General features: G+C 45.8%; 1 protein-coding gene across 1 annotated transcript; it reads right to left on the bottom strand.

The window, feature by feature from the left end:
- Positions 1 to 8,088: 8,088 nt before the first annotated feature.
- On the bottom strand, positions 8,089 to 9,183 carry HS3ST1 (heparan sulfate-glucosamine 3-sulfotransferase 1). Its single transcript, XM_056855567.1, has one exon. The coding sequence runs from the start codon at positions 9,181 to 9,183 to the stop codon at positions 8,248 to 8,250; it is 936 nt and encodes a 311-aa protein (XP_056711545.1). The 3' UTR covers positions 8,089 to 8,247.
- Positions 9,184 to 144,179: the final 134,996 nt, after the last annotated feature.

Genomic DNA, 144,179 nt, shown 5'->3' with positions numbered 1-144,179 from the left:
CCATTAAAATAAAATATGATTTACACCCTTGTAAATGGGATTAGGTTTGCAGCTCCCAGATGTAAAACTACCTGTCTGCAAAAGAACTCAAGTTTAGTTGTGACAAGAAACACTAGATGGTACCCAAGTGCTAACCGAGTCACGTTCTGCTTGTTCTTCCCGATCACACATCTGATCCAGAAGTCCAGCTGCTTCCAGGCATCTAGCAGCTGTTCCCTGCTAGGACTCATATAATTTATGCATCCCAGAATGCATTTCAAAACACTTCAACATATCTATTTATTTATGGCATTATTAACTTCAAACATTTTGAAGCCACTGTGTAAGTGATGAGTAGAAAAATCTGAGGCAGGTAGGCTCACTGTTTCTGTTCCTTCAGCAAATACTCTAAAACAATGTCAGGGTTATCTGCCTGGATGTACAGTCAAATCAGACGTACACAACAGGTCTCCTCCAAAGGAAGGGGCTGAGAAGGCATGCAACAGTGGCCACTCTATAACACCTGCATTCTGACTTTTAAAAAATACAAAAAAACCCAGAATGCATAACAAAAGAAGACAATTAGCAAAAATAAAATGTTCCAGTCCACAGAGAGACAGAGAGATCTGCACACTTCAGTGGAGGCACGTAGGATGAAGGAGTAAAATTTTACCTACTCTGCAAATTTTACCTATCCTCAAATACAGCTCTCCCTTCCCACAAAGGTCTGTGGCATCTAGTCACATACTGGATAAACTAAAAGGTTGTAGACAATGTTATCAAGTGGAGTGTGGGGTGAACTTGTCCCCTGACACCAGTGACCCTTCTTGCCTGGTGGAAAGCAGCTTCTGCCCACTCCACTGTTGTTGGTTGCTGGCTATTTATTGTGTACTAAAGGACTCAGGGGGAGCCACTGACAGTGGAATTGGCTTCTATCTGCAACAGCTTCAGTGCGTCACATACACAGTTCTCGTTCCGAGTGCCACTGTTTTACCATGTTGCGAGTTTGGGGACTTCTTGCAGACACATTCAGGAGCAGCCTGAGAATTCCTTGAATAATTTACTGCTGGTGGGGCAATGTGAACCATTCATGGCACTTTGTGGAATACCGTAAAACTACTTTGGAACCACTTGAACTATCCCATGACAACACATTCGGAAAACTCTAGAAGCTCACTGGATCGCAGCTAGGCCACAGTGGTAGACAGCGGGAAGCAATGTGGGTGAAAACACTAGCAACGTAGGTTAGACCAATTTGTGCTCCTAATTTCAGGCATGTCTTAGGGTCTGAATCGTTCTCTATATCTCTCACAAGCCACCAAACCATCACAATCCTCTGTGCCCCGCCCCGCTGACCCCCTTTCCTTGAGAATTTACCCAGCAGTGATATTTCTGGAGGACTTCCTGTGAGGTCTCCTAACACCCCTTGCATCTGAAACACTGCTATGGCAATACCCCAAATGCCAGGAACCCTGGGTAAAAACAAAAAGTCCTTCCCAGGCTTCCTCTGAGACTCCCTTCTCACTGTTGGACAGGTCAGTAGAAAGGGCAACAGGGCAAGAGGAGTTGTAATAGGTTATAATCCAAGGCAAAGAACTTTTGAAGGTGGGTCTTAGGAGTGGCTGAATTATGAATTTTGGTGGGATTGCTGCTGCTGATCTTGACCATGGAGCCGTGGGTGACCCTAGCCAAGGCCTGGATTACGAAGCACTTCCCACCCAATGGAGCTGCTTTCTCTCCTTCATTTGTTCACTATGCTTTCCTGTCGATTGAGAGCCAGCGTGGTGTAGTGGTTAAGAGTGTAAGAACCAGGTTTGGTTCCCCACTCCTACACATCAAGCCAGTTGGCTGTCCTTAGGCCAGTCACAGTTGCCTCTGACTTCTCTCAGCCCCACCTACCTCACAAGGTGTATGTTGTGGGGAGAGGAAGGGAAGGAGATTGTAAACTGCTTTGAGACACCTTAAAAGGTAGAGAAAACTGGCATATAAAAACCAATTCTTCCTCTTCTTCATTACGAACTTACAACACCTTACTTATGAAGTGTTTCCAAGAGATCCTGTGGCACACACACACACAAAAGGATTTCAGCCATTTACAAGATGCTGAGCATCGGTCTCCAGCAATGACACTCGTGCTTAGACCATACCCAGACAGTGCTGCTGCTGCCATGCTGTACGTTATGGTGCTAGTAAAATTATTAGGAGCAGCAGGCGGGTTTCTTTGCAATCCAGATGTTCACACACCTGCACAAGCACCCACCCCCATTATCAACTGGAGGAGAAACTCCTGTACATGTCACAATCCGTACAATCAATGATGCTTATACGATTTTGTTTTTGTTGCCTGCTCTTGCCCTCTGTTCTCAATTCCATGTTATTTTTTTGCATGTATCACCTTCCATGTGCTTCCTCATAACCTCACTGCTACATGATGACCCAAAAGTTGTACACTCATAAACATGCAACAATTAAAAAAACAACTCATGAGAAATGATTTGTTTAGTTCATGAGCCAAATCTGGCCCCCAATCATCTATTTTATCCAAGGTTGCCAACTCTGGGTTGGGAAGTTTTGCGAGATTTAGGGGCGGCGTCTTGGGGTGGTGGGGCTTGGGGAGGGGGACCTCAACAGAGTATAATGCCATCAGCCCACCCTCTGAAGCAGCCATCTTCCCCAGGGGAACTGATCTCAGTCATCTGGACAGGGCTGCAAATCCACCAGGGGTGGGGGATTTCCCTGCCACCTACTGCCGATCAGCTGGTTGACGGGGAGAATTAGCAGTGAGGGGGCTAAGGAAGCAATGTAGTGGTATCGCTGGTGATGCAGCAACATCATTTCCAGAAGTGACATCAGTGCATCACCAGAGGCTCTGGTATTTGGGCAAAAAATCTATGAGTTTTTGTCCAAATACCAGAGTAACCCACACCACTGTGTCACCGGCCTAGGACTCCCTTCACTGCCAGTAAGTCTCCCCTGCTGGTTGCAAGGAGAGACTAGGCAAACCCTACATCAGGAGATCAGTTGTAATTCCAGGTGCTACCTGGAAGTTGGCTACCCTAACTGTATCCATTTCCCCTGTCCCCACTCCTTCCAACCTGCCATCAAGTTTTTGAAGGCCCTTTGTCCATCCTGAAAATTGTTCCCAACAGGTAGGACATGGTGTAATGGATTTAAACTAATAGAAAAGCGATTCCACCTAAACATTAGGAAGAACTTTGATGGTGAGGGCTGTTCGATCATGGAATGCGCTGCCTGGGAGGGTGGTGGAGTCCCCGTCTTTGGAGGCCTTTAAGCAGAGGCTAGATGGCCATCTGTCGGGATGGGAGTGCTTTGATTGTGGGATTCTGCATGGCGGGGGGAGGGTTGGGGTCACTGGGGATGTGGGGGGAGGTAGTTGTTAATTTCCTGCATTGTGCAGGGGGTTGGACTAGATGACCCTGGATGTCCCTTCCAACTATATGATTCTATAGGTGTCTGCAATGGAGAGATCCCACCCTGTAATGTTAAATCTCACTTTGGGTTTTGTAAGCATTGCTCTGGCCAGAACACAACCCGCAGATCAATGGCCGGGGCTGATCCTTTCCGTTGGCCACTTTATGGTCAACTGAGCCTAGATGTCTACAGCTCCCTCTGAAGGGAAGAGCATGAACATAAGAACATAAGAAAAGCCCTGCTGGATCAGACCAAGGCCCATCATGTCCAGCAGTCTGTTCACACAGTGGCCAACCAGGTGCCTCTAGGGAGCCCACAAACAAGACAACTGGAGCAGCACCATGGAACCATGCAGTGCTGTTTTTTTTTTGTTTTTTTTTAAAGCATAAATAGGGGGAGTAAATTTGTGCATGAAAACTGTTGGCCATATATGGCATTAACCCCACGCACACCCATTCTTTTCTTTTCTTTTAAAAAATAAACTTCCCATCAACTCTTAATAACCATCTCTTTTTGCATGTGTACAGTTCTGCTAGTTAGGTTTCCTTCCGTCTTCTGACAGTGCAGGGTTACTTCTTGTAGGGAGGGGAGAGTGCCATCTGCCTGGCTACAGTGAGGGGAAAAGCTATTTGATCCCCTGCTAAATTTGCCCGTTTGCCCTCTGACGAAGAAATGACCAGTCCATAATTTTAATGGTAGGTTTATTGTAGCTGTGAGAGACAGAATAACAACAGGAAAACCCCCAGAAACCCAGAAGACAAAAGTCAGAGATTGATGTGCATTATAATGAGTGAAATAAGTATTTGATCCCCTATCAACCAGCCGGGTTAGGGTTAGGGTTCTGCTGTTGACAGAAGCAATCAATCCATCAGATTCCAAACTAGCCACCATGACCAAGACCAAAGAGCTGTCCAAGGATGTCAGGGACAAGATTGTAGACCTGCACAAGGCTGGACTGGGCTACAAGACTATTGCCAAGCAGCTTGGTGAGAAGGTGACAACCCTAACCGTCAACTTCCCTCGGTCTGGGGCTCCATGCAAGATCTCATATCGTGGAGTTGCAATGATCATGAGAATGGTGATGAAGCAGCCCAGAACTACACGGGGGGAACTTGTCAATGATCTCAGGGCAGCTGGGACCATAGTCACCATGAAAACCGTTGGTAACACACTTCGCCGTGAAGGACTGAGATCTTGCAGAGCCCGCAAGGTCCCCTTGCTCAAGACAGCACATGTACAGGCCCGTCTGCAGTTTGCCAACGCACATCCGAATGACCCAGAGGAGAACTGGGTGAAAGTGTGGTCAGATGAGACCAAAATCGAGCTCTTTGACATCAACTCAACTCGCCATGTTTGGAGGAGGAGGAATGCTGCCTACGACCCCAAGAACACCATCCCCACCGTCAAACATGGAGGGGGTCATATTATGCTTTGGGGGTGTTTTTCTGCTAAGGGGACAGGACACCTTCACCTGAGATGTGTGCAAACCTGGTGGCCACCTACAAGAAACGTCTGACCTCTGTAATTGCCAACAAGGGTTTTGCCACCAAGTACTAAGTCATCTTTTGCAAAGGGATTAAATACTTATTTCACTCATTATAATGCACATCAATCTCTGACTTTTGTCTTCTGGGTTTCTGGGGTTTTTCCTGTTGTTATTCTGTCTCTCACAGCTACAATAAACCTACCATTAAAATTATGGACTGGTCATTTCTTTGTCAGAGGGCAAATGGGCAAATTCAGCAGGGGATCAAATAATTTCCCCCCTCACTGTAGGTGTTCTCGCCCTGGTCTTCTAATGATAAAATATTTTCCTCAGAAACAAGGGCTGTGGTAACGGCAACTGAAAAACGCTTGGCAAAAAAGACGTGAACTGAAGACCTTTTGCGGTGGCTCAGCCCAGCCTCTATAGTTTCTATGTGTATTGCTTACAAGAGGGAAAGAGGGAACTGGCCACTGAACAGGGACCGGGACTATGTCAGGAAATGCCAGGGGCCAGAAAAGACCTTCTCTCACCCACCTCATGTGTCATCTTTGTGATGTAGTTTAATTGCTGTAAATCACTTTAGGACCAATTTCGTCTGAAAGGGAGGATATAAATACAACAAACAAATCAGTTGTAATGCTTTTGCACGGCTAGATGCTGTCAGCTTTACTATAAAGTGAGACCCCTCACAGGATGATTATGCACAGTAGGTAGCTGTGTTAGTCTGTCTGCAGTAGTAGAAAAGAGCAAGAGTCCAGTAGCACCTTAAAGACTAACAAAAATATTTTCTGGCAGGGTATGAGCTCATACCCTGCCAGAAAATATTTTTGTTAGTCTTTAAGGTGCTACTGGACTCTTGCTCTTTTCTACTACAGGATGATTATGGTATGTAGCAAAATGCATTCCTGTTCACTGTCCAGACAATTGAGACATTTCCTGGAATACAGAAGCTGGAAATCCCAAATGTAGAACAGTTCTCAACTAGTATTAGCTTTCAGATAACTCTTCCCTGAGAATGATGTCAATGTGATGTAGTGGTCAGAGTGTCAGACTATGGTCTAGGAGACCCAGGTTTAAATCCCCATTCTACATTGGAAGCTCACTGGGTGGCCTTGGGCCTGTCATATCCTTTCAGCCTGACCTACTTCACAGGGTTGTTGTGAGGACAAAAGAGAGAAGAATGATGTATGCCACTTCGGGTCCCCATTGAGGAGGAAGGCAGGGTATGCATAAAACAAATAAATGATGTCATTGTTTGATGACATCACAGCAAAGATGAAAGCCCAACGGGAACAACACATGGGATCAAAAACCAAAGTTGCCTTTGATGTTGCAGTCCATGAACTGGGGCATTTATATACCTGTACATATAACATTCACAGTTCATTTTAATGCACTCTTAGAAATCTTCATGTGTAAAAAAAAAAAAAAAGTAACGTGAGAACTGACCCCAAGTGCAGAATGTAGTATGGTGTAAATTGATAGAAGGAAACCAAAGTTAATAAATTGATGCACCAATTTCTTTAAAGAATCATAGAGTTGGAAGGGACCACCAGGGTCATCTAGTCCAACCCCCTGCACAATGCAGGAAATTAACAACTACCTTCCCCCACATCCCCAGTGACCCCAACCCTCCTCCGCCATGCAGGATCCCACAATCAAAGCACTCCCAACAGATGGCCATCTAGCCTCTGCTTAAAGACCTTCAAAGACGGGGACTCCACCACCCTCCGAGGCAGTGCATTATGTAAAGGAGTAGTAGGGAAGACTACACCTTAGTATGGAATCCCTCCGTTATCCACACCAAGATCTGTCCATAGTTCTGAGGATGGGTGGAAGGTATCCTGTTACTCCATTCAGCCAACGTTGAAATCTACTTTTGATACAAAAGGGAAGGTTGGCTGAGTTAAGTGGTAGATGCAAAGATGTGCACTTGTTTAATAAACCACGTTTTGGAGGTTCATGCAAAAAAAAAAAAGTCACTCTGAGGTCTGTGACTCCACATCCAAGAAACATTAGTGCTGGAAAAGGGAGGAGAAAGAAAATAGCTTTTGGACAGCCTATCAGATGCTTCCACCTCTCAATGATGGTCTTGATAGGGATGACGGATTTAGAGGATTTTATAGTAAGAACACAGATGAAAGGAAGGTAGTCAAATTTTTAACAAAACCACAGTTTACGAGTGATCAGATAAGTGAAATTTATACGTGCACGCAGAGTGGAATGATGTATTCAAGCTAGCTGCATACTTGCACCAGTAACTGTGGTTTTCCTGAGCACCAGAGGACTTAACCCACCCCCTACTGGGGCCACCTCAGGCTGAAGCAACACGCAGCCCTCACTCCAAGCAAGGCAGGAAACATGTGAAGTCACCGCCAAGCTAGCCAGTTGCTGCTCAAGCCCTAGAGCCGGCTACCTGAGAGTCAGAAGGGGTGGGTGTGAGTGGCAGGGGGAGCCTGCTTGCACTTCCTCTCCTTTCCCCCTTAGCCCTGTGGCTAAGACCTCACCTGTTCAGTGGCTCCCCCTGCTTGCCGGTACAAGAGTCCCCTCCTGTTTTCCAAGGAAGGCCTCGACTTTTTGCCTTGGCCAGCAGAGAGATCTGTCAGCATGCCTCCTTGTTCAAATGTGTTTGGGATTGATTCAGCCATTTGTTTCTTAAAGTATGAAGGCATATGAGGAATTTTTTGCAAAAAAAAAACACCCAAAAAACAAAACACCTTCCAAACCTTCTAGTCTTTGCAGTGCTCACAACAGACCTGTGTTTGATTATGGCAATAAGATACCAAAATAGTGAAAAGATTAATTTCATAAAGCCAGTTAAGTGATATTTGAAACTAAAACCTTAGTCAAAGAGTGTCATTGGAATAAACAGGTAGTTGTGAATTTCCTGCATTGTGCAGGGGGTTGGACTTGATGACCCTGGTGGTCCCTTCCAACTCTATGATTCCATGATTCTATTCTATGATTCTAACATGTTCAACTGAAGACTGCATACAGCTTCAACAAAACCTTGGCATTTTGGGGAAAGCAGATGATGCATTTTTAAGATTATATAATATTGCATATGTATTTTGTACATACACTTAAAAGCCACAATCTCTAGAGACTTTGCTTCACGAAATATTTTGTTTCTTCATATAGACATAATACACGGTGTTAACAACCATGAAAAACATTACAAAATTTTTTAACAAGTAGAAAAATATTACTAGTTTATATGGAAATTAATAATCTAATACTGTACAGAAGTAATTTATGGATTTTACAAATAAATTATAGCTTACATGCCCTCCTCTTCTAAATGCATACATCGTGGGCTCCTCAGAACCTTCTCTAACTTACCACCATATTTAGTGCCAGTCAAACGTTCTGCCCACAAGCTCAAAAAATTTCCGATTAGGTTCATGAAAATATCCATGCAATTTTTCAAGTAAAACTGGATCTACTTTGGGGTGTGCTCGTCCTTTCGACTCGTGTAAACACCGATCCCTACCACTGTCTCTTAGGCAGTAAAAACCTTTTGTTTTATTGAAGTAAAAGTTTGAAGAATTTATCTGAGGGGTCAACTTCAAAAACCTTTCTACCTTTACTATTTCTGGGAAAGGATCTTTGATCAGCTTGTCCCCATCTACAATGTGAATGTGATGCAGAGGAAAATACTTCAACCAATTTTGCATGTGAACGTAATACAAGCTCCTGTTTATTGCCTTGTAGTTCACGTTGAGTTCTCCATCTTTAACAAGGAGCTCTTCAATAGAGGGATACGGCTTATGTTTCTGCATGTGGTTGAAAAACACTTGAGTGTAGTCCGATAACACTCTCTCAGTGGGGTCTCGCAAAATAAGCAGCAATCTGATGAGTTTGTTCATGCTATAAACTCTTTCAGGCACTTCAGGGGAGGTGAAATATGCTGGGGTTTTCTCTACTGTTATCTGGTGTGGATAAGAGAATGGCATTTGGTTAGTATACCACTGCAATCCATTTCGGAAATGCTCTTCCCAGTCAAAAAAATGGACTTCACTCTCTGCGGCTGCTATATCTGGATGGAGGCTTAGCATCTCTAGTAGGGCTCTGGTTCCACCTTTCCGGACTCCAATGATGACCGTTTGCGGAAGTTGCTGGAATGTCCCATTTGGGCGGATGGTTTCTTTGAAGTCATTTTTCTTAAAGGGCTCTTTCTGAGCTGGTTGCGCTGTAGCTTCACCCTTAGAACTGACAGTGGGTCTCGAAGGCACTGCTTGAGGCTGAACAATAAGCAAGGCCGCTCCCAGCAAAACAACGGCCATGGCGGAGGCCCAGAGTCTTCTGTCACCGTGCCAGCAAATGAGACATGAAAGGACTGCTGCAAAGAGCCACCTTGGAAGTAGAAGAACACTTGGGGAGCAAACGCGTCTTTTTTAAATGGGTTGTTCACTAGGAATGTAAAAGAAAAGGCATGTTAGAATTATCACTTCAATTCATGAATCTAGATCCCAGAAACACGTTTTATATTGTGTCTTCTATTTATGGATGTCGTTGAACCCCCAAGTGAAAGAGTGAACACATGAAGCTGCCTTATACTTATCAGACCCTTGGTCCAGCAAAGTCAGTATTGTCCACTCAGACCAGCAATGGCTCTCCGGGGTCTCAGGCAGAAAAGGGTCTTTCACATCATCCACTTGCCTAGTCTTTTTAACTGGAGTTTTAGGGGGCAGCACTTAGCAATGATGTGATGTCACACTGTGAACAGCCAGAACACAGAGGGACACCTGCAGGCAAAAGTCACGGAGAGACAGCCACAGTCAGGAGATGGCTCGCCGTGACTGCAGCCTGCTGGCTCAAGGACTCCAGCTGGGCCTGACACCTCACAACAAGCAGGGTCCCCAGAGGCCTCGACAAAGCCACTGTATTGGAGGAAGAGACGGGTTCAACTGGAAATGCAACAACAACGCCAAAGTGCGAGAGTGCAAGCCCAACGTAGAGCCCTCCTTGACAGCAGTGATGAGGCAGAGCAGGGCTGAAGCAACACCTGTGAGATCAGCCTAATTGGAAACAGCTGGCTCTGCTACAGCAGCAAGAGAAGCCATCAAGCCATTGCTGTTGTGTAAGCAATTCATCACTAACCCCCCTGGTGTGACTCCGCGCAGACATAAGTGCCCATTTATCCCAGGATAAGGGGCACTTACGCTGGCACAGGGGGAATTCATGCCAGCACCAGTAAGCCACGCCGGTGGACTATAAATAATAGAAATAAATAAATAAATTTTACAATCCATCAATCAAGGAGAACAAAGCTGATGCCCACCTACCTTCACCAAGCGAGCTCAATGGCTGGAGAATCACACCCCTATTAACCATTACAGTGCCTGCGTCCTTGCAATCATCTCCCAAGCAACTCCTTCTCCCATGGAATTTCAAGTTGTGTACTTGAAAGTTGCATTGAAAGCGAATAGTTTCTCATGGAGAAGCATGCTCTAACCCTCAGAAGGGCCGCAAATGTGATGCACATCTACTGTAGCTGTAGAAAGGCACCCCCACTTGCTTATTCCCCCCCCCCCCGCACACCTCTCAGAATCTAGCGTTTGGGACTTCTACTGACTCGCCTAACTCAGCTATAACAGAGCTCAGTGTCATTCCCTTATGGGTGGCACTTCACTCTGAATTACCAATCTGTTTCATGTCATGTTAAACAGCACGAGGGTCATGATAGACCTCGGTGGGCTCCTGCGGCATAAATGCCATGGGGTTGAGCAGCTGCCCCCTGTGCTACCTTCTAGAATCAGCCCGTCAAGTACAGATTCAGTGCCTCCCCACTCCCAATCCAGCCAGCCTCTCCAGAAGGATACCACGGCCAATGTTGAAAGCCACCAAGCACAGGGGTGCACTCCTCCATCACTCCCCTGTCAGATAATCAGGGTGACCACGGCTGTTTCTGTCCCACACCCAGCCAGAATCTGGACTGAAATGTGTCTAGATAACCTCCCTCATTCAAGACCACCTGAAGATGCCTAGCAACCACATACTTGGGCACTTTGCCCAACAATGGAATGGTGGCCCCCAGGTGGTAGTGACTTAGATCATTTGAGTCTAGGAAAAATTTCTATAGGAGTGATCTCACAACTGCCTCTTTCAAAGCAGGTGGGACCACACCCTCCTCAAAGAGGCATTTATTATTTCCTAGACCTACTAGCCCAACCCAACCAGGCTTAATTGTATCAGCCATGAGGGGCAAGGGTCAAATCTAGATGTAGTGGACTGGATACTTCTACACAGCTCGTCCACTACATCTGGCCTCATCGACTAAACCTCACTAAAACTGTGCCAGGTGGCCACAAGAAATCACAACCGCAGGAGGAGAAGACAGCATAGAAGTATTGATAAATATTTACTTAATCAGAATTAAGATAGAGAGTAATGGGAAAGGGTGTCTACAACTGTTACAGTTGAACTTTCTGTTCTTGTTGTTTGGGCAGCTGAAATGCTGATCTTTTCCCTTTCCTATGTCAGGAACCCTGCCCTGCAATTCTGCAACATCTAATATTTAAGCGGGAATGTGACCAGAGGAGGGCAACAAAGATGGTGAGGGGTCTGGAGACCAAGTCCTATGAGGAAAGGTTGAAGGAGCTGGGTATGTTTAACCTGAAGAGGAGAAGACTGAGAGGGGATATGGTAACAATCTTCAAGTGCTTGAAGGGCTGTCATATAGAGGATGGTGCTGAGTTGTTTTCTGTTGCCCCAGAAGGTCGGACCAGAACCAACGGGTTAAAATTAAATCAAAAGATTTTCCATCTAGACATTAGGAAGAATATTCTAACAGTTAGAGCGGTTCCTCAGTGGAACAGGCGTCCTCAGGAGGTGGTAAGTGCTCCTTCCCTGGAGGTTTTTAAGCAGAGGCTAGATGGCCATCTGTCAGCAATGCTGATTCTATGACCTTAGGCAGGTGATGAGAGGGAAGGCATCTTGGCCATCTTCTAGGCATGAAGTAGGGTCACTGGGTGTGTGTGGGAGAGGTAGTTGTGAAATTCCTGCAGTGTGCAGGGGGTTGGACTAGATGACCCTGGTGGTCCCTCCCAACTCTATGATTCTATGAAGATATTACTGGCATTCTGTGGAAGGGTACAGGATACAAAGAAGAAAGAACAACAGCAAGTGCAAGACACCAGGCAGCAAAAACTCAATGGAAAGGGGTCAACTACTAAAAGGACCTGAAAAAAATTTAGTTCTGGGGAGGGACTAAGCCTAGGGGTGAGCAGGTTTGCACATCCCATAATAACCTGATGAGGGGGCCTCCCAAGGTGGTCTTAGAGGGCTTGGATACCCCAAACCAGTGGTCTTCAATCTATGAGTCATGATCCCCAGGTGGGTAATGGAGCCTCACTTGCTTGTGAGCTCCTACAGAGTCACCATTTTGATGGAAGAAGAAGAAGAGTTGGTTTTTATATGCCGACTTTCTCTACCACTTAAGGGAGACTCAAACCGGCTTACAATCACCTTCCCTTCCCCTCACCCACAACAGACACCCTGTGAGGTAGGTGCGGCTGAAAGAGCTCTAGGAGAGCTGTGACTAGCCCAAGGTCACCCAGCTGGCTTTGTGTGTAGGAGCAGGAAAACAAATCCAGTTCACCAGATTAGCCTCTGCCGGTCATGTGAAGGAGTGGGGAATCAAACCCGGTTCTCCAGATCAGAGTCCACAGCTCTTAACCACTACACCACGCTGGCTCTCTTTTTAGGAAAAGAACGGCAATGGAGTCCCTGTTCTTTATGCATGCCCTTCTATCTTCCCTCTTGCACACACTGAAAGTACAACAAGGATGGCAGAAAAGGTCACCTTGCAGTGGAGAAATTTCTTTTTATCACAAACACAGTGCCAGCCCAAGGTTTTTTGGCACCCTAGGCAAACTATGAATTTGGCAGCATCATCACCCCTCATTCAAAAGCGAGAAAAGTGAGGGGTCTCAAATTAACATCTTACTTAACTGGGTATTCAAAATTAGTAATGTAAAAATAAAAGCAGATGTTCTTCAAAAGCCCTCCATTTCCCATCGTGGCAGCTATAAAAGACCAGAGTCAACAATCTGGAGATCCTAGAAGCCAGCTAAAACCAGCCTTCTCTTCAAGCCAGCAGAGGAGGCTCCTCCTGCCATTTTGGCACAGCTTGAAATCTGGTGCCTCAGGGAATTGCCTCAATTTGCCTAGTGGTCCCACCAGCCCAGCACAGGCAGGTCCAGAGACCCCCTCTCTGCTCTGTGCTTTCTCATTTCAGCCTAGCTTGGCCCTCCAGTGCTGTGTATTCTTGCAGCATGGAGACCCCCCACCTCTGGCTCCTCTTCCTTTCACTTGATTCTGATATTGCATGACTTCCTCTAATGTACTTACAGCTCAGTGGGCCACCAGGGTGTTCGAGATGGGTCCCAGATTTAGAAATGTTGAAGACCAACTCCCTAATTAAGCCACTAAAATGAAACTAAGCTGCATTAAGACATGAGGAGCTGTTTGCCCTGGGTTTCTGTGTACCACAATTCTTCCTCCTGAGCAGATGGGGCATTACTGAGATGAAATTGCAATGTGCAAGTAAACATTAATCAGTGGGTGCTAGGGTTGCCAGGTCTAGGTTGGGAAATACCTGGTATTTTATTTCTGCTTACAAATCACTGGGTTTAAGATATTCTGATTACTGCTTTAGTTTATGTGCTTGCTGCTGGTTTTATTTCTTGCCATGGTTCCTTATTCATTAGTCTTCCTCTTTTACATTTTCTTCTCTGTTTTGATGTTATTGCAGTACACAAAACGGAAAGGCAAGATATAAATTTCCAGAAATTAAAATAAATAACCCTAAACACAAACTAAATTTCCAAGAAAGAGCATCAACTTCATGGCAGTAAGGACAGAGGATTGTTGTTTGTGACTTGGAGCATTAAACACTGTTCTCTAAACCTCTCACTCTCTAGTATAAATAGACGTTAGGATTGCAATAACATTATGAAAGCAATGGTGACCGTACCACTTCACAAACGTTTTTGTTGCTATGATTATATTACTTATCTGCCAATTTTTTCTCCAATCAAACAATTATACCTAGCAAATCTCAACCAATCTGTTCTCCAAGGCCATTTATGCATGGGAGGTTTGGCCTTGGATTTGCCGCTCTCTAGATGCACATTTTCCCCATCCGAATTTTCAGAACTCAAGAATAAGCCCCCATGCAGAGTTATGAGAATTTGGATGGGGAAAATGTGCATCTAGAGAGCAGTAAACCCAAGGCAAAACCTCCCATGCACTGGAGATGCAAGTGTATACAACAGAATATCCCTGGATGGCCCAGGCTAGCCTTATCTCATATGCTAAGCAGGGCCAGCCCTGGTTGGTACTTGGATGAGAGACCACCAAGGAAGTCCAGGATCACTATGCAGAGGCAGGCAATGGCAAACCACCTCTGCTCACCTCTTGCCTTGAAAAACCCTATGGGGTCACCATAACTTTGCTGCAACTTTTCACCACCACAATAAAATTACTTGTAGGATCAGTGGATTGGATCTTACGGATCCATTCCACTAAAAGTGAGACTTATTCTGGTGGAAGGAGCCTTCTCTTGTTGCTTTGTGCTGGACAAAGACTCCACCGTTAGCAGATTCAATTTATTAGATCTTTATTCTGTCCACTAAATTAGCAAATATGGAGAAGAATTACACTCAGGTTAAGTTGTAGTATGAGATATGAGTCATTTGCAACCTAAGTGACTACATTTTCTTAATTGGTTCTTTGGCTTCCTCATATTAATTACCAAAATAATGGCCATTATTTATTCAGTGTGATTCATTGCAGTACATGCCACTGCTCGTCAAACTGTCTCTCCCAATGATAATTAACCCTGCAAAAAAGATTTCAGCTACGAAATATAGTTCTCTCATGAATGTGACCTGAAAGAAGCACCACAGAGCTTTCATACACTTTAAAAGCACAAAATGGCACAGTTTAAATCCAGTTTGATCTAGCCTGCATATTAGAGACTTCCTCTTTTTCTTTTTTTTTTAAAGAAGTTGTATGACTGCTTTTTGGCAGAATCATTAATCTCCTTTTATACAAGTAAGAAACAAAGAAAAAGAAACAAAGACTAGAATCATGTATGTGTGGAATGTAGGGTTGCCAACCTCCAGGTACTAGCTGAAGATCTGCTATTACAACTGATCTCCAACCTATAGAGATCAGTTCACCTGGAGAAAATGGCTGCTTTGGCAATTGGAATGTCATTGAACATATACCCGGATGCACCTTACCTCCCCTTTTAGGATTAAGAAAGACCTCTTCTTTAAGGGATCAACTTATTAAGACTGATTTTTTGCCCGAGAAATCACGCATCTCGGCTTGGGGGCATTTCAAATGTAACGGGTGCTCAGTGTGCTCTTACAGCTTGCCCGTTAAACAAGTCACAGCAATGGATGGAAAATTCACCTATACTTTAAAGCAGTTTTCAAATTGTGCCTCATCATGCATTGTATATGCCCTTCTTTGCTCTTGTCCAGTCCCAAAAATGTACATTGGTTGTACAACACGTCAGATTAGGCTTCGCATCGGCGAACACCGAACGAGGATCAGTGTCAGGATCCTGACTGTCTCATCAGGGTCCTGACTGTCTCCTGCCTGGTTCTGTCAAGTAACAGGTCATATGGGTTCATTCTCTATGTGGGGTCAAGTAGTCCAACAGGCTCTTGACATGAGTTAGGCCCATTACGTTCTCACAGCTCTTTTAAGTTTTGTTTCTTTGTACTGTTCAAGCAGCCCACTCTCCCATCCTCCCCTCTGTTGCTCCGACCTTGAGCCCCTAGCAGGCCTCTCAGTATTGTGGCTGGTTCACTCCCCTGCTTTCTACCAGGCGCCGTTATCTTATGGTTCCCAAGCCGCTTTGCCTTGTGCCTGGGATAGTGTCATGCTTAAAGTTATGCTTTGTAGTTTTGGCCGCCATTAGCAGCTTTGACTTCGTGGATTGCTTATGCTGTATACCTTCAAGCTCCTCAATAAAGATTTACCTGCTTCAACTCTACCTGTTCGAGCAAGTGACTTTTTGGGCTTGCTGAGGGCAGCTCAAGAACTTCACATTAAGCTGCTAATCCTTTACTTCGTACCCCTCTCCCACTCCCAACGCGAGAGTGGCTATGGCGGGGGATGGAGATGGTAAGGAGGAGGACAAGACGGTGCCGGGCGGGCCCAGTCCTGACTCCAAGACAGAAAAGCCGGTGGGGGAGAAGCCGAGTGGCTCTGGCTCGGGCGCGCAACCCAAGACCACCCGGCTCAGCACCTGGCTAGAATCCCCCCGGCCCTGGCTGTCAGGGAAGGACAGTTGGAGGCAGGGTTTTTTGAGCATGAGGTTTGAGGAGGATCCGGCCCGAAAGGAAGCGGTCTGGCGACATGAGATGGAAGAAGAACACTGTCAACTGCATTTTGAGAAGGAAGAGATGGCAGAAAGGATGGATGCCATGCAAACCTTGATGCAAGAAATGTGGCGCAAATTGGGTGATCTACGGTGGCAGCAGCCTCACAGCCTCCGGCAGTTCCAGGAGGCCAGCCGGTTCAGCCACCGCCGCCGCTGGGGGCGCCGGGTCCAGCGCCCCCACCTCGGCGTGAGTTAAAGGTGATGTTTGATAGGTCGAGCGACCTTTTGTCTTATTTTCTTTTTTTTATATATATAATAATTTTATTGGTTTTTATAATACAAATTTTCCATGATAGTAAATAACAATAAAAGCAATATGAAATTCAAAATTCTAACTCTATGTTGTTATAATTTCTTGAATTCATAACCAAAAAAAAAACAAATTAGAGGAAAATTTATGGCTTCCCCATCACCTCTCTCCGCCTCTTAATAAAATATTCATCCCATAGTAATTGGTCTGATCTTAACTATCATAAATTCATTTAACTTTCATAAAACATCTTCTATTAATATAAATGATTATAACTTTTAATATTAATTGTGTCTTCTAGATCAGATTAATAAGTATTCTTCCATTTTTCCCAGTTTTAATTCATATTCACAATATTTCATCCAATCCTCCCATTCCCCTAAAAATCGAACATTGTCTTTTTCATTTAAAATGGCTGTAAGTTTTGCCATTTCCACCAATTCAAACATTTTCCCAATCCAGTCTTTTTTCTCGGGAATTTCTGCCCCCTTCCATTTTGCTGCATAAAGCAGTCTCGCAGCTGTTGTAGCATAGATCAAAAAAGTTCTTTGTATTAGCAAGTCGTCAGGTATCATACTTAATAGCATCATTTCTGGTGTTTTGGGTATATTTTTTTGTACTATTAGTCTCAGTTCATTGTATATCATATCCCAAAAATCTTTAGCTTTATCACAAGTCCACCACATATGGTAAAAGGAACCAATTTCCGTATTACATTTCCAACATTTAGGGGATGTCACTTTATATATCTTTGCCATCTTCTTAGGTGTTAAATGCCATCTATACATCATTTTATAAATGTTTTCTCGAATTGATTGCGCGTTTATTCCTTTCAAATCTTTTGACCAAAGTCTTTCCCATTTATTAAAAGCAATATCATGTCCGATATTTTGAGCCCAATCAATCATAGTTGGTTTAATTATCTCCTGCTCACAATATAATGTTAAAAGTAGATTGTACATTTTAGAGATCAGTTTCAGATTGTTTTCTAGTAACATCTTGTGGAAAGGGGACTTTTCTTTAGAAAATCCATTTTTCATATCTTGTACAAAAACTGATTTAATCTGACAATATTGCAACCATTGTAAATCCTCTTTGAGAAATTGAAATTCCTTTAATGAACATTTTTTCCCCTCACAATTAATTAATTCCTGGTAAATTATAAATTTGTCCAGTCTAAGTGGACGTAGTGTTAGCATTTCTTGCGGTGAAATCCACATCGGAGTTGTTGGTTCCAAAATATGTTTATATTTCATCCAGATACGCAGTAGAGAGGACCTGATTATATGATTCCTAAATGATGCTTGTATCTTAATTTTGTCATATCATAAATAGCCATGCCATCCACTAATATTATTAAAGCCTTCAAGCTCCAGTAAACGTGTATTTGATAAGGTTATCCAGTCTTTTAGCCATGTTAAGGCTACCGCTTCAGCGTAAAGTTGAAAGTTTGGTAGTGCTAAACCTCCTCTAACTTTAAGGTCCACCAAGTATTTATAAGCAATCCTCGGTTTTTTCCCTTGCCAGATGAAGTTTAAAATGTCCTTCCTCCAAGTATCAAAGTATTTAACATGTGATATTATAGGCAAATTTTGGAATAAGAAGAGCATCCTTGGTAACACATTCATTTGAATTGTTGAAATACGTCCCAATAGTGACAACTTTTTATTTGACCAAATAGTCATATCAGTTTTTATTTTACCCCATAATTTAAAGTAGTTGTTGGTTAACAATTCTTTGTTCTTCGCTGAGATCCAGATTCCCAGATATTTAACTTTATTGGCCTTCTCCCAACCTGTAAACGAGACGAATTCCTGTTGTTCTATTTCTGATAAATTCTTGAATATTGTCTTTGTTTTTTCTTGATTAACTTTAAATCCCGATATTTCCCCAAAATCGTCCAGAGTCTCTTGTAGTAACTTCATTGATTGTGTTGGGTTTTCCAGAATTAACAGGAGGTCATCCGCGAATGCTCTCAATTTAAATTCATGTTTTTTAATTTTTAGACCGCGAATGTCCTCCATACTCCTTAGTTTACAACATGATGTTTCCAACACCAACAAAAATAATAACGGAGACAAAGGGCAGCCTTGTCTAGTTCCTTTCTTAATTTGACAATTTTCCGACATTGATTCATTCACCAAAATTTTCGCATGTTGGGATGTGTAAATAGCTGATATACCTTTCAAAAAATGGTCTCCAAAATTTAATTTTACCAATGTTTTTTCCATAAAGTTCCATGAGACCATATCAAAGGCTTTTTCCGCATCCAAAAATACAAAGGCGGCTGATCGTTGTATATTCTGATCATAATATTCTAATGAGTCCAATAAGATTCTTATATTGTCTTTAATTTGCCTTCCTGGAACAAAGCCCGCCTGATCTTCGTGTATAAGGTCTTTAATAAATTTTCTTATCCTATTCGATAAGACCGAGGCATAAACCTTATAATCCACATTTAACAACGAAATAGGTCTATAATTTGATGTTCTTTCTGGGTCTCTTCCTTCCTTAGGTATCAACGATATATATGCATGCGACCAAGTTTCTGGGGCTACTCCCTTATCCAAAATTGTATTGCAAAGTGATGCAAAAAAGTCTGCTAAGTTGTCACTAAATGTTCTATAAAATAGAGCAGTTATTCCATCTGGTCCAGGTGTCTTATCCGGCTTTTGTTTCATTATTGCTTCTTGTATTTCTTCCCTTGTGATTGGAGCATCTATCCATTCTCGTTGGTCTGTTGAAAGAATATTCATCTGTATTGAACTTAAAAACTTATCTATTTTCTGTTTTGAAATATTTTCTTTCTGATAAAGCTTAGTGTAAAATGAAACAAATTCTTTTTGTATATCTGTAGTTGAATGAACTGGTCCTTTAGCCGTTTGAATTTTTGTTATAATCTTCTTCTGAAATGAGTCTTTCAGTTGTGTTGCTAAAAATTTCCCAGGTTTATTAGCATGTTCAAAATATTTTTGTTTGGCAAATTTTAAGTTTTTGTTCATTTCCTCCATTATGACCAAATTTAATTGATGTTTAGATACAGAAATCTTCATTTGTATTTCATTTTTCTCTTCTTCTTGTAAAGCCATAACAAGTTTTTGTTCCAAATTTTGTAAATCCCAAAGTATGTTATTGGTAAATTGTAGTTGAGTTTTCCTCCACGCTGCATGTTTCTGTATCATAAATCCTCTTAGAACTGCTTTAAACGCATCCCACACTATATTCAACGTAGTTTCTCCATTAAGATTGACTTCAAAAAAATCTTTAATCAGATCATATAATTCTTTTTGAATCTTATTTTCCTTTAAAAGTTTATCATTCAATCGCCATCTGAATGCTTGTTTATTGTTCCACTCAAACGTAACCGGATTGTGATCAGAAAAAGTTCTTGGTAAAATATGTATTTTACGTAGTTGCGTAAAAATTGATTTACTAGACCAAATCATGTCTATTCTGGAGTGTGAGTCATGTCTCGCTGAATAAAAGGTATATTCTTTGGCTGTAGTATTCATTGTTCTCCAGATGTCTTGTAATTCCAATTCTGTAGCCATGGTGAAGAAAGTTTTAGGTAAACATCCTTCATTTTCGTCTTTTGCTTTTGATTTTTTATCCAAAATTGGGAGAATAACGCCATTTAAGTCACCCATCAATAAAATCTGGTCATTGGCATACTGAGAGATCAGTTCATGCCATTGTCCATAAAATTTTGTTTTTCCTTCATTGGGAGCATATATTCCTACCACAATCGTCTTTTGCCCCAATATTTTGGTTTTTATAATTACAATTCTCCCTTCGTTGTCTTTATATAGTAGTTCAGGACTAAGGCTAGAATGAGCATATATTACTACTCCCTTAGTTTTTGTTTCGGCCGATGCCACAAATGCTTGTCCAAGCATTTGTCTATCCAAATATTTTTTGTGTTTTTTTGCTATATGAGTCTCTTGTAAACAAATTAGGGAGTATTTATACTTCTGTAGATATTTAAAAATTCTAGCCCTTTTAGTTTTTTCATTCAAACCATTCACATTCCAAGAAATTACTTTTGCCATGGTACAATGATTATTGAAGCAAAATATGCAGTCTATAATTTAGTTCCTCCTGCTGCTCCCTGTGGTTCTTCTTCTTCTTCTTGTTCTTCTTCCTCTTCCTTTTGATCCCCAGTTAATCCTTTAAGATCTGATTTATATTTTCTCAGAAATTTTCCCACATCTGATGTAGATGTAATTGTCATTTTCATTTCTTTGTAGGTAAAAGCCAAGCCTTGTGGCATAATCCAGCGATATTTGATACCATTAGCTTTCAGAACAGACACAAATTCTTTATAATTATTCCTCTGTGAGAGTAAATGTCTTGGTATGTCCTTTAATAAAATTAGAGGAATGTCTCCTGCTGACACCGGGTTGTCATAATGCATCTTCATTATCTTATCCTTAATCCTAGTGTCATAGAACACTATCATCAGGTCTCTTGGCTTAGATCTTTTCATTCTAGCAGGTAATGGTATTCTGTATACTCTGTTAATAGCTTGGTTCAATTCTTGTTCGTCCATCTGAAACAGGTAAGCCAGATTTGGGACTACAGTTTCTTTGTTATCTCCCATCATATCTGGAAGGTTGCGCAGACGAAGGTTGGCCTCTCTCACTCTCATCTCCATCATGGCTATTTGATCTTTTACTGTTGTCTGATTTAATTGTATTGTTTCAATCTGTTTTTCTTGGCTTGCTAATTTTTTCTTTGTATCCTTATGCTCTTCCATCACTTTCTTTATTGATGAATCCATTGCTTGCATATCTGACTGCATAATACTCATTTGAGTTTTTACTTCTTTAAGATCTCCTGTTACCACATCCAATTTATGGTCAATAGCTTGAGATGCTTGGCCTAGATTTGTCATCATAGAAGTTAACTGTGCCATCTGTGTAGACATCTGTTCAAGCTGCTTATTTGTTGCCTCTGTTTGTTTGGCTAACATATCCTGTAATTTCTTATCCATAGCTAAAACTTGTGCTGAGTCCTTCAGTTTAGTATAGGCAGGGCTATGCAGTGAGCCAGAACGGGGTCGGGTTCCAGACATTTACATTGGAATAAGGCTGGTAAAAGTCATGTCCTCAGACAGGGCCCTCCAGATGGTGGTTAATAGAGGGTAATTCAATGATCAGCTTAATAATTTTTTCGGGTTGAAAAGAGCTGAATTTGGCTTTAAAACAGCTTAGTAAAGTTTTGAAATACCAACGAGTTTTACTGGACGCTCTAGGTCGGATCTACCAGGAAGTATTCCGGAAGTTGTATTTGCCGTGGACCTTCTACCGCCTCATCTCGATGGTTATTTCCTTCAGGAATTATTTCTGTGTTACTCAAGTGCGACGCGTATTCGGTCCTCCAGCTTGCTTCCTGTTGTTGTGACTCAGATGATAGAGAGGGTGGTATAGAGGGGCTTCCGGTCTGATGAATCCCTTGCTGCTAACGTGGCAGGAAATTCTTTTTCACCAGAGAATCAGGAAGAAATTCGCCCTCCCCTTCCCTCAGAGTTGCTTCTCATTGGTAGAGATTTTAGTCCGTCATCTAAGCGTCCTTCCAACTCTTTGTTTTGATTTAAGCTGATCTGTTTGATAAGGCTCCTGCCGCTAATCCTGATGGAATTTACAAATCAAACTTTCCCGATTAAAATAAGGGAGGAGCAGAGGTACTGGGAATATCTTCATCTACCCCCCGGTTATTCGAAAATGCCAGTAAAAGACGAAGGGTTCTTTGTACTCACTTAGGCATCGAGAGGTGAGGTTCTTCTCTTAAAATAGTCCTTTATGTTGGTATTAAGGTGGTGGAGGGTAGAGCCTTATGCCAAAGTTGCGTTTTGGCGATTCCTTTCCCTATGTGCCCTCGCAGGACCGGCGTCCAGAGCTCTGGGGGGCTTATAAAGCTCCCTCAGAGTCTTTGGGAGGTCACACTGCGTTTATGGGCTGCAGGGAGTTCCTGCTGTCCGACCCACTTGCAAGGGTCGGATTGGGGTGCATATATCACCCCTAAATTAGCGCAAACTTGGATTTCCCTCAGGACAGCCTGAGGGAACGTCTTACTCGTCCCAGCGCACCACCGGAAGCCCCTTTTGTCTTATTTTCTGATCCAAGTGTATGTGTTCATGCGTGAACAAGGGGCGACTTTCCCCTCAGACGAGAGCCGGGTTCAATACGTTGCTTCGTTGCTTCAGGGGGAAGTAGCAGCATGGATGGTGCAATAGTACGAACTGTGCTCTCGAGTTTTGAGAAGCCTGGATGACTTCAAGGTGGCCCTCCGTAACCAGTTCGAGGACCCGCATCGGGGGGAATGGGCCAAGATGGCTCTTTTGCAACTGCGCCAAAGGACTAAGTCGGTGGTGCAGTATGCCAGCGAGTTTGTTGCTCTCCAGTAAGATCTTGGATTGGAGTGAAGCCACCCGAGTGCAATATTTTCGGGAAGGACTCCATCCCGAGTTGCAACACTGGGCGTTTATGCAAGGGAATCCTCCGGACATGGAGGGATGGGTACGGCATGCAGCCGACATCGAAAATCGTCAGCAGTTGTTGCAGCTCTCAAAGCAGCGCACAGCACGGTACACCAAGCCCTGTGGAGACAGGCCAGGCGCCCCGAAAGACTTTTGCTCTGGGTTTTGAGGGGGTCCGTCAGTGACGGAACGGAATAAACATTTTCAGAGTGGTGCTTGTCTCGTTTGCAGAGGCTTGGGACATTTTGCCGCTCGTTGCCCATCCCGGGTTGAGAAGCTGACCCCAGCCCAGCCAGTGGCTGGAAAAGTGGAAAAGGCGCGCGCTGAGGGACAGGCCCGCTGCAGAAGCGCCCCACCGGGACGATGGGGGACACCCACAGCTCTGCAGCTTCAACCAGGGCAAGACCCATCAAAAGCTTCCAGCTCACCGGAGCCACGGATCACAAACCAAGCTGCCGGCTCATCGGAGCTGCAGATTACAAATCAGGCTTCCTCCTCCAGTGAGGAGGACGAGTGGAGCCCGCCGGCAAAAAAACACCGTCGGCCTGCTGTAAAGGGGGCTCCACAGCAGACCGCTCCGAACTTTGAGCAGGGAGCTCCGGTGATAGTAAGCAATCATGAGGACAATGTGTATATTGAGGTGGCCATCGCGTTACCTAGGGGGGGACCCATCCTCCGAGTACCGGCCCTAATTGATTCTGGTTGTGCCTGGACCTTAATGAATGAAGAGACTGCCCATAAGTTACGGGTGAAGAAGGTGGAATTACCTGAGCCCAGATGGACGGTAGTGACTTTAAGGGGAGGCGGTCACTCATAGGACCGCCCGAGTTGCCTTGGGAGTTGGGGAGCATTGGGAACAGCTTCATTTCACTATAGCCCCCTGTTAAATATCCCATTGTATTGGGAATGAACTGGTTGCATGGACATAGTCCTTCCATAGACTGGAATGCCCGGACTATCACTTTTGCGCAACCCCACTGTGAGCGACACAGGAGGGAGGTGGCGTTAAAGGAGCAAGTGGCTGCGTTGCAAGAGCAGCAGCCTGTAGAGGCTCCACCGCCTCAGCTCCCCAGGAATATGCGCAGTTTGCTGATGTATTTGATGTGAGTGAGTGTGATGAATTGCCCCCCCCCATCCAGCCACTGACTGTGCTATTGAAGTAGTAGGAGAGGGCAAACTCACCAAAGGGAAGATTTACCCTATGAGCCCTAAAGAAAAGGCAGTGTTAAGAGACTATTTAGACACCAACTTGGCAAGGGGATTTATCCGTCCGTCCTCTGCGCCTCACTCAGCGCCTGCTTTTTTTGTTAAGAAAAAGACTGGGGATTTGCGACTCTGCATAGATTTTCGCAGACTCAATGCGGTCACCCAGACTAATGCCTACCCCCTTCCTCTCATTCCAGATCTGCTCGCTCAGCTGAAGGAAGGCTGCATTTTTACTAAACTTGATTTAGTGGAAGCATACCATCGTATTAGAATCAGAGAAGGTGATGAACACAAAACAGCCTTCTCTAGTTGTTTTGGAATGTTTGAATATTTGGTCATGCCGTTCGGCTTGACGGGGCTCCAAGTGTCTTCATGCAAATGATTAATGAAGTGTTACATGACTTATTGTTCCAATGAGTGATTGTTTATTTGGATGATATTTTAATATACACCAAGACCATGGAAGAACATGTTGCCTTGGTGAAAGAGGTGTTAAGTCGGTTGCGTGCTCACAGATTATACGCCAAGGTTTCCAAGTGTGACTTCCATCAATCCTCCATTACATTTCTGGGGTATATAGTATCACACCAGGGACTTGCCATGGACCCTGAGAAGGTTCGGGCGGTAGTGGAGTAGGAGGCCCCCACTACTCGCAAGCAATTACAACAATTTCTCGGTTTCGCCAATTTCTACCACAATTTTATTCATAACTGCGCAAATAGCCTTGCCTCTGACTTCATTGTTATGGATGAAAGGCAAGGGACCTGCAGCTATGCTGCCATCAGCCAAATTGCAGTGGAGTCCAGATTGTCAACAAGCATTTAACAAATTAAAACAAATGTTTACCTCCGAGCCAGTGTTGAAACACCCCAATTGTGAAAAACCTTTCGTTGTACAGGTGGATGCTTCAGACGTAGCTATGGGGGAGGCGCTTCTCCAAAGGGACTAGGGTGGCCAGCTACAACCGTGTGCGTATTTTTCCAAGATGTTTTCCCAAGCAGAACTCAACTGGGCTATTTGGGAAAAAGAGACTGCAGCAGTAAAACATGCCCTCTCGGTTTGGAGACATTTTCTAGAAGGGGTTGACGTTCCGTTTAAGGTCTGGACCAATCACAAGAACCTAGAAGCACTAAAAGGGTCTAGAAAGCTATCTGCCAAACAGGTTCATTGGGCGCAGTTCTTTGCCAAGTTCTGATTTGTATTGAAACATGTCCCTGGGAAGGAAAATTGTTTGGCTGATGCATTATCCTGACTCCCCCAATACCGAGACCAAATCGACCAACCGGTGGATTCGTTATTCACCCAGGAACAATGGGGGGAGGTGCCGAGATTGGCCATGCTTACTCGGGCGCAGAGCCGGGCCGGGGAGTCAGACTCAGCAAGCAGACTCCCGGAAGCTTTCCGCGCGAGGGTGGCCGAAGCCATGGGCCAGGAGGGAAAGGACCAAAAGCTTCCTCAAACCAATACTCGCAGGGGGGAGTTGTGGTTTCATGGAGCAAAAACCGCAGGACATTTTGGGTTTGTCAAATCATTGCATTTGTTGAGGCATCAGTTTTGGTGGCCAGACATGAGAGCGGATGTGGACCTGTTTGTGCGCAGTTGCCTCACCTGCGCAACATCAAAGAGACTTATGGGGAAACCCCCTGGACTTCTTAAGCCCTTAGAAGTCCCGTCCGTTCCCTGGGAAGTCATTGCCATGGACTTTATTATGGATCTCCCCCCCCCCCCAGCCGGGGGAAAACAGTATTGTGGGTGGTAATGGACTTGTTTTGTAAGCAAGTACATTTTGTTCCGTGTTCGGGCTTACCGACGGCCCAAAAGCTGGCATGCGTGTTTGTTACTCACGTGATGAAATATCATTCCTTCCCACGGAAGATAATTTTCGACAGAGGTCCACAATTAGTAGCTAAGTTCTGGAAGGCGTTTCTAGACCTCAAGGGTTGTCTTCAGCGCATCACCCTCAGACGGATGGACAAACGGAATGTGTTAATTCTGTGTTGGAATGCTATTTACGCTGTTATGTGAACTATCACCAAGATGATTGGGTAGATTTACTGCCTTTTGCAGAATATGCTTACAATAATGCCCCCCATTTGTCTACCGGGTACAGTCCGTTCCATGTGGTATACGGCAAGGACTTTGGACCCTTTGGAAATGTGGATATACTCCAGGAAGAGGGGGTCAAAAGAGAAATGGGTGATTGGGTACAGGTTGTTCAAAACACGTGGCCATGGCTTCAGAAAAATCTGGAGCGAGCTAAACGCAAATACAAGGAACAAGCAGATAAACACCGTTCTCGGGGAGGGGGTTTCAAAGTGGGGGACCAAGTCTATTTGTCCACCAAGCATTTGCGATCCCTGAGACCGTGTAAGAAATTGAGTGATAAATACGTGGGTCCATATACCATCACCAGGGTGATCAATGAAGTGGCTGTGGAACTGGCACTTCCCAAAACTCTCAGAGGTGTACACCCTGTGTTTCACGTCAGTCTTCTCAAACCATATATAACAGCTCCCCATTTCCACCCAGAGCCTAAGCCCGAGGTGCCAACTGTGGTGGGGGGTGAGATGCATCTCGAAGTGTCTAAAATTTTGGATTCCAAACTGATGAAAGGGAAGTTGTTTTATCTGGTCCATTGGAAGCACCTTGGGCCAGCACATGATGAGTGGGTGGCGGCTCCTCACGTCGCAACACCTCGCCTTGTTCGGCTGTTTCATGAAGAGTACCCCCAAAAGCCTCGCCCTGATGCAGATGTGGGAGGGGGGCCTTAAGGGGGGCAGAATGTCAGGGTCCTGACTGTCTCCTGCCTGGTTCTGTCAAGTAACAGGTCATATGGGTTCATTCTCTATGTGGGGTCAAGTAGTCCAACAGGCTCTTGACATGAGTTAGGCCCATTGCGTTCTCACAGCTCTTTTAAATTTTGTTTCTTTGTACTGTTCAAGCAGCCCACTCTCCCATCCTCCCCTCCTGTTGCTCCGACCTTGAGCCCCTAGCAGGCCTCTCAGTATTGTGGCTGGTTCACTCCCCTGCTTTCTACCAGGCGCCGTTATCTTATGGTTCCCAAGCCGCTTTGCCTTGTGCCTGGGATAGTCATGCTTAAAGTTATGCTTTGTAGTTTTGGCCGCCATTAGCAGCTTTGACTCCATGGATTGCTTATGCTGTATACCTTCAAGCTCCTCAATAAAGATTTACCTGCTTCAACTCTACTGTTCGAGTAAGTGACTTTTTGGGCTTGCTGAGGGCAGCTCAAGAACTTCACAATCAGAACCTGAATTTTGGAGGCATCGGTAGTCATCCATTTTGTCATTCATGGGCATAGTGACCGAGATCTTAAATTTTTCATCATATGGCAATACCAGCCTCGCTCGTTTCAAGTCCAAGATGTAAAGAAAATTCTCAACTATCAAGAGACATGTTTCATCTTTCTCTTCAAGACTCTGGCCCCTTGCAGGTTAAACACAGAGTTTGATTTATCCTGCTTTTTATAATGGCAATGTCCCTTTAATAATTTATTTTCCCTTCATTTCAAGCCCACAGCTGTGGGTATTTCAACACGGGGTTACCTTCCTCGGTTATTCCGAAGAAGCTGATGCTTACTATTTGTGAGCTCCCTGCTAGATTGCATTATTTTCATTTTGAATTTCTATACTCTCCATGTTGCAATATGGGTAAGTATTATTTAATTATATTCTTTGGCATACCCTCCAGTTCTATTTCCAGCTGCATAGTAAGATGAATCTGCTTCTTTATACCTTAGGAGCGTTCTTACCTCCATGAAGCCTTGTGATATGAAAGCTTGTATCTTATGAAAACTGGTAAGCCACTCTTTTAGCATGGGTTAGGCATACTTCTAACAATGCCCCATTGGTTTTCTTATACTTATATTTATTCTCAATAGTTTATCTTTACGCTGCGATACCACTGATCTTAGCTATTCTGTGGTCCCTTTAATTGCTTTAGGGTCGGCAAGCTGAAGAAGATTTTGAAACGCGTCCTTGCGGCGGACCCAGCCACAGACGTTTCTCCATTTGCCATTCTTCATGATTGTATGTAAATTGTTTTCAGTGAAGTTATAAGCCTTTTTTGCTATATTGAAACTGAACGTTGCATTATTGTACTATATAGCCATTTTGGCTACATTGAATTTGCCTTAAGCCCTGAGAGGCTATTTGTGTGACATGCTCCTTGACCCTGGGAAGCATAGCGAAGCTAGCGGTTTAGATAAGCAACCTTGGAATCCGAGCCGAAACAAAAGTTCAAAGGCAGCCAAGGCTGCCAGAGTTCAAAGACAGCCTGACATTCTGCTCCCCTCAAGGCCCCCTCCCACCTCGAGAAGCCGGTTTGCTGGGATAGGCGTGATGGAACGCGAGCACCAGGCGGGGGGCGGATACGTCGCAGGAGCGCACCCACTCGTCGTAGGCAGGGGGGAAGTGTTTCCAACGAACAAGATATTGAAGAGAGCCATGATGCAAACGGGAATCTAGAATTTTAGCGACTTCAAAATGCTCCTCCCCCCACCATTACCGGCTGTTCAGGCGGCGGGCCCGGATGCCAGTTTGGGGCGGCAACATGAGGCTTGAGGAGGCTGACATGGAAGACTGACATGGAAGACGGGATGGATGCGTTTCGATGTTTTAGGGTCAGTTCCACAGTGACTGGGTTGATTATTCGTACAATGGGGTGAGGTCCCACGTACTTGGCACTGAGTTTGCCACATGGGCAGGTGGACCGTAGATTTTTGGTGGAGAGGTAAACCAAGTCTCCTACGTTAAAGTCTGGGTTGGGGGGGCGATGCTCATCCGCCTGGGTTTTGTATTTCCGTTTGGCTCTTTCCAAGTTCTTGGCCAGCCAGGGCCAAGTGGTGTGGACAGCTTGGACCCAAGACTCCACAACGGCACCCCCCTCTTCCCCAGAAACATCAACCCGGCCAACGGGTCTGAAATCCTGACCATACACAGCATAAAAAGGACTGAAACCAGTGGATTGTTATAAGCGTATTCAGCAAAAGGTAACAATTCAACCCAATCATCTTGATGGTAGTTAACATAACAACGCAGATAGCATTCCAAAACAGCATTTACTTGTTCAGTTTGTCCATCCATCTGGGGGTGGAAGGCACTTGACAACCCCTGCTCCACCCCCACCAACCTGAGAAAAGCTTTCCAAAACTTGGCGACATAGCTCCCCTCGAGGTCGCTGATTCTTACGGGGAAAGGAATGTAAACAAAAGACATGTGACACAAAGAGGCGGGCCAACTTTGAGGCGGATGGTATACCAGCGCAGGGAACGAGATGTACCTGCTTGGAGAACAAGTCAGTAATCACCCAAAGAACCATTTTACCCTCGCTGAGAGGGAGATCAGTCATAAAGTCCATGGCAATCACTTCCCAGGGCCTGGAGGGGACTTCCAGTGGGTGCAAAAGTCCGGAGGGTTTTCCCTGGGATCGTTTGACAGTGGCGCATATAGGGCAACTGCGAATGAAAGAGTCCACATCAGCGTGCATGCCCGCCCACCAGAATTGCCTGCGCAATAAGTGGAGAGTTTTTAAAAAGCCAGGTACATGCTTGAGCACAAAACGGAATTGAGCAAAGAAGTCAGCCCAACGCTGCTGTTTTGCGGACAGTTTGTGGGCCCCCGTAAGGGCTTCCAGATTTTTGTGATCAGTCCAGACCTCAAAGGGGACCCTGGAACCCTCCAGAAATTGCTCCACGTAGTGAGGGCATGGTGGACGGCTGCAGTTTCTTCCTCCCAAATTGGCCAGTCCAATTGGGAGTGTGCAAATTTCTTTGAAAAATAAGCACAGGGGTGAAGAAGACCATCTGGTCCTCTTTGCAAAAGAGCCCCCCCCCATAGCCACATCAGACGCATCCACTTGTACTATAAACATATGGTCAGGATCAGGATGCTTTAGCACATGTTCTGAAGTGAATAGCTGCTTGAGATTTGTAAAGGCAGTCTGACACTGATTTATCCAATGAATCTTAGCGCTGGGCAACGTGGCAGAGACCTCCTTACCCTTGGTCTTCAGGAGGTCGGTGAGTGGCAGTGCCACTTGAGCAAAGTTGGGAATGAAACCACGGTAAAAATTGGCAAAGCCGAGAAACTGCTGCACTTGCTTGCGGGTGGAGGGAGGAGCCCAATCGAGCACAGATTGTATCTTAGCAGGGTCCATGGTGAGGCCCTGGTGTGAAACTATGTACCCCAAGAAAGTTAATTGTTTCTGGTGGAATTCACACTTAGACACCTTAGTATAGGGTTGATTGTTTCTGAGACGCTGTAACACTTTCCTGACCAGAGCAACATGCTCATCCATGGAATCAGAGTAAATAAGGATATCATCGAGATAAACCACCACGCCCCGATATAATAAATCATGGACCTCGTTAATGAGCTGCATGAAGACCCCCGGGGCCCCTTTAAATCCAAAAGGCATCACCAGAAATTCATACATTCCGAAGCAGCTAGAGAAGGCTGTGAGGGGTTCGTCTCCGTCATGAATCCGGACCCGGTAATAAGCTTCAACCAAGTCCAGTTTAGTGAAAATGCGCCCCTCCTTCAGTTGTCCCAAGATATCCGAGATCAGCGGGATGGGGTAGGCGCTGGTTTGGGTGACTGCGTTGAGTTTTCGAAAGTCAATGCACAAGCGCAAGTCACCCGTTTTCTTACGGACAAAGAAAGCGGGGGCTGAGTTGGGAGTGGTTGACGGCTGAATGAACCCTCAAGCAAGATTTTTATCCAGAAAGTCTTGCAGTACGGAGCACTCGGAAACGCTCATAGGGTAAATTTTACTTTTAGACAGTTTGCAGTCTCCCACCACTTCAATCGTACAGTCCGTTTTGTGGTGGGGGGGCAATGCATCACATTCTTTTACATCAAAAACATCCTCAAAGTCCCGGTATACATCGGGTAATTGGGTCGACGGTAGGGCATCGGAGGCTAAGGCCGAGGCGGGTGGAAGAACGACCACGACCTCGTGTCGATGTTGTTTACAAACAGGGTCGGTAAACATAATTGTATCAGCCTTCCCATCTATGGAGGGACTGTGCCCTTTGAGCCAGTTGATTCCCAAAATGACCTCGTATCGGACAGGAGCTATGGTAAAGTCTATCTGCTCCCAATGGGAACCGATGCCCATCGCTACTCCCCGTGTGCGACGGTCGACCGGACTCCCTTTAAAGTGTCTACCATCCATTTGGGCGAATTGGACGGGAGCCGGTAGATTCTTGGACTTGACTTGAAGAGCTGCAAAAGTGGCCTTATTTATTAAAGAGCGCCCGCAGCCGGAATCTATGAGTGCTTTGACACGTAACTGGGGGTCCCTTTTATAGTGTTGTAACACCACGTCCACATACACAGTATTTTCAACTTCACTCACCATGACAGGAGCCTTGGGTTTTGCAGGTGATTCTGCAGGGGTCTGTGGGGATGCTCCACTCACCACAGACCGTGTCCGTTTTTTGACAGGTCAAGAGGAGATTCCAGGTGAAGAGCTGGGGAATCCCAGTGATGGTCTTCTTCTGAAGAAGGAGAGCTGACCCCAATGGGGCAATTGTAATCCAGGACCCTACGGGGTCGATAGGTGCAGGGAGACTAGATGGTTCCCCGACATGAAGTGCAAAGGGTGTGGGTCATCCCGGCGCTGCGCTGTGGGTGGCCGCGGTGCCTCTGCGTCCGGTCGAGTGAGTTCTGGATATTGAGGACAAGCCGCTGCAAAGTGGCCCATAACACCGCAAACGAGACAGGTTCCCCTCTGGAATCGGGACTCGCGATCCAGAGGGAACCGGGTTGGTCTCCGCGGGTTGGGAGCCGAAGGTTTTGGGGAGGGTGTTTCTGACCGCCCCTCTCTTTGGTCCAATTTTGGACTAGGGAAACGAATCGCCGGCGGCTTTCTACTTCCTCGGCCAGTAAAATCCAATCCTCAAGGGTATCTGGATCGCCTCACATATAAGACCAGTTCAGAATGTCCGGGTGCAAAGCTTCTCAGAAGTAGTGGATAAGGGTAGCTTCGGGCCAGTCCACTACATTACTCGCAAGTCGTTGGAACTCATCTGCAAATTCCCGAACCGGAGAGGAGCCCTGCCTGAGTTGCAAAAGTTCCGCTTTGGCTCTCTCTCCCATGAAGGGATCCTCAAAGCGCCTCCTCAAGGCAAACATAAAATTGTTGAGGGAGCGAATGGAGCGGGACCGTGTATCGAACTGGAGAATCATCCAGTTGGCAGCTTTCTCCGTTAGCAGGGAGGCAACGAAACGGACACAGCTATCCTCGGTAGGGAAAAATTGTCTTTGCTCCCTCATGTAACTATCCACATGGTGCAAGAATCGGGGCAGAGTCTCAACCGAACCATCATAAGTAATCTTCAACTTGGGTTGCCTCCATGGCATTGGGGGTGCAGGTGGGTGTCCAGGAATTGGTGCCCCTGGTACTCCCGGTGCACCCGGTAGCAATGGTAGGGCAGGGACTCCTGGCACTATGGGACCTCCGCCTGGTACCATGGGTCCTCCGCCAGGGGCTACGGGCCCTCTGCCAGGAGGTACCACCGGCGCAGCTGGCTGCTGCGGTGGCTGCTGCGGGGTCGCTGGAGCCGGGGCAACGGGCGCAGTTTGGGCCCATTGTAACTGGTCGTTGTCACGGAGTACTAGGCCCAGTTGGTCTTGTAAGCGCGCCACCTGTTCCATAAGGTCCAGATTCTGGTTTCGCAACAAAAACACATCGTCGCCGGTACCGCCAGTGTGGCGGGATTGGCTGGCCCATAGGTTAGTAGCCCAGAGGGACTCCCCACCATATAGGTCCTCCTCGTCGGGTTCATCCGGTACAGCGGATAAAGGTCCCGCGAACCTACGGGCACGTTGGACGCTGAGAGATGGAATGAAAGTCAGGGAGAATGAGGGAAATTCATAGCCCCGGGGGTGTCGGGGGCATGTGCCGGATCGCGCCTGTTCGGCAGCCAAGCGTTCCTTCTCCTGTTCAGACCGAGCCTTGGCCGCAGCATCCGCCACTGCCCGCGCCTGATCTTCAGCCCTCTTGTGTTCAGCCAAGGCCTGGTCAGCCGCAAGCTTAGCGGCGAGGGCTGTGGTACTCAGTGGGAGAGCCTCCAGTTCCAAAGTCAAGGAGTTCGGAGGGGTTGGTAAGATCCAACATCGGTTGGATCTGCACCGCCAAGGCCGCCGCACCAGCCCCGAAGTCAGGGGTCAGAAGCTTTGTGATTTCAGCCACAGAAATCGTCGCTGAGGTCTTGCCCTGCAAGAGTGCAGCCACCCGTGTTGCCACCGCTTTTGCCTCCGCTTGGCAAAGCCGGGGGTCCGGCGTGGCTGGAGTCGCCATGCCTGGTGATGCAGCAGGACGGATCGGGACCCCTGCCTGATCCAATTGCGTGTCACTGGAGGTTAGTCCCGCCAACAGGCTAGTTAACAATTGTAAATCCTCTGCCGCCAATCGAGCATCCTCCACCAACCAGTCTAGCGTGTGGAGGTCTTGGCGAGCACTGGCATCCGCGACTTCGGACTTCCAGGGAACCGTCGTGGCCAGAGAACGCCACTGAGCTCGAACAAGTCCAGTCAGGCGGTTGACTTCCACGTCAGTACGATGTATCTCAGCTAAAACATCCCGTGCTAAGTCGGGGTCATCGTCCGCTGTCCCCAAGGGAAGGAACCAAGGATGGGAGCCTTCCAGGGCTCCGGGCAGGAACCCACCACCTGGGGAGCGAATCTGCTCCCACCCGGGTCCCGGGCGAACCGCACGGGGCTCCAGCCACGGGTAGGTAACTCGGGAGAGCACCGTCCCAGTTCCAATCCGAGTGCCAGGCGAACCCTCCGGGGCTCTAGCCTTACAGGTGAAAGAGAAGTGTTTGCTGCCTTAATGTAAGCACTTGTTCCATAGGATTCCTAATAGCCACACCAGGATACTAGTAGTCTAAAAGAGTTGGTTTATTGGTAACACAGGTAAGCAGAGCTTAGGAATCGAAAGGCAGCAATGAGGGGGAAATGGCATGCACTTGATTATATGAGAACACTACAAAAGCAGGCGCAATACAGTCTCATGAGATAATACCAAACAGCTTAGAAGCACCAAGTCTCCCCCGAGTCTCCTCGACCCTGGGAAGCATAGCGAAGCTAGCAGTTTAGATAAGCAACCTTGGAATCCGAGCCGAAACAAAAGTTCAAAGGCAGCCAAGGCTGCCAGAGTTCAAAGACAGCCTGACAACATTAACACTTACCTATTTTGGTTTGTGTTGGTTTTTGAATTTGAATTAATATATTATTTAAAAATTTAAAAATTGAACATTGATTCTGATTTGAATATTGTTTAATGCTTTTGAGCCACGTGCTGCCTCTTTACCTAACCTCCATGTACTAGCTGAAGATCTCCTGCTATTACAACTGATCTCCAACCTATAGAGATCAGTTCACCTGGAGAAAATGGCTGCTTTGGCAATTGGACTCTATGGCATTGAAGTCCCTCCCCTCCCCAACCCCCGCCCTCCTCAGGCTCCACCCCCAAAACCTCCCACCGGTTGCAAAGAGGGACCTGGCAACCCTAGTGGAATGGGGGGGTGAAGAGATGCTTGGGTGGGGAAATGGGTGGCAGTGCAGTGCAGTGCATTCTTCTGTGGTATGCCTACAGACACCTTTCACAGTTGAGGCAGGATCCCCATTATCAGGGGCCAGGCACAGGACTTGCTGTCAGCACAAAAGTGGTGCCAAATATGTGGTCACCTCTAGGCTAGACTACTGTAACGCACTCTATGCAGGGCTGCCCTTGGGACTGATCAGGAGGCTCCAGCTGGTGTGAAATGCCGCGGTGAGGCTCCTCTCGGGGGCCTCGCTGCAAGAGCACATAATACCAGTGCTGAAAAAACTGCACTGGCTCCAGCTGGAGCATCGGAATCAGGTTCAAGGTGCTGGTTTTGGCCTTTAAAGCCTTACAAGGTCTGGGACCATCGTACCAATGGGACTGCTGGTATACCCGCCCCCCCCCCAGAGAGCTTTACACTCACAGAACAACAATCTACCGGTAGTCCCTGGCCTGTGGAGCGTGCGGCTGTCCTCAACAAGGGCCAGGGATTTTTTGGCCCTGGCCCCAGCCTGGTGGAACAGTCTTCCCAGTAACATCAGGGCCCTGCGGGACCTAAAGGAGAGAGCATGCAAAACAGAACTGTTCCGCCAGGCCTACACCTGAGGGCAGCCGCAAGTCTTTTCCATTTTCATCATTTGCTGGCCTCCGCGTCTACCCCCAACCTGTTGACCAGGCCTGTTTCGTGGATTAGTGGCGGTAAACGAAGGAAATGCCATCTTATTTAATGTATAATGAAGAATGATTTTTAAAGTAAGGTTTAAGGTATGTTTTAACCAGTGTTTTGTTTGCTGTGACCCCCTCTGAGCCCAGCTTTCTGGGAAGGGTGGGATAGAAATGCAATAAATAAATAAATACTTCACATTTTCCACATGGAAATGAGTAGCAGTAACTTACCAAGATGGAGAAGGGGCATTGTATGCCCTTGGTAACTTGGGTATTTTGAGGGCAGAAGCACCAGTTTGGCTATCTGCTCAAAAGTGTTGCCAGTTACAACCCATATACTTTGCCCCACACTAGGAATGCAGCCAACCTCTGTCTGAACAGCCCCACCTTCATTTGTTTTGTGGTCACACCACATTGTGACAGAACACAGTAAGAGTTTATGATTGGATCCCATGGGCACGTTCCACTTAGGCCAGCACCTTCCTCTGCTGCGAGGCACCTTCTCGGTGCAAGAAAGCAAAAGAACCTCTTATGGCAGAGGATGGGCTTTTCTGCATTCTCATTTTCTTCGTGTACAAGTTCCTGATTCTTTGGGGGGGGGTGTTTCTGTTCCGCATGTGGTTTGCTCCCTCCAGTGGTCGATTCGATATTTCACCAGTTTATGTACAGCATATCTCCCTGCAGATTTAAATTGCAGGTTTCTATGCCAGACATAAACCCGTGTAATATCAAATTGACCACTAGAGGAAGAAAACCACACGTAGAACAGGAAAAAAACCTCTGAAGAAACAGGAATTTACAAGCAAGGAAAATGGGAATGTGGAAAACCTGAACTGAAGAAAGGTGCTACCATAAATATAGACCCATAGGATCCAGCCCACAATCTACCACTGGCTTAAGAGAAAGTTCTTGGGTTTAATCCTAGCAAAATCAATGGCTCAAAACCAGTGTAAGCAAATACTTAACTGGGTTGTAAATCATGCTAATGTTGGGGTTCCTGTTTATTTAAGTTATGCCAAACAGAAGCAGATGTCATCTCCACCTGGATCACCTAGGAGATTCAGAAAGGACTCTCTGCCCTCCTATTGAACAGGGTGGACTGTCTTCAGCCTTAACACAGGCTGTTATTTCCTAAGCATTACAATATCCAGAGTATGAACTCTTGCAATATATATTTAACACACATTTGGTGAGCCATGCGATTCTAGTTAAAACACACTAACGCAACTCCCCTGAACACACCCCATTTGTCCTTTGATCCTCAAAAGGGGCAAGTTGGTGTAAACTCAGCTTGGCTTAACTGGATTACTGATATGTGTTCTCGATAAGTTTATTAAATGGAGAATCCCCTCTAAGTGAAATAAACATTGCTGTATCACTAAGAATGAGTAAAATGTCTAATTGTTTGAGTTGTAACTCAGAGGGCACATCCCTTAAACATATACTTTGGGTGTGTCCAGTCATTTGGCTTTTCTGGGAAGAAGTTATTACTCATATCAATTTTGTATTAGAATGTACACTGATTTCTGAGGATGCTTATGTACTTTTAAACTATCTGCCCATAACCGACGGACAACAACAATGGACCCACCGCACCCATCCTACAACAATGGAAAGATAAAAGCCCACCACCAGTGAATCAGTGGATCCAAGACCTTAGCACACTATCAATATTCGAACAAACGGCATATAGATGGCATGCATATGGACTTATTTTTAGATATCTGGATATAAAAATTTATGTGTTTATCTTCATTTATGTATATTTTATGTATATACATTTTTCTTTTTAAAAAAATCTTATTTAATTGCTGGATTCCCCCCCCCCCCACGTGCTTTTTTCCTGTTTTTATGACAGTAATAAAAGCAAAAAAAGCTGTTGCTGTATTAACTTCCTCTGAAAAATCAGCAGTCATCACAGGGAATGCAAATGCTGATTTATTGTACAACTACAGAATAAAACAAAATATTAAAGCATTTGGGGAAAAAGGCAGTTTGTTGTCTAGCTTACAAATTCCTATAAGATACGCTTTCCTATTTATAAACACGAGGTTGGATCCAATGGATCTGTTCCACTAGTCCTGGTGCCTTCTTAGGGTGCAGGGTGCCTTCCCCCAACACAAGACTTTCCTCCACCAGAGCCAGCTGAAGGTGCTGTCTACTGGTGGGAGACCCTGCCATTATCAGAAAAGATCCTGGCGGGGAGCCAGTCCACAGACTCTCATGAATTATCATTCCCCACCCCCTGGAACAGAATTAATATCTAGCCAGGATTTGTTGGCATAGCATGTTCTATTCAAAAATGCATAAATTCTAAATTTAAAACATTCAAGAGTGCACTTACAGATTGGACTCTATTTGCGGCTTTAAAAACCTGCCAGGAAAGAAACAGAACTTGTAGTGCAGCCAACAGCGTTAAATACTTTGTGTGTGCGTGTGCGTAAAGAGAACCATTAAAGTACCAATATTATATACTAAAAACTATCAGAAAATTTTGCCACTGACCTGTTTGTAGCTCTGTCCCTGGGAAAGCTTTTGCTATGCATTTATGCTTATAGAAGAGCCTTGCTGGGTCACGTGCAAAGTCCAGCCAGTTTCCACTTTGCCACACTAACCAGCGAATTGCTTCTAGAAATCCCTCAAGATGGCAGGAAGGTCAAATTGTCCCCTCCCCCACCATTTCCACACACCCAAATTTTTCCCACCATCAGCAACTGATACTCCAGCGTATACCATCTGAATGTATCGGTTCCATTTGGTTATCATGGCTAAATATGATTAAGTGTTTAATGGCCATTCCCTCTTCCTTCGGAATTGTAATTCTCTCTCTCTCTGTGTGTGTGTGTGTGTGTATGTAAGGGGGGGCATATCAGGGATTTCTAACACAATTATCAACATTCTCACTAAACTACAGCTCCTAAGATCTTTTGGGTAAAACCATGACAATTAAACTGGTGTAAAACCGTGACAGATTTCTATCCATGACTCTGCACCTCATTCCATTAATTAAAAAAAATGGAGCTGGGGTCAATCCCAATTTATTTCAGCAGGAATGTCTTCAACTTTAGACTCTGATCTGAAGTTTATAGCTGTGTCAGTAATATCCATTCCAATGAATGTTACTTACGCCTTGCAGTGGGATACTCGCATTTATTATAGAGGGCTGCTTTACATGTTCTCTTTTTAGGTGAATGAGGAATCTCTTTGTGCCAGAGGGAATGCCATTTTAGTTTGTTATGATAAAATAAAAATATAATAAAATGGCACTCTGAAGACAAAACTTATATTATGACATAAGCCTACTGTCCACAAAAGCTTATGTTACAATAAATTAGTCAAAGGTGCCACAAAACTCACTTTCGTGTTTTACACGCACATCTGAACAAATGAAGTGTGACCAACAGCATACAGACAGGAAGGAAGGATTGCTCCAGGACTAGGCTTGATATCAAATCTGGGTTTATTGCCATCTAGTGTCTGAAACAATCTTGAAAGTATGAATTCCTGTTTGGGAGTCGTTCTGATCCCAGGTCTCCATGTATTTGCACATAAAAAAATAACAATTAATGCAGCAAACACAAGACATTTTATAGGTACTCTTTAAAAAGTACCCTAAGTAAATATGCTTCAGATCACAGTCCTCTCTGTATTTTTGACTACAGCCTGCCCAAGCAGTATGTCTCCTAAGAAGGTAATAACAGTCCCCTGTGCAAGCACCGGGTCATTACTGACCCATGGGGTGACGTCACATCACAATTTTTACTATGCCTACTATGTTTAAGGGTGTGGTTTGCCATTGCCTCCTGGTCTAGACAAAGCAAATAACCTCTCTTATGCAAAAGTGAATCAAGGGTATACAAGACATTCCAATTATGTTGATTTATGGGCCTATAAGAATAATCTGGTATATCTAGCTATGTTCTCATTTATTTATGTTATTTATAGTCCGCCTTTCTCACTGAGATCCAAAGTGGATTACGCAATGTAAATCAGTGCAATCAATACTATGATACATCTAATAAGTAACTTAATAGATCTACAGATTATCGAAATTTGACACAGAGCTTTTGTCTGAACAAAGCATAAGTGACACGTTAAACAATGCAAAACATAGTATTACATTAGTAAAAATAAAATTCATTTTCCTGGACCAATCAGTTGTGAGGAAGCCCTATTTCCTTTCCAAAAATACCCTCATGAAGAATTCTGTTTTAGATAGTTTGCAAAATGCCAGGAGTGTGGGAGTCTTCCTGACTTTTGCAAGTGAGCCATTCTGCAGGGTGGGGACGACTATAGAGAAGGCCCACATTTATGGGAAGTTGTTGATTTTTCCCTTCAGTTCCCAAGAATCCTAAACTCAAGCCTTTTCTCATTTGAGTACTTTAATATGAAAAAGAAGCCATGATCATTTGTATTTCTACCCTGCTTGACTCCAACAAAATTGAATGCAATTTATACGTATTCTTTTAATTGTTAAATATCACATAAAGATCCAGCCTTATCCGCAAATGAACGCTAAACATTAACATCTTAATCTTAAATAGACTGAGATAAAAGCTTGTCTTGCTGATTTACATCGAATGTTCTTCTAAGTGTGCTTAGAATAATAGCTCAATATTACAGGAAATGTAACAAATGAATACTTTTTTGGAGCTCAGAAAACCATGATGGAAAAGGATTGTAGAGATATTAGAAGTCAGAAGAGAGAAACTACAGTGCGATACATCACTCTATTTCACAAACTAGGTAGCAAAATGTGCATTAAATGGGACGATCCTAAATCTTTAGCTGGCTCATGTTTTCATGAGAACCTGACCAGTCCTGTGTGTCATAAAACCACCTTTTACTAAGTCAGACCACTGGGTCAGCTAGCCTATTTTAACTGGCAGCATCTCTCAAACATCTCAGGCTGTGAACCTTTCCCACCTCCAGTACCTGAAATTCCTTAACTAGCAATGCCAGCCAGGTAGGGCCTGGAGATCTCTTGGAATTCCAAATCATCTCCAGACTACAGAGATCAGTTCTCCTGCAGAAAATGGCAGCCTTGAGGGTCGATTGTATGGCATTATGCTCCACTGAGGTCTCTCTCTTCCCCCAGGCTCTCCCCAAATCTCCAGGAATTTTCCAACCCAGAATTGGTAACCCTAACCTGGGCCATTCTGAAAGCAACATACTAGGGAGAGCAGAACTGAATGTTATGAAGTAAGCCTGGAGTTCCCAAGCCCGCATTAGCCCCCGGATGCCCATTTCACCTCCTCATTGCAGCCCCCGAACTTGCACAGCTTTTGTCTGTGAGGATCTGCCTTCGGGTGTCACAGGAGGCTGTTGTGGGGGAGTGGGAAAAGAAAAGATCTGCTCTGCAAGAGTAACAGCAGCAGAATACAATCCCTGGAAAGTAAAATAATCCTAATTTTGTAATGCATCCAGAAAAGTATGCAATATATTTGTTCAAAGCAATAGGGTTACAACCACAGCACCCAAGAGGAAAGGATGTACAGAGGACCTTCTCAGTCCTGAGGCCTCACCTGACTAGATCCATGACTCAGATCATTTGTCCATTTCCTGCCTTGAATGGTAATTTACAGAGAACCATTCCCAGCTTCTCCAGTACAGTGTCGAATAGGTTTTCTCTAGATGCCCAACTAACCACATCCTGCAGTGTTCAGTGATGGTAAAAAAAAGTAACTCTATAAACAAACCAAGCCAAGTGCAGAAATATACTGTGAGAATGTGTGTGTGTGTGTGGGGGGGGGGGCTAATCTTGGTCCTTTACAGCATTGATTTTCTAAGCATTTCACTGGCATTTGTGGCTGCTGCGCCAGCCAAGCATCTCAGCAACAACAGCTTTTTACATTGTGCTAGTAGATCAGTAAACTCTTCTTTGTCTACACTCTTCTTTGTTTGATACTTTGTTTGACTTTACAAGGAAGCCCCAAGGGTCTTAGGAGGCTATTTCTCCTTGTAAGCGAAGAAAGACTCGAGTGCAAAACATGTAATCTGGACAGAGGACCAGATAAACAACTAAGGCCGGCTTCTTCACAATCGACCACAGTGGTGTGATCATGGCCAAATGGCAATGGTCCCTCTATTTTCTGGTAGAGCAACAAACACATATTTGTTCATTTATACGCTAGTAGTGTTTTCTCGCCCTGACCTGGATGGCCCAGGCTAGCCTGATCTCGTCAGATCTCAGAAGCTAAGCAGGGTCAGCCCTGGTCAGTATTTGGATGGGAGACCACCAAGGAATGCCAGGGTTGCTGTGCAGAGGAAGGCACTGGCAAACCACCTCTGTTAGACTCTTGCCATGAAAACCACAAAAAGGAGTCACCATAAGTCGGCTGCGACTTGAAGGCACTTTACACACACACAGTGTTTTCTCATAGTCAGGTCAACAAAATGCTCCACTGTGAGTGATATTCTCCTGAGCATTTAGTAACTTAATCTGATAAACGTCCTCTGCTTCAGCTCTGCTTTGACAACGTATGGAAGGCTGATGATACCCTAATGCAATTGCTACTTTCCACTTAATCATCATTAGAGAATTAGGCCAGCACTGGAAGCAACACGATTCAATTGATTTCCAGTTACCCAATCCTCTATACGTTGCTGAGTCATGAGGAGGCATTTTGGGTTGTTTCCGTTTCAATTCTTCAGTGCATTGATTGGACCTAAATCCAGTGGACCTAAAACCAGTGGATGAAGACCACATTATGTCCTGCTGCAGCTGCATTATACAGACCAAACACACCTGAAAAAGGTCCCCATTAGCAGCATGTGATGCTAGACATTGTTAAAACTGACAGAGACCAAGCAACCTCTCTCTTATTCTGGAAGAGTTTGTGAGTTGTTGTGATTTGAACAGCCACTGCTATTGTACTTTCTGCTCTGCATTGTCTGGCCTCAACTGCCTTCACTCCCTTTTTCTGTGATTTTAGCTGATGAACTTTTTTGTAAACCAACCTTTAGATTATAATTATGGGAGACAGCCTGAAACTTTCCAAAGGAAGAGTGGGATAGAAATAAGAATCACAATAAAGGTCGTGCAAAATGGTTACTTCAGAATATCCTGTTTTATGAGATGCTTTTAACTGAAAGGTAGAATAATTACAAGAAAAGGAAGCCAGGTACCCACCATGCAGTCAACATCATTTTTGTCCCTGTGGGACATTCTAACATTGGGGGAGAAGATTTCAAGCTGTAACATCTTCTCCTCTACCAGCTTTTCTACCAATAACTGAGTATTAATATAGATTTCATGTTCTCTCTCAGTTGTTGCTGAATTAACTCAGCATCTCCTACTTGGGTAAATCTTAATTCTGAGTTTTCTTAAACCCTTTGTTCCCTATTTTAACATATCATACTTGACAGAAACAAAATCTGGACAATTCTCTGGTTATGTTACTGGTAAGAACCAACAGTAACAAGGGCTATCAAAAGAGGACACAGTTTTATACTGAGGGAAATGAAGACAAGAACATTTGGATCTGTTGGGTTACTTTAACTTTTCTGCCTACGACTGCCTTCCAGGCTTAACGAAAGGAAGGAAGGGAGGACAGGACGTCTTGCCAAGTCATCAATTTGGAGAGAAGTTTGCCAGTTGGAGTGGGGATTAATTACATCAGAAATGCCATTAAAATACATTAAAAGCAAAGCTTCATGTATTTTTCAGTCCATCTTACTTAAACGGGAAAGTCTTACTCAACTGCTCCTAGCTGATCAGAGGGGCCGGAGGGTTCTGCAGCCTCTGGCTACTGAGAGCCAACAGGTTTCCCCTTTTGAGGATGGAACTTTCAACTTGCAAGAAGACTCCAAAAAGGGTGTCCTTTGCTGCTTCAACGCTCAGAATACTTTCTCCCTCACACAGTGCACAAAGGGGGCAAAAACCCAATTTGGGCATAAGGTGAAGGTGCGACACAGCCTCTTTCAAAAAGGAGCCAAGCTTGGAGGTATTCAGATTAAAATTGCTCAGGTCAAAACTTTTTTGAAAAGGGCCAAATGAGGCATAATGCTAGGAGATGCACATTTCACACAGTTGCTTTTTTTAAAAAAATGTGTAAATAGCATCTGATTGGGGTGGGATTTGAACTGATGCCATGGCACTGGAAGGGGAGACCCTTCTCTTGGTACCCCAAACAGTTCTCAGTCACGCCTCCATAAGAGCTGGATTTTTTTTTAACTGTAGGGACAACATATAGATCTGTGGTATGGTGCCTGTGGGCAAAGAACACCTCCACAGAAGCTTGAAGTCTATGTTTTTTTTGGGGGGGGGAGAGAGCTGATTCCTAGCCCCTGCAGACCCAATACAGATCTATTTATGACGACATTTAAGTCATTTGTACTTTTAAAAAGTGAGGGACCAGTACCTCTCAATCGCAGATGTTACTGAATGGGCTGATACCTAGAAAGTTTGCAGCTGCAATTAGGACTATCAGGGTGAAGGTGATGCCCCACACTGGTGAAACTGCTCGACTCAGCTGGTCTTTAAGAGAAAGAACAGGATGCCTTTCATCACAGAGAGAGGTTCTTCCTTAGTATAGGCAGGAATATTTGAGGGCCAAACCTTAGCTGAAGATGGGATTACTTGATGGGGAACAACCCACAAAAGCAGCCGGGGTGGGGCAAAGTGGATTAAATCTATGGGGCCAGAAGGCAGTTTCTAAAAACAACAACACATTCCCATCCTGAACTCCATTATTCAAATGAAAACGGGTGCCTTTGGGCTGTTGTTCATTCCAAGGACGCAGAGAAAAGTCTAGCGCCCATGGCGAGGCGGACTTCTTATCCTCTGCCTCCCCGGTGGCTACATGTGGAGCCAAATTGCACATCAGGGTGCCCGGGCAGCGCGATCTCTCCTTGAGCATCCCAGGAAGCCCGGGCACAGGAGGGCAGCCATCCTACTACAGAGCGGGAGCTCTGGGTCTGAAAGTCCTGGCTCTGGATCTCTGTGGTGGGGCTTCGGTCCCCCTAAAAGCAAGAGGGCGGCTGATCTTGGGGAGCAGAAAAGGCCGCTCCCTGGAACCGCGATGCCAAGCGGCACACCCCCCACCCCCCCGCTGTCCCTTGGCTGCTCGCCCTCGCGTAGCCCCCGCAAGAGGGCAGCTGGGGACAGACTCCTCCAGACCCCGGGAGAGACACGCGGGGGGGAGGAGGGCGCCCGCAGGTGGGCTCTTCCTCTCTGACTCGCGGCGCCAATCCAGACGTGCGCCGGAATTTCCGTGTCTGCAACCCTGGAGATTCCAGGCATATCGTTTCACAAACGGGTGCCGGCTCCGGACCCGGATCTGCCTGCGCACGTCAGGACTGGCCCCTCTCCTCCCCGGCTTCCTCCTGCTCGCCTCCCCCTCCGCCCGCCTTACCTGGGGACGAGGACGCGGCGTCCCCTGCCCGGCCGCGGGCTGCTCCGACGGGCCGGCGGCTCCGGCTGTGCCATCAGCCCGGGCGGCGTCGGGCCCGCGCTCCAGAGCGCCGCGCGGCTGGAGGACGAGGAGGAGGAGGAAGGAGCGGCGGCGGCAGCGGCGCGTCGGGCGAGGACTGGGCTGCGCCACCCTGCCAGGCGGGCAGGGCCGAGCCGAGCCGGCGGCGGCGGAGCCAATCCCAGAGGGGGCGGGCAGGCGGGGGCTGGCACCGGCCGGCAGAGCCAACGAGCGCCCGCCGCTGCTTAAGGTAGGCTCACCGGCCGGCCGGCCGGCCCGCCCCGGTCCCGCCCCGCCGAGGAAGGACGGCGGCCCGCCCGCCCGCCCGCCCGGCGTGGAGAAAGGCTGGCCGGCGCCTTTGCAGAAACGGCGGGCGGTCGCGGGCTGCGCTTGGCCGGCCGCGCGACGCTCTTCCTCCCGGCGCGGGCCCGAGGGCTTTTCTCGCGAAAGGAGGAGGCCAGGCGCGCAAAGCGGCGCCCTGTGCGGTGGGGCTGTGGTTGGCCTGGCGTGGCGCTTTGGCACTCTTGTGGGGACGGAGGCGGGGGCGGCGGGCAACCTCTGCCCCCGCCTCCGTCCCCACAGCAATGCCAAAGCAGGGAAATGCCATCGTGGGTTGCCCCGACGCGCGCGGCCGCGATCGCATCCCACGTGCCGGTCCACCTTTTCTTGAAAACAACTTGGTGAGTTAGTCCTCACCCCCATCGTCCACTATGTGGGTCAAGGATCTGAAAAGATCTCGTCTATTCTAACTTCTACCTACACTCGCGCAGAAATTTGAATCTGGCATAAATTTAACCTCCGGCATCACTTTAAATTTATTTCCAGAATGACTGACAAGTAAATCCTTTGCTGTTGGCCTGGTTCTCCCACACCCTCAGAGAGATACAAGGATACTTACTGGCCCTGATCCTTTCAATGGAGAGACCCATTTTTTCCTAACAGAAGCCTAATACCAACAGTGCCAACAGGGCTGGCAAGAACGGGTACTTGGCCTGAAATATCTTATTCTCCCCTGCACGGCACAAACACCTGATGAACAGTTTTACTAAACTTGAAAGCTTCCACACTGTTTGGGGTCACTTTGGTTACATGGGGTTGTGTTTTATAAAATATATAAGTGTCAGCTCCTAACCCTTAGAACCAGAAATCACCACAGAGTCATATAGAATCCAAGCAGATGGCTTTTACTGGTCAAAAAGGCAATACAGTGCAAACAGGAAAGTATGGCAGCTATGAGAGTCTCACTAGCTGGAGGATAATATAAGGCAGTAAATGGCGGGAGATTACAAAGCATCAATAACGCACAAGCAGAATACACTTTCCCAGGGGTAGCATTCCCAGGCTTTGGTATGCGAGGTCGACCTTGAGTCTAGACAGTTCAGCACAGATACAGAGGCAATACTGAAACCGAGATAGCAGCCTGACATCCTGCTCCCCTTAAGACCCCCTCCCATTCTGCAAGGGGGCTGGTCTATCCGGGTAGGCAACGTGAAAGGCACTGATGAGTTTGGGGGCGGAGACATCTCGTGCGCGAACCCATTCATCATAGGCAGGGGGGAAGTGTTTCCAGCGGACTAAATACTGTAGATTTCCATGGTGAATGCGAGAGTCAAGGATCTTGGAGACCTCGAAGTGTTCTCTCCCCCCCCCCACCATAATGGGCTGTTCGGGAGGCGGATCAGGATGCCATTGTGGAGAAGCAATATGGGGTTTCAGGAGGCTAATGTGGAAAACGGGATGCACACGCCTCAGGGTTTTGGGGAGAGCTAGTTCCACGGTGACAGGATTTATGATCCGTGTGATGGGGAATGGGCCAATGAATTTAGCATTGAGCTTATGGCACGGACGGGTGGAACGTAGATTTTTGGTGGAAAGGTAGACCAAGTTACCCACTCGCAGATCACCCCCGGGGGAACGATGTTTGTCGGCCTGCGCTTTGTACTTGCGCTTGGCTCGGTCGAGATTGCTAATGAGCCAGGGCCAAGTGGTACGGAGGGTGTGCGCCCAGGAAGCAATGTCGGGGTCCCCCTCTCCCTCCACATCATTTCTTGGAGTAACAGGACCAAAGTCTTGTCCATACACAGCATAAAATGGGCTAAAACCTGTAGATTGATGCACAGCATTATTGTAGGCATATTCTGCAAAAGGTAACAGTTCTACCCAGTTATCTTGGTGGTAGTTGACATAACAGCGCAAATAACATTCAAGTACAGCATTAACACGTTCAGTTTGACCATCTGTTTGGGGATGGTATGCACTAGACAATCCTTGCTCCACCCCCACCAACTTGAGGAATGCCTTCCAAAATTTAGAAACGAAACCACTGCCGCGGTCACAGATTATTTTGCGCGGAAACGAATGTAATCGGAAGATATGTGTCACGAAAAGGCGGGCCAACTTTTGAGCAGAGGGGATCCCTGCGCATGGAATTAAATGGATTTGCTTAGAAAATAAATCAGTAACAACCCACAACACAGTTTTTCCCCCACTGAGAGGGAGATCAGTCATAAAGTCCATAGCAATCACTTCCCACGGTTTGCTGGGTATTTCCAGAGGTTGCAGTAGCCCCGGGGGTTTGCCCTGCGATCGTTTCATTGTGGCGCAAACAGGACAGCTGCGAATGAAAGAGTCAATGTCGGAACGCATCCCCCCCCACCAAAATTGTCTGCGCAATAAGTGAAGAGTCTTCAGAAACCCAAAGTGTCCAGCTGTTTTTACTCCATGAGCCAAGTGTAAAACGTCTTTTCGGAGCGCTTTGAGCACGTATAATTTTGAGTCTTTGTACCAAGAACCTCCTTGTTCTATTACATCAGGAGGCAGGGTGTGATTGGAGCGTTCTAAAAGGCAATGGTCCCGAAGGGAATTTAAAAAGGATTCGGAAATGGGAACTATGGCGGGTACCTCCCCCCCGGCAATAGTGGTCTTAGGAATAGTTATGGGGGTAGCGCTTACGTGCGGTGGTGCGCAGCCTGCAGGCGGCAGGGCAGCCGGTGGGGTTGGAGGGGTGGAATCGCCGGTTCGTTGCCGTTGTGGGGGTGGCTGGGTAGCCGGTGGGGTTGGCGGAGCTTGTGTGCTGGGTAAGGTGTGCTGCTGCTGGGATCGAGTTTGCACGGCCAGTACAGGAAGGGCTCCTCTTTGCGTAGGGGTGAACAGAGAGTTGGTTGGCCTCTCGAGTTTTGCCGGGTATTGAGGTAACCGGGAGAGGGCATCTGCGAGAACGTTTTGCTTCCCAGGGACATGCTTTAGGACGAAACAAAACTGAGCAAAGAATTCCGCCCAACGTTGTTGTTTTGCCGATAGTTTATGGGACCCCGTGAGGGCAGCTAGATTTTTGTGATCGGTCCAAACCTCAAAGGGGACTTTGGACCCCTCTAAGAATTGTCTCCATAGAGTTAGTGCATGGTGAACGGCCGCTGCCTCTTTCTCCCAAATGGGCCAGTTTAATTGTGCGTGCGCAAATTTCCTCGAAAAGTAAGCGCAAGGGTGAAGGAGACCATCCGGACCTTTCTGGAGGAGAGCCCCTCCCATAGCTACATCGGAGGCATCGACTTGCACGATAAACATTTGATTTGGGTCCGGATGCTGTAGCACAGGTTCCGAAGTGAAGAGGCGTTTGAGGGCCACAAAAGCGGCTTGGCATTGATCAGTCCACAGGATTTTCGCGGAGGGTAAGGTAGCCGAGTTTGCTTTTCCTTTGGTTTTTAGCAGGTCAGTGATGGGTAGAGCCACTTGGGCGAAGTTAGGGATGAACCCTCGATAGAAGTTTGCAAATCCCAGAAACTGTTGTACTTGCTTGTGGTTGGTGGGGGGAGTCCAATCGAGAACGGACTGGACTTTGACAGGATCCATGCGAAGACCTTGGTGGGAGATTATGTATCCTAAAAACGTGAGTTTGCTTTGATGAAACTCGCATTTAGCCAGTTTTGCAAAAAGTTGGTGGTCGCGCAGGCGCTGCAGAACTTCTCGGACTAGAGCTACATGCTCTTCCATGTTTTTCGAATAAATAAGAATATCACCCAAATAAACCACCACCCCGCGATATAGCAAGTCATGAAGGATTTCGTTGATAAGTTGCATGAAGACCCCCAGGGCCCCTTTTAATCCGAATGGCATCACGAGGAATTCATACATTCCGAAACAGCTAGAGAAGGCAGTGAGGTGCTCATCCCCTTCGCGGATACGGACTCGGTAGTAGGCTTCCACCAAGTCCAATTTGGAGAATACCCGGCCCTCCTGTAACTGTCCCAAAATATCAGATATTAATGGGATAGGATAGGTGTTGGTTTGGGTAACTGCATTGAGTTTTCTGAAGTGAATGCAAAGGCGAAGGTCGCCTTCCTTCTTTCGGACGAAAAACGCGGGGGCCGAGTTCGGGGCATTCGATGGGCGAATGAACCCTCTGGTGAGGTTTTTGTCTAGGAAGTCCCGGAGAACAGTGCGCTCGGAAGCGCTCATGGGGTAAATCTTACTTTTGGTTAATGTGCAATCCTTGACCACTTCAATTGCACAGTCCGAGGCCCGGTGGGGGGGCAAGGCATCACATTCTTTAAGGTCGAAAACATCTGCAAAGTCCCGGTATACATTGGGTAGGGTTGGAGGTGCTGGGACATCGGAGGTTAATGCTGGGACGGGCGGATATAACAGCGCAAAGCGCTGCCGATGCTGGTCGCAAGTGGGACTAGCGAAGGAGATAGTGTTTGTTTCCCAGTCAATACTGGGACTATGTCCTTTAATCCAGTTAATTCCCAAGACCACTTCAAATTGGATAGGGGCTATAGTGAAGTCTATTTGCTCCCAGTGGGAGCCAATTCCCATCGCTATCCCTATGGTGCGGTGATCAACTGGACCCCCCTGGAAATGGCTCCCGTCCATTTGGGCAAATTGGACGGGGGCTGGTAAAGCCTCAGATTCGGCTTTGAGTGCAGCAAAAGTGGCTTCGCTTATGAGAGTACGACAGCAGCCGGAGTCAATGAGTGCTTTGATGGGTAGTTGGCGGCCACCGTTATGGTGTTGTAAAACTGCATCTACGTAGACGGTGGAGTCTACTTCTTTGATTTTAGTGGGAGCATTTGGTTTAGCAGGAGGATCTGCCGAGGTCTGTGGAGACGCTTCACTCACCACAGACCGGAGCCGTTTTTTGACAAGTCAAGGGGAGATTCCAAGTTTAATGCTGGAGAATTCCATGGGTTTTCTTCATCCGAGGAGGGAAAGTTGTCCTCCAATGGGGCACTTGTAATCCGAGACCCGGCGGGGTCGTTCGTAGTAGACAGGGAGGTTAGGTCTCCAGCATGGAGTGCAGAGGGTGTGGGTCTTCCCGGCGCTGCGCTGCGGGTGGCCGCGGTGCCTCTGCGTGGTGGACGACCTCTGGCTCGGGTTATCGTGCTGGTGTCAGGCTGCTATCTCGGTTTCGTTATTGCCTCTGTCTCTGCGCTGTATTGTCTGCCCCCCAAGGTCGCATACCTAGGCCTGGGAACTCAGCTCCTGGGAAACTGTATTCAGCCTGTGCGTGTAATCTCCCGCCTTTCCTGCCTTATAATGTCTCCCAGCTAGTGAGCCTCTCATAGCTGTCATTTTATTCGTTTGCACTGTATGCCTATTCGACCAGTAAAAGCCATCTGTTTGGACTCTATATGACTTTGTGGTGATTTCTGGTTCTGTGGGCCAAGGGCTGACATCTGGGACGAAATAATTCAGGGCGGTGTGGGCAAACAGCTGCAAAGTGGCCCATTTCTCCGCAAGTAAGACAGGCACCTCTCTGAAATCGGGCTTCACGTTCTTGGGGTGGACGTGTAGGATTTCGTGCAACGGGCGGTGGCGCCTTGGGTTTTTGGGTGCTTTTGTCCTTGTGCTTTTGACGGACAAGAGAAATAAAGCGTCGGCGGCTTTCCACTTCCTCGGCCAATAGAATCCACTCTTCAAGGGTATCGGGATCACCCCGCATGTATGACCAGTTCAGAATATCAGGGTGCAGGGCTTCCCTGAAATGGTGAATTAGGGTGGCCTCGGGCCAACCCACAATTTTACTCGCCAGTCGTTGAAATTCATCGGCAAATTCTCGAACTGGAGCAGAGCCCTGCCTTAGTTGTAAGAGTTCCGCTTTGGCTCGTTCCCCCAGAAAGGGGTCTTCAAACCTCCTTCTCAGAGCAGTCATGAAGTTGTTGAGGGAACGTATAGAGCGGGAGCGGGTATCGAACTGGAGGACCATCCAGTCAGCTGCTTTACCTGTCAGAAGGGAAGCCACATAGCGCACCCGGCTGTCCTCCGTGGGGAAAAGTTGCCCTTGTTCTCGCATATAGCTGTCCACTTGATGCAAGAAACAAGGCAGAGTCTCGAGAGATCCGTCGTACGTAGTTCTCAATTTGAGTTGCTTCCAAGGACCGGGTGCAGGCTGACCCGGTTGCACGGGTGGTCCGGGTGGAGGAACAACGGGAGCTCCGGGAGGCAGGAGTGGAGCAGGCACATTAGCGGGTGGTTGGACGGGCACCCCCTGACCCGGTATTGGAGCGTGCTGTACTTGGGCTAGCAGGGCTTGTTGTAATTGCCTGTTATCCTGAAGCATACGCTCCATTAGCTCTTGGAGTTGATCAACACGGCCGGTGAGCTCTCGATTCTGGGCTCATAAGAGGTGAACATCCTCGCTTGGGCCCCGGTAAGATGAGGCTTGCCAGTTCGGAAACTCGTGGCCCATTGAGAGCTGTCTCCATAGAGATCCTCGTCCTCAGACTCTTCGGAGTCTCGGCGTCGGTCAGCAAGGCGGCGTGCGCGTTGGGTCATGCGCGACGGGACAAACGCCGGGGAAAAAGAGAGACCTAGCAGTCCCTGTACAGTGTCCTTGGGGCGAGTATCCATTTTCGCCCGATCCCTATCCTTTGCGGCCAGAGCCTCGGCTGACGCCTTAGCTGCTTCAGCAGCTTCTTTCTCCTTTGCGGCCACAGCTTCGGCTGCGGCCTTAGCCGCTTCGGCGGCTTCCTTATCCGCAAGAACTTTGGCGTTCTCAAGTCTCAAGGCAGCCTCTGCCGTAACACGCGGTAAAAGCTCCGTTTCCAGGAGTGTGAGTATGGGGTCGGATTCCCCGCCGAGCAATGGTTGTATTCGAACTGCCAGCGCGGGTGCCTCGGCTCCAAATGTCGAGGTCAAACATTGAGCCAAGGTGGCCACCGGGGTGTCCTTTGTACATTCCACAAGGAGAAGAGCGGTGCGAATAGCGACCCGCTTGGCTTCAGCTTGACAGCTGGCCGCATCAGGTATTAGGGAAAAACCCTCCTGCGGGGCACCTGCCATGGCAGCGTTTCCCAGGGTAACAGAGGGAAAAGTCCCCCGAGAAATAAGGTTGTCCAAAAGTCCAGTTAGTACTTGTAAGTCCTCAGTTGCCAACCGGGCATCGTCCAGTAATTGATCCAAATCCTGAAGATCTAAACGAGTATTAGTATCCTCAGACGTCAACATCCAGAGAACCCCTCTTAGAGATTGCCACTGTTCCTGTACCAGTCCCCTCAAGCGGCAAACCTCTCGGGTAGTTCGAAAAAGTTCAGTGACTATGTCCTGTAACAAGGTGGGATCCTCCGGAGAGGAATCCAGGTAGTAGGTCACTCGGAGAGCCTCCCAGCTCCCATCCAAGTGGCAGGCGAACCCCCCTCGGGCTCCAGCCTGGCTAGTAGTATAATGAAGAAGGTGAGATAGCTGCCATAATGTCAGCTCCTGACCCTTAGAACCAGAAATCACCACAGAGTCATATAGAATCCAAGCAGATGGCTTTTACTGGTCAAAAAGGCAATACAGTGCAAACAGGAAAGTATGGCAGCTATGAGAGTCTCACTAGCTGGAGGATAATATAAGGCAGTAAATGGCGGGAGATTACAAAGCATCAATAACACACAAGCAGAATACACTTTCCCAGGGGTAGCATTCCCAGGCTTTGGTATGTGAGGTCGACCTTGAGTCTAGACAGTTCAGCACAGATACAGAGGCAATACTGAAACCGAGATAGCAGCCTGACAATAAGTGGGAACCCGCAAGGACTTGCAGGAGGCATCTAATTCCTTCCTCCCCCACGATTTCCTCTTTCCCTTTCTTGAAAGCCACCATAGCCTCTCCCCTTTTCCATCTTCGTTCTCTTTCTAGGGTTGCCAACCTCCAGGTGGGGCCTGCAGATTTCCTGGAATCACAACAGATCTCTCAGCTAAGTTCCCCCTTAGGGTTGCCAGGTTGGGAAATACCTAGAGATTTGGGGGTAGAGCCAATCTACCTTTATCTGCCCCTCAGTTTTAAGCCCCCCCCCCCCCCCGCCGGCAGCCTCTACCTTGGAAAACTGTGGCCCCGTTGTATGGTGCTGGCCGCTGGGCAAGGCCCATTTGCATGTTTGGGAACCCTCAAGTATTTTTGAGGTGACCTCTCACTTTCTCCTGTATCCCTCTCCCTCTATGTCCTCTTTCCCTCCTCCTGGCAACCCCCATATTCTCTCTCCTTCCCTGCCCCATTCTCTCCTTCTCAGCCATTCACCAACTTTCCTTTTATCTGCCTCCCATCTTTAGCTATATTTATTATATATTTACTTCACGTATACCCCACCTCTCTCTATAGTGGGGACCAAAGCAGCTTACATTATTCTCCTTTTTATCCTCACAACAACTTTGTGAGGTAGGTTAGGCTGAAAGTATGTGACTGGTCCAAAATCACCCAGTGAGATTCCACACCAAGATGGGGATTTGAACCTGTATCTCCCAGACCCTGTTCTGAAGCTGTAACTGCTATACCACACTGGCTTTCATTGGATGGCTGCTGTTGAAGAGTAGCAAGCAGCTAGGCCTAGTTAAGTCATGCAAGTCAGGTAGTATCAAGTCACTCAGTGGTTGCTGCCAGGCCCAAACCTGGTTAACAGTAAAGGCGGGCAGACTCTAATCTGGTGAGCCAGGTTGGTTTCCCCTACTCCTCCACATGAAGCCTGGATGACCTTGGGCTAGTCATAGTTCTCTCAGAACTCTCTCAGCCCACCTACCACACAAGGTGCCTGTTGTGTGTGTGTGTGTGTGGAGGGGGGAGGTGATTGTAAGCCACTCTGAGACGCCTTAAAGGTAGAGAAAAGTGGAGTATAAAAACCAACTCCTCTTCTTCTCTCAGCCCTGGAAAGGACCTTGCCCCCTCCCCTTGCCTTTTACTCACAGAAACTGAAGCCTAAAATGCTGTGGTTGCCTAGCAGCAGCCACTGAGGGAACCCATTTTTAAAAGCAATGGGGTTATCATTTTGGGGTTTTTAAACCCTCCAATGTATTTTTTTTTTTTTTAGATTTCACATTTTTCTGCAAACCTGTGGCATTGTTCAGGTATGCCAAAAGACCTATCTTGCCCATTCACAGCTCCAGTCACCTCAGATTTGACCAACTTCACTATTAGAATATAAGATGATATTAACAAATCTTTGTATCTGTATCCAAGAATGAAGACCTGATGAACTGAGGTTTTGTTTGCAGCCAATCTGAATAATAAAAAAAAATCATCCTAAGTAGGGCTGATTCACACATCCCCAATCGCCTGTATCTCTAGCACTATTTCCCCAACCTGAAACAGCCCATTAGGAAAACTTACATTACTGGCGGCTACATGTAAGTTTCCTTGAGGAGGCAAATAATAGTTCTCCAGAGTCATTCCAGGTCAGGAAAATAGCACTGGAGTGGTGTGGGGGCCCTCCTCCTGGTATGCCATGTTCCCAACCTGAATGAGGTCCACGTGCAGCTGGGCATTGATTTCCCAGCGCATAATTTAACCAACACTCCTCTTGTGAGCCAAGTGTAACATGTGAATTGATCCTAACTTTTTAAGGTGGGTTGCTACTAACAGGTAGCCTGTATCATCTTCCACCATGGCTCCAGACTTGGCCAGTGCTACCTGCTGCTTTGTTTCTCCTTGCCAGTCAGCCAATGCAGGGCACGTTGATACTGCTCAGCACCAAAAGAGGCTGCTCCTGAACCCATCTGGCTGCTCAGGCCAATAAGGGGTATCCTTGGGAATGGCCCTTCAGCCTTGGATGCGCTGGCCAATTAGCCTTATCTAAATTCTAGCAATCTGCATGGTTTCTACTACCATTCCTAGTTACGGCCATCACCGGGACCAAGTCTAGTTTTGGGCAGCCAATGTGAAGGAAACCCCAAGCATTCTTGTTGGCCCCCAAAAGGGAGCTAGCAAATCTCATATTTTCAATTGAGAGCCAGGGTTGGTCAGCAGCTTGTGACAAACACCTGCAGGGAAGAGGCAGAAAGGATGTATAGAGCTAAGCAGCTCAAGGCAGCCAGGCCAACCGGCCCTAACAGGAGTCTCTTGCTTCATTCAGGGAATGGACTCATATCTACAATAAAGACAAATGGTACAAAGATTGTACAAGGAAAGGTTTAAGGGCATATCCACAGTATAGCCTTAGTTAATCATTTACTCTAATCAAGGAATCCTGAGGATTGAAATTGTGTGAGGGCCAGAAACCTCTGGCAGAGAAGTTTTAACTTCTCTGGCTTATTGGAGAAAAATTAAGTCAACGTGGTGTATTACTGGCATAAAAGTACTGTAAATTAAAGATTGATTGATTGATTGATTGATTGCCTAAAAGTACAGCGTCTATAGCAGAGGTGTCAAACATACGGGCCGAGGCAGCCACCCACCCCCCACACACACTCTTGATCTAGGCTGGTGAAGCATGGCCCAGCCAAGTGACATTTATGTCATATCTGGCCCTCGTAACAAATGAATTCAGCACCCCTGGTCTATAGGGTGTTAAAATAATTCTGAGTGTATTATAGTCTCTAAATAGGTGGATGGACAGACAGATGGCGTATGTACTTGAAATGAAGGCAACCCCGAATGTAAGTCATACACACCCAATTTTTCCTGTTAAGCACTGGACATAACTGTAACTTGCAGATCCAGGTCGAAAGTGTAGGTCAAAAACACCAACGCGCAATTTTAACGACAAACATTATTTATTATTATTATTATTATTTAACTTTGCAAGAAAATTAACAGAAGGAAATTCTTTGGAATGTAAACGGCCAACACAACAACAACTGTGATGACATAGGCGTAGCATGAAGGACTGGATTCTATGACATCAGCCAACCCCATGTGGCTTGATGTACAACCGACGAATCCAGCGAGCCCGCTGGGCTTCCTCCCGTCCAATCAGTGGCAGGGCCATAAGTCACCGGGGTGAATGCCTCTAGGTGTTCCCTGTCCATGTGAAGTGGCACAATCAGTGATCTCCCTTAACATTGCTACTAAGCAACCCTTAGGGGGGTGAACATACCTTGTATGACAAGGAGGTACCATGCCTCCTGAACCTGCTCAATCCAGTCCCAATGCTTACCGCTTTGGTAACTTAGGGAGTGGGGGGTGGGAGCGAGGAGAACGGCGAACTGAGAGGGGTCCGCCTGGCCCTCCCTTTTTTATACACTGGAAGCGGACCTGAGTGAAAACTCCCCAGGTCCTGCTTCCTGACCAGCCCGCTTTTCGAAATTAACAGGGGGCTGCCTGATTGGCCCCCTCGACCCAACTCAGCTCCTCTGATAGGTGGAGGCTCCCAGGTTGGTGCATGCACCCCCACGTGCTGGTGCCTCGATCCGGGCCACGTGCATGCCCGCCCACGCCTCTGGGAGCCTCCGGTTGCCTTTTTGACCCCTCCCGGCCCGGGCTCTGCAACCCAGGCTCCAGGTGAGTCCTGGAACCTTTTATTTATATGTGAATGTAAGATGCCCCCCACCCCAATTTGATGGCATACCTGAAAAAGAGCAAATACTGCTGACAGATCAATCGATCAATCGATAGAGCATGAACTAATTCTTGATTCTTCATCGGTAGCAACTGTTATAAATCCAGATTCTTAAATTTGTTGTTATGGCAGAGCAGCTTAGTGTAAACTTTAATTTTTTCAGTTTTATTTGTTGCTTTTCCATAGTTGGGCTTGCTTCAGTTCATAACATTGAAAAATGGCATTATTCCTGAACTGGTTTTTGTTCTGTTTCCTAATAATTTACATCTGATGTACACTCAGTGATAAGCACTTTAAAAAGGTAGCAACTATAGTTTTTCAGGCACTTGAATTAAACTTTATTGACATTCATATATTTTGCTGAGTGTAATTTCATGATTAAATATCATGATGTGGAACCAGAGTTCTTCTGTGAATAAGTATACACTTCTTGGTTTTAAGCTGGCTTAGAAGGAGAGTTTTGGCTCTACAAATCTCCAGTCAGCAGTTTTTAGGAGACCGTGCTCATTTGCGTGTGTGTAAACAATCTACTTTTGCTAGAACTTCCAAAAATAATTTTTCAACATCAAACATAGTAGAAATATAAGGCAAAAAAGAGAACAATCAACATATTAATGGAGGGTGTTTTTTTTTGGTCTGATGCAACCTGTTAGTTAATGTTAAAATAATCTTTTACTGCCTTTTCCAGGTACGAGTGTAAAGACTATATCAGTAATCCTGACTAGTTTTTAGTCTTTGGAAAGTGCCTGGGAATTTCACATTGTATGCCTGTCTCACATTGGCTGATTTGATTTCCACAGTATCTGGCAATGAATGACCATTTAAAAAAAATCAGTGTTTGATTTCAAATTATTATTGAACAAAGTTTGATTGACTTTTGGACGGTATGAAAAATGCTAGCTTACAGACCATAGATACAAATGCTGAAGGAATTATACCATCACACCTATTTGGGGGTTCTAAACTGGTTAATCTTAAGCACTAGGGTACTGCTTGCCATGCTTGACAAGTGTGTAGTTGGGACAGCAGAGATGGGTTATATATAAGTGATACAACAATTCATAAAACACACTATTTTTTCTTTGTGATAGTGTATTATTGGGGTTTTTTTGGGAATATGAGGGCCACTGCTCAACTACTGACCATCTCAGGGTATTCAACTAAGTGGCCAGAAAGATGTTAAGGTCTAGGCGAAATTACTTTGTGAACTCACTGTAGGTAGCCATTTGTGAGATAAATTATCTCAGTGTCCTTAAAATTACACTTCCATCTTCCAAAGGTGTCCTGCTAGGGTTGCCAGTGGTGGCTGGAGATCTCCTAAGGTTGCAAGTGATCTCCAGGTGACAGAGATCAATTCCCCTAGAGAAAATGGCCACTTCGGAAGGTGGACTCTATGGCAATATATACTCTACTGAACCCCCTTCCCAAACCCACCCTCCTCAGGCTCCACCCCCCAAATCTACAATTATTTCTTAACATGGAGTTGGCCACCATGTATTAAGGTACACTTCCCTTTTCTCCAGTTTAGCTAATTCAGAAGGAATAACCTTGTCCGTGTGTGAGAGTCAAGAACAAGACCAGAGCTAATAAATGCAAGAGCTTTATTGATTTCTCTGGAGGGGGGAAGAATGATTTTGATATCAAAGAGGAACTTATATACATTTGTAATGATGTGTGCGACATAGACTAGAGAAACATTTTCACTTTATTGTTTCGCAAAGGGAGAGTTATAGATCCAGAAACTCTTTGAGCATAGATTAGCAAGTTTTCCACAGGTTTCCCAAACTTCCCAGCCTCTTCTCAAGTAAGCAATGCCTATTGATAATGGTGAAGGTGTTTTTTGTAGTTCCCCTCCTCTGTCCTGCATTAGGAAAGTATCAGGCTAGCATGGTGCTGCTGCAGTCGTCTTGTTAGTGGCTTCCTAGAGGCACCTGGCTGGCCATTGTGTGAACAGACTGCTGGACTTGATTGGCCTTGGTCTGATCCAGCAGGGCCTTTCTTATATGTTCTTATGTTCATGGAAAGAACTGTGCAGCTAGTTTTCCATGCCCAGGTGGTTTGGGATTTCCCCCTCCCCTTAAAGAGCATCCACTGCCCCACTGGGCAAATTCCCTTGACTTTCAAAAGAAGATGATACTATGGCATAGTATCTCTCTCTCTCTCTCTCTCTCTCTCTTTTTCTCTCTCTGTGTGTACATGGCATACCTGAAGTAGCTCACTGGATCTTAACCATAGCTTATTGGGATAGCAATGTTGGACAAGAGAGATGTTGATTCCCACATCCTAACCAGATAATGGTGACTTTAAAATGAAATGGCAATCTCTGATGGCTGTAATGTGTCCTTTTATTTCATTTTTCATTTGAAGTAGATGATGGAGAGCAGGTGGGTAGAACATTACAGCCGCTGAACTGAAAATGAATTTATGATGGTTACAGGCCTGGAGTGTAATGTTGTTCCATTATATAGGCCTGTCTGTATTTGCAGCCTAAGACTAAAAGACAGCATGCTGTACTGGTTAGAATGAGAGGCTTCAGCTGGAGGTCCCACTCTACCATGAAGTTTACAGAGGGATCAGGGTCTAGTTACTCTATCTGAGCCTCTCCTATCTCACAGAGTTGATGCGGTGGCAAAATGAGGAAGTACTCTGAGTAGTGCTGTGAGCTCCCTGGAAGAAGGGCAGGATGAAAGTGTATAGAGAGATAAAATGTGATAAGAATAGTGGAAGAAAACCTAGCAAATTAATGAGTAACAAAAGGAATAATGAAATTACAGCACAATCCTTATGGGGTGGGGTGTTGCAGCGACGGCCGGGAGTGGCGCAGAGATGTCCCGGCCACAAAATAAAAATAAAAAAGGGGAAATATAGGAAATAGCATTAAATCCCCCACAGATTTCAACAGGGCTATGCCACCAAAAAAGGTGGCGTAGTGACACTGCAGCAAGAAGGGGCATTCCCAGGTCCAAAGGGGTTTGGAAGCTGATGAATGTCAGCTCCGTCTCCTGGAACGCCCCCCTACGCCGGCACGGGCTCCCATTTCTGGGATTTCCCTGCCGGCGTGGCTGTGCTGGTAGCAGAGGCCAGCACAGTTCCGTGGCTTCTTGGCATTGACATGGATGCTACCCATGACAGCGTTAAGTGCCCCTTATCCCGGGTTAAATGGGCATTTATGGGGTCACACTGGCTCCTATGGAGTTTTGCCCCCCCCCCCTCCCCAGGATTGCAGCCTTCAACTTGTCCCTTTTATATATATAAAATTTAAAATGCTGTCAAACGATCTCTTGCCTGGCCCTTAACAGAGGAGGAAAACGGGGGTGGGGGGTTAACAGAAAAAAATCAATAAAATGAGTAGGAAAAAAAGAGGGGGAAATGGAGGGGGTGTAACTTATCCTTGAAGGCACAAATAAGTTTCATGTTGCTGTAAAAATTCATCCCCAATACCACTGGACTTTCTTTCTTTCTTTCTGTCTGTCTGTCTGTCTGTCTGTCTGTCACAGAAGCACCACTCTCTTGTATCATGCTGCTGTTTAGAAAGAGTTGCAGGAGCTGTGATGTAACTGAGGTGTGGAATTCTGTTTATGGCCCTTCTTCAGAATTTCCCTCTCGATTTAACTTGCTTACATGTCCCACTTCTGATGCAAACATTGAGGCAAGCTTTTAGAAGAGAATTCTCCCCTAGAAGGAGGAAACATTGGAGACCTCCTGTGTTTCTTCTGACATGATTATTTATACAGGAATTGCGGGGGCTCAGAAGCAAGTAAACATAGGTGGGCTGAATTAGATTCTGCTGTCTCTCATAGACCTGATATGGGTGACCTGGCCTGGCACTCAGTGGTTTAAACCTCAAAGATGTTGTCTTTCTGATATAGGGGGAAACTATGGGGCAGGCTGAGTGAGGCCTGCAGCTTAAAAAGCTCAAGTGTAGTGTTAAAGGGGTAGGAAACCTGAAGGAAACTTTGACAAATTTGCCATTCAGAAAGTATTCTGGCAGTTCCTGGCCAACTCTCCACACTGAAGCCTATTTTGTAAGGAAACTGCATTTCCATAGATTGGTCTCTCTCAGTAAGGAACATTTGTGTATAGTTGTGAAAAACCACAACTTTTCTTCACTTCCGAATGAATGACATCCCTGCTTTAAAGAGTGCCACACAACACATAGTTAAATTGTATAACTCCCTGCCCCAGGGTGTGGGGATGACCACCAACTTGGAGGGCTTTAAGAGGGGAGGGGATATGTTCATGGAGGAGAGGGCTATCCATGGCAAAATGAATACCAGTCATGATGCATACCTACTCCAAAATGCATTTTTGCCTACTGGCAAAATGAATACCAGTCATGATGCATACCTACTCCAGTATCAGAGGAGCATGTCTATTATATTAGGTGCTGTGGAACACAGGCAGGATAATGCTGCTGCAGTCGTCTTGTTTGTGGCACCTAGAGGCACCTGCTTGACCACTGTGTGAACAGACTACTGGACTTGATGGGCCTTGGTCTGATCCAGCATGGCTTTTCTGATGTTCTTAACTTGCAAGCCAATACATAAAATAGTTTTCTGGCTTTTCTGAATGCGGTGCTTGGTGTGTGTGTTGGGGAAGTGTGGTGTGGGAACTAGTCCTCAACTATTCTTAAAAATACTGATATGCTGCCATCAAGAGGACAGCAGCACCGTACTGAGGCTTTTCCCACTAAAAATGTATTGGTGCTTGCTCATGCCACCCCAACCCACCACCTTGAAGCATTCTTCACCACCTCTCTTGCTTCCAAAAGAACTGTTGGAAGATGTGTAAGCTTCAAGGAATGCCTTGATGTGAGGTCCCGTACTCTGTTTGAGTTGATAGTGTCATCACATATAGCAGAGGTTATGGGCTCCATCTACTCTGGAACCAATTCAAAATCTAGATCAAATTTCTGGACATCCAGAAAATTAGTCTGAATACTTCATAATGTGCCTGGTTTATGTGATGTGTGTGTGGTGGTGGTGGTGGGGTGTCAGCGCCTACGCATCACCACCTCAAGCTATTATGTTCAGTTGTTCTTCCTCCTAGGTAAACCGGATGCAAAACCATCTCCTCTCCCTGCTGTTTTCGATGTGTTCAGGTGATATGCTGCCCATAAAGAAATGCCCATTGGTTATGATCAAGGCACATTAAGGCTAAAGGAAGACTCTGGAGAATTAAGACAGCCTAGTTCAGAACTGGCTGCTCCCTCTCTTTTGATGCTCTCCTACTTGTAAAATACAGATGTAACTGGCAGCCTGGAAACCAAATAAATCAAAGGAACATAACGGGGGGAATGTTGAAAAGATGTTTACCATGTGAGTGATGTGGAAACAAATATGTCATGCTGCAGTAACATCATAAAGAATTAAGCATGTTAGAATAATTCATTCTAACAAACATCTTGCTTGATTACTGTGGAAATAATGAGCAAGAGCAGTGAAAGAGAGGCGTGGTAAATTGGTGTGTGAGTGTGTGTGTGTGTAAGTCATTCAAAAATACATGAGCTGTGCATAAAAAAAGGAAAGGGGGGGGGGTTCTGTTCCAAGAAATACAGGCAAGATTACTGTGACCAATAAATACACAATTTGAGTAAAACACTTTTGCATAGAAGAAGGTGAAATGAACATTTTAGAAGAAGAAGAGTTAATTTGGATGCCCCAATTTTCTCTATCAAAAGGAGTCTCAAACGAGCTTACAATCTCCTTCCCTACATCTCCCCACAACAGGCACCTTGTGAGGCAGGTGAGGCTGAGAGAGTTCAGAGAGAACTGTGACTAGCCCAAGGTCACCCAGCAGGTTTCATGTGGAGGAGTGGGGAATCGAACCTGGTCCACCAGATTAGAGTCTGTTGCTCATGTGGAGGAGTGGGGAATCAAACCCGGTTCTCCAGATTAGAGTCTGCCGCTCTTAACCTCTGCAGTACTCTGGCTCTCAATGTTACCCCAGCATTGCCAGTGCTGAAAGAATTTGTACTTCTGTTCTTAAATGCAGCTCAAAGTAGTTATCTGTGTAGGCCTGTGTTGAATGATGCTCAAGTGCGGGTACCTTCTACTAGAGGACCGGGTGTTGGTCAGAAACCTGGGCATTCCTAGAAAGCATAAGCTGGCTGATAGATGGAAGGCACCGGCAGAGGTTGTAGTGGATAAGGTGGGGACACTACCAGTTAGGGATGTCAGTCTCCAGGTGGGACTTGGGGATCCCCTGAAGCTCGTCTCCAGACAACAGAGATCAGTTCACCTGGAGAAAATGGATGCTTTGGAGGGTGGACTCTGTGACATTATACCCTACTGAGGTTCCTGACATCCTCCAGCTCCACCCCCAAATCTACAGGAGTTTCCCAGCCTGGATCTGGCAACCCTACCCCCCATCACTCGCCGGAGGTCAGAGGGACCTGGCAAGCCTACCTCCAGTGTACAAGTCAAGCCTGAAGATAGTGAAGGGTCTGTGAAAATTCTTCATAGAAATCACTTGCTTCCAAATGGACAGTTAGAAGGTATACCCGAAGCAGGGTTATTAGGAGTCCAACATCAGGAAGGAAGGTGAATGACAAGCCACAACCGATGGCAAAGTCAGAGGGACCTGCCAACTTCCTGTTTGCCTTTTGAACAGGGTGAAGAGAAATCTGAATTAGAGGAGGATGGTGTCAATGGATCTGCCTTTGAAAGTGACTTGTGGCCTAGGCAAGAAGTCTCACAGGAGGGGGTGCCTCCAAGCAGTGCAACTGGAGAGACCCAATGCCCCCTGCCCTCTAAATGTAGATGCGGAGCCATTTGTCGTGGTCCCCCAGCACACTCACACACTGAACAGGGGCAAGTCCAAAGGTAATCAAAAAACCAAGTCCAAGGGTTCAAGCTGAGGTCCAGACAGAGCAAACAGTTCACAGCAAGGTCAGGAGTAGCTGTGTTACTACCACACAGCTATGCTCTTTCCAGCTGCTTATAAACAGGACGCCGCTCAGGCAGCCTGTAATGCCATGCACCTGCCAGCCAACTCAGATCTGCTCCTGCAAACACTCATCCCCACTGTCCGTGCTGGGTCGGTACCTAGCTGCCAGTCGAGAACTTCACCTCCTGCCCTGTAAGGTCCTACGTGTTCACTTCCTCCACGGTTCCTGAGGCTCTGGTGACAAGGGGGGGAGGGTGAGCAGACAGGCAGCTGGCTTTCGGCAGCTGGCTTAGAGCTGGAGGGCGGAGGAGTGGCTGTGCTGGTTCCCCCTTTGATGTGGGGAGAGAGGATGTAGGCCTGTGCTGGCCAAGAAGCTCTGGGCCAGACCTGACTAGTAGACAGCAGTTGTTATGCTCCTAACTGTCAATAGTTTGCATACTAAGCAAAGGCTTATGGGAAATGCATTGGCAGAGCCACCGTGACTTGGCAAGGTGTCATATAATGAGTGGACTGTGCTAACTAAAAGGGAAACAAAGCAGACAAGAGGAGTACTGGAGACTATACTCTTTGAACTGCTAGGTCTTGGCACCTGTGAGGTGGGAGCCAACCCTCATTGGTGGTGGGTGAGTGCCAGTTATTGGAAGGACAGATGAGAGAGTGCTAGAGTGACTGACAAGAATTAACCACTTTATTCCCTAAGAGCTCATTTGTTTTAAGACAAAAAGAGCAAAAATCACTGTAAGCAAAAAGTAAACTCCTCAATGGTTGTGTTGGGCCCTGCACCTTAGTCAAGAGCTGCTTCAGTTTTTTGCCTGACAGGAAAGGGGGACGGCTCCTATGGCAAGGAAGCAAGAAAAAAGATTCCCTCTGTGGTCTTTGTGGGAAGAACTCCCTGCTGAAGAGGACAGTTGTGGCATCTTGGATCACACCCAAGGCCTACAGTTTACAGAATAACTCACTGTGCTGGGACTTGTGGATCATAAGGCGGTCTCTCCTCATCTAGAGGACTAGAACTTGTGCTAGTTGTTGATGAGCCATTTGGACATTTTCTTGGATTCTGAAATTTCTTTGCATTGTTTAATTAAATTGTATTAGAATCTCTGAAATATTGGGTGTGAGCCTTACCTTAGACTACAGAACCCGGCCATTGGGACAGAAAGGGGCTAAATTTGTTTTTTTACTTCCTTGGAATTTTGGGGGAATGGAAAAATGAGCTCAGAGCAGATTGATTTTATTTATTTATTAATTTACAATAGTAAGGGTACAAGGTGTCAGGCTTCAATCAAAGAGCAAAGAGTGTATAGGAGAGAAAATACACAGGCAAGGAACACCGAGGAAATGATCCTGCTTCTTAGAAGATGCCTGCTACATTGTTTTTCAACCAATCATTCAGCAAACCTGATCTGATAACTGTATTTTTGTGTTTCCAAACAGCCCATTCTTGTTGTCATCTGTTCAGAAGATGGGATACATCACTTTGGAAGAAGCTGACAAGTCCATCCAGAGAAAGGAATTCTGCAGTATACAATTATACACCTTCTCCAGATCAGCTAACCCGACAGCCCTATGTGGGAAGCTCCTCTGTGTTCAAGCACAGAGAAGATATAAGAGAACTACACAAAAAAGGATTAACCATCACTGGGAAAGTAACACTGGTGACTTTAATTTTCTGGTACTTGTTTGTGTGTGTGCTTTTATACATCCCCCAAACCACTCAAAAATAACATCTCAGGCCACATAAATATAATAAATGAAAAGCGGATGACTGTTCAGGAAAGGTAGAAGATTTCAAAACTAAAATCTCATGGAAAACTGTGCTTTCCCCTAAGCTCCAAACAGGCAGTATCCTTTTTGGCTGCCTATATTCTTTTCAGGATGTGAAGACACAGAATAAGCAAGTCCACCTAACTTTTCAGATGCAGGAGTTAAACCACCTAACAAAATGCAGAGGAACCCAATAAAATTTAGTAGATGAAAAATGACTACATGAGGGGAACTACGGTAGGTTAATCTGAGAACCAAAAATAATGAGGAATGAGGGAAAGCTAAAAAAACTAACTTAATTAACAACTAGCATGGAAGATATTGTTAAAGTTATCCACAGAGAATAATAAATGAGAAATTGCCTGGTTGGTTGTGAGGCCCTCTTACATCCACCCACGGCCACCCAAATATCCCTCCCAGTGAATATGCAGGGGAGGCAGGGTGATTTAAAAACCCTGCACATTCAAATTATATTAAAACATTCAAATGAGACTTTCCAAAGCAGCTGTTGATGCTTTTGGGCAGAGACTCTCAGACTGGTGCCTCTGGTGTTTTTGTTGACTTGTGAGTGGTAAAGAAGTATATTAACCTAATATTTTAACGAAATGCTTGAAGCCCAAGAGGTTGTTGGTTCAAAATAATATGTGAAATCCTGACTCCACCATCCTGTCTCCCTTCTTTAATTTTCCACCTCCTTTCAAGTTTTTCTGTCCTTTCCCTTAATTTTTCTTCTCCTTTCTTTCCTTCAGTTTTCTGACTCTCGTTGCCTTTTGTCAGCCTCTTTGCCTCTGTATTTGCGGCTCCTCCACTTCTGCTTCCTAGGATCTCTTTCCAGTCCTCCGTGTGCCCCAAAAACCTACTTCTCTTGAGTCTGTGAGATTTTTTAAAAATCCCAGCCAAACCAACCTGTCTGAGAACACTGTTCCCTGGCCACTTGGATGGCTCATGAACAATCTGTGCCATCACAGGTACTGAGCCAATCCATTTTCTTGCCAGAAGCACAAAGACACAAGGTTACTTTTTCAATGAACCTGATCTGTACCTTTACCTATATTTTGTTTTTCAGAAAAATTTGAATTAGATGGTGAGAAGTGTAAGGACAAAGAAAATATATTGCCTTAAAGCACTGAAAGTATAACGTGTTTTGAGTCAACACAGGGCCTGGACATTTATACAGACCCTGTGTTGACTCAGGAGTAAGTCCCATGTTATTCAGTGGGGCTTCCTTCCAGGTATGTGTTCATAGGTTCACGGCCTTATTGTTTTAAAGTGTAATTAAAGATCACAAGGGTAAGGGGATGTCACTGTGATGAGTTCTCCCTTTCTGTAACATGCAGTAGAACGTATTCCAAGTCATGTCAACTTCCCCTCCTTTGCTTCTGGCCATTCTCTTCTGCTGTCATTGTGAGAGCCACAACACAACCAACTGGAAGTTCATGCAAGGGTCACTTTACAACCCTCACAGCTATAAGACACATCTAATGGTTAGAAGGTTTATCTTCTCAGGATTGTATAAAATACCTTTGCCACAAAACAAATGTCTGAAGATCTCTGGGGAAGGAACTTTGAACTTTTGGAAGTTCTGGGTTCCAATATAAGGGCAGGGCTTGTGAAATCCTTGGGCGAAAATGCATGGTTGCTTTATCCTCCTTTAATCCCTGTTTTAGCCAGGATCGAAGGCACATTAGGCGAAACACCCCAGGTGTAATGCCTGATATCTGGAGCATGTGAATAATAATGAGAAATTGCATGTATTCAGAATGGGATAAGAAAAATATTTGGTATATTAAAATTGGTTATGTAAGAAATCCTGCATCTGAAATGTAAAGTATTGAATTAAACAAGAGGGTGGGTGGAAAGATTTGTTTAGTCCCTCCCCGACAGAATTTTCCAGATATTAATTTACATCTTCTAAATGAATTTCCTTATACCTCATTCATTCGTGTACAATGGCATATCTGTCATGACTGCCCTGCACAGTCTGTGGAGAAAAAAACGTAATAATCATAGGCAAGAGCCAATTTACACGCTCTAATTGAAACAGCCAGACTCTCAGTTTCTTTGTTTAGTTGGTTTTTAGTGTTAATGTACATTACAAAATGGGAGTCTGAATGCTGACATACGATGGAAACACTGTGAAAACTTGCACTTCTTTGCCCAGATACCACAAAAGGAATGACTTTTTACAGGCTTGTGTAGATTGTGCACTTCCAAACTGATCATAGCCTACCACTTCTGTGTTGAGGAAGAAGAGAAGAAGAGCTGGTTTTATACCTCAATTTTCTGTACCTTTAAGGAGTCTCAAACTGGCTTACAATTGCCTTCTCTTCCTCTCCCCACAACAGACACCTTGTGAGTTAGGTGAGGCTGAGAGCTTTCAGAGAGAAGTGTGACTGGCCCAAGGTCACCCAGCTGGCTTGATGTGGACGAGTGGGGAAACCATCCTGGTTCACCAGATTAGAGTCCACTGCTCTTAACCACTTCACTATGCTGGTTATGAGCTTGCTATGTGCTTGTGGCCCCATGGCGCAGAGTGTTAGGCTGCAGTACTGCAGTCAAAAGCTCTGCTCACGACCTGAGTTCGATCCCGACAGAAGTCGGTTTCAGGTAGCTGGCTCAAGGTTGACTCAGCCTTCCATCCTTCCGAGGTCGGTGAAATGAGTACCCAGCTTGCTGGGGGTAAAGGGAAAATGACTGGGGAAGGCAATGGCAAACCACCCCGTAAACAAAGTCTGCCTTGGAAACGCCGGGATGTGACGTCACCCCATGGGTCAGGAATGACCCAGTGCTTGCACAGGGGACCTTTACCTTACCTTATGTGCTTGTGCCAATCCCTCATGTGCTTCCAGGCAGGGGTCAAAGAAGATACCTCTCAGTGCTCTAGTGAGCGCTGCTGAGGGATGTATTTGCTTGCCTTCATGGGGCATCAGTTACTAGTGTAATATATGCTTGATTTGGGCCAAAATGGCACCTGCAAGCTCACTGGTTTAATATCGCATGAGTAAACAGAAGCATCTCCAGAAGGTAGGTCAAAGAGGGTGGTTTTTTTTGTTATGGGACAGTTAATCCACTCAGTTCTTCAAACAACTATCTCGTTTTATCTCTGAATTTTCTCCTTTGCTTATCCATGGACCAACCATGTGTATTTTTCCCCAGTAGTCTGCTGGAGGAAACAAACAAGGATACGCCACACCGTTCTTTTTCCAGAGCTGAGGGATTTGCTGTCAAACTGATCCAAGAAGAGGATCGATTCCAAGATGGATGTGATTGTGCTGGGGAGGGAGGCAGCCTCTGGCTACAGCAGGATCCTCTCCTTGCCCAGAAGCATTCACTCTCTGCAGGAGCTCTGCATCCCTCCCACACAGTTTCACAGCTTCTTCAAGGGACCTGACTCCTTGAAATCATTTTAAAAATAGAAAACAAAACTGGTCAACTTTTGAGCTTGCCCCCTTTGAATGTTAAAAGTATCAACCCAAGGAAATTTTTATGCACTGGAGGTATACAAACAAGGCTGGAAGAGAAGAAAGGTAGTTATTTAAAGAACTGTATTGATTACACTCGTGTCAATAATAAGAATAAATATAACCTGAATAGAATGCTTATCAAACATTATCAAACTATAAACGCATATCAGAATATCAATTGGAGAATAAATAACAAGAATATCAATTGGAGTAATAAACTATCAGACAGAGAGCCAGCCAAAATCTTGTTACATTATACATCTAAATATAACAAAGAATCTTAATAAATGGAATAAACTACCTGTCTTTAATACAGATCAGAAATATTAACTGGGAAAACAATGTTGCAGCTATTTCTTAGCTTAATGGTCACTAACTGCTCGGGAGAGAGGTCTTTTTGAAGCCTCAAGAATTAAAAATGAATCAAGGGCCATAATGTCTCAAGAGAGGTCGTCCGCACTGAGCATTCTGTGCATTGAATGTGACAAACTTAGACAAACAAATTTTGATGAACCTTTCAATGATTTTGTTATGAGAAAGGCTAGAAAAAAACTTTTTTTTAGTCTGGCAGCGCATTCCTGAGCTCTTGGCTGAAGAGCTCAGGAAGAGTGCAAGTATCCGCACTGGCATCTGGCCTTCTTGCGCCAGCGCCCAGGTCACTTGTGCCACCGTGAGAGGCAGGGATGCCGGTGTTGGGGTGCTCACGTCGGCCTTCCTGTGCTGCTGCAGCAGTGTGGCCCAGGGACACCGGCTTGGCCTCCTGCCAGCGTCCCACTGGCACAAATCCCGACACCAGTGTGCCAGGGAGCATTCCCGGGGCATTCCGGGAGTGGAACTGCCAGTAGGAAGCTTCCTGACCCCTTTCGGGCTGGGAATGACCCCCTCTAAAACAGCGTTGCTGTGCCAGGTTTTTCACCGCAAAATTTTTAAAAGGCTTTTTTGAACCTTTAAGTGGCCAGAAACGGCTTTGGAGGTGCCGCAGCAGTACCGCTGCTATGCCATCCCTGGCTGCCGCAAAGCTCAGGAATGAACTGTAAGTGTATTTGATTATTGTAGTTTCCTTATTTCTTAATTTGTATTTTAAAAGAATATATGTATTTTAAAGAATATAACAGTAAACTTACAATTTCATTTTCCTAAAAATTCCTGCTTATTCCACGAAGTGTTTATCAAGTTCAGTTATTGCAAAAGTTTTTCACAGTGTTAATTTTAACATATATGCTCCCCCCCCCAATCACGATGGTATTTAACAATAACATCTTATGTCCTTTAGAGGACGACTTGTGAATTGCAGAATTTTAAACACCCATCATTATCCTTGGCTTCACTTAATTTTGTTTCAAACACTCCTCCATCTTCCTCTGCTATGAGATTTTCTGATTGCTCTTTGGAATTACAGTAAACTACTGGTTACTGCTGCAGAATTACTGAGTGCCTGTGATTATTGGAATATTGGAATATTGCTGGGACAACAACAAGTCTGACAAACAGGTAGCCCAGTGGTTGCTGCCTGCCCCAATGCTTCCTCCCTCAAAGGCCAAAACAGCCCTGGAAAGAGCCCTGCCTTTCCCCTGCATTTTACTGGCAGAAACCAACCTAGAATGGTGTGGTTGCCTAGCAACTGCCACTGAGAGTTTCTGTTTCTTAAAGCTACAGGTGATTCTTTAATCATTTTGGGGGGGGGGTTGTTAGCCGCCCAATGTTTTTTTTTTTTTTTAGATTTCAGATTTTTCTGCAAACCTGGGGCATTTTTCAGGTTTATAGAAAGATCCAACTTGTCCATTCACATTTCCAGTCACCGGATTTAAGTATCCTCATATTTGGCTGACTTTAATGTGGTAAAGCAACCCAATGAACAGCCATGAACAGTCAACAAACAAACAGTCCATCAAAAATTGTACCCCTTTTTGCAGCTGGCAAACAGGACATGAACAATCAGCATATATTTAAGCATCTCTAATTGTACTCAATTTTTACTTCTATTGTTTATTATTTAATATTTAGATCTTGTACTTTTGTGCTTTTTTCTATTAGTGTTTTTTCTCCTTTCCTCCCCTACAAATAATACCGACGTATACAAAAAATCTTTATGAGCATTGGATTTCCAAATGGAAGTGTTTCAAGTTCTCATGCAACAGGAAACATCTAGTAAATCTGTCCAATTCGATATTTTTGTTTATTTATACTAAAACTACAAACGAAGGACTTGGTAACCGGTATCAATATCAAAGAGTGTTCCAATGATGATCAATTATGTGAATGTTGTATAAATTAGGATGCTCTTAAGCATCGCAGCATCCAGAATCATGCAAACAGAACACTTAGACATTAAGACTGCCTTTTTACATGGTGAAATAGAGGAAGAACTATATATGAAACAGCCACCAGGGTTTATGGATGAAAAGAATAAACATCTAGTCTGTAAACTTCAAAAAGGGCTTTATGGGCTTAAACAAACTGCGAAAGCGTGGTCGGACAAGCTGACCAAGATGCTACTCAATCAAGGCTTCAGACAAGGTAATGCTGACCTCTGTCTTTACAGTAGACATAAAGATGGAAGATGGAGATTTATTCTAACATATGTTGACGATCTGATTATTTGCCATGAAAATCAAAATGACTGTGCTGAGATTATATTCCAACTAAACAAAGAAGTAGAAGTCAAACACTTAGGAAATGCTAACTTTTACTTGGGAATTCAGATGGAACGGGAACTAGATGGAAGTTATCTTCTTAGCCAAAAGCAGAAGATACTAGACCTGTTGCAAAGCCTGAGCCTGGAAGGTGTTAATCCAATGCCTACACCAATGGAATCAGGTTTCTACAGAGAAAAGGTACCCGATGAACCATTGCCAGACAACAATAACTACAGAGCTGCCATAGGTAAACGTCTGTACTTAGCAATGACAAGGCCTGACATTGCAACAGCTGTAAGTATATTATCCAGAAGGGTTAGCACACCCACCACAAAAGATTGGACTGCAGTTAAAATTTCTTCCTATTTGTAGAAATTTTTCAGCAGCTTTGAAAGATAGATGGCGTCAGAGATGGCCAGCTGGATACAAGCAGATACTGACAATCAAGGTGATAAGCAGGAATAGGCAGAGAATTAGGGGGGAAATGCACACAGTTGGTTGAATGCTACCTGGCAGATATAGGAAAAGAAAAGGAAATGGGGGGGAATATAATATCATTTTTTCTGCACGTTGTAGATGAGGTGGCCTGAGATACTTGCACCACTTTTCAATCTGCAGAAGGTGACATTGATTGTGTGTGTGTATGTTAAGTGCCATCAAGTCACTTCTGACTTAAGTTGACCCTATGAATTAATAACCTCCAAAGGGTCCTATCATTAACAACCTTGCTCAGGTCTTGCAAACTGAGGGCTGTGGCTTCCTTGATTTAGTCAATCCATCTCTTTCCCTGCTGCTTTCAACTTTTCCTAGCGTTATTGTCTTTTCCAATGAGTCTTGTCGTCTCCTAATGTGACCAAAGTACGATAGCCTCTCTTTGGTCATTTTAGCTTCTAGGGAGAGTTCAGGCATGATTTGATCTGGAACCCACTTCTTGTCTTTTTGGTGTCCCATGGTATGCACAACTTTCCTCCAACACCTCATTTCAAAAGATTCAACTTTCTTCCTTCAGCTTTCTTCATTCTGCAACTTTCTTACCCATACATAGAAAATGGGGAATACTATATAGTATGAATTATTTTGTTCTTGGTCGCCAGTGAGGCATCCTTACACTTAAGAATCTTTTCTATCTTTTCTATCTTCTTCATGGCTGTGTTGTCTTTTCCTGCTTTATTTCATACTTCCTGCTTTATTTTGTACTTCTAGCCCAAATTTCCCAACAGTATTTGATTCTGCTTTGTTTCCTACTTTTGTGTTCCAGCCACCTATGATTATCAGCACATCTCACTTAGGTGTGTGATCACCAGTTTCTTCCTGGACTCTTGCTTAAAAGCTTTCAGTTTCTTCCTCATCATCATCTGTAGTTGGGGCGTAAACTTGAATGATGGTTGTGTGGACAGGCTTTCCATGAAATTTGATTCATATTATTCAGTCAGACTTGACATTATAGCCCCTGGCTGCCTTTGCTACATCTCACCTCACTATTTCAGCAACTCATTTTCTCCATTTGTCATTTCCAGAATAAAACGCTTTGTAATTTTCTGATTGAAAATGTCCTAATCCAATCCACTTTAGTTCACTGACTACCAGGATTGCAACGTTTAAATGATTTCAAGCTTACCTTGATTCATACTTCTCACATTCTGTGTTCCTTTTATATGCATTGAACAGCTTTGAAGTTTCCTTTTGTATCCATTCACATCGACAACTGAACGTCCTTTCGGCTTTAAGTTGCATCATTAAGAATAGGTGTCATTAGGAAACAAAAAGCTTAATCCATAAACCCCGTCCCGAATGAGATACACCATCATATACCAAAGAAATGCTGGAAGTGCAGAGATGCCCTGCTGGAAAGCACTGAGATCTAGTGTGGTGTAGTAGTTAGAGGCTTAGGCTAGGATCTGGGAGACCCAGGTTCAAATCCCCATTCTGCTATGGAAACTTGCTGGGTGATTTTAGACCAGTCACACTCTCTCTCATCCTAACTTACCTGACAGGGTAATTAGGGTGCCATTTCAGTTAATTTGAAGGTTTTTATAGAAGAAGAGTTGGTTTTTATATGCCAACTTTTTCTACCTTTCGAGGAGAATCAAACTGACTCACAATCTCCTTCCCTTCCTCTCCCCACAACAGACACCTTGTGAGGTGCAGAAAAGAGCAACCAAAATGATTAGGGGACTAGAGCAACTGTCCTATGGGGAGCAGTTAAGATACTTAGGGCTGTTTAGCTTGGAAAGAAGGTGGCTAAGGGGTGACATGATAGAGGTCTATAAAATTATGCATGGTTTGGAGAGAGTGGACAGGGAGAGGTTTTTCTCCCTCTCCCATAATACTAGAACGCGGGGTCATCTGCTAAAGCTGGAGGGTGAGAGATTCAAAACAGATAAAAGGAAGTATTTTTTCACACAACGCATAGTTAAATTGTGGAACTCTCTGCCCCAGGATGTGGTGATGGCTGCCAGCATGGAGGGCTTTAAGAGGGGAGTAGACATATTCATGGAGGAAAGGGGTATTCATAGCTATTAGTTAAAATGGATACTAGTCATGCTGCATATCTATTCTCTCTAGTATCAGAGGAGCATGCCTGTTATTTTGGGTGCTGTGGAACACAGACAGGATGCTGCTGCTGCAGTCGTCTTGTTTGTGGCTTCCTAGAGGCACCTGGTTAGCCACACTATGTGAACAAATCCACTATGCTGGATTTGATGGGCCTTGGTCTGATCCAGCAGGGCCTTTCTTATGTTCTTATGAGGTAGTTGAGGCTGAGAGAGTTCAGACTAGCCCAAGGTCACCTAGCTGGCTTCATGTGTAGCGGTGGGAGAAACCAACCTGGTTCACCAGATTAGAGTCCGCTGCTCATGTGGAGTGGGGAATCTAATCTCCACCACACCACACTCTTAACCACCACACCACACTGGCTTTGGTTTGTTCTTAATGTGATGGTTTGTTCTTAATTAGAGTTGCCAGGAATAGCCATGGGTTCAGCTGTGCCCCCCACGATTGCAAACATTTTTATGGTGGATTTTGAGAGGAAATTCATATATGGCGATCACCCCCTTTAAAGACCTTATATGGGGGTATCGTCAGTATATTGATGATCTGATTTTACTTTCTCCAGAAGTTAATTTTGAATCATTTCAAACTTGGTTAAATAACTGCTCTAATATTAAGTTTACTGGAACGTCTGATTTGTATAAGGTATCGTATTTGGATACCTTAGTATATAAGAACAGTAATAACCAACTTGCAGTTACATTGTATAAAAAAGCAACAGACAGAAATGCTTTGCTGTAGCTTTCCAATCGTTCCACCCCAAGCATTTGAGGCACAATTTGCCTTATGGGCAATTTCTCAGATTAAAACGCAACAATACTACTAGTGAGGGATATAGAGAAACCGCCAATTCCCTGTCATCTGCTTTAAGGGATAGAGGATATCCGTATAACATCATAAATAAAGCTAAAAATAGAGCGGATACTTTGGACAGAAAAAATATATTATACACGGATCGTAACAAGAAACAATCTCCACAATCTATAACATTTGCCTTTCAATATACACATTTATCAGGGCATATTTCCAACATAATTAAAAAAAACACATTGGCACCTATTGGCTGATATTCCCGGTTGTAGTAATCTTCCAAGAATAGGGTACAAAAAAATGGCTTCTATAAAAGATAGACTGGTACATTCCGATATTTATAGGGACACCTTTGTACAGTCTGCTAAAGGACATTTTAAGTGTAATAGATGCCTAGCGTGTAATTTCGCTTTAGAGGTGAAGGAATTTACCAGAACTGATTCCAACTTCACTTTTCAATTGCAGTCTCTGACAAATTGCAATACTAAATTTTGTATTTATTTCTTACTTTGCCCCTGCGGTAAAATTTACGTTGGTTCGTCCATTAGACCAATTAAAACCCGTATATTAGAACACAGATTGAGAATAAGGGCGGGCTTAACTACAGCGCCCGTTGTTGAACATTTCCTCCAATTTAGGCATAGCGAGAATGAATAATACTTTATTCACATACTGAATACTATAATGCCTCATGGCTTGAATCTGGAAAATGACTACTCCTGCTTCCTGGGAAAGTAATAATGTCCATGTCCCTTTAAGTGGAATCGAGCTCTTGCAGCTAGCTGCTGATGCTGCTCCACAGGTGTACCGACGACATTTTGTATTATTCACACCAGTCGGGTATTTAGTTATTAGTGTTGCAGACCATCATGATTGCTACACTTTGATATTTACCCCTTGCGGGACGTTGCTGACTATTTACCCCTTTGGGGAAGATATACAAACCTGGCTACTTGAAAGTTTACCCGGAATGGGAAATTGTGTACACATAGGAATATACAAGAAATGTTTGTAAGTATAATTTTTTATTGGTACTTTGTTAATTTTTATAGATAAGCACAGATATATATTGAATATAAAATCTTGTATAAAATATAGGAAGGACTGATGAAGAGTGGCCTTTTGGAGCTCGAAACGATTGTCTCCTCGTTTTGAAGTATTTTCTTGCTTCTGAATTCTTCTGCTTTGGAAGTTACCCATTGATCTACAAACTATAGAAAGACATATGATGAGAAAGTAACTCCATTTTATGCATTTGGACTTCATATTTTGTACATAGCCACTATGTTTGTCTTTATTGTTGATGTATTATCTGTATAGACACGTTGTTATTCTTGTAATTTTTGTAGCATATAAAGTTTGTATCTCTGCACAACGTTGTATGTTTCGCTCCTGTACTAAGTTCCTTATCTATTGATATTGGTGCAGTGGTGCCTTTTCCCCCCTCCAACCTCCAGGTACTAGTTGGAGATCTCCTGCTATTACAACTGATCTCCAGCCGATAGAGATCAGAAAATGGCCACTTTGGCCATTAGACTCTATGGCATTGAAGTCCCTCCCCTCCCCAAACCCCACCCTCCTCAGGCTCCACCCCAAAACCTCCCACCAGTTGCGAAGAGGGACCTGGCAACCCTATTCTAAATTAATCAATTGTTGTATTATGGTTCTCATTAGCTGCCCTGAGCCCAGCTTGTGCCAGGAAAGGGCAAGGTAGAAACCTAATAAAATAAATACAAAATAATAAACTGTGAAAGCACAAGCCAGTATTCTGAACCATTCTAAAGTTGTTGTCCATGCTCTAAATATTTTTTTTATTTTTTTATTAGTTTTTTATAATAAATCCAAAAATAAAAAATAAATAAAAAATATACATAATAAAAGAAAATAAATAAAAGAAAAAATAATACATACATATATAGAGCATAAATTTCTGTTAATACAATATTATACATATAAGGATATATATTACGCCCTAATTCAAAATGCCACCCCCACCACAGTGCCCATCACCCATGGACTTCCGATGGAGTGTAGTGACTAAAAGAAAAAAATCACATTATTATACTTTGATTAAAATCACATTGTACTATAATTCGTTAACTATATTTTTAAAATCCGTTTTTGCCAATTTATCCCAATATGCAGCGGCCTTTGACCATATAATTTTAAATTCCTCCATATCTTTACCATGTAAAGATGCTGTAATTTTGGCCATCCGCATATACATCCATAATTTTTCTCTCCACTCTCTAATTGAAGGTTTATTTGTTTGCTTCCACTTTTTAGCAATTGCAATCCTTGCTGCTGCAAAGCTATATTGACATATGACTCTATCACCTTTATCCAATTCTTTTTTTGGAATACCCAAAAAACAAAAAGCGGGATCTATCTTAATTTTTACTTTGATCAAATTATTAGTCTCATTCATAACTAATTGCCAAAATCTCCTAATTTTTTTACAAAACCACCAAATATGCATAAATGTACCTGTATCAGTACCACATTTCCAGCAAAGCGCTTTATCATCTTTTTTCATTTTACTCAATAAGACCGGAGTTATGTACCATCTATAAAACATTTTATATAAATTTTCTCTTATTTCATTCGAAATAGTAAACCTAAATTCATTTTTCCACAGATTTTCCCAAATCTCCAAATCAATATTATAACCTAGATCTCTCATCCATTTCAACATGACCGGTTTGATCCTTTCTTGTTCTAAATTCAATTCTATAACTATAAATCCTTCCGATCAATCCTTTATTACCTTTTAGTAATATTGTCTCAAAATTAGATTTGGTATGGTTAAATCCCAACCTATTATCTTTAATAAAAACATCATTTAATTTATAATACATAAACCAATCTTTTATTTGAAGTTCTTCACGTGTTTTCAATATCCATGTCCCATCTCTATAATCTATCAATTCTCTGTAATTGTCACAGTCCAAATTTAAATGTGCACCTCTTTGCATAAATGCTTCTATAGGATTTATCCACCCGGGAGTTTTACTTTCTAAAGCATCTTTATATTTATTCCATATTTGTAATAAATTTTTCCTAATAATATGAATATTAAATTCTTTATTCACTTTCTGTTTCTCATACCATAAATAAGCATGCCACCCGAATCGCAACTTATATCCTTCTAATTCTAATAACTTTGGATTCTCCAAGAGAATCCAATCCTTAATCCAGGTGAAGCATGCCGCTTGATAATACATTTTTAAATCCGGTAGTCCCAATCCTCCCGTCTCCTTCAGTTCTATTAAATTATTATATGCAATCCTATGTCTTTCTTTACCCCAAAGAAATCTCATAACATCTTTTTTCCAGTCTTCAAATATCTGTACCCCAGTCACTATTGGTAAATTTTGAAACAAAAAAAGCATTTTGGGTAATAACATCATTTTAATTACTGATATTCCTGCCCAGAGTGATAAAGGGACTTTTTCCCAACTTATCAAATCTTTTTTTATTTGTTGCCATTGATTTACATAATTATCCTGGAATAAAGATTATTATTCGATAACCATATACCCAAATATTTGACTTTATGTTCAATGTTGAGTCCCGACTTTTTGATTAATATTTGTTGTTGTGAAAGAGTCTTATTTTTAACCAAAATTTTTGTTTTTGCCTTATTAATTTTAAAACCTGAAAGCTTTCCATAAACCTCCAAAATTTTATTCCATCTGTCAAACTGTTCAATCGGATCAATCAAAAAACATACTAAATCATCCGCATAAGCTTTAAGTTTATAGTGATTTCTCCCTATTCGTACCCCTACTACATCATTAGATTTTCTAAGATTATTCAATAATACCTCTAATACTAAAATAAAAAGTAAAGGGGAAAGAGGACAACCCTGTCTTGTTCCCCTTTGAATTTCAATCTTTGGTGATAATGATCCATTCACAATCAAACTAGCTGTTTGTTGTGTGTATATACTTTTTATGGCAGTTTTAAAACTATCACCAAAAGCCATAGAATCTAATACCTTAATCATAAACTGCCAATTAACATTATCAAAAGCTTTTTCAGCATCCAAAAATATCAAAGCTATAGGTGTTGTATCTTGTTCCACGTATTCTAAAAGATCTATTACCACCCTTACATTCTGACTAATCAATTTTCCTGGTAAAAATCCAGCCTGATCGTCGTGTATTAATTGATTCAGTACTCTTTTTAATCTAGTAGCTAAAATTGCTACAAATAATTTGTAGTCAATATTTAATAATGAAATCGGTCTGGAATTTTTAACTTCCAATATATCAGAATTTGCCTTTGGTATTAAAGCTATATTTGCTTGCTTCCAAGTTTGAGGGATAATACCTTTTGTCATCCCTGAATTCATAACTTCCAAAAGATAAGGGATTAATTGCTCTCTAAATGTTTTATAATAATATGCTGTAAAACCATCTGGTCCGGGAGATTTATTCATTTTACTTTTGTTTATAGCTTGCTCCAGTTCATCCTTAGTTATTGGAGAATCTAAAAATTCTTTATTTTCTTGTATTATTTTTCCCCAATCCCATTTGGCAAGATAAACTTCCATTTCTACCTCTGAAACTAAAATTTTTTTATATAAATCTGTATAAAATTTCACAAATGTATCTACTATCTCCTCTTTAACTCTTGTTATCTTGCCCTCCCTTCTGATTTGGGTTATTGGTATTTTTTTATCTTTCTGTTTAATTTGCCAAGCTAGCATTTTATTAGCATGTTCAAAAAATCTTTGTTTGTTATACATAACTTTTCTTTCAATCTCTTCAGCAATTAAAAATTCATATTGGTGTTGCCAATTTCTAATCTTATTTTGTTGTTCTTGTTTAGCCCTTTATCTTGCAATCTACATAAGTATCGCTCCGCCTGCTTTATTTCATCTAATATACATTTTTTCTTATTCTCCCTTTCCCTATAATATCTTGTATTTTGTTGAATTAAAAGTCCCCTAATTACTGCTTTACCAGCATCCCAGACTATATCTTCACTGGTACTTTTGTCTATATTTTCTCTGAAATAATTCGTTATTTCAATCTTCAATTTATCTACTATTTTTTTATTTTTTAAGAGAAAGTCATTAATCCTCCAGGGTTTGTGACCTCTATTTCCCATTTTAATTTTAACTGATACCGCATTGTGGTCTGACAGCACCCTATGTAAAATCTCAGAATTTTCTAAATATGAAGGAACACAGAGCAAGAAGCCAGCTCCAAAAATGGAAACTTTTCACAGAAGCAGCTGCAAGGGGAACAGACTTGCCAGGTCTCCCGCTATGGCTGGTTGTTGCCAGTAGGAAGAAAATTGGAAAAAATAGGGGTCTGTGCCAACATCATTTCCAGCAAAAATTGGAAGTGGTGTCATGATGTTGGGGGGGGTGTGTGTGTGCTCTAGGATTTGCTGAAAGCTCTATGGCTTAACCATAGAACATCTGCAAATCCTAGCTCATCTCTGCCCCCCCCCACGTCATGATGTCACAGTGGTTTTCGCCAGGTGATCTCAATGCACCAGTGTGATTCCGGTGTGCCTGTCCCCAACTCCAATACTCCCAAGGGTTGCAGGCTGCAGCCTGGCAACCCTATAGGGGAGAAAAACTAAAAACAAATATGTGGCAAATGTCTAATGTAACTTAGTTTTAAACAGTACCAGCCTATCTGTGGAAAGCATAATCAGTTGTGACATGAATTTGCAATTCATACCACACAGAAACTCAGGAGCCAGCAGTTGAATATAGTGAATATGAAACAAACATTCCTGCCTTGGGAAGATGCAGTGCGCATTAATGTACCCCAAAATCCAGGTCTAGCAGCAGAGAAAACAATTTGATAAAATTTGTGATTGCAAGTCATGGCTGTATTGACCATGTGTGTACAGGGTATTAATGAAGGAGGAATAGGATCATTTGTAAGGCCAAGGTGCTTTCCAGTTGAAAAGTTAATTTGCTTTTCAGGAAAACTTTGGCCAGAGCTAGCTTACAAGTAATGAAACATTTGAGGAACCAACAAATGAGGTGAATTCAGTACTGCTCATGAGAAAACATAATAGTTTATTGTGCCTATCATTAGATCAGGGGAACCTCCAGAAAGCAGGAGGAATCCTGGAAAAAACCCTGAAGTGGCTTCAACAGCTAGAATTAAAGTTCAGCATTATAACAGCCCTATGAAGATTTCAGTTGGTGCCTTACAGTCTGGGTTGGGTGTGGTGCTTTTGCAGAAAAGAAAAGAAGACTTACCACCCAGTGGCATTAGGGTTGCTAGCTCCAGGTTGGGAAATGCCTGGAGATTTTTGGGGAGGAGCTTGAGGAGGCTGGGGTTTGGAAAGGGGAGGGACTTCAATGCCCTAAGAGTCCAATTGCCAAAGTGTCAATTTTTTCCAGGTTAACTGATCTCTGTTGACTGGAGATCACTTGTAATAGCAGATCTCCAGCTAGTACCTGGAGGTTGGCAACCCTAAGTGGCATCTACATCTAGATCACCATATAATGTGGAACTAGACATCCATAGCTACTTGATATATTGCTTGGTTTTGAAAAATTTAATCAACATAGTTATGAGGAAACAGCGGCTGTGGAAACAGACATCAAGGTGCCTGTGTATTTGCTTAGCAAACCGACTTAATTACAAAGTCAGCAGGTGATGACCAAGCTATGAAAATATGATTTGTCAGTGACGTATACACTGGTCAAATGTTTGCATACTGTTAATGCGGTTTTGCAAGCAGAAGAGACCTTGGCAAGTGAAATCCAAGCCCATGTTGCTACAATGACAATCTATTGGACCATTGGGCCTGTAAACACAAAGGTCTTTTCTGCATGTTCGACTTACTCCTGATTTTCTTGGCAGTTGATCCACAAGCATTGGAATTGGTTTTGGTGTAATTCTTCCCTGTGTATTGTCACAGTTGTGGATACAACAGCTCACTTCTCCATAACTGTGGCCTAGCTGGAAGTCCATGGCTCTACTCCCTTCTGAGGCAGCCATAATAAACCAACTCTAGATGCCTTATCATTTGACCAGTGGCATTACAATATACATAGCTTTGTTGCAGTCAGAACTTCATATCTGGACCAGAAAGATCCAAAACTGTGAAACTCTATGGGTTAACCAGGCTGGACATGTAGTTTGTTCTATCTACAAGAGCTGCAGTCGGAATAAAATCGGATTGCCTTTGAATACCAATCTAGACCTTTTTCTGGGAAATGCAGGATGCAAATGCTAATAACTTGTAAGAGTGAGACAAGGGACAACTGAATTTCTCTGGCTTGGTCATGCCATCATTTCTCTGATCATCTGCACATAGGGCATTTGATTCCTCTGGACCTCTATGCTTCTGTTTGGAATACCCCCCCCCCCCTGTGATTTCTCTCCCCCCCCCCAATACATATTGGAAAATATATTTTCTTCAATAGTTCGTATATTTTATATATGATGGGTTGTTGCATATGAATGAACACAGCTGGCATCCTGTTCTTAGAGGCTGTGGGCCTGTGGGCTTATTTGGCTCGGTTGAAAAGCACAAAACACCAGCCTTGAACATCAGCTCCTGCTCCCCAGCCTATGGGATTTTGTGCATTCTGACATAACATCAAAAGAGTCAAAGCCCCTTACATAACAAATTTAAAAACTAACTAATCATTTCAAGGGTGGTAAAAAGAAGGAATTAAAGAAAGTGTAAATAGCTCCCTTTTGATCATGCTGGTTAATGGACTGTAGACATTTGATGGGATAATTTGGCAGGAGAGGATTTCATGGGCAGGTCCAGGTAAAAGGCCAATTATTTGCTTGCTGGTGTTAAATCATAATGAATGAGGATGATGAAGAGTATGGGAACTGGAGATCTCCCAGAATTAGAGCTGATCTCTACACGAGAACAGCCCCTCCCCAGAGAAAATGGCTGCTTTGGAAATTGGATTCTATGGCATTATACTCCACTGGGATCCCACCCCTCCCCAAACTGCTCCCTCCCCAGACTGTACCCCCCAAATCTCCAGGCATTTCCCAACTCAGAGTTGGCAACCCTAACTATGAATCTCCCTTGTGCTCTTGATTAGGTTTGTCGCTAACATTGCTGGGATTTCCCCCAGAAGACCATGGCACGATAAACCTCTTGTATTTAGATCATGATACAGCACGCAGAGTGTGCTCACCTCTATACCTAGGTCCAAACTTGGCGCAATCCCTCCCAATGTATTTTGATTTTCTGACAATCCCCAATACAGACGATTATTTATGTTGGCTAGACTGAATGCCATCCCATCAGGGGAGTTAATAGGTCATTTAAATAGGGTACTGTACTGTGAGAGAGTATGTCAATGTGGTTCTGGCCAAATAGACACTCTTCAGCATTCCTAGTTTAGCTGCGACTTGCTCAACAAGGCTAGAGACAGATGGATAAAGCCTTTTATCTGGGAATCTGTCTCTAAACTGGATAATCTGAGGGGTAGATTTTAATACTAAATTGACAGTTGCCAAATTTCTTTCCCAGTCAATTAAGATTAAAAAATATTAATTTCCTTATGGGCTGTTTAGATAGTTCCTTTTTTTCTTTCTCTTTATTTTGATCTCAGGGTGACATTGTTCAGTGCTGAAGTGGCCATATGAACAGTATCATTAAAGAAAGTTAGATCATGGTGTAGTGGTTAAGAGCAGTGGTTTGGAGCGGAGGGCTTTAATCTGGAGTTTGATTCCCCATTTCTCCACATGAGCTGTAGATGCTAATCTGGTGAACTGGGTTGGTTTCCCCACTCCTACACATGAAGCCAGTTAGGTGACCTTGGGCTAGTCACAGTTCTTAGAGCTCTCTCAGTCCCACCCACCTCACAGGGTGTCTGTTGTGGGGAGGGGAAGGGAAGGTGATTGTAAACCGGTTTGATTTTCCCTTCAATGGTAGAGAAAGTCAACATATAAAAACCAACTCTTTTTCTTCTTCTCTTGTAAACGAATTCACAGGCAAAGATATGGTCCATTTTATCACAGCTTCTAGAAAGCCCAGTGAGAATTATCTGCAGATGACGTACTTTTATGAGTCAAGAGAGCAGCAGTTGTGGGCACTCAGCAGAGAGGAACTGCTTGGACTTGTTTCAGATTTTGTTTGCTACAAAGGCAGATAATATATATCTTCATTTTGCTTGTTACAGGGAATGAAAAGCAAATCTGTTTATGATATGAGAATGTAGTAGGGATTTGATGAGCCTGTTTGCTTCTTTGCCTGTTTCAGGAGGGAAGCTTTCCATTGCAATCTTTAATTCCTGGCTGCCTTCCGCTTGTCACTCAAAGGTAATGGCAGTGGATTGGACAATTGTTTCTTCCCCACTGGAGGGCTGGAATGGGGTCAGTTGTATTTTAGTGGTGCTTATGATTCAGTTTGCTGAATTTCTTCATAGATTGGGGTGGGGATTTGTATTACTGGAAATATTTATCAGAGCAGAACTCAGTGTAATAATCTGGAGTACATCCAGAACTGTGTTTCCATAATAATTAAATAATTAAATGCTTGTGCAACATGAAAACAATAAAGCCCTTCAAAATTAACCTTGTGTGCCAAAAGCATTTTTATTTTTTCACATTTATATTGTATAGAATATCATGAAAATATTAAAAATATGTTTAAAATTTAAAATGTTTTTGTGTTACAAAGAATTTAACTTTGCAGAGGTTAAATTTTTAAAATCTCATTTTAATTCACACATGAGTACCTTCCGGAAATAACGCAAGTGTCTTGTTCTCAGAGCTACTATTTAGATCTAGATTTTTTCAGTTCCTTTGATTTTGGTGCTTCTTATCGAATAAAGTTCAGTATTCTATAAAGTCAATTTGGAATGTGGTTATGTTCAGTAATTTAAAACATTTTCAGTAATTTTCAGTAGTCAGTAATAAATTTTCAATAATTTTAGTAATAAAATATTTCAGTAATTTAAAATAGTATTTTGGCTTGTGAAATACCCAATCAGAAAAACAGACATTCTCTTGAGACTTTCTTTCACTTTCAAAGGATAGCCATGCTGTGTTCAGTAGAATAACAAATTTGAGACCAATAAGACTTTAGAGACCGACATGATTTTGGGGGCATAAGCTTTCAAGAGTCAAGATATCTGGTATTTGACGAAGGGAGCTTTGACAACTGAAATCTTATACCCTCAAAATCTTGTCAGTCTCTAAGGTGCTATTGGTCTCAAATCTACACTTCTTTCTCCATCAGCGCCATCTTGGGGAGGGGGAAGACGAAAGGGCTAAGGGAGCCAACTAGCTGTAATGTTGGTGTACATAGTGGTACCACCTGCAGTCCCATGATAGTTGGAGGCCATGGCATCAAACTTTTGACCAGTGAGTGTGAGGGGTCCTGGCAATAGTTGATCCCTGGTCAGGGGCAGCAACTCCCCCTATCGCTCCCACTCTCCCCAGCCCCCCCATCACTTCCTTATACCTACCCTTCTCCTCTGCAGGTGACTCTCAGCGGGAACGGTGTCGTCACTGGGCTATCGACAGGTGGGCCCATGATGGTTGCCTTAGAGCATGGGGAGGAGGGAGTGTTTGCCATCATGGGCACCCCATCTTTCCCAATGGGGTGCTCCAATGAGGCCCTGACAGCCACTGCTCTAACCATCCATCTCATTGTGCCAAACCAGGAGGAAATGAAGGTCAACGATGGGGAGGTGGATCACAGTGCCCAGGCTGCAGAGCCAGTGGGCAAGAGAGGTGTGGGGACTGTAAGCATGGGTAATGGCCACAGGGCCAGATGGTATGGCTGTCCCCAACAACTCAGGTGCTCCCCCCGCCCCCTTTTCTCTGGCATTTGCTGCTGATATTGTGGACCATCTTTGTGCCCTGACCCCTTCAAGATGAGCTGTGGAGGCCTCTGCTCAGTGTGGGTGGCAATAGAGTGGGAGTGGCTAGATACCCACCACGAGTGGAGAGATGCTTTCTCCAGGGGCCACCAGTGCATGGAAGGGCTGGCAACATCTGTGACTAGGGTTGCCAGCTTCAGGTTGGGAAATACCTAGAGATTTTTTGGGTGGAGCCTGAGGAGGGCGGGGTTTGGAGAGGGGAGGCACTTCAGTGCCATAGAGTCCAATGGCCAAAGTGGCCATTTTCTCCAGGGGAACTGATATTTATTGGCTGGAGATCAGTTGTAATAGCAGGAGATCACCAGCCACCACCTGGAGGTTGACAACCCTGTCTGTGATGGTGGCTGCCATGCACCTGGAGGGGGTGATGGCAGTCGTGAGGGATGTCAGGGACAGACAGGTGCGCATTGCACAGCTATTTGGGGACCTGTTCGTGCCGCTGCATGCCCCCATACTAAGCCCTCCAGCTCTACCAGCATCAGGATTGGTCCCATGAGGGAGGCTTGGGGTACCCTCGGCAGAGTGGTTGGGTTGTTGGCAGGCACCTTCACTGGTGAGCGGTGGACACCCGTGACTAGGCACTCGTTATTTCTCCATGCCCCTTCCTAGGTGATGGCAGCCTTTGCATCCTATGGGCTGTGGATCTCGGGTCACCACGGTAGGGAAATTCTGGAGCCATTGTCCACTCTGCCACCTGTCCAGTTATTGATAGGCAGGGCTCAGTTCCTTTAAGGGGATAGGAAGCATGCCACTGACATGGTGCCTTAATCTCAGGCCCCATCCCTTCCTGCCCCTCAGCCATGACATGCACAGGGGTGAGTCCCCACTCCTGCCAGCCCATGTTTGGTTCTGTCTGCCCTGTCCGTCATAGCCCTACCGTCACACCTTTTGACCTGCATGGGATGCGACGGTGTGGTTGCTGGGGTCACTGATGTGGTTGCGGCCTCTGCAACCCCGCTTCTTGATCTTTTTTCTGCCTCTTGATTTCTGCCAGAACCCTTTAGGAAACGGAATAGTGGTGCCATGATAAGACCAGCGTCTGGCATCTGCGGCACTGGTTGCCCTTAGGATTGCACTGCCCGTTATTCTCTTTCATTTTTTTGTCAAGTACCAATCGATGATGGGGAGAATATATTTTGTTATGAATGGGCAGGACCAACTAAGTTTTACTGAATGATGGCAGAGAACACAATGCATCCATTCTGTCCCACTAAAACGTGAGAGTGGATCAGAGATTCCGGAAAAGTGAAGGAGGCAGTACAAAAGGCTGGGCTAGATATCCTATATACTTGATAGTCTCAGATGCAGGAAGAATTTTTCTTTTAATTTTCTCCCATCAGAGTCCTTTTCCATGCTTACAGAAAAGTACTATGATCAAGGAAATGTTTAATAACAAACACTTCCCTGTCTGCTTATCAGATGGGGGTGGGGTAGCTCTGCTATCCTTCCCTGACTGACTACGGATGTTTATGTTTTCAGTTGGTTGGCTTCTATTTGTGTAACCCAATAATAGACCTGATCCTTACCCACTGAAATTGGCAGGGCATTCATATAGGATGCACGGAGGAGTCTGAAATATACTTTTCCCTCCTCCCATTTGTTTTTTTTTAACATCCAGCTTAATGAGGAATTATGGAGAAACCAAAAGCTTGCACACTTGTCATCTTAGAAGGCCTTAATACAAGATATCAAATGGCTTTGTTTTTGCATTATGCTATGAACCAACACACCTATTCACATTTTGCCCTGAAGGGAATAAGGGCGAGAAACTGCCACCATCCCAACTCAAAAAGTTGTATTCACCAGTCTTTTCCAGACTCACCACATTGTGAAAATCCTGGTCCATTTTACCAATTTGTTTATAAACAGAACAAAACAAGGATTGTGAGTGAGGACCAAAGGTAGTGTACAGAGTAGTATTTTCAAAGCATTGGTGAGACTGACAAAAATCTGATTGGAGGGAGAGATAGAACAGGGGGTGGAGGATAAAACCCCCAAACAACAAACAGCCAGAGATAAAGGGAAGGTTTTTTAAAAAAAAAATTCATCTGATGGGATCACTTTCCCATAAAGACAGGGAAATGATCCCAGAAGGGGAAGGATTTTTTTTAAAACTGCTATACATGTTCCAACATCTCTAAGAGAAGGAGGAATAAACAATAAGATCTCATCCTTGTCCTGAAGGCCTCATTGTATTCCTGGACTCTCCCAGAATCTGCCTTGGATCTGTACAGGAAATTCTTCCTTTCCAACTGGCAGCCATTGTTTTGGCCACTGAAAGCAGGTTCCGGTTGTGTCCCCTCCCTCCTTAGCTAGTACCTGAGTTTTTCTTTTTGTTTGGAACTTTCCTTCTGAGGCCCCTAGGAAAGGAAACCCATATGACTCGAGGCCAGCATGTCTGAAGGATCGCCTTCTGCCAGAGGAACCTATCCATCCTCTCTAATCATCTTCAGAGGTCCTACTTTGAGTGCCCCCACCATCTGGGGCTAGATGGGTAGCAACTTGAGAAAGGGCCTTCAAGGTTAGAATCATACAGCTGGAAGGGACCACCAGGGTTATCTAGGCCAACCCCCTGCACAATGCAGGGAATTCACAACTACCTCCCCACACACACACCCAGTGACCCCTACTCCATGCCCAGAAGATGGCAAAAAAAAAAATCTTCCAGGATCCCTGGCTGAGGAAAATTGTGAGAAACTTTAGAACTCCCACCTCAGGGAACTTTGTCTGCCTCCCTTCATTGTTGCCCTTGTGCCAGCAGGTGGAGACTTTTTCGTTTTGTTCAGTGTACCCCCAGTAACTCTGACCTCCCTCCCTCCCTCAGTGTGTTGTGTTTGTATGTCTACATGTTTTTACGGAATTGTTTAAATATTTTAATATATCTTATTTTTAAATGCTATTTTAATGTTTTAAGTGCTTTCATGTTTGTCCTCTTGGGGATACTATTTGGGAATAAAGGCAGCATAGAAAGGTTTTAAGCAAACAAATGAGCATTAAGTTATATGTATCCTAATAATGGATAAATCAATCAACAGACCTATAAAATATTTCCTCTTGAAAATTTGTTTAGAAAAGTGGAAGAAAATACTGCGAAAGAAAACAGAATTTAGAATAAATTGGATCAGAAGCACTCAAAACCTCAAATCAGCTCTAGACTTAATTTGATTGATGCTCTTGGGTTCAGCAGGACTCTGGATTATATCTTTAGGGTGAATTCTTGCTTTCTAAACATGATGCAGAGATCCAGCCTTTTGAAGAGCTACAGGCCAATCAGGACCACACCAGTTTCTTGCCCTGTATTAAGCAGTAAGAAGAAAAGAACAAACAATTAAGGCAAAGAAGATCTGGAGCTCAGCAAATAAAGCCCACAGCCCTTGTTAATGAGATGAAGGCTCATCGAAAGTGAGTCATTTTAAAGTCACTTTGTGCTCTGCTGCTGATTTGATGAAGGATGTTATCTGCCTAAAGGGACTGGCTTTGCTTCAGTGCCGAGGCCCTATTAATAAGTGGTGAGACAGTCTAATTACTGTTGGCACACTAAAGCATGTGTAAACATGTTCCAGCTTCACACCCATATAAGAAAGGTGGAACTTGCTCACAGTGCAATTTGGAAAGTAAGTGATGGTGATACACCTAGACTAAAAGGAACAATGGAGTTTTTGGAAGGGGGCTCCGGCAATAATTGGCTGGATTTCCTTGATGTCACAAAGGTGAAGGTCAGGATTGGCAGAACCTGACATCTGCTGAGCAGTTCTGTTCCAAAGGGTCTCTGGCTGTACTTGGTTCAACTGTCTGGATTCTACAGAGGTAAAGGATGGACACATAGGTAGGGTTGTCAACCTTCAGGTGGTGGCTGGAGAGCTCCTGTTATTACAAGTGATCTCCAGGCAACAGATATCAGTTCCCCTGGAGAAAAAGGCCACTTTGGCAATTGAACTCTATGGCATTGAGGGCCTCCCCTCTCCAAACCCTGCCTTCCTCAGGCTCCATCACCTCAAAATCTCCAGGTATTTCCCAACCTGGAGCTGGCAACCCTACACATAGGCAACCTTCTCCCATTTCCCTTTCTATGGCCTCTGTAAAGTTCACACCATAGACACTGTGTTTGCCAAGATGGAATCTTCCAGAGCTTCTCTGGGGATCACAAGATGGCTTATTCCTCTTTAACCATCTGACTGTGAACTCCCCCACCCTCCCGGTAATGATCTGTTTTTCTTCCTCCTCATCTTGTATCCAACCACTTCACTCAGCCAACTCTGCAGCCTTCCTCCAACCTAAGAAGGCTTTCCCCACCAAAGAGTCTCTTCCACCAGAGGAAAATCCACTTCAACTTAGGCTGGAAGAAGGCTTCCAACTTGGCTGAGCATGAGGGCAGGGTACAAGCCATTATCTTTCTCCTTTTCTTCATTCCACCTAAACCTATAAAAGAAAATGGTGGTGTGAACTGGGATAATCTGCTGCAACCCAATCTTGGGCTGAGATCCTCCTATCAAAGACCAGTGCTGCAGAATACGGGAGACATTGGCTATACGTGAAAAAAAGGTTTCAGAAAGCTTTGACAGTGGGAGGAGGACAATGTGAAGAGCTGGATGTTTAGAATATTCACAGTGATTGTGACTCAGAAGTGCCTTCACTTGATAAACACTATCTGTTTGTTTCCCCCCCCCACACCATTAAAATAACTGATTTTCATATCTGTAGCTGTTGAACAGTACTTACTGAATTATGAAGTGATATTGACAAGAGAGAGTGCTTTAAAGGGAATGCTTTTCTCCCCCACCACCCCATCTCAAGCATATAATGCAGGATGCTGCAGTCGTCTGTTTTTATATCCTGCAAAGCAGCATACACCTTTGTTACCTGGGCTTCTTTTATTTTGAGGTCAAAGCAATGATGCTACATATTACAGCAGCAACCATACCCTCATTTCCTGAACATCTTTGCTCAGGGCAGCATGTGACAAAAAGAAGGAAAAATATCTTGGGGCTGTCTATTGTACAATGAGTGCTTGCTTTGAAGCGTATTTGTTTATACCATCCATGCCAAGTAAGGATGCATGTAAAAAGAAGAGAAGAGACAGTTTTGAATTCTTCTTTACTCTGTCTAAGATGCTAGCAAACAGCCCCCACCCATCCTCTGCTTCATGCCAAAGTCTGAGAAATATACAGCTCAGCTAGTGGGTGGGGGCTGTGGTTGTGGCTCAGTGGTAGAGCATCTTCTTGGCATGAAGAAGGTCCCAGGTTCAATTCCCAGCACCTCCAGCTTTAAGGACCAGGCAGTAGGTGATGTGAAAGACCTCTGCTTGAGACCCTGGAGAGCTGCTGCTGGTCAAAGTAGACAATACTGACCTTGGTGGACCAAAGGTCTGATTCAGAGTAGAAGGAAGCTTCATATGTTCATGAGTGGATAGTGTGGATACCTGATTCAGACACACTACTGGGGCAGTGATTGAATTGGTGAAGCCACCAAAGATGAGGACTGAGCCATTAGACAGATCTAGCCAGATCAGAGCTCCTACTTCATCAAGATTATTTTGAGGAGGTGATAAACTGTATTTTTTCTGTTTTTCTATAGCACACATGTTGTTTTGTGTCAGTTTGGTTGGTCCTAATAAAAGCTATTACACAGATTTTGTTCTTCAGAGCCTTCAATCCAATGGTGACTCCATGATCACTGCCTCAAGTGCCTCAGTCCATCCTAGAACATTCTGTAAGAATGACAGGTCTGATTCCCCATATTGAGAAATTCCCCCACTCCTCTGCACAGACAAAAAGTAGTAAGAATCTGGAAATGGCCAAAGTTATCAATTGCCAGTCATCATCCACAGGGCGTATCAAACTGCAGCCTGTTCAGGAGATGTGGTGGCTTATCAAGAAAACCACAGCCCTCAAGAGATCATCAATAACTTTACCAGTATTTTGCTTTGTTCTACTCCTCTACACAGTGTTTCCATATTATTTTCTCTCCCTGCATAACTTGTTTTCTTGTGCAACGAAGCACCACACACACGGATCTTGTGGTTTTGGTTCCTGCTCTGCTTCTTCACTTGTAAGCCTTTCTGTGGTTCCTCATTCTTGCCAGTCCTGTTCATTTTGCCACCACTGTGTTAACTGTCTGGACTGCATTTTGGATACTGATCTCACCTTTTCTCTCTGATTTACAGGTCTGCTTGGCCCTGTGATTAGATATCCTAGCCCAGGGGTCCCCAACTTTTTGAGCCTACGGACACCTTTGGAATTTTGACACGGTGTGATGGGGACAGCCACAAAATGGCTGCTGCAGTAGGTGCAGCCAGTCACAAAATGGCTGCTGCAGCTTACTTTCATTCACACAGTGAATATTCTTGAGTTGTAGTAGCAATTGCTGCCGAAGCAACATTTTAAAACTCTGCCCACCCAATCAGAAACCTTGCCGGGCAAAAGCTCCCTGCCCTCCCCCCCACACTTTCTAAAAACTCTTGGTGGGCACCAGGAAAGGTATTGGTGGGTGCTATGCTGCCCATGGGCACCACATTGGGGACCCTTGTCCTAGCCCAATCCACTCATTTATAATGGCCCTGATCCTAAAAGGGGGCTTAGGACCCATGAAGGAATACATGAAGATGCATTCTATTGTCAACTCCATGGCCTATCAAGATCAGTCTTGTCTACTCTGATTGGCAGCAGCTCTACAGGGTCTCAGCTATCACACAGAATCATAGAGTTGGAAGGGACCACCAGAGTCATCTATGTCAGGCTGACTTTTAGATTCTCCATTTGCCTCCAGCTTCAAGGTTGTTTACCAGAACAGCCTCCAGCTGGCATAGCTTCTCAGGGCCTGGGAGCTTTGTGGGAGCCTGGTAGTCTGAACTGTATTATCTTGATATGACTGTATTGTCTGGGTTTCTACATATAACCAAGTGTACACCCTTCCCCCTTCGTTCCTGCCTTTTGATTTCTAAGCTCTGCATACCTGTTACCAATAAACAAACTCTTTTGGACTACCTGTCTCTTGATGTGGCTATTGGACTTTCAGTGGAAACAAGTGCTTACATTAAGGCAGGAACCCTCCTCTCTTCTCACCTGCCAGGCTAGAGCCCCGGAGGGTTCGCCTGGCGCTCGGATTGGAGCTGGGACGGTGCTCTCCGAGTTACCTGCCCGTGGCTGGAGCCCCGTGCGGTTCGCCCGGGACCCGGGTGGGAGCAGGATCGCTCCCCGGGTGGTGGGTTCCTGCCCGGAGCCCTGGAAGGCTCCCATCCTTGGTTCCTTCCGTTGGGGACAGCAGATGACGACCCCGACCTAGTGCAGGACGTTTTAGCCGAGATACATTGGACTGATGCGGAAGTCAATCGCCTGACTGGACTTGCTCGGGCTCAGTGGCGTTCTCTGGCCGCGACGGTTCCTTGGACGTCCGAGGTTGCGAATTCTAGTGCCCACCACGACCTCCACACCTTGGACTGGTTGGTGGAGGACGCTCGGTTGGCGGCGGAGGATTTACAGTTGTTGACTAGCTTGTTGGCGGGACTAACCTCAAGCGACATGCAGTTGGACCAGGCAGTGGTCCCGATCTGTCCTGCTTCACCGCCAGACATGGCGGCTCCAGCCGCGCCGGATCCCCAGCTTTGCCAAGCAGAGGCAAAAGTGGTGGCAACACGGGTGGCTGCGCTCTTTCAGGGAAAGACCTCAGCCACAATTTCAGTGGCCGAAATCACAAAGCATCTGACTCCTGACTTCGGTACCGATGCAGCGGCCCTGGCAGTTTAGATCCAGCCACTGCTGGATCTTACCGACCCCTCCGAACTCCTCTTGATATTGGAACTGGAGGCTCTCCCACTGGTTACCACGGCCCTCGCCGCTAAACTTGAAGACGATCAGGCCTTGGCCAAACGCAAGAGGGCCGAAGATCAGGCGCGGGCAGCAGAGGCTGCCGCAGCCAAGGCTCGGGCCGAGCAGGAGGAGAAACAACATTTGGCCGCCGAACGAGCACGGTTCGGCACACGCCCTCGAGACACCGGGGGCTATGGATTTCCCTCATTTTCCCCAACTTTCGTCCCGTCTCGCAGCGTCCAACGTGCCCGTAGATTTGCGGGAGGTTTACCCGATGTACCAGATGATTCCGACGAGGAGGACCTGTACAGTGGGGAATCACTCTGGGCTGCTAACCTACGGGTCAGCCAGTCCCGCCATACTGGCGGTGCCGGCGACAATGTGTTTCTGTTATGGAGCCAGAATTGGGACCTTATGGACCAGGTGGCCCACTTACAAGACCAGATGGCCCAATTACTCCGTGACAATGATCAGTTACAACGGGCCCAAACGGCACCCGTTCCCCCGGGTCCGGCTACACTGCAGCAACCGCCACAGCAGCCGCCACAACCGCTGCCACAGCAGCCCCCACAGCAACCAGCAGTGCCAGTAGTTCCTCCTGGCAGAGGGCTCGTTGCACCAGGAGCCCCTGCCCTGCCGTTACTACCAGGTGCACCGGGAGTACTGGGGGCACCGCTTCCTGGACATCCACCCGCAGCACCCCCGGTTCCTTGGAGACAACCCAAGCTGAAAGTTTCCTATGACGGTTCGGTTGAGACTCTGCCCCGGTTTCTACACCATGTGGATAGCTACACGAGGGAGCAAAGGCAGTTCTTCCCTACCGAAGACAGCCGCGTCCGTTTCGTTGCCTCCCTGCTGACGGAGAAAGCGGCCGACTGGATGATTCTCCAGTTTGATACGCGGGCCCGCTCCATTTGCTCCCTCGACAATTTTATGTTTGCTTTGAGAAGGCGTTTTGAGGATCCCTTTATGGGAGAAAAAGCCAAAGCCGAACTTTTGCAACTCCGGCAAGGTTCCTCTCCAGTCCGAGAATTCGCGGATGAATTCCAACGACTCGCTAGTAAAATAGTGGACTGGCCTGAAGCTACCCTTATCCACTATTTCCAAGAAGCCTTGCATCCGGACATTCTGAACTGGTCATACATGCGGGGTGACCCCGACACCCTGGAGAATTGGATTTTACTGGCGGAGGAGGTGGAGAGCCGCCGACGATTCGTTTCCCTGGTCCGGCATCGGACCAAAGAAAAGAGCAGCCAGAAACCTCCCCCCAAAACTTCGATTCCCTGCCCGCGGAGACCAACGCGGCCCCCTCAGGATCGCGAGTCTCGATTCCAGAGGGGAGGCTGTCTCATTTGTGGTGCTATGGGTCACTTCGCAGCGACTTGCCCTCAGCGTCCGGATCTCCCTCGACCAGACGCGCCGCCTCGGGCTCAGAGATGACCTCAACACAGAGGCACCGCGGCCGCCCACAGCGTAGCGCCGGGACGACCCAAACCCTCTGCACTTCACGTCGGGGAACCCTCCAGTCTCCCTACGCCTATTGACCCCTCAGGGTCTCGGATTACAAATGCCCCATTGGGGGACAGCTCTCCTTGCTCAGACGAGGATCGTCATTGGGATTCCCCAGCCCTGAACATGGAATCTCCTCTCGACCTGTCAAAAAATGGACACAGTCTGTGGTGAATGGAGCGTCCCCGCAGACCCCTGCAGCTTCTCCTGCAAAACCCAAGGCTCCAGTTATGGTGAGTGAAGTCAAAAGACTGTGTATGTGGACGTAGTGTTACAACATTATAGAAAAGGCCCCCAGTTACATGTTAAAGCACTCATTGATTCTGGCTGTGGGCGCTCTTTAATCAATGAAGCCACTTTTGCAGCTCTCCAAGTCAAATCTGAGAATCTACCGGCCCCCATCCAATTCGCCCAGATGGATGGCAGCCATTTTAAGGGGGGCCCGGTGGACCGTCGCACTCGGGGAGTGGCGATGTGTATTGGCTCGCATTGGGAGCAGATAGAGTTTATCATAGCTCCCATCCGGTACGAAGTCATACTGGGAATCAACTGGCTCAAGGGGCACAGTCCCTCCATAGACTGGAAGGCTGATACTATTACATTCACTGATCCTGTCTGTGAACAGCATCGCCACAAACTCGCGGTGGTCCTTCCATCCGCCTCAGCCTTAGCCTCCGATGCTCTCCCTTCAGCCCAGTTACCAGATGAATACCGGGATTTCGCTGATGTTTTTGATGTGAAGGAATGCAATGCATTACCCCCCCATCGCAGAACAGACTGTGCTACTGAGGTGGTAGGAGACTGTCTAAAAGTAAGATCTACCCTATGAGCGTTTTGGAACGTGCTGAACTGCGGGACTTTTTGGATAAAAATCTTGCTCGAGGGTTTATTCAGCCATCAACTGCTCCCAACTCAGCCCCCGCTTTCTTTGTCCGTAAGAAGACGGGTGACTTACGCTTGTGCATTGACTTTCGTAAACTCAATGCAGTTACTCAAACCAGCGCCTACCCCATCCCTTTAATCTCGGATATCTTGGGACAATTGAAGGAGGGGTGCATTTTCACCAAACTGGACTTGGTTGAAGCTTATTACCGAGTCCGGATTCGTGATGGGGACGAACCCCTCACAGCCTTTTCCAGCTGCTTTGGAATGTATGAATTTCTGGTGATGCCTTTCGGATTAAAGGGGTCTTCATGCAACTCATTAACAAGGTCCTCCATGATTTGTTATATTGGGGCATGGTGGTTTATCTTGATGACATTCTTATTTACTCCAATTCCATGGACGAGCATGTTGCTCTTGTCAAAGAAGTGTTGCAGCGTCTTAGAGACAATCCACTTTATGCTAAGGTCTCTAAATGTGAATTTCACCGAGAACAATTAACTTTCCTAGGCTACATCATTTCACACCATGGGCTAACCATGGATCCTGCTAAGATACAATCCGTAGTTGATTGGGCTCCTCCTTCCACTTGCAAACAAGTGCAACAGTTTCTCGGGTTTGCCAATTTTTATCGAGGTTTCATTCCCAACTTTGCTCAAGTGGCACTGCCACTCACAGACCTCCTTAAAACCAAGGGTAAGGGGGTCTCTGCCACATTGCCCAACACTAAGATTCAGTGGACGGCTCAATGTCAAACTGCCTTTGACAACCTTAAACAGCTATTCACTTCAGAGCCGGTGTTAAAGCACCCTGATCCTGACCACATGTTTGTAGTACAGGTGGATGCATCAGACGTGGCCATGGGAGGTGCCCTTTTGCAGCAGGGTCTAGACTGTCTTCTCCACCTCTGCGCCTATTTTTCTAAGAAATTTGCGCACTCCCAACTGAACTGGCCAATTTGGGAGAAGGAAGCTGCCGCCGTTCACCATGCTCTCACTACGTGGAGGCAGTTTCTGGAGGGTTCCAGGGTTCCCTTTGAGGTCTGGACAGATCACAAAAATTTGGAAGCCCTTATGGGGGCCCACAAGTTGTCCGCGAAACAGGAGCGTTGGGCTGACTTCTTTGCTCAATTTCGTTTTATGCTCAAACATGTGCCTGGAAGGCTGAAAGTACTAGCAGATGCTCTTTCCAGACTGCCCCAATATCCGGTGAAAGTCGACCGCCCAACGGTCTCCTTATTCACCCCAGTACAAAGGGGTGCCTTGCCTACCTTGGCGGTGCAAACCCGGTCTCAAACTCTGCTCCAGTCCCAAGCCCGACCAGCGAACATCACCGCTTCTGAGGGGGGGGGGGGTCGCCTATACAACCGATCAGCCCAACTCCCTCACCAATTGCGCCTCCTGTGCCAAGAACCCCGACTCAACCTATTGTACAATCCGCCCCACCGACGCTGCCATCTAGCCCTGCGCCACCCTCCTCCACAGCCGGAATGGACCTGCCCGATTCCTTCCTAGACTCTCTTCGTACCCAATGCCTAGTTGAATGCACAGCTCAAACACTTCCCCCTTCCCTGCTAGAAAGGGGTGGTTGCTGGTACAAAGACTCTAAACTGTATGTGCCTAAAGGGCTGCGGAAGGAGGTCCTGCAATTAGCCCATGGAGCCAAAACTGCAGGACACTTCGGATTTCTGAAAACCCTCCACTTATTGCGTAGGCAGTTTTGGTGGGCAGGCATGCGTGCTGACATGGACTCTTTCATCCGCAGTTGCCCAATATGTGCCACGGTCAAACGGTCCCAGGGAAAGCCCTCCGGACTTTTGCAACCGCTAGAGGTCCCCACCAGACCCTGGGAAGTCATTGCTATGGATTTTATGACAGATCTCCCTCTCAGCGAGGGTAAGACAGTCCTGTGGGTGATCACTGACTTGTTTTCCAAGCAGGTGCATCTTGTTCCGTGCGCAGGTATACCCTCCGCCCCAAAGTTGGCCCGCCTCTTTGTGTCACGTTTTCCGTCTGCATTCCTTTCCACGCAAGATAATCAGCGACCGCGGGGGTAGTTATGTCGCCAAGTTTTGGAAAGCTTTTCTCAAATTAGTAGGGGTGGAACAAGCGCTTTCCACCCCCAAACAGATGGACAGACTGAACGTGTTAATGCTGTCCTGGAATGTTACCTACATTGTTATGTCAATTACCATCAGGATGATTGGGTTGAGTTGTTGCCTTTTGCTGAGTATGCTTATAACAATGCTATACATCAGTCTACTGGTTTCAGTCCCTTCTATGCTGTATATGGTCAGGATTTTAGTCCCATTGGGCAAATCAATGTTTCTGGGGTGGAGGGGGGTGAGGATGTGGCATCTTGGGTACAAGCAATCCACACCACCTGGCCCTGGCTGGTAAAGAATTTGGAGAGGGCAAAACGTAAATACAAGGCTCAAGCGGATAAACACCGCTCCCCCGGTCAAGACTTTAACGTTGGAGATTTGGTGTATTTGTCCACCAAGAATCTACTGTCCACCCGTCCGTGTGGTAAGCTCAGTGCCAAGTACATGGGTCCATATCCCATTGCTCGGATAATCAACCCAGTCACTGTGGAACTATCCCTCCCAAAGATTCTGAAGCGCTTCCATCCTGTATTTCATGTCAGCCTCCTAAAGCCTCATATTGCCGCTCCGGAGTGGCATCCCGACCCACCTCCTGAGCAGCCGGTCATGGTAGGGGGGGGGGAGGAGCATTTCGAGGTTGCTAAAATTTTGGACTCCCGTTGGCATCGTGGTTCTCTCCAGTATCTTGTTTGTTGGAAGCACTTCCCTCCTGCCTATGACGAGTGGGTGCGCTCCCGCGATGTATCCACCCCCCGGCTGGTGTGCGCATTTCACAGTGCCTACCCCACCAAACCCGCCCCCTTTCAGGATGGGAGGGGGCCTTGAGGGGAGCAGAATGTCAGGCTGACTTTTAGATTCTCTGTTTGCCTCCAGCTTCAAGGTTGTTTACCAGAACAGCCTCCAGCTGGCATAGCTTCTCAGGGCCTGGGAGCTTTGTGGGAGCCTGGTAGTCTGAACTGTATTATCTTGATATGACTGTATTGTCTGGGTTTCTCCATATAACCAAGTGTACACCCTTCCCCCTTCGTTCCTGCCTTTTGATTTCTAAGCTCTGCATACCTGTTACCAATAAACCAACTCTTTTGGACTACCTGTCTCTTGATGTGGCTATTGGACTTTCAGTGGAAACAAGTGCTTACAATCTAGTCCAACCCGCTGCACAATGCAGGAAATTCACAGCGACCCCCCCCCCCCCCGCCAACTACCTCATGTCACCTATTACCTGAGTCTTTAACTTTAGGTTCCTGTTAGTGCAATTTTTGTGCAAACGTTCAGAGACCCTCAGTTCCATGGAATCACATGTCTCAGAATAACCCGTTCATTTAGCTCTGCACTCTATCCCCTATGTTGTTGCTGCCGTTGTATAGAGAATGTGTATACCCATCTCTCTATTTAAAAACCTGGGTACAGATTAATTCAAAAGTATTTGAAAAATCAGCACCTATAAATGCCCAGAGAAGGCACAAGGGACAGGGAAAGGTGAAAGGGATTCCAAAGTGAGGAGGCAATCACTGAGAAGACCCCACCCTTCATGAACACCTGTCATACCTCCAAAGGACATGGAGAAGGGCCCGTGAGTCTGAATGGGCAGGCCTATATGGAAGTAAATGGTCCGTATTATCCCATTTTGCAGATCCAGACTGATGCTGAGAAAGAGGCAAGACTAGACCAAGAACTTTGTGTGACGTTAATTCATTCTGTTACCCATTATACCACAGCAGCTCTCCTTTGGAATCATATAAAAGAGAGAGGATTAGATGCTGGAAGAGATGTGATTCCCTCCCCACCCCACACCCACTCTAAGCTGTCTTTCATCTTGCTGATGGATTCCTGTATATATTGGTGGGGAGGTGACTTGGGAGAGGGAAACAAAATACATGTACTTTTTTATTGAGCATTTCTGACTTTTTTCCCCTAAAGGGACCAAAACAAGGAAAGTATCAAAAGGAATGATCTTTAACTTTGGCAAATAAAAACAGCCTAGCTTTTTATAACCCTAGGGCACTCACAGTTAAAAGCCAAATGGCAGTGCACAAACAAGGCAGGAATGGAAGTTTCATAAATATCAGGTTCCGTGCTTTGAAAAAACCATACCTAGCGGGCCCAAATACCTTTGTATCATTGGAAAGAAATGATTAAGAGAGCAGAGAGTGCCCATCTGGGCACTGACAAAAATATCTCTCCAGCAGCAGAGACAAAAGATATTAAAGGCACAAAGCTGTGTACAGCAAATGCAGGAATGTCTCCAGTTTGGCACTTACTAGCATGTTGGCTACACTGAAAGGCTGGGAATCGAAAACAACTAGCAGTAGATCTGTTTGGAGAACTTAGGAAACACAAGAACCACTCAAAATATGAAGGCATCAGTGTACAGTGAGGTTGAAGATTCCTCCCTGGTGAAGCACTAGTTTTTGTCTGTCTTGGTATGTCATGGAGAAATATACCTTTTGTTGGGTTCATAGTCAGCTTTCAGTCACTTGTAATCAAACAGCCAAGAAACTAAAAGGAGAGTTCAGGCAGCGTTTGCTGGCTCAATGTGCCCTCGATGAGAGCTCTTTGTGATCACTGGCTTTTCTAGTCTCAGTCAGAAGGGCCTACAGTGAAATCCTAAGGATACTTTCCTAGGAGTTCGCCCCATTGAATAACATGAGATTTACTTTTGTGTAGAACTGTTTAGGATGGCTCCCATAGGGATCAAAAGCATGAACCAGTAAATGCTCCAGTTGCAAAATCATGAATAATTTAATTTCGCTCATGGCTATTGCTATATAAGAACACACCCACAACACAATAAGAAGGTTCCATCAAACGAAAGTGTACTTAACTCAAAATATCACAATTATGGTCTCTTGATCCTGAGTCGTGCTCTAAAAGCCATAGCATTCTGTAAGAAGTGTTTCCTCTTTCCTGCATTTGTATTTAATTCATTTTTTGGTAGTAAATGGCTATGTGGCTTCTTAGCACATGTTTTCAAGGTGCCAAATGAGCCCATGAAGGTGCCATCTAGACACACCCTCTTCATTAGATGTTTCCAAAGTAGTCTGATGACATGGGGGGAAATTCTACCCTTTTCCTTTTGTCTGTCTGTCTGTCTGTCTGTCTGTCTGTCTTTCTGTCTTTCTGTCTCTCTCACACACAAACTATCTGCCTTCAGGCAAAAAAAATTCTCTTCAGTTTCCAGTGAAATTATTTGATCTAAATATACCTCAACAGGTAGATTAGAATCAAGTAGTTCAGCATCGATGCATGTTGATAAAGTTCTTTCAGGGCATACATTTACTGTATTTTCTCAGAAGGATCATCATTTGAATTTTGAATGAAAAGTACCACCTTTCCTTTTTAATGTCTTAATTTTGATTTTCCTTCACTGTATTTTCCTGCAGGAATGGAAAGGGAAACTGTTTTCCTGAAAGACGATTATAGCTTAATGATATGGAATAATGCAAAGCATTTTGGGTCCTGCCCCACCTTCCCCCTCTTCTCTCTGCCTCTGGATATGAGCAGCACCCCAGGATCCTTCGGAGCTTGCCAAACCTAGCTGGATCCCTTCTGCTTTCATTAGAGACTTCATTTAAGCAATACCCTGCGATACGGGCAAGATGCCAAACAAATCGCAAGGTGATTGCTGGAGGGTGAAAGATCAAAGTGACTGTCGGAGGACTTTCTTTGTCTTGCCGCACGTCACCCTTGCAGGCTTGTTACAGATGTTCGTAAGTCATTGTAGGAAATCTATCCAATGTGTCACTCGTGCTGTTGAATATGCAAGTATGACGTAGGACTTTATTATATCCTCTGGCAGGTCCAGCCCTCAGTTAGTTGCCAAGGTGGATGTGCCCTCAGTTGATTCACTGACCAACATTAGAGTATGCCATTTATTTATTACTTAATTCACTTTGTTCCTGCCTTTTGCCCCAATGGGGACCCAAAGCGGCTTATATCATTCTCCTCTCTTCCATTTTATTCTCACAACAATCCTGTGAGGTAGTTTAGGCTGAGATGTGTGACTAGCCCAAGGTCACCTTGCAAACTTCCATGGCATGAGTGGAGATTTGAACCTGGGTTTCCCAGATACTAGTCCAATGCTCTTAACCACTACAACACACTGGTTCTCAGTCCCTGCACGACAATTCTGGCACTTCTGAAGAAAGTGTATAAGAAAGTGATATAAAACCTAGTGCCCACAAGCCATGCTGGTCATAGGCAGTGAAGCCTGAATGAGAAAGGTCACGACCCTCATGCTGTAGGAGTCAGATAACAAGAGGAAGTAAGAGGCATTCTTTTCCAAAATGAGGTCACTGGGCTGAAGCAAGCAGTGTCATAGCAGTCTCAAGATATCAGATACCTGTGAGGAACTGCTCTGTTTCTTTTTCTGTTCTGCCCATACAAGCGGCAGTTCAGACCTTTGCTAGAATATTGGTTCAGGCTTTAGCTGGAATGTTCCCTGTGTAGGCCTCTGCTGGAATGTATCGCTCGCTCTCCTCTCCTCGTTCCCTCCTCCCCCCTGACCTTGGCTTTCGCAGGATTGTGCTAACGAGCTTTCTTGAGGTCTTTGATGTCTGTTCAGTAGCCTAGCCTGGTACTGTTATCATTTCATTCCCAAAACATGTAACAGACACCTGCAATGTAGAACTGTTTATAATCTCACTCTTTTGTAATAGTAAGCACTTGCAGCTTGGACTGTGTAAGGGCCTAGTTATACCTGATGCTTCTCAATAAACTTACCTGCTTCTGGATGGTCGTCTGAGCGAGTGATTTTATGGGAATTGCCCAGGGTGGCTGGAAAGCCTTACATTGAGCTGCAAGTCTCTTGCTCCAGCTCCTGCTCCTGTACCAAGTTTGGACAGCTATGGCAGGAAACAGGGATGACAAGAAGGATGGAGACAACACTGTACCCGAGAAGCCCGATCCTGACCCTTCGGAAGGGAAGTCGACTGGGAAGACGCCCAGTGGAGCTGGCTCTGGATCAGGCCTGGGTACAAAGCCCAAGACGAGCCGGTTGAATACCTGGCTGGAATCCCCTCGAAGCTGGTCGCTTTCGAGGGACGAGACGCGGGCTCGGAGGACTGCTTTTCCTGGGGTTGGGTTCGAGGAGGAACCGGCACGAAGGGAAGCGCTATGGCTGCACCAGATGGAAGAGGAACGCCAACAGTGGCAAGTGGAGCGGCAAGGGATGGTTGACCGGATGGATACCATGCACGCTGTAATGCTGGACTTAGCCCAAGCGCTGGAGGATTTGCGGCAGAACCCGCCGCAGCCTGCAGCACCCGCGGGAGGTGGACAACCCGCGGCTCCCGTGGCTCCCGTTCTGCCAGTCCGCCCTGCTCCGCCGGCACGACGGGACTTAAAAGTCACCTACGATGGGTCGAGCGACCAGTTAACGTTCTTTTTGGTCCAAGTGGATATTTTTATGAGGGAGCAAGCTGGGACCTTCACCTCGGATGAGAGTCGGGTCCAGTATATTGCCTCGTTATTGCAGGGGGAGGTGGCCGCGTGGATGATACTGCAATATGAACTCCGTTCCCCTGCACTGCGAAGCCTCGATGAATTCATGATAGCTCTCTGGCACCAGTTCGAGGATTTGCACTTGGGTGAGAGAGCGAAAACAGCCTTGCTGCAGCTGCGCCAAGGGACTAAGTCGGTGGCACAGTATGCAAGTGAATTCCAACTGCTCTCGAGTAAAATCTTGGATTGGAGTGAGGCTACCCAGGTGCAATATTTCCGTGAGGGTCTGAATCCGGAATTGCAACACTGGGCGTTTATGCAAGGTAACCCTCCAGATGTGGAAGGCTGGGTCCGGCATGCAGCCGACATCGAAAATCGAAAGCAGTTATTGCTTTTGTCCAAACAACATACAGGTCGAGAGACCAAAGTCCGTGGAGACAGGCCAGGCGGTCCGAAGGACTCTCGCTTCCCCCCGGGGGGAGGACCGTCGGTGGCGGAGCGCCGCAAGCGCTTCAAGAGCGGGGCCTGTCTCATTTGCGGAGGTAAGGGACACTTTGCTTCTCAGTGCCCTTCCCGGGCCGGGCACCCGGGACCATCCCGGCCGGCAGTGGCCGAACCGGAGAAGACTCACGCTGAGGGGCAACCTCGACGCCGAAGTGGCGCACCTGGCAGACGGAGTACGCCTTCGGCTCTACAAGTACAACCCGACCCTGGAGCGTCGAAAGCTACTGGCCCATCGGGGCCACGGATTACAAACGAAACCTTGGGCTCTTCAGAGTCACGGATTACAAATCCCGAGTAGACCTCCTCCAGCGATGAGGAGGAATGGGACCCGGCAGCAAAAAACGCCGCCGGTCTGCTGTAAAGGGGGCTCCTCAGCAGACCGCTCTGGACCTTGTACAGGGAGCTCCGATTATGGTAAGCGATCAGGAGGACAATGTATATGTGAAAGTTACCCTCACTTTGCCTAAAGGGGGACCTTTGGTGAGAGTAACAGCCCTCGTTGATTCTGGCTGTGCTCGTACCCTGATAAGTGAGGAAGTAGCCCAACAACTGCGGGTGAAGAGGGTAAGGTTGCCTGAGCCCATCCAATTTTCCCAGATGGACGGTAGTGACTTTAGGGGGGGTCCAGTCACCCACCGCATGGCCACAGTTGTGATGGGCATGAGAGAACATTGGGAACGGCTTCATTTTACCATTGCCCCTATCAAGACTCCTGTTGTATTGGGGATGAATTGGTTGCTGGGGCATAACCCATCTATAGACTGGGTTGAACGGACTTTCCCCACTCCCTGTGTGAGCGCCACGGAAAAGAAAGGGTGCTTACAAGCCAGGCGGCTGCTTTGGTAGAGGCACCACCAGCCAAAGCTTTAAAGTCACAGCTACCTAAAGAGTATGCCCAGTTTACCAATGTGTTCGATGTTCGGGAATGTGATGAATTACCCCCGCACCGGGACACCGATTGTGCGATTGAAGTGGTGGGGGACGGCAAGCTTTCCAAAGGGAAAATTTACCCTATGAGCCCAAACGAAAAGGCCGTGCTACAGGACTATTTGGATACCAATTTGGCACGGGGTTTCATTCGCCCCTCTAAAGCACCGTATTCGGCTCCCGCCTTCTTTGTAAAGAAGAAAATGGGGGATTTGAGACTTTGTATTGATTTTCGTAGACTGAACGCAGTCACTCAGTCTAATGCATACCCCCTCCCTCTCATTCCAGACCTGCTCGCACAATTGAAGGACGGCCGGATTTTGACAAAACTGGACTTAGTGGAAGCCTACCACCGCATCCGAATAAGGGAAGGGGACGAACCTAAAACCGCTTTCTCTTGTTGCTTTGGGATGTTTGAATATTTAGTGATGCCCTTCCGACTTACAGGGGCTCCAAGTGTGTTCATGCAGTTGATTAATGAAGTTCTTCATGATTTGTTATTCTATGGAGTTGTTGTTTATCTTGATGATATTCTCATTTATACCAAAACTATGGAAGAGCACGTATGGTTGGTGCGTGAAGTGTTGCAGCAGTTGCGCGCCCATAATCTGTTTGCCAAAGTTTCTAAGTGTGACTTCCACCAGCCCTCCATTACCTTTTTGGGGTATGTCATATCCCACCAGGGCATAGAAATGGACCCCGACAGGGTTCGGGTGGTGGTCGAGTGGGACCCCCCCCCCATTACGCGTAGACAATTACAACAATTCTTGGGATTTGCAAACTTTTATCGGAACTTTATTTCGAACTTCGCTCAGGTAGCGCTCCCTCTTACCTCGCTGTTCCGCACGAAAGGAAAGGGAGCAGCTGCCACATTACCGTCTGCTAAACTGCAGTGGACTTCAGACTGTCAGCAGGCGTTTGATATGCTAAAACGGTTATTTACGTCTGAACCCGTTCTCATTCACCCTAACTGTGAAAAGCCTTTTGTAGTCCAAGTAGATGCTTCTGACATTGCCATGGGGGGAGCCCTTCTGCAACGAGACGAGGGCAGCCAGTTAAAACCATGTGCTTATTTTTCTAAAAAATTCTCCCAATCTGAAATAAACTGGGCCATTTGGGAGAAGGAAGGTGCGGCTGTGAAACATGCTCTCACTATTTGGAGACATTTTTTGGAAGGGGCGGAGGTCCCCTTTGAGGTCTGGAGCGATCACAAAAATCTAGAAGCCTTAAAAGGGACTAGAAAGCTGACGGCAAAACAAGTTCGTTGGGCGCAGTTCTTTGCTAAATTCTGGTTTGTCCTTAAACATGTGCCTGGCAAGGACAATTCTTTGGCGGATGCCTTGTCCCTACTTCCCCAATATCAGAATGACTTTGACCAACCTCTTGAGTCATTGTTCACCCCCGAACAGAGGGGGGAAGTGTCGGGGCTGTCAGTCACCACCCGTTCCCAAGCTCAAGCTAGGGACTCCGCTCCTCTTCAAGGAGTTCCGGGGACTTTTCAGCTGCGGCTAAAGGAAGCCTCGCAGTTGGAGGAGGAGAATCAGACCCTTCCCCCGAACCTTACTCGACAGGGGGATTTTTGGCTTCAGGGAAATAGACTGTATGTACCAGAGACTCTTAGAACGGAGGTGTTGGGAATGGTACATGGAACCAAACTTGCAGGACATTTTGGGTTTGTCAAATCATTGCATTTGCTTCGACGTCAGTTTTGGTGGCCAGGCATGAGAGCCGATGTTGACTTGTTTGTGCGCAGCTGTCCCACCTGCGCCACTGCAAAGAAACATATGGGAAAGCCACCAGGCCTTCTTAAACCTCTGGAAACCCCGACCATGCCTTGGGAAGTAATAGCCATGGACTTTATCACCGATTTGCCCCCAAGCCGGGGTAAAACCGTTTTGTGGGTGATAATTGACTTATTTTCGAAACAGGTTCATTTCGTTCCTTGTGCTGGGTTGCCTTCGGCTCAAACGTTGGCACAGTTGTTTGTTAATCACGTGGTGAAGCTTCATTCTGTCCCATGGAAGGTCCTTTCTGACAGGGGGGCCCAGTTCGTGGCCAAATTTTGGAGAGCCTTTCTGAAAGTGATGGGGGTTAAAGAGCAGGGCTTGTCTTCTGCTTACCACCCTCAAACTGATGGCCAAACTGAACGTGTTAATGCTGTAGTGGAGTGTTATTTATGGTGTTATGTGAATTACCACCAGGACAATTGGGTGGATTTGTTGCCTTTTGCTGAATATGCCTACAATAACGCCCCTCATTCCTCCACAGGTTTCAGTCCTTTTCAGGTTGTGTATGGAAAGGAATTTGGGCCATTTGGTTCAGCTACCATTACCCCTGAGATGGAGGGAGTGCAGGGGGTTCAGGACTGGGTGCAGGTGGTTCAAACGACTTGGCCCTGGCTTCAGAAAAATCTGGAGAGGGCAAAACGCAAGTACAAGAACCAAGCAGATAAACATCGTTCCCCCGGGTGGGAACTCAAGATGGGCGGTCAGGTCTATCTCTCCACCAAAAACCTACGATCGCTGCGTCCTTGTAAAAAACTCAGTGACAAGTATGTGGGTCCTTACCCTATTACTCGGGTAATCAATGACGTCACGGTTGAGTTGGCTCTCCCTAAGTCGCTTCGAGGGGTACATCCGGTGTTTCATATTAGCCTGCTCAAATGATACACTGCAGCCCCCCAGTTCCATCCTCAACCCAAACCAGAAATTCCTACGGTTGTGGGGGGGGGGGGAGGTGCATCTTGAGGTCTCTAAAGTGTTGGATTCTAAACTGAAAAAAGGGAAATTGTTTTATTTGGTTCGCTGGAAACATCTGAGCCCCGCCCAGGATGAATGGGTGGCGGCCCCTCATGTGGCGGCTCCCCGGTTGGTGCAAGAATTCCATGCCGCTTATCCCCACAAGCCACATCCCGATGAGGCGGGGGTAGGGGGGCCTTAAGGGGGGCAGAATGTGAGGAACTGCTCTGTTTCTTTTTCTGTTCTGCCTGTACAAGCGGCAGTTCAGACCTTTGCTAGAATATTGGTTCAGGCTTTAGCTGGAATGTTCCCTGTGTAGGCCTCTGCTGGAATGTATCGCTCGCTCTTCTCTCCTCGTTCCCTCCTCCCCCCTGACCTTGGCTTTCGCAGGATTGTGCTAACGAGCTTTCTTGAGGTCTTTGATGTCTGTTCAGTAGCCTAGCCTGGTACTGTTATCGTTTCGTTCCCAAAACATGTAACCGACACCTGCAATGTAGAACTGTTTATAATCTCACTCTTTTGTAATAGTAAGCACTTGCAGCTCGGACCGTGTAAGGGCCTAGTTATACCTGATGCTTCTCAATAAACTTACCTGCTTCTGGATGGTAGTCTGAGCGAGTGATTTTATGGGAATTGCCCAGGGTGGCTGGAAAGCCTTACAATACCATTTGGTGGAAGAGCGTTATTTTTTTATTTCTCCAACGCCAAAAGAAAGAAACAATAACCGGTGTTCGTGATCAGACTGAACGTTTTCTGAAGTCATCTTGAGCACTGGCTGTGTTGAGCATGATGCCTTCTTCTTCTGCTTAAAAAGAGTTGCCACCTAACTTAGCCTTAGCTGATATTTGGCTATGAATTTGGAGATTTATACTAGAGAGAATCTTCCCAGGCATTTCAAGGAAGGCAAAGAAGGAGTTTCTGCACATCCTTACTGGGAATTCACAGGATATTGTGGTACAGGCTGCTAATGAAGCTGTAACGGGGATATTATTTTCCTTACATTAGTCCTCCTGTTGGAAATCTGAACTGGTGAGGAAAACACTGTTGAGTGGCAAGTTTGCTTCCCCTGCAACAGAATGGAGGTTTTAAACAGAGCATAAACATCCCAAAAATGTCAAGGGTTTTGATCAGACGAGAGATTCCCAAGGGAAGCTCCTTACGCTTAAAAAGCACTCGAAGCAGATCCAACATGGAGAGAACAGCAGATTGAGCAAAAGACATTCTGCTTTCATTGGTTTATTATTCTATGCTGAGAATGGAAACTTAAGCCAAGCACAGCCTTTCTTTTATTTCCATGGCCCTGCCAAGGAAACTGATGCCTTTCCTTCTGTTTTCACTCCTCTGTCCATGCCCTTTCCTGGTAGCAGTCTTCTCTTTTAAGAAAAAAGTCTCTTAGAAGTATCACTTGCTATGCTATTGCATTTAAGAATTTAAGAGTCTTTCTGGGCTGAACCAAACATCTATGCCAGGGGTGTTGAACTCAATTGTTATGAGGGTTGGATATCACATAAATGTCTCTTGGTCAGGCTGGGCCATGCCTCACCAGCCCAGATCAGGACTGGGGGCGGGGTGCTGCCTCAAAGGCCGGATAAGAGCTTTCAAGGGGCTGGATCTGGCCCGCGGGCCTTATGTTTGACACCACTGATATACGCAGTCCAGCATTCTGTTTCAGTCCAACAGCCAGAGGCTTCCAGAAAACATGTGAGCTGGGCACTTCTAGAACCCCAAAATACTTCTCGCATCATTTTAGGGCTTCAGCATCCCAAAATCTTAATTTGGTGCCCCATCTCAAGCTCTTCAGCATAGCTGCTACCTTAAAACACATCCACAATTCATATTACACTGACACTTTTTCTTACTGGTATTTAAAACAGGGTAGTGTTGCTCAGCAGCACAGATGGGATTTTTGTTATTTCTTTGCACACATAAAGAAAACGACACTGCTTCAAATCATCATCATAAATAATTCTTCGTTTTGCTTAATATTTTAATATGCACACATCTGCGAGATTTCTTTTTCTTTTTTTGCGGGGGGGAGGGGGGCAATGTAAAACATGTTGCAATGACTATACATTCCAGTTAATATCTTGACTTTAAGTAACATGTTTTGTAAAAAAGAGACTGGGATTCTTCCTCTTGATTAAAGCTAATTCTAATGTTAATTATTTGTCTCTAAGAGTGATATTTCAATTTCAGTTGTTTCAGGAAGAAACATGGGCAGAATCAGAGTCCCAAGCGTTTGAGAAATTAACATGAGCAAAGCTTGTGCATCAAAGAAAACAGCCGTGGAAAAGGGCTGCCCTACCCTGCTCGGTTATGGAAGGTCTCCTGAGGTAGTAGGACCTACTTCCTTCCTGCTTTAAGACTCAAGCCAAGATGCATTATGGACATTCAGGGCTCAAGTCACAAGGAGACAATGTTCTTGCTGTAATAGGGTTGCTAACCTCCAGGTGGTGGCTGGGGATCTCCCACTATTACAACTGATCTCCAGGTGACAGAGATCAGTTCACCTGGAGAAAATGGCCACTTTGGAAGGTGGACTCCATGGCATTATACCTTGCTGAGGTCCCTCCCCTCCCCAAACCCCACCCTCCTCAGGCTCTACCCCCACATCTCCAAATATTCCCCAGCCCTGAGCTGGCAACTCTAAGTACAAAAAAGGAAAGGGAGTGCTCTCCCACTGCTGGCTTGTCTTCAATGTTCAGCAGGATCCCCAAGGGTCTGAATCTGGCCTCCTCAACATGGAAAAAGGAGGGTGTAGCAACTGAGGCTGGCCAATGAATAGCACAAGTGTGCCACCAGCTTCCAGGGCTGTCTTCAGGCCCCCTTTAGACAGCTTTCAAAATGGTGGGGATTTCATGGAGACTGACAGTGTGAACTGGTAATTCCACATGGGTCCTTTTCCTGCTATTTCTGTCAGGACACCAAGAGGTGTACAAATGGTGTTGATCTTTGGTTTTGCACGCCACAGAAGCACCTGCATCCAAACCATATCAGCACCATAGGAAAAACAATAATTTTGTATGGCCACCACCTGAACCACTGTGCCATAGTAGCAGGACACGCATCACCCAGGCTGGCATTTTGCCCTTGCCTTCAACCCTACCTTCCAAGCCATGTGAAAAGTTGAAATATTGTGCAGCCTGACATTTCATGCTGGCTTCCCACTGAGGAGGAGGAGGAGGAAGAAGGAGAAGAGTTGGTTTTAAATATGCCAACTTACCTTTTAAGAGGAAAAGCACTGGATTGTATTAGCCATTTATGTTGTAAAGTATGGTGGCAAAATCATTTTTGTCCACCTTTTTGTAAGGGCAGTAGGATGACATTCCCATTTGACATAAAAACTAGCTTTAATAAGAAACTCTGGGAAACTAGCTCTTTGTTTACTTTTATGTTTAGTATTTTTTGACACAAAACAGGTTAATTCCAAAGGTTTTTTTTAAATTGAGTTACACAATGACAATATTATGCTGTTATGCCAGGAAAAAAACATACCCTAAAGAAAAATAACCTCTAAAAACAAATTTGTTCTCCAAACATATCTTTCCACATTGTGCTTTGGGCCATTGTGTAATGAAAAGAAGGGAACACAATCTTTCAAAACCAAAAGTATCCCCTGCTGGACTCTTCCTGTGAATTCTCTGATTGTGCAGCTGGACCCCAATTCTCCTTGCTAGATCATGTTAGCAGCTGCCATTGTTATTTAGCGTACACATCCCACACAGAAGGTTTGCTTCACCAAACATCAATGTTGGTTCTTGTAGGTTATCCAGGCTGTGTAACTGTGGTCTTGGAATTTTCTTTCCTGACGTTTCGCCAGCAGCTGTGGCAGGCATCTTCAGAGGAGTAACACTGAAGGACAAATGGTGTCCATCAAACATCAATGTGTTCATAAGTTACCCATCAAATAATTTTAAAAAGGAAATCTGAAATCTCATAATTGCATTAATGTGCAAAGGATTTTTATTAAGCTAGCTAGGTCAATTCTCTTGGAATACAGAATATGAATTCTCCCAAAGAGTAACTGAAGGTATATTTTGGGCACACAAAACACCAACCTCAAAGTTAACTAGTAACTACCTAGAGTAGCCCACTGGATCAGAGCAACGGCCCATCTAGTCCAGCATCATGCCTCTCACAGTGGCCAACCAGTTGCCCTGAAGGGCCAACAACAGGGCACACAGGCTGAAGTCTTCCCAGATATTGTCTCTTGGCACTGATATTCAGAGGTTTACTGCTTATGAATGTGGAGGTTCATCGTAAATTGTATTTTTCTAAAATATGACCAGGCTGCATCACTTTCTAGGTAGATTTGCTGTGCCATTTCAAATTCTTGGAACAAGTTGTCTTGATTTTATGATGAATAAAATTTTCAGGCACTATGGCAGTACAATGCTGAAAATGATATGCTCCACTATACCATCATTCCTGCAGCTGTATAAAAGGGAACAACATAAGATAGTTTGGGTCCCCACAGGGGGAAAAGGCAGTGTATGAATGAAACAATTAACAAAATCCTGCATAGAAAGTTGCTTGAGCACATTCTTGGACTCAGAAGTTGACTACTACATGTGTGCCAGTCATGCGCTACAGAGCTCTGAGACAATTCTGTGCGTTCTTTTTTTGGGGGGGGGTGTCTCCCACAGGGATGTGCTTTCATTTACTGCACATTATCCAATAGAGAGCAGAGTAGGATGACATGAGATGCAAACATTTAAAGAGTTACCATCCATGTAAGTTAAGAAATCATAACTTGTCTCCTAGCCTGGAGTGATATTTGAATGAAAAACAGAGCTATCATAGTATGTGTGTATTGGGATAATAGCTGAGCAAACAGCTTTGCTGGTTTGTCTTCTAGGTGGCCCTGCTATGATCACAATGGAAGCTGGGAATACTAATAGCCAGGGAGGAAGCAGTATCCACTTGGCAAATGAATCTAACCACAGTAGAAATAGAATGCCAGGATCAATGAAACTGGCTTTGGAATTGCAACCACTGATGATTCATGGAAGGTGCTGTGATATGCAGAAGAGGTGTGAATCAGAAACACCTTTATTGGCATAAACATCATAAATTACATAAGGGTCAGTGGTCAAAGGCAAATCTCCTCCTAGTAGCATAATAAAGTTCACAACCGATTCAATAATAATCCTATTCTTTGTTACAATAAGCTTACTGGTTTTACCATAATCCGATTGCCCCTCGAGCAATTGCAAGCTAGATTGTAAATAAATAGTCCGAAGGTCCTTATAGAATTTACAGTGGAGCAAAACATGCTCATTATCCTCAATTTTGTTCATCCCACAAGGACACAATCTCTCAGTATACGGGATTTTCTCAAATCTTCCATATAACACCCTGGAAGGATGGACATTAAAACGAACCAACATAAATGCCCTACAGAGAGGTGGTTCAGTCAAGCAGAAAAAATATTTCGGAAGAGAGGGCTCGGGAAAAAAGCCCCAAAGCGCTGGGGAGCAACAACCAGCTGCAAGGCTATTCAATTCTTGTATCTCAATATTGATAAGTCTTTGTTTAATCAGCGCAAAGGCACTATTTTCAGAAAGCAAAGCCAAGTCGTTTATATTAAGGCCAATGGCTGAAATTCTCTTATCAATATTAGCCAGCCATTCGGATATATGGTGCTCGGCAAGCATGATAGAAATCAGGCTGTTAGGGTCACACCTAAAATGAAGACGTAACCAGAATTTAATCGTTGTCATCCAAGCCTTAGTTATTAAACATCTCTGTTTCAATTCCATGCATATAGCCACATAGGGTACGCAAGCAGTTTTCTAAGAAATTTTGCTTGTACCCAAATTGGGGCACCATATAATAGTCTAGTACAAATTTTTGAGTTGAACACTTTAAGTACAGCAGGTATATACTGGTTTCCTTTGGTGAAAAAAAAAACGAGAAATTGCCAGAGTTGTACCTTTTATAGCTTTTGCCGTTTCCCTAGCGTGAGTGGCCCAACTAGAATCATGCTGAAAATAGATGCCAAGATATTTAAAGCATTTAACCTGTTCAATGCACCTACCTTGGAAGATCCGTTTATTGGGCTTCCAATTTTTCCTAAAAACCATAATTTTAGATTTTCAAAATTTAAAGATAATTTATTACTAGAACAGTAAGATAGAAAATGATTTATTGACCTTTTCAGGCCAATTTTCGATAGCGAGAGTAAAACTGCGTCATCACCATATAAGAGTAGGGCCACATGCTTATTCCCTATTTTTGGGTAGTGGCAATCTATTTCACTCAAGAAGGGAGCCAAATCGTTTAAAAAGAGATTAAATTGGGTGGGGGCCATGATGCAGCCTTGCTTCACTCCAATTGCAGTTGAAATCTTGGGGGTTAACTCGCCCCCATTAGAACATCTTATCTGGCAAGTAGTTCCAGATTGCAAATTTTTTATCAGGAGTAGAAGACGTTTGTCAATCCCCATATCATTCAGCTTTTTCCATAGGATACATCGGGATACAGAATCAAAAGCTCCCTTTAAATATAAAAAGGCAGCATGTAATTTAGGCCTCTGCCCCTTTTTATATTTGCCTATAAGATGGTTTAAAACGGCACAATGATCTAATGTTGATTTGCCCTGGCAAAAGCCAATCTGCTCCATTCCCAAGATTTGTTGCTCTGCCGTCCAGGATTTAAGCTTACACGCTAAATGGTTGGCATACAGCTTCCCAATAGAGGACAAAAGGCTAATTGGCCTATAATTGGACGGGAGACAGGGAACACCTTTTTTAAAAATAGGGATTATTATGGCATTTCTCCAATCATCTGGTATTACCCCAGTTCTATCTATAACCGTAAACAGGGCAGCTAAGAAGGGAACCCACCAATGTGGGAAAGTTTTGATAGCATCGGACGGAATCACATCCGGGCCGGCAGCTTTGCCCAGGTTAACAGATGCAATCAAAGAGTCAACCTCCTCAAACTGAACCGGGTCTCATTCCGGGCACTCTGTTAAGTTGGGAGAAAACACTTCCTCACAGCTATCACTACCGCCCTGGAAGATCATAGCGAAATATTCATGCCATTCACCCATAGTGATCGCTCCATTAGCCAAGCCGTTTCTCCCCAATGCATTAGCAATTAATGACCAGAATTTCTTTGAGTCATTACTTTTTGTTGCTTGTATAAGGGATTCCCAATTTTTTAACATGAAATTATTTTGTTTATTTTTAAATAAGAGGTGGAGGGCCTTTTTCAGCACAAAATACTCCCTTGGAAGATGCAATCTATTCAAATCTCTATAACTCTGGTAAATAGAACGTAGTTGGCATTTCCTCACATGACACTCATTATCGAACCAACCAGATTTTGTTACAACCCTACTACACTGTTGGTGCTCATTTTGGGCCTTTAATGCCATAGCAATTTGATTAACAATATTATTATACTTTGATAGCCAGGCCACACTCCGAGATGAATTCTCAACTAAGGGAGCAAATTCATCCAAAATTTCAGGGATCAAAATACCCCCAATTGCTTGAGCGGCTTTGGTCGACCAGAAAATTCTGGCAATTTAATAACTGCTTTGTCCCTTGGCATACTAACGTGAGTATCGTGGTGTATGTAGCCGACCGTCTCAATCGCTAAAGTCAAAGGGAGATGATCACTTTCAACTCTATCCATAACTGAGAAGGCCTGAATTTTGTTATTCAAAGATGCTGAGATTAATATATAGTCCACAACACTACAGCCGCGAGCAGACAGATACGTAAACACTCCAGGATAATCAAAGGGAGGGGAACCATTTAAAATGTTTAAATTAAATCTCAGGCAAAGTTGCGCTAGTTGGGTTCCAGCCTCATTTTATACCACGTCCCTAGATAATCTCTGAGCAGATAGACAAACAGAAGGAACATCTTCGACAGGGAGACCCAGCTTCTCCATTATCCAACTACTGTTCTGGCCCATCCTAGCATTAAAATCTCTGGCAAGAATAATATTTGAAAGAGGGAATTGCTGTTCAAGCAGTTCCAGATATTCCAAAAGTTTTCCCCAATAGTTAGATATAATATCCTTCGTAGGGCACGGCGGGATATATACATTTATTACCACTATAGACATCCCTGCCCACTTCAGCAGACAAGCCTGTGCCAGATGATCACAAACTGTGAGAAGATAAAATTCAACACCAAAGGAAAAAGACCAAAACATAGTCAGGCGGCCAAATCGCTGGGATTTAGGTGTGAATCTTGGATTGAGTTTCACAACTTAGAAAAGTTTCCACGGCATTTAGGTGTGGGATGAATAAATGCTTTGGTAGCTTTGGACTGCAACAGTTGACAAAGAATCTATCACAGTTCACTTGAGGTCTTTCTATGACCATACTGGTGTGATTAACTCTCTGTGCAAACTCACAGTGGCATTTAATGGATGTTATTTCCTTGACATCAAAAGCAACTACGCATTCAAACTTCTTAGCTGTCTTTCCATTTCTCAATCCAAATCCTAATTTTCACAAAAAGCAGACCATATTTTTAAGATGTCACTCAAATTTTAATCCCACCCTTCCTCCAAGGAGCTCAAGGGTCTCTTGACAGTACAAGCACAAAGAGGCTTCCCAGAAATGGGAGAAGTTCTCACTGAGGTTGTCAATCTGCGCCACGGTTATACCACTTCATACTGAAAATATAGATTTGAGTGATTTTGTTTTTATCCACACAGAAAAATCTCTCCATATATAAAATTTAATGTCAGGGAGAAAGGATCCATTACTACAGCATAATCTATGAAGAAAACGTATGCATTACTATGCTTGTTAGCTTTTAAGCGAAGGTATTTTCAGGAAGGCCCCTGTATTAGTCTATTGTAACACAATAAAACGGAAGCCCAGCCACACCTTAAGGAAGAAATGAACTCTGACTCATGAATGCATTTGCTGGAAATGTTGTTTGTCTTTAAAGTGCCCCTGGATTTCTGTTTTAAGCAAAAATGACACAGGTGTCTTTACTGCATTTTAATATATTATTTGGTTACCTATAAACTCTCACTTTGATGATTAACATGAGAAGATCAAAAGCCCTTTCTAAGATTGAGCAACTGACCTTGTTGTATGCCAGTGGAGGGCAAATATCCAAAGGATCAGAGAGAGCCATTGTAAGCCTAAGGTGGGTGTGAGGCTTGTTATTGTTAAGCATGACAACATTTTTGTCAGATGCCATCATTTTCCTTTTCATGGGGTGGCTGCTGTTGAACATTAGGAAGCGGCCAGAACTGGGTGAGTCATGGAAGTTACGTGGTAGCTAGTTGCCCAATAGTTACTGCCAGGCCTGGCCCCAATGAGTCCTCTTTCAATGGCCCATCAATGGCCAAAACATCCCTAGAAGGGACCTCTCCCCCTGCCTTGCAAGGCTGGCAATACTGTTGTAGTGTGAGGGTTCCTGACCTCTCTGTGCAAACTCCACAAAATCACTTGCTCAGACAGTCGTGCAGAAACAAGAAACTTTAATTGGAAGCTTCAGATGATACAGGCCGCACACTGGTAAAGTTGCAAGTGAATACAGATTCACAAAGACAGAATTATAACCCCTACAGGGAAGCAGATGTCAAACGTATGTTATGGGAATCTACGAGATAATTGTGCATGGTACAAAACATCAAAGAACTCAGAGCTTGTTAGTACTATCTACCCACCAAGGCCACAGTGGTGGAAGGGAGTCAGTGAGAGCAAGGGAGGGACGTGGGAAGAGGGAAGACATTCCAACCTGGGGCCCGTCAGACACTGCGCCTGAACCAAGGAAAGTCAAGAGGCCTGGACTGCTTTTACGAGCCCAGGGAGGGGGGGGGGAAACATACAAGGCAAAGGCCTACCCAAGGCAAGGCATACAGACCCTCACATTCTGCCCCCCTCAAGGCCCCCCTCTCCCGAGTCCGGGCGGACGAGGCTTGTCAGGATAGGCAGAGTGAAACTCTCGAACCAGACGGGGAGCCGCCACATGTGGAGCGGCCACCCACTCATCCTGGGCGGACCCCAGGTACTTCCAGCGGATCAAATAGAACAGTTTTCCCTTTTTCAGCTTAGAGTCCAACACTTTAGAAACTTCAAGATGCGATTCCCCTCCCACAACTGTAGGAACTTCAGACTTAGGGAGAGGGTGAAACTGAGGGGCAACGACGTACGGTTTAAGTAGGCTGATATGGAACACCGGATGCACCCCTCGAAGAGACTTGGGAAGTTCCAACTCTACCGTGACGTCATTGATCACTCGGGTGATGGGGAAAGGACCTACATACTTGTCACTAAGTTTTTTGCAAGGCCGAAGTGACCGTAGGTTCTTTGTGGAAAGGTAAACCTGCCCCCCACCTTGAGTTCCCACCCTGGAGACCTATGTTTATCGGCCTGGTCTTTGTACTTGCGCTTGGCCCTTTCCAGGTTCTTTTGCAGCCAGGGCCAAGTGGTCTGTACTACTTGTACCCAATCCTGAACCTCCTGCACCCCCTCAAGTTCAGGAGTGATGTTAGGAGAACCAAAAGGCCCAAAGTCCTTTCCATAAACCACGTGAAAAGGACTGAAACCTGTGGAGGAATGGGGGGCATTATTGTTGGCATACTCAGCAAAAGGCAGTAGGTCTACCCAATCGTCCTGGTGGTAATTGACATAACACCTTAGATAGCATTCTACTACAGCATTGACACGTTCGGTCTGACCATCGGTCTGGGGGTGGTAGGCTGAAGAGAGTCCTTGCTCTTCCACCCCCATGACTTTCAGGAAGGCCCTCCAGAATTTGGCTACGAACTGAGCCCCCCTGTCGGAGAGGACCTTCCTCGGAATCGAATGATGCTTCACCACGTGATTAATAAACAGTTTAGCCAACTTCTGGGCCGATGGTAGTCCCGCACAAGGAACAAAATGAACCTGTTTGGAGAATAAGTCTGTTATCACCCACAGTACAGTTTTTCCCTGACTTGGGGGCAAATCCGTGATAAAATCCATGGCGATCACTTCCCAGGGCATAGTCGGGGTCTCCAGAGGCTTTAAGAGTCCGGGAGGCTTTCCCATCCGTTTTTTGGCTGTGGCGCAAATGGGGCAGCTGCGCACGTACAACTCCACATCGGCCCTCATACCTGGCCACCAAAATTGACGCCGCAATAAATGCAAAGTTTTTACAAACCCAAAATGCCCCGCAAGTTTGGCCCCGTGAACCAGTCCCAGCACCTCTTTTCGGAGTACCTCGGGGACATAAAGCTTACCCCCTGCAACCACAAGGAGCCCTGTTGGTCGAGATGTGCGGGGAGAACCTGCTGATCTGCCTCCCTCAGAGAAGCGTCCCGGAGCCGCTGTTGGAAAGCCTCCGGGATTCCCTTGAGGGGAGGAACATCCTGGCGGTGGGACTGGGACCGGGTGGTTACTGCGAGTCCCGAGACTTCCCCTCTCTGTTCAGGGGTAAACAAGGAATCCACCGGCCGCTCAAAGTCATTGCGGTACTGGGGGAGCCTGGAAAGAGCATCCGCTAGCGCATTGTCCTTCCCTGGCACATGTTTCAGGACAAAGCGGAATTTGGCAAAGAACTGTGCCCAACGAATCTGTTTCGCGGTGAGCTTTCTAGCCCCCTTTAAAGCCTCTAGATTCTTGTGATTGCTGCAAACCTCAAAAGGGGTCTCTGCCCCTTCCAGAAAATGCCTCCAAATGGTGAGGGCATGTTTAACAGCAGCGGCTTCTTTCTCCCAAATGGCCCAGTTGATTTCAGATTGGGAGAATTTTTTAGAAAAATAGGCACAAGGTTTCAGCTGACCATTCTCGTCCCGTTGCAAGAGGGCCCCCCCCCATGGCGACGTCAGAGGCATCGACCTGGACCACGAAAGGTTTTTCACAATCAGGGTGCGCAAGAACGGGTTCGGACGAGAAAAGCAGCTTGAGCGTATCGAAAGACTGCTGGCAGTCCGAAGTCCATTGTAACCGAGCAGAGGGCAAGGTGGCTCCCGCTCCTTTCCCTTTTGTGCGCAGGAGCGAAGTGAGAGGGAGCGCTACCTGGGCAAAATCAGGGATGACGTTTCGGTAAAAGTTGGCAAAGCCCCAAAACTGCTGTAAATGTCTGCGCGTGGTGGGGGGGTCCCACTCCATTACCGCCCGAACCTTCTCGGGATCCATCTCTAAGCCCTGATGGGAAATCACATACCCCAGGAAGGTGATGGAGGGTTGATAGAATTCACATTTAGAAACCTTAGCAAACAGTTTGTGCTCGCGCAGCCGCTGCAGCACCTCGCGTACCAGTTGTACGTGCTCCTGCATGGTTTTCGTATAAATGAGGATATCGTCCAAGAAAACCACCACCCCGCGGAACAGCAAATCATGAAGCACTTCATTAATTAATTGAATGAACACACTCGGAGCCCCCGAAAGTCCGAACGGCATCACTAAATACTCAAACATTCCAAAACAACCGGAGAAGGCAGTCTTTGGTTCGTCCCCTTCTCGTATGCGGATTCGGTGGTAAGCCTCCACCAAATCCAATTTGGTGAAGATTCGGCCCTCTTTCAATTGTGCGAGAAGGTCTGGAATGAGAGGGAGGGGGTACGCATTAGACTGAGTGACAGCATTCAGTCTCCGGAAATCAATACACAGTCTTAAGTCTCCCGTCTTTTTCTTGACAAAGAAGGCGGGAGTTGAGTATGGAGCCTTAGATGGGCGGATAAAGCCCCGTGCCAAATTGGTGTCCAAATAGTCTCGCAACACCGCCTTTTCATTTGGACTCATGGGGTAGACCTTCCCCTTGGATAATTTGCCATCCCCCACTATTTCAATAGCACAGTCCGTCTCCCGGTGGGGGGGTAATTCGTCACATTCCCGCACGTCAAACACATTGGCAAACTGGGAATACTCTTTGGGGAGCTGGGGCAGCGGAAGTCCAATAGAAGGGGCCCCTACGAGGGCGGCTGCGGGAGTGCTGAGTACTCGGTCTTTATCATGAAACTCACACGGGTTGCGGGGAAAGGTGAGCGTCTGCTCGACCCAGTCTATGGAAGGATTGTGCCCCAGCAACCAATTCATCCCTAACACAACGGGTGCGGTGATGGGGGCAATGATAAAATAAAGTCGTTCCCAATGCTCCCCTATAGCCATGACGACCGCCGTGGTGCGGTGAGTCACAGGTCCTTTTTTAAAGTCACTGCCATCCATCTGGGAAAAGCGGATGGGTTCAGGTAGCCGCTTTCGCTTTACGCGTAATTGTCGGGCAGCCTCTTCGCTTATCAGGGTGCGGGCACAACCCGAGTCAACTAGGGCTGTAAATTTTAACGTGGGCCCCCCTTTAGGCAGTGAGAGATTGACCTTTACATACACATTGTCTTCCTGAGCGCTTACCATCAGTGGAGCTCCTTGCACAACGTTCGGGGCGGCCTGCTGAGGAGCCCCCTTTACAGCAGACAGACGGCGTTTTTTGCCGGCGCGTCCCAGTCTTCCTCCTTGCTGGAGGAAGCAGCTGTGGTATTTGTAATCCGTGACTCCGATGAGTCAAAGGCTTCATTTGTAATCCGTGGCCCCGATGGGCCGTGAGAGCCCGAGGCTTCGACCTCGGTGCGTGCGTGCAAGGCCGAGGGTGTGCTCCGTCGGCCCGGTGCGCCGCTCCGGCGGCGAGGTTGCCCCTCGGGAGGGGGTTTCTCAGGTTCGGCCATTGCCGGACGAGACGGTCCCGGACGTCCGGGTCGCGAAGGGCATTGAGAAGCAAAATGTCCTTTCCCCCCGCAAACGAGACAGACCCCGCTCTCAAAGCGTTTGCGGCGTTCGGTCGCGGAGGGCCCTCCCCCAAGGGGGGACGAGAGTCCTTCGGACCGCTGGGCCTGTCTCCACGGGTCTTGGACTCCCGTCCGGTGCGTTGTCGGGACAGGAGCAACAGTTGCTTTCGGTTTTCGATGTCCGCGGCGTGACGGATCCACCCTTCCACATCGGGAGGGTTACCTTGCATGAAAGCTCAGTGTTGCAATTCTGGGTTCAAACCTTCGCAGAAACACTGCACCCTGGTAGCTTCACTCCAGTCCAAAATTCGACTCGAGAGCGACTGAAATTCGCTAGCATACTGCGTGACAGATTTAGTCCCTTGGCGCAGTTGTTGTAAAGCAGTTTTTGCTCGCTCACCCAAATGCGGGTCCTCGAAACGGTGTCGAAGGGTGACCATGAAGTCATCGAGACTTCGTAAGACCGGGGAGCGGAGCTCATACTGCTGTACCATCCAGGCGGCCGCCTCACCTTGTAGGAGGGACGCCACGTATTGGACCCGGGATTCTTCCGAGGTAAAAGTTCGGGCCTGTTCACGCATAAAAATGTCCACTTGCACCATAAAAAATGTCAGCTGGTCACTCGACCCGTCATACGTGATTTTCAAATCTCGGCGGGCCGGTGGAGCTGGGCGGATGGGAGGTGCGGGGGCCACGGGTGGCTGATGCCCTCCGTCCGGCGGAGCCACGGGTGGAGTCTGAGCCTTCAGTTCGTCCATGGCTTGGGCCATATCCAGCATCACTGCGCTCATGGCATCCACCCATTCCAGTAACTCCTGGCGCTCTCCCTGCCAGCGCTGCCGCTCCTCATCCATCTGGTAAAGCAGCAGGGCTTCCTTTCGGGCGGGATCGTCCTCGAGCCCAAACCCGTGAACCGCAGTCCGTCTTGACTGCGCGCCGCTCTGCGGGAACGACCAATGCCGGGGAGATTCCAGCCAGCTCTCCAAGCGAGTCTGCTTGGACTTTGCACCCAAACCTGACCCTGAGTCAGCTCCACTGGGCGTCTTCCCAGTCGACTTCCCTTCTGAAGGGGGTAGGTCAGGCTTTTTGGGTACGCCGTTGTCCTTCTTGTCGCCGTCGTCCGGCTTGCCATTGTCATCCCCGTTGCCTGCCATAGCTGTCCAGGAACGGTACAGGAGCAGGTCAACGAGGCAGAGACTTGCAACTTAATGTGAGGGTTCCTGACCTCTCTGTGCAAACTCCATAAAATCACTTGCTCAGACAGTCGTGCAGAAACAAGAAACTTTAATTGGAAGCTTTAGATGATACAGGCCGCACACTGGTAAAGTTGCAAGTGAATACAGATTCACAAAGACAGAATTATAACCCCTACAGGGAAGCAGATGTCAAACGTATGTTATGGGAATCTACGAGATAATTGTGCATGGTACAAAACATCAAAGAACTCAGAGCTTGTTAGTACTATCTACCCACCAAGGCCACAGTGGTGGAAGGGAGTCAGTGAGAGCAAGGGAGGGACGTGGGAAGAGGGAAGACATTCCAACCTGGGGCCCGTCAGACACTGCGCCTGAACCAAGGAAAGTCAAGAGGCCTGGACTGCTTTTACGAGCCCAGGGAGGGGGGGGAACATACAAGGCAAAGGCCTACCCAAGGCAAGGCATACAGACCCTCACATGTAGTTGCCTAGCAATGGTCACCAAGGGTATTTGTTTCTTAAAGTTAGAAAAGAACAAGGTTCCAGTAGCACTGTGACGATGTGGGACCATGTCCCTGGACTCCACCCCAGCCGCGGCACTCACTGTCCCCTCGGGAGGAGTTTCCTCGGCCTCAGACCACTCAGCAGGCGAGTCTGAGCTGTCCTCGCCTGCCGTGTCAGCCAGCGTGTCAGCCTGCAGAGCTTGCTCCAGCTACTGCCGCCCACTCGTCTCTGGCCCTCCTCCTCATCGGCCTCCACTCTCCCCTTATTCCCTCGCCCCTGCCCTCTCCCACCTTATAAGGAGGCAGCCTACTTCCGGCTCCGCCCTGCCTGTTCCCCGGTGGAAGAGTGGGCCGGGGCGCACGGAGGTTGCTCCTCCGCGCTCGCCCTGTGCCCGGCGGTCCCGGCTGAACCTGGCCCGTGGCTGCCTGCCCGTCGCGGCCCTGCTCGCCTCTCCTCCAAGGCAGGGGCCTCCGTTCGCCGGGATCTCCAGCGACGTCGCGGTCCCCGGTCCCGGGACCATGGTGTCCAGCCCCATCCCCGCGTCTCCGCCCCTCCGCCCATGCGGCCGACCGGGCCGAGGCGCCCTGCCTGCGGCCTCCGCTCTGGCGCCGGCCCCTGAGGCGGCCACTTCCCCACTCTGCGCGGCCCTCCTGGCCCCAAGACCTCGGCCCGGTCCCGTGTCCTGCCGGGACCCGCCGCGTCACGCCTTGCCCTTCGCTGGACTGGAGGTGAGTGTGGTCCTGGGAGGCCCGTCAGGGGGGGGCTCCTGGCAAAGTCCTGGGGCAGGCTGGAAGGCAACCCAGGACAAGCACCTTAAAGACTAACAAAATTTCTGGCAGGGTATGAGCTTTTGTGAGTCACTGCTCACTTCTTCAGAAAGCTGCGTCATTTTGGAGAGTTTTAATACCCCAATGTTTTTTTTAATTTCAGATTTTTCTGCCAACCTGGGACTTTTTCAGGTTTGTAGAATGATCTGTCTTGTCTGTCCATGGCCCCAGTCTCCATATTTAAGTATTCACAGATGGAGGCAAGTTGAGAATTAGTTTTACTGATTCACACTGGTGTAAAGGGCCAACTATGCTATCCTTTGGTTGGGATGGTAAGCCATCAGATAAGGAGGCAAAGAGTAAGAATAAAAAGAACTGAGAAATCAGCCTATGGGGCAGGCCTGGAAAACTGTATGCAGCAAGTCCATTTGACCACCTCTCTGTGGTTTCTACATATCTTGATACATGGGACAAATAAGGTTGCCAACCTCCAGGTCGTGGCTGGAGATCTCCTGCTATTACAACTGATCTCCAGGCAACACAGAACAGTTCACCTGGAGAAAATGGCCGCTTTGGAAGGTGGACTCTATGGCATTATACCCATTGAGGTCCCTCCCCTCCATAAACCCAACCCTCTTCAGGCTCCACCCCCCAAATCTACTGGGTATGTGGCCACTTAGTAAACCACTTGGTAATCTAGCTATTTGGATGGATTAAGAAAGCCATTTTATGACACCTTCTACTGGGAAGGAAAGCAGGGGCTCTGACTTACCTACAAGTTCCCTCGTGGCCGCTTGCCACCCTGCCTCCCCAGTTCAAATGGGCCAATCAGGCCCCAGCACTTTGGGGATGGGCCCTCCATGGAAATAAGTAGTAAGGCATGTAGTGAAATGCAATCTTAATTGAGAGATTGGAACAGGGGAGGAGCACCTCACAGGAAACAGGAAGTTACAAAGAGACTGGGAGAGAAAGAGCAAGCAGGTGCTAGGGAGGAACTGTTGACTTTTGTGTTATAGAAATTCAATAAATATTTTTTGAACCAATACCTGAAGCCCCTGGCATTAATAAGACAAGGTGAGTTGGTTCATCCTATTTGGGCATTGTTAGCCTGGGACTGTAACCGTGCCCCCCTGTGAAACACTGTACATTGGAGGGCTCTTCTTGGAGCTCAGTTGACCATCAATTTTTCATGTGTGTGGGTAAAGTGCCGTCAAGTCTCAGCCGACTTATGGCGACCCCTTTTGGTGTTTTCATGGCAAGAGACTATCAGAGGTGGTTTGCCAGTGCCTTCCTCTGCACAGCAACCCTGGCATTCCTTGGTCGTCTCCCATCCAAATACTAACCAGGGCTGACCCTGCTTAGCTTCTGAGATCTGATGAGATCAGGCTAGCCTGGGCCATCCAGGTCAGGGCTCAATTTTTCATAGATCAGTAAAATCCAGGTTAGTCATTGGTTCACACACCTGCTAACCTATCCTCTGTGCTTGAAGGGATAATCTGACACAATTCCTGCCTAGACACCTGCATGGAATTTTACAAGAACTCTTTTTTGTGTTGTTTTAATTACCCAACTTATTTTCTGTTAGCTCTAAACAGTAACTCTTCAGAACAGTAAGCCTACATTATAAATAGGGCTTGGCTGAGGTCTGTCTTCTTATGAACTTGATAATGTCTGGCAAGATATTTAATCTCAAGTCTGAGCAGCCAGTTTCTACATGCTGTAGGGTTGGCAACCTCCAGGTGGTAGCTGGTGTAATGCCTGGTTATATAAAGGAATGTAGTGACTATGTACTCATATGCACACACATAGATATGTTTGGGAATGTTGGCATCCACAACTATAAGTTGCCAACAGCTTGCACTTACTTACCTGGTACTGCCTCACACCAGTAGAGAAAAAGCTCTGAAAAAGCTCTATCCTTAGAAATGTGGTTTCTGACTCACAAGATCAAGCACTCACTCAGTGACGCCTTCGGGCAATATCTAACAGGCTATGCTAATTAATGTGGAGTAGACACCTAACGTGTATTGGTGCTTTTGTGTATCAGTCTGCTTGTCAGTAGCTATGGGCCTGCCCCATTCGAATGCATAAATGATACTGAGTTTCCTTTGTTTGTTGGTGAGTAACCCTGCATCTTATCTGTGGTTATTTCACCCCAGGTCTGTGTTTAGCTAAATAAAGAACTGTTGCTTTTAACTTAACCTCCTCCTTGTTGTCTATCATTGGACTCTATAAGACAACCAGGCACTTCACTGGAGGTCTCCCACTATTACAGCTGATCTCCAGGTGACAGAGATCAGTTCACCTGGAGTAAATGGCCATTTTGGAAGGTGGACTCTACAGCATTATACTGCATTGAAGTCCCTCCCCAAGCCCCACCCTCCACAGGCTCCACCCCCAAATATCCAGGTATTTCCCAACCCGGACCTGGCAACCCTAACATGCTGTATTGCTTCTGAATTATCATTTGGTTTTCTTCAAGTATTTGTACCTGTTGTCCTAATATATTTTTTTATTATTATTAAAGCAAAATTCTGGTGTAGTATAAAATTCAAACATGGGTAATCTTGGGCCAGTTATTGCAGCCATGGGTGTAGTGTCAGGAGCACATGGTAGGACCCTTGTGCTATGAAGTTTACAGCGTGCACTACCAACGTTAGATGGTCCCATCCACCATTTTGTGCCACTTTTTATTTATGGCTTCCATGAGCAACGCTGGCCCTGCCAGGAGGTAGACCTGGCCCAGATGGATAGATTGTCCTGCTCCCACTGGAACGAAGGAGGTTGTGTATTTAGCATTTTTCTCTCTGTGCTCATTTTTATACTCTATACCCAAACCCTGCCCTGTGTCTCTAATTGATGGAAGTAGGGTTCCCAACACTGCCTTGGCAAATGCTGGGAGATCTGGGGAGGACAAATGCTGGGAGATCTGGGGAGGACAGAGTTTAGGAATGATGTGATATCACCTCTGGGTGATGCTCTGGGTGATGGTCCAGGCTGCTAGGCTAGGGTCATTATGTGGAGGCTATTTTTTCTCCCACTCCCACAATTCCTCAGAGGCAAAAAAATTGGGAATGGAGGCTGGTAACTCCTTGCCCTGAGCAGGTAAAGGAGAGGCCTAGTTAGTAGACAGTAAGAATAGACACTAGCATTTCCTTCTAAGGAAAGGGAGAACAGGAAGGGATGAGCCAGTACTGGGCTCTCCTGGTTCTTTCTTACATGCCCAGGGTAATGGCAAAGGCCACTTTAGGGTCAGGAAGGAATTTTCGTCCAGGCTAGATTGGCCAGGGATCCTGGAGGGTTTTTTTGCCTTCCTCTGGGCATAGAGCAGGGGTCATTGGGAGAGTGGGGGGGGGGGGAGGTAGTTGTGAATTTCCATTTCCATTTATTTACTAGCTCCTTTGACCAAAGGTCTTGAGCTTAACCATAATAATAGTACATAATTGTGAATTTCCTGCGTTGTGGAGGGGGTTGGACTAGATGGCCCTGATGGTCCCTTCCAGCTCTATGTTTCTATGTTTCTAATTTGTTTTTGTCACTGCTGTTTTCTTAATCAAAGGCAGAAAATGGAGTGGGTCAGGCCGTGGATGTGCTTTCAACATTTCTATATCATGTACAATTCAGTGGTGGGGTGTCTAAAAATGAAATGTGCTTCCCTTAGGCTAAAGACTTTTAAAAGTGTTTAAAAGTGTTTTTTAAATAAAAAAACACAACACGATACTACTTTAACAACCTCTGAAAATCATATGTACAATTAACCTTCCCTACATTCTGTGTGTGTGTGTGTTAAGTGCCATCAAGTCGCTTCCGACTCATGGCGACCCTATGAATGAAAGTCCTCCAAAATGTCCTATCTTTGACAGCCTTGCTCAGATCTTGCAAACTGAAGGCTGTGGCTTCCTTTATTGAGTCAATCCATCTCTTGTTGGGTCTTCCTCTTTTCCTGCTGCCCTCAACTTTTCCTAGCATGACTGTCTTTTCCAGTGACTCATGACGTCTCATGTACCTACATTCTGTATGTGAGTCCTTTTTAGAGTCACTTGAAGTGGCTGACCTAAGCTGTTTTTTAATTTTAAAAAGTTGTTCTTAAATGATGCTTTTATTTTAAAAAGCAGTTTTTGAAAAGGGCTGTTGATCATTGAATAACTGTGATAATAATTAGTTTGCCAGTGACTCTCCAGTTCACAAATAATTTCCTGTTTGCCGACGTTAAAAAAAAAATCTTCAGGTTCATGTTCAAATCCTTTTAGTCTGAGAACCGGTTAATCCTGTTTACTCAGCTTTTAGAAACATAAAAATCTTAGCTTGAGAAAGCAGAGCCAACATAATAATATCACAGCTTGTTATTTGCATTTTAGCATATTTCTTTTAGTCATTACTGTTATGCTATTCAGGTTGAAAAATACTCATGATTTCTTGAATTCTAAAAATCTGATAAGAGGCTCATGCTCATACCTCACCTCCCACCATGGCCCCACAGCCACACTGCAGAAGAAGTAGAAGAAGAGTTTATTTTTATACCCCACTTTTCTCAGCCTTTAAGGAGTCTCAAACTGGCTTACAATCACCTTCCCATAACAGACACCTTGTGAGGTAGGTGGGGTTGAGAGAGTTCAGAGAGAACTGGGACTAGCCCAAGGTAACCCGGAAGGCTTCTGTCTATTCTAGTGTCTATTCTTACTGTCTACTAACTAGGCCTCTCCTTTACCTGTGTAGGAGAGGGGAAACAAACCCAGTTGTCCAGATTAGAGTCCGCCACTCTTAACCACTGCGCTACGCTGTCTCTCTCTGCAGACCAGGATACCAACTAACTGGTAGTTCTTCTAGGTCAGGGGTCCCCAACCTTTTTGAGCCTGCGGGCACATTTGGAATTCTGAATGCTGACCTGGCATGGGTAGGCACAGCAACAAAATGGCTGCCACTAAATGGCTGCCACAGGAGGTGGAGCCAGCCACAAAATGGCTGCCACAGCTTACCTTCAGTAACACAATGCAGATCCTCGTGCTGTGGTGGCAGCTGCTGCCAAAGCAACATTTTAAAAAATCTGCACAGCCAATCAGATCTCCAGTAGTGTAGTGCCCTTCAAGACATGTCATCTTGGAATGTGAAGCTGTGCCTCCTCATTAACCATTAGGCAACGCCTTGAAGAGCATTTTCTATTGGATATGCAAATAATTGCTTATACGTCCAAAAAGTTTATTGAACAGTTCAGTGTTACGTGTGTATTACGTTTCTGTAACCACCTATCATCAAAGTCTATATCCATGCTTGCAATCCTTTGATGTGGGTGGAAATTGCTCTGCGCTTTAGGCAATTTTCACCAGCATATTGAATATTGGCCAATAAAGCAATCTGCTTTTGAATCTTCAGCTTCCAACTGTTTTATTGTGATTGAATATTAATACAATAAGGCAGTAGAACATTACAGTAGTTAAACAGAAGCCTCGCTGGGCCCTGACTGGCCCCACAAACACTGAGCCAGATCCTCCACTCCTCTAACTGGGGACTCAAAGACAAAGCGCCTCAAGCACAAGTTAGCAGCACCCCCACCTCAGACGTCGGCAGCTCCAAATGTGCTGGGTAAATTGGCCGCTGAAGACTGTGGGAAGAAAGGCAAACCTTCCGCTGGTTGATCCTTCCAGGTCCTGGAGCATGGGAAACAGGAATGGTGGGCAGCAAGAGAGGGCAGTCTTGAATTTGGAAGGAGGGAAGAACAAAGGAACCCAGATCCGACCTCCCTGACTGTTAACTACAGCCTACAAATGGGCTGCAGTTGTTTCCATCGGCCACAGGTATCCTTCCACTGCTCACTGGGTGACCAAGGGCTAGTCACCCCCTCTCATCTTAACTCACTTCACATGCTGTTGTTAAGATACAATGGTGGAGAGAAGGATGTAAGCTCCTTTTGGGTCCCTACTGGGGAGAAAGGCATGGTAAAAATGAAGTAAATCGAAAAGTCAGGTTGAAACTAAATAATATATCTTATCTGATCTAATCTGTGAATGACACACAGAGTTCTTCTCGCCCACCCTCCTGTCCTTCTCCCTCATTGCATTTTAACCAATGAAGAACTGAGTTACAAACAGGGTTTTTATTCAGTCCATTTCCCAAAAGGAATCAGCCCCAAGTCCTCGCAACACAAAGAGGTTAGGAAGAAACTTGTCGAACAGACAGCTTCTGTGCTAAAGGAATGGGCTGTCAGATAAGCCTACCATGGCAACAGCTCTGCCACACACACTTGCCATGTACATAACAGAATCAAACCACTTTGACTTTAAAAAAGAGCCAAGCTGATCCGCACCCTCTGTGCAGTGATCTGTCAGGAAGGAAGACGTTGCCCTGTAGTGTTGCCAAGTGTTGTCACACTGTTAGCATAACATGGCGGGGGGAGATTGGGAGCTTCTGAAGTGAGGGAGATTTCACATGCACATATCAGCCAAGAGACAGTTTGAAAATGGAAGGCGGGGGGAGTTGGGGCTTTCAAAAAAGTCCAGAACTGGTCAAATTGACCAAAGTTCGAAACCCAGTCAAATAAGGCAACCAGTTCCATCACAGGTTCTGACAGTGGCTTCATAGGGAGTTAAATGTGCTGTGAAGGGTGAGGGAGAATTTGGATTGGAGCCATGATACTGCTAAAAGAGTTAACTCTTTCCCCTCAAGCTGGTTTCCTGGATTTCCCTAACCCGGCTGTTGTGGGCACCTTAGAAGGAAAATTACAGCTAAATCTGTGGTTTCTTCCTCTCCTCCATGGGGAAAGCAACTTTCGGCAGGGGTTTGCTGAGAGGAAATCTGATCATGGATCTCCCATTGCTCAGTTTGAGCAGCACATTGTACGTTCACAACACAAAGTTAAGACTTAATAAGTCTTCCCAAATTAATACTGAAATAACCAGATATCCACTTTATTTAATTCCTGTTTGAATCCCACCTACCCATTTTATATCCCCAAATACATTCTCTTTAAAGCAAAGTTTTGCAAAAAGTGGAACATCTGACGTGGCCAGCTCATTTCTGTGTGTATTTTTGGTAAGTTGTTAGCCCAAGTCTTGAAGCTATTTTTACAGTGAAATGTGTTATAATAGATGAGTTCTCGGAAATTGCATGCTATTGAGGACACTCATATGCAAGAACACCTTGTTACTGGGCTTTTCTAGGCTCTATTGTTCTCCCCCCCCCCCCCCCCCCGTTCTGTTTTCCTCAGCCAGACTTTTCCTTCTGGCTCAAACAAATATACATAGAGCAGGTAAAAATACCATTCAATTAAGCTCCTGCTTTGTTGCCAACCCCCCCCCCCCCCATCACTGGAAACGATGCAGCTGAAAAAGTGCACGCTCATCTGTGAAATGGGTTCCCATCTGCTGACTTTCCTTAGATGTGCAGAAACTGTTAACTGTATTTCCTTTAGAGCCCCCCCCCCCCAACCCTAGGATCAGCCTGGACCAGCTCTATGGATGGCACGTGCATTGGCACAGCTGGACTATACTTTATCAGAGGTCCTCTACAACATCATTCCATCAGCTAAATGAAGGTGGAGTGAGAAGTTTGGGGAGCCATGGGGTAGCCACTGCACACTCCCCACACTCCCTTGCCTAGTTAACCAACCTTGTTTCTCAGATCTGGGTTGAAGGGCAAGTACAGGGTAATTTAAAGAACCCTGAAAAGAGCCTGCAGTCTTCCCATTGTAGCCAGCATATTGTCACCAGCCTGAAGGTGATAGCTGCCATTATATATTTGCCTCTATCATATTGTAGTATTTATGTCATTTATACTTTGCCTTTCTCACTTGGATTCACGGCAGATTACACAGAGGTCTTTTACACATAGGCACTTTGACTTACTTTCTCCGCTGGTCTGACTTGGTTTTTCGTTAGGGTTATGCATGAGTTTTCCGTCCCTTGCACCCAGCCCACACAATATCTGGGTCTTCCCGATCCTGTTGTAACACGATTCTTCGATCTCCCCTGAGATCAGCCCAGGTCAATTTGTCCCTATTTCCATGCATAAGCCAAAGCATGGGAGAGCGGAACTGGGAGTGGGAGTGACATTGTTCTCACAGCAAGCACTACAGCCAATTACAAAGCAGAGTTTTCAAGTGGCGGGGACTCAGATGCTTCCGGGTTTCTGCTGATGATTCAGCAGTACTCCGGAAACCCCAGAACTTTCTTCAGGGCAAACAAAACATGCATAGCATTTTTGGATTCGGAACAGAAAAGTGTGGGTTAAGAGTGCCTTGAGGTAAAACTCCCATGCATAAAAGACCAGAGTGAGTCAATACAATCGACAGGATGGGGTATTCAATAAACAATACAATAGGATTAGGGTTGTAAAATCAATTAGAAATCTACAAACAGAACTGAAGCAAAGTATAAGCGTAAGTCTTAACATGACAAATTAAATTATACAAAAAGTATATAGTAGGATCCTAGTTTCAGCAACCTATAGAGAGTAGCATAGACCATAGTCCCTAATAATTTATCAAAGTAACTTTGTGAATCATTTAGTACAGTGCAACTCTGTTGCCAGTATAGAAAAGCTCTCATTAATAATTCATTTTTTGCATAGATTGCAGAAAGCCAGGAGAGTGGGAGTCTTCCTGACCTCTGAAGGCAGGCCATTCCATAAGGTGGGGGCCACAATGGTGAAGGCACATGTATGGGCAGTTGTTGATTTTGCCCATTTGCAGGTTGGCACCTGCAGAAGACCTTGCTCACAGGAGCGAAGCTGTCATGGCAGAGCCTAGAGGGAGAGGTAGTTTTGAAGAAATGAGGGTCCAAGGACATGAAGGGCTTTGTACTTGATGGCCAATACCTTAAATGAGCCCGGTAACTGATGAGCAGCTGGTGGAATGACTGCAGAACTGGAGTAATAAGCATGCTCCATCTAGCTTCTGATAATAGCCAAGCCCAATTGAGTTTCTGAATTGATTTTGAGGGAAGACCACTGCATAGTGCATTACAGTAGTCTAGTCTCATTGTTACTGTGGCATGGATCCAGGTGGCCAGATCAGCTGTATCAAGGTAAGGGGCCATCTTACAAACTAAGTTGAGTTGGGAGAAAGCTTTTTTTTTTTTTTTTGCAGCCACGTTGACTTGTTTCTCCAGCAATAACACTGGGTCCAGTATAACCCCAAGGTTCTTAACCAAGTCAGCAAGGGTCAACTAAACTCCATCAGAAATGGGGAGCACAATGTCCCTCAAGAACTCCAACTTCCCATCCAACATTACCTCTGTCTTTTCAGGATTTAGTTTCAGTTTGTTTGCTCCTAGCCAATTTACCACAGCAGCAGAATCCACCCAGGCATTTTCTCCACCTCTGTAGTCTGGAGACTGCTTATGTTTCCTGGAGATCTCCAGGCTCCACCTGGAGGTTGGCAACCCTAACTCCCTCTGAAAAGGAGGTTCCATTTAGATGCTGTGGCCACCACTGATAAGCTTCTGCTCCCAACAGTCTGTTTTAAAACAGTGATGCGAAGGCAGGAAATGGCGAACCACCTATGAACGTCTCTTGCCATGAAAACCTTATGGGGGTCATCATAAGTCAGAGGTGATCTGACTGCAAAAAAATAAATAAATAAAGCTAGTGGTTCACTTGTGACATAAACAAAGGATTCTGATTATACATTGTGTGGATGTAACTTCCAGGAAGTAGTTGGTTTAGCCTAGGAGGGGTGGACTCAATAACTGAAAGTTAGCTGCAGATGGAGTCTGTCTGCTGCAGATCTGGATAAGACTTCCTGGACTTCCTGTACAAGGGCCCTATTTCTGAACTGTACGGTTGCACCCTGGTTTTTGTGATGTCCAGCTTGATCCTTTTACATGCAGAGTGCATTGGAAGAATCTCACACTTTGGTGGACTGGAAAAGTTGGGAGTCTGCTCACCACAAAGTTATATCAAGCAAGAACCAATTGCTTGGCTGAATTAACAGATATTAATTCTGTTGCACATTTCTGTTCTCGTAACACCTTTATCTTTAGTTATATAAATCTTGTACTGTTCTATATGCTGGAGGGTTTTGGCTTAAAGCAATTTTATTCAACTAACATTGTGTTTTAAGTTCTGCTCCTGACTTGGTTTCATAGAAGTTATGTCGTTAGAAGTTATAAGAACATCTATGTATCTGGTGTATTTCCCCCTTATACTTCGTCAAAGTATCTTAGGAGAGGGGCAAAATGTATGTGTCCAGGGGCGGGGGGGAATCACCCAGATAACTTTACAGCAGTATGGAAAGTCAAACCTGGTTTTCCTAGATCCTAGTCTGACACTCTAACCATGACCCCCCCACACACCTGCTCTGTGAAAGATATACTTTCTTTTGCCTGTTCTTGAACATCCTACCTATCAATTTCATTGGGAAACTCAGAGCCATAGCACTACAAGAGAGGAAGAATTTCATATTTGCAAAGTGCAAAGCTGTTGCCATAGGACTGAAAAATTAAAATTTAGAGTCAGATACTTCAGCAGAACCCAGTCACATTCTGCTTTCTGCTCTTGACAATATGGACTGCTTCCTGCAACCAGAAGGGTTTGCTGGCATGCACACTCCCCTAGATCAAATCTCCTGCACTTGCTACATAAGAGTTACTATGGAGAAAGAGGGAAGATGTACCAAATGTTCAGAGCCAAGATCTGCAATTACTTCCCAGAGTACAGCAGGGCTTTGACAGTAAATGATGTGGCCTCATTTACAGACAATGAGGGCTCAGTGTTAGCAGCCAAACAGAGAGCTGAAATGCTTCTGGTTATCCAGTTATTGTCCAGGTTATCCAGTTACCAACAAATTGGCACTTTCTCAACTTTTTAAAAGTCACACAAGGTAAGTTCAGGGGGGATTTCAAAGAACGCTTTTATGACAATCAGGAAGACCATGAGCGTGCAAGGTTACTCATACCCAAGAAGGAGGTATGCAGAAGGTCCCAGGTTTAATCCTCAGCATCACTGGTGAAGAAAGAATCAGGTAGTGGATGATGTGAAAGACCTCCACCTGAGACCCTGGAGAACCACTACCAGTAGCACTGACTTTGATGGGCCAAGGGTCTGATTCAGTATAAGGCAGCTTCATGTGTTCAAGACAAATCCAAAAATTATTATCTACTCTAAATCACACACATATAATATGATTATATTGTAAACTCTATTGCATGATTCCCTTTTAATGCCAATAAATGCTTTTGTATTTGTTTATCTAAATCATAAACCTCTGATAAAATACTCCAGCCTGGGAACTAAGCCATAGAATCCTCAGGTTTCAGGATGAAAGGTATTGGTCCTCCTTTATGTAGACAGATTGGCAGGGAAGCAATTTGCCCACCTGTCAGGAAGATGCCAGCAAGGTGTAGTGGTTAAGAGTGGCAGACTCTAATCTGGAGGAACAGGTTTGTTTCCCCACTTGTCCACATGAGAGGTGGACTCTAATCTGGTGAACCAGGTTTGTTTCCCCACTCCTCCACATGAAGCCTTCTGGGTGACCTTGGGCCAGTCACACTTCTCTCAGAACTCTCTCAGCCCACATGGAGGCAGGCAATGGCAAACCACCTCCGAATGTCTCTTGCCTTGAAAAACCCTACAGGGTTGCCATAAGTCAGCAATGACTTGATGGCACGTGCATACCCACACACACAGAGGAAGAGGCAAGATAGATTGCTTTCTGGATATCCTGATCTAGGGCCATAAACATAGAGGAAGTGCTTCTGGTTATGATTGGATAAAGACAATGAAGGGAACAGTCAGAGAGAAACCCTCCCTCTGGTAAATAAAGAGTTAAAAGATTTTCTCTGTCTCACCTCTCTCTCTCACACACACACAGCAAATGTTTGGAAAGCAAGAACTGGGGGGCATGAAAACATGCAAGCCAAGAAATGGAATGGAGAGAAAGGGAGTGAAATCTGCCTTGACCAGCCTCTGTTTCAAAGTTTCAGCTTTGCTTGTGTCAGTTCCTCAGAAGGGAATGCCAAAGTAAAACCAGTCACTCGTACAACCTAATTAGCTTTCAATTAGTGTCTTTCCATTTGTTTCAGCAACACCTCTCTTGATGTTCTGATATTAGTTTTCTATGCTCCTGTACTGCTAGAAAATAGTTGTGCATGCTAGTAAATAAATATTTTATTTTTCTCAAACTGCTAATAGATAGGCAGAGCAAATAAGTTTGGGGGAGCAAGCAGATGGTTCTATACACACAGAGATCCCCCCACCTCTTCGACACTCACAGGCAAGGGGGGGTGGAGCACCACATTTTATACTTCTTGTTCATATTGCTTCTGCATTTGAACAGACAAGTATGAAAAACAAGGCCAATCTGGCACAGAAATACACAAAAACGCAAACATTCACCATGCGTTAGACAGGTATCCGTAATCAAATGGAGAAAAATGACTTTTTTTCACTCCACATGTCGAATCCCATAGATTTGTTCTGTTAGTGGTGGTCTCTTCCTCCAATGTGAGCCACCCCGTTAACACCATACAGACATAGGGTTGCCAACCTCCAGGTGGTAGCTGGAGATCTCCCCCTATTACAACTGATCTTCAGCCAATACAGGTCAGTTCACCTGGAGAAAATGGCCACTTTGACAATTGGACTCTATGACATTGAAGTCTCTCCCCTCTCCAAATCCCACCCTCCTCAGGTTCCCAACCTGGAGCAGGCAACCTTATACCCTATAACCCTGACCTCTTTGGGCCAGTGGAGATTGGGGCCACAGATTGGGAGGGACCCAGGGCACATTGGGCTTCTGGCTCCCTTGGCACCACTTCAGAAAAACCAGGACAGCAAGAGATTACTAATGAAGGTGTGTGGAAACAAAGGGGGAAAAGTAAGAAAGGGAAACAAAACTAGAACATTAAGGCTGACTGGAAGAAACCTAAGCCTCCTGCCCACTTGAATATAATTAACCTGCAGGAATGATCTGGAGAATTAGCACACTTATTCTACAAAAGACAAAGTGGGAATTATAAAAAAAAATGCAGCCAGAATTGAAGAGCTGATAAGCAGAAAGAGGACAGGTTAGCCATCTAGTTAAACCAGCCTAGTAAACCACCTATGGCAGGATGTATGAGTCACATCCTTATTTGCATGTTGACTTGCAGCTGAAATAAGGCTGAGAGTCAGAACACAGGCATGCAAAGAAATATTCCATGTGTCACCAATATAATGCAGGAGTTTGGAAGTTAAATTCAGTAAGAGTTGACCGAGAGAGATTGAGCTACATCTTGGACTCTTGCAGTAGGGAGGTGACTGTAGGCCATTCACTATATCTCAACATAGCATACGTCACAAGATTGTTGTGAGAATAAAATAAAGAAGGGGGAATGCTGCACACTATTCACATTCTGTACCTCACAAAATGGGCAGTAAAGCTCAAGGGTCACAGGCAAACAGACAGGGGAGAACAAGCAGGTCAGAGCACAATGATCAAGGTGGGAGCTGGAGATGAGAGATCTTCAAAACAGGCAGGCAGGGCCTGAATAACTAGAATTTAGCAATAAACTGCTACAGACAATTGCCCAAAGTGGATAATAAGAAGTATTGAAACAGCAAATGTTGGGACAATTGCAAGATTATATAGGGAAAGGAGAGTCCCACCCTTTCCTGTAAGTAAAGTCTAAGTCCTTGATTCTGCAAAGATCTAGAGTTAGGCTCTTGATCCTGCTAAGACTTAAAGAGCTACATCTTACTCCTGAATGGGAGCTGGGGGGGGGGTAACATGGGGGAGCACAAAATCACAATCACAATCAAGTCACTTCCAGGAAAACCATAGTGTTTCTGGAGATTCCTAGAGCTACCCAATGTCACTTGAGTTTTCCCTGGAAGTTACACCACAAGGCATGCAATGCTGACAGCTTTTTTTAAAAAATCTCCTGCCAGTGCTCTGAGCAGTGGCAGGCAACAAGTGTTTCTAGTGGGAAGCCTCCTACCATAGCAGGAGACCTGGCATAGGGGTCTAGAGGGTGGGAGTTCCTGAACTGCCTCTAGAGAGGCTAGAGGGTGGGAGTTTGTGAACTGCTGCTGTGTGTATGCTGATCCACCTGTTAACAGGCTCTAGCCCTCTGCCTTCTCTCTTCCTGGGGTCTTGGAGGAGACCCTGGAGGAGCAGGAGGTGGACAGGTCCACTCATAGGTTTCCTGGTCTGCTGGTTGCAAGGAAGCTTGAATGGGAGCCAGCTGCTGGAAGAGGAGACGGGGGGGTCTGTCCCCCTGTCCTAGAGTTTCCACAGTGCACAAAGACTTGAGCATAGCAGAGAGCATGAGGAGCTCCTCTTCTCCCACAGCATCTTCTTCTCAAATGCAGGCTAGGTTAGGGCAGGCCTTGACAGCACCCTCTGGGGCTCATAAAAACAGGAGGTTAAAAATATAATAGATAAGACAATATATGCAGCTAATAGGAGACCTACCTGAACATGGATTGAAATGAGAAATAAAATACCATTTGCCTACTTGGGGGAGAAAATGAAACTAAGTAGATATATATTTAAAAATCAGTAACAACCCTTAATTGTTCTGTGGAATTCATAACTCTATGGCGCTCCTCCTGGATCTCCCGGTCTTGGCGGCGGGTCTGTGATGCACCTGGGTCGCTGTCAGGCAGCCACTCTGGGTGTTGCCAGGTCTCTGGTCCCTTCCCCCGTGAGGTAGGTTGACTGCTGGGTCTCAGAAATGGGGAGGGGAGTTAGCTCCACGCCGTCTCCCTGCAGAGGGTTGTCACTGCTGCCGTCTGAGGATGGGCCACTGACTGGCGTAAGCCGAATGTTTGACATAGGATCTCCCGGGGTAATCCGAAGTGGGCAAACAGGTGGATTAGTATCCTACAGACTCCTGCCTATAAAGATTGCATGGGTATAACCTCGGGGTATCAGGTGGCATAGTCCATGATCACCAATACCAGGGCATATGAGGTAAAGGACCCACAAAGTCTAAGGCTATCTTTTCAAAGGTGGTTGCTACCAGGGCGATAGGGCTTAGCAGAGCTTTAGGAGGACCTCGAGACGGCAGCATCTGGCACTGGGGCAGGACCTGCACTATTTCTTTACCTGCAGTGAAATGGAGGGCCGAAAGAACTGAGACATCAGGCAGGACATGGTCCCCCTTACGCCTCGGTGGCCAGCCCATGGATGTATGAGGCCCAGTTCTAGTAGGTGGGCCCAATACTTCTTAGGGACTAAGAGCTGGCGTGTCTCCACCCCCTGCTTCTGCACTACCCTATACCACAACCCATCTTCTTTAAGGATATGGGTCCACCACCCCGCCCATCATTTGCCCCGCACCTCCCCGTCACTTACTGCCGTCATGCGGCGGAAAGCTTCTAGTGACTTGTCCACTTCCTGTGTTTGTTGGAAGGCTCCATCTCTCTCTAGCTCCCCTCCTGTGAGTTGCTCCTCATGGCTAGACCCTGGCTCTCCTGACTCCATTGCTTGAGCTTCTGCAGGTAGAGTTTCCTCAGGAGAGGTCCTGCAGCACACTTGTCTTAGTACCTCAGGTAAGAATGGAGTGTCCTGCCCCAGCAGGACTGGATATGGTAGGCTGTTGACTCTTGCTACGGCCATCCTGAAGTGTTGCCCCTGCAGTTCTACGTCAACCTCCACCATGGGATATTTATCCTGGTGCCTATGAAAACAAGCTATGGTGGCATGACGAATGACGGGCAGAGTGACTGGTAGTAGATGAGCTTGGATCATTGAGATGGAACTTCCACTATTTATGAAGGCCTTTAGAAACCGCTTCACTAGCTGCACCGGTACCACTAGAGGTGGGGGTCGAGCTGGGTAGCTGCTCACTTGCCAAGACTCTTCCCACCTGAGATCACATTCCATCATGGGACAATCTTTTTGTAGATGACCGCACTGTCCACAGGTGTAGCAGGGTCCTAGGCTGGGTCCCTTGGGTCTGGAAGGTCCTTCTTGCCTATGGGGCTATGGGGAAGTGTCTTGGGACCCTCCCCTCCTGGGTGAGGTCATGGGTCTGTCCACCAAGGTTGAGGCTCCCCTCCCCTGGGGAGCCTTGGGGCCAGTCAAAACTTTCCTCCCCTTGGATTCTCTGGAGGTCCAGTCCCTCGCGATCTCCCGGCTGGCTGCTCATTCCGAAGTTTCCTTGCTTTGGATGAGATGATGCTTTCCAGTAGTGTCATGGCCTCGGTCAGGTTGGTAGGTTTGTAACAGGTTAACCAAACTCAAGCTTTAGGTGGGATCATTGACAACAGCTGTTCCCAGTACCACCTGATCAGTTACCCGCTTAGCCTCCGCTGACTGTGGCGTCAACCAACGGAAGGTGGCATTGAGCAGGGCAGTCACAAACGCCCCGGGTCACTCAGCTTTCTTCCAGGTCATGGCCCTGACCTTTTGACAATGCATCTCTGGGGTAATTTAATAGTGATCCAGTATCGCAGCCTTAAGATGGTCATAATCAGCACCCTCTTCCTTGGATAGAGCCTTGAGGGTGGCTTGTACTGGACCCATCAAATATGGGCCCAAGACGCAGGTGCAACAGTCCCAAGGCCATCTGGAGGCTTCTGCTCTCTGTTCCAAAGGCTCCAAGAAACCTTCAATTTCATCCTCAGGGCCTAGCTTTGTTAAGGGCATGGCCAGCAGGTGAGTGGCTCCAACCGCCAAGGGAGTCCTGGTGGCCATTCCTGCGCCCATGGCTGCCTGGGTTCCGGAGGGTATCCACCCAACAGGGGATGGAATACAGATAGCAGCGTGCCTTACAGTGGGGTCGAGAGTGCCTGCAATCTCCACCACTTGTGGCACTCTTCCTGGATCTCCTGGTCTTGGTGGCGGGTCCGTGATGCACTCGGGTCGCTGACAGGCAGCCACTCCGGGCGTCACTGGGTCTCTGGTCCCTTTCCCCACGAGGTAGGTTGACTGCTGGGCCTCAGAAAGGGGGAGGGGAGCTACAGTAACTCCACTCCATCTCCCCCGCAGAGGGTTGTTGTTGCTGCCTTGGGTGGAAGCTCGTCTCTCTCACTCCTTCACCCTACCTGGCAGCAACTACTCTGCCTTCCTCCCTGGCCCTTGTCTTCCATCCCCTTATATGGGAGAAGCCCCCCCTCTGCCCTGCCCCCCCCCAGCATACAAAGGTCCCTCCCCCTTGGCCCTGTCCCTCCCGGCTCATACCCCTGCAAGCCAGCAGCAGGCTGCGGGGGGGGGGGGAATGTGGCTGCAATGCCTGGGAGCCAGACAGGCCGCTCCCTGCCGACCTCCCCAGCCTCCCCATTGGGTCTCCTACCCGGCCCTGAGCAACTCTTCCTGGCCTCGCCATGGGTTGCTGACTTTGGCCGGCTTCCTGTCGCGAGGGGGGGAGCCTCTGAAGTCATGGCTCTTTCCTGGCTCTCTTCCAATTTCTGCTAATCCCTTATAGATATACAATGAAATAATACAGGTATTTCCTGATTTATCCCCTCTTACCAAAACAAAAATATTTTTTAAACAAAAAATTAAGGTACTGTCATGGCATGTAAATGGGTTAAATGAGGGATACAACCAAAGAAAAATCTTTAGATTGTTATTAGAAGAGCCAGCTAACGTTATTTTGCTACAGGAAACATATATTAAGAAATCGCTAACATATTTACTGAAATGCCCTATGTTAGGGCAATCATCATTGGCTGATAATAAAAGATAAGAGTGTTAGTATATGTATCAAAAATGCATACATTTTATGTATTTATTTGATTTATAGGCCGCTCTTTCCTGGTAAAGGCCAGGCTCAGAGTGGCTCCATCCAAATTCAAATTTTGGTTGCAGACAGAGAGGGCAGATTCCTTCTTGTAGAGGGGGATCTGAAAGGTAAACCATTTACTCTACTTAATATCTATGTGCTGGCAATGCACTTCTAAGGGAGGAGGGGCCAAATGCGCTCAGGTAGCTGACTGACCTTTACGCCAATATATCTCCAAGATGGCTGTGCTCGGGACAATAGTATGCCTTTATTTATTTCAATTTATAGCCTGCCCTCCCCGGCCAAGGCCAGGCTCAGGGCGGGTAACATAATTTAAAATACGTCAAGGTAGCAGCAGTAAAATTAATAATAATTCTAAAATTAGACAATAAAACTCCAATTAAAAACCTTAAAACTCTAGATGGTGCCTAATTCAGCCCATAGAGCCCGGAATAAGCACTTAACAAGAATAGCATAAAATGGGGCGGGGGGGGGGAGGGAGGGAGGCCAGCAAAACTATAGGCCTGGCGGAATAGCTCTGTCTTGCAGGCCCTGCAGAACTCTTTAAGGTCCCGCAGGGCCCTGATGCTACTGGACAGAGTATTCCACCAGGCCGGCGCCAGGGCTGAAAAGGCCCTGGCTCTCATTGAGGATGGCCACACACTCTTAGGGCCAGGGACCGCCAGTAGGTTATTATCTCATGACCGTAAAGATCTGAAGACTGTAAAGTCCGTAAAAATGGCTCAGAAACTGCAGGAAAATGGCACAATACTACATCATTGGATTTTTTGTCTGTCAGTAGAGCCTCTGCTGGTAGGGTTGTTAGGTCTCTCTTCACCACCGGCGGGAGATTCTTGGGGCGGAGCCTGGGAAAGGTGGGGTTTGGGGAGGGGAGGGACATCAATGCCATAGAGTCCAATTGCCAAAGCTGCCATTTTCTCCAGGTGAACTGATCTCTATCGGCTGGAGATCTGTTGTAATAGCAGGAGATCTCCAGCTACCACGTGGAGGTTGGCAACCCTATCTTCTGGCATGCAAAACATCCCAGGTTTAATCCCCAGCGTCTCCATCGAAGGATCATGTGGTAGGTGATGTGAAGGACTCCACTTGAGACCCTGGACAGCCACTGTCAGTCTGAGTAAGCAACACTGACTTTGATGGACCAAGGGTTTGGATCAATATAAGGCAGATTCATGTGTTCATTTACAGTATTCAAGGATGATGGGCAACTACCTGGGCCAGGAACAACCAAGTTTCTATTATCATGGTGAAAGATAAGAGCTACCCTTAAGGCTGAATCCAAAATAGGGTACCGGACACATTAAATGGATGCCAGGAATGTCCAGCAGGCCCAGCCAGAGTCCTCAGGGTTAATATAAGTCATGTTAGCAACACAGACAGTGGGTCATGTCTGAATCAGCTGATCAAAAGAGCGGTTCAGTGGTTTTCACTTTGCCAGTGAACTAGGTTTCCCACATAGTTGGCTGTTCCTAGAAGTTCTTGGGCAAAGGATCATTGTGCTAATGCTAGAAACTGTTTCTGGGCTTGGTTCCAGCATTCATCAGAGGGCACCTTCCTATGTTCCAGGCTTGATGCTGTAATGCACAACGAGGAAACAGGAATGCTGCTAGAGAAAGAGAGGTACTTACATCCAGGAAAGCCAGCCATAGTCTGTGCTGAAACTCTCTTGATCCCTGAGCAGAGACACCAATGGATGGAGTAATACAGGGCTGAATTGCCTTGTAAGCCTGAGCTGCTGGGAAAGGAGCAGCAGAAGAAAGGCTACTTGCCCTGTGCAGAAGTTAGAATCCTCTGGTCAACTTGTTATTTGTCATAGAACTGCTTCGACACAGAGACTTCTCCCTGCAGGCAATTAGTATGAGTTCCACCATTTAAAAAATGCACTAGGTAAACCGAAAATGAAGCTGATATGAATCAGAGATTCTTACAATTTGGGCCTTTCCCAAATTACCTGGGAGAGGCACCTGATCAGAACCAGGGCCTGGGGAGATAAATCTCTTGGGAACTGATATCTAAGCAAGCATTGGGGAGGGTGCTGGCAGTCTGCATCTCTCAGCACATCTTAGTGTTCAGGATATGTGTGGAGTGGCCATGTTACAGCTCCAAACATAGAATCGGAGGGGGGAAGGGTGGGAATCTGTCAAAATGCTGGTGAGCCCTTTGGGTAGCTTCTTAGAGAGCCTGCGCTGAAAGCATCGGAGTGAGTTAATTCTGTGCAGTTCAGCTATGAAAAGTACCTTCTTTTTACCCATACTTGTCAGGAGCAGGCCATGAGGATGGTATGTGGTAGTGTTGTTGTGCTGCTTCCAGGTGCTGTTGTGCTATTCTATCACAGGCCAGTCTAAGCCCCGTGTTTAGTCTTCATAGATTCCCATACTGTGGGAATCGCTGAGTGCTCCTTCCTGCCTGTTGGAGGGGGGGAGGTTGTCTGGGTAACTGGTTATCTCCTTTTGCTCTCCCATATATGCTACGTGCCTTGCCTTTGACCCTTACTAGTGTCCTTTTGAATATGGCTTCTGAAACCTGTCGATTCTACCCAATAAAACTGCTTTCGTGGATTTGCCGTCTGCTGAAATCTGTTTATGGGTTTGCTGTAGGGCTAGAGCTTACATTAGGACACTAGTCCTATCCTTACTTGCTGACCTTGGCTGGAGCGCTGGAGGGTTCGCCTAGACACTCATCTCCTCGGTTTGGGGCACAGGACGAGCTCCCCGAGGACCCCGACTTTCTGTGTGCCATCTTGGAGGAGGCGCAGCGGACTTATGTGGAGTCCACCCTGCTGGTTGGGCTGGTGATTGATCAGTGGCGTCGCCTGGCAGCGGTGACCCCCTGGAGGACTCAGGATGCT

This window comes from Euleptes europaea, chromosome 9 (assembly GCF_029931775.1).
Source record: "Euleptes europaea isolate rEulEur1 chromosome 9, rEulEur1.hap1, whole genome shotgun sequence".
NCBI lineage: Eukaryota > Metazoa > Chordata > Lepidosauria > Squamata > Sphaerodactylidae > Euleptes > Euleptes europaea.
The sequence above is the reverse complement of the archived record's forward strand: the minus strand, read 5'-3'. Positions and strand labels throughout refer to the sequence as shown.

Bases quoted from the DNA above. Each gene is read 5' to 3' on its own strand.
- HS3ST1 (XM_056855567.1), bottom strand. From the start codon at position 9,183: ATGGCCGTTGTTTTGCTGGGAGCGGCCTTGCTTATTGTTCAGCCTCAA.